Raw genomic sequence first — 144,179 nt, 5'->3', positions numbered from 1 at the left:
ACGTACTATACTATGACTTTTTAGAGTGATTTTGGACGACATACTATACTATGACTTTTTTTTTTCACATTTTTGACGACATACTAAACTATGACTTTTTTGTCTCATTTTGGACGGCATACTAACCTATGACTTTTTTGTCACATTTTGGACGACATACTAAACTATGACCTTTTTGTCACATTTTGGACAACATACTAACCTATGACTTTTTTTTCACATTTTGGACGACAAACTAACCTATGACTTTTTTGTCTCATTTTTGACGACATACTTAACTATGACCTTTTTGTCACATTTTGGACGACATGCTAGACTGTGACTTTTTTGTCTCATTTTGGACGACACACTAAACTATGACCTTTTTGTCACATTTTGGACGACGTACTATACTATGACTTTTTAGAGTGATTTTGGACGACATACTATACTATGACTTTTTTTTTCACATTTTGGACGACATACTAACCTATGACTTTTTTGTCTCATTTTGGACGACATACTAACCTATGACTTTTTTGTCTCATTTTGGACGACATACTAACCTATGACCTTTTTGTCACATTTTGGACAACATACTAACCTATGACTTTTTTTTCACATTTTGGACTACATACTAACCTATGACTTTTTGGTCTCATTTTTGACGACATACTTAACTATGACCTTTTTGTCATATTTTGGACGACATGCTATACTGTGACTTTTTTGTCTCATTTTGGACGACATACTAAACTATGACTTTTTTGTCTCATTTTGGACGACATACTAAACTATGACTTTTTTGTCTCATTTTGGACGACATACCAAACTATGACTTTTTTGTCTCATTTTGGACGACATACTAAACTATGACTTTTTTTTCACATTTTGGACGACATACTAACCTATGACTTTTTTGTCTCATTTTTGACGACATGCTATACTAGGACTTTTTTGTGACATTTTAGACAACATACTAACCTATGAATTTTTAGAGCGATTTTGGAAGATATACTATACTATGACTTTTTTGTTAAATTTTGGACGGCATACTATACTGTGAGTTTATTAACTACATTTTTGTCAGATTTTCACAACAAATACTAATCTTTGAATGGTCTGTTCCAGATGGGACTTGAACACACAAACCCTGTCTTCTGAGACCAGCGTCTTATCCATTAAGCATCTGAAGTTCTAAAAGGCATACTATACTATGACCTCTTTGTCACATTTTGGAAGACATACTAACCTATGACCTTTTTTTCACATTTTTGACGACATACTATACTATGAGTTTTTGAGTGATTTTGGACGACATACTAAACTATGAACTTTTTGTCACATTTTGGATGACTTACTAACCTATGACTTTTTTTGTCACATTTTGTACGACATACTAACCTATGACTTTTTTTTCACATTTTGGATGATATACTAAACTATGACTTTTTAGAGTGATTTTGGAAGACATACTATACTGTGAGTTTATTGACAACATAATAAACGATGAGATTTTTTCCCAAAAAAATATTCATCTTTGAACGGTCTGTTCGAGATGGGACTTGAACACACAAACCCTGTCTTTGGAAACCAGTGACGTATCCGTTAAGCCACTGAAGTGCTTAGTCAACCTAACACATGTCATTATTGACATACTATACTATGACTTTTTGGTCAAATTTTGTACAACATGCTATACTATGACTTTTTTGAGTGATTTTGGACGACAAACTAACCTATGACCTTTTTTTCACATTTTTGACGACATGCTATACTATGACTTTTTTGTCACATTTTTGACGACATGCTATACTATGACTTCTTTGTCACAATTTTGACGACATGCTATACTATGACTTTTTTGTCACATTTTTGACGACATGCTATACTATGACTTTTTTGTCACATTTTGGACGACTTACTAACCTATGACTTTTTTGTCACATTTTGGACCACTTACTAACCTATGACCTTTTTGTCACATTTTGGACGACATACTAAACTATGACCTTTCTGTCACATTTTGGCCGACATGCTATACTATGACTTTTTAGAGTGATTTTGGAAGACATACTATACTATACTATGACTTTTTTGTCAAATTTTGGACGACATACTATACTATACTATGACTTTTTTGTCCAATTTTGGACGACATACTATACTGTGAGTTTATTGACGACATTTTTGTCAAATTTCCCAACAAATACTAATTTTTGAATGGTCTGTTCCAGATGGGACTTGAACACACAAACCTTGTCGTTGGAGACCAGTGTCTTATCCATTAAGCCACTGAAGTTCTGAAAGACATACTATACTATGACCTCTTTGTCAAATTGTGGAACACATACTATACTATGACTTTTTTGAGTGATTTTGGACGACATACTAACCTATGACTTTTTTGTCAAATTTTGGACGACATACTATACTATGACTTTTTTGAGTGATTTTGGACGACTTACTAACCTCTGACTTTTTTGTCACATTTTGGGCGACATACTAACTGATGACCTTTTTTTCACATTTTGGACGACATACTAAACTATGACCTTTTTGCCACATTTTGGACGACATACTGAACTATGACCTTTTTGTCACATTTTGGACGACTTACTAACCTATGACTTTTTTGTCACATTTTGGACGGCACACTAACCTATGACTTTTTTTTCATATATTGGACGACATAGTAACCTATGACTTTTTTTTCACATTTTGGACGACATACTAGCCTATTACTTTTTTGTCTAATTTTGGACGACATACTAAACTATGACCCTTTTGTCACATTTTGGACGACATACTAACCTATGACTTTTTGGTCTCATTTTTGACGACATACTTAACTATGACCTTTTTGTCACATTTTGGACGACTTACTAACCTATGACTTTTTTGTCACATTTTGGATGACATACTAACCTATGACCCTTTTGTCTCATTTTGGACTACATACTAACCTATGACTTTTTGGTCTCATTTTTGACGACATACTTAACTATGACCTTTTTGTCACATTTTGGACGACTTACTAACCTATGACCTTTTTGTCACATTTTGGACGACTTACTAACCTATGACTTTTTTGTCACATTTTGAACGACATACTAACCTATGACCTTTTTTTCACATTTTGGACGACATACTAAACTATGACTTTTTTGTCAAATTTTGGACGACATACTAAACTATGAACTTTTTTGTCACATTTTGGACGACATACTAAACTATGACTTTTTTGTCTCATTTTGGAAGACATACTAAACTATGACTTTTTTGTCACATTTTGGACGACATACTAACCTATGACCTTTTTTTCACATTTTTGACGACATGCTATACTATGACTTTTTTGTCACATTTTGGACGACATACTAACCTATGACTTTTTTGTCACATTTTGGACGACATACTAACCTATGACTTTTTTGTCACATTTTGGACGACATACTAAACTATGACCTTTTTGTCACATTTTGGACGACATACTAACCTATGACTTTTTTGTCACATTTTGGACGACATACTTACCTATGACCTTTTTTGTCACATTTTAGACGACATACTAACCTATGATCTTTTTGTCACATTTTTGACGACATGCTATACTATGACTTTTTTGTCACATTTTGGACGACATGCTATACTACGACTTTTTTGTCACATTTTGGACGACTTACTAACCTATGACTTTTTTGTCACATTTTGGACGACATACTAACCTATGACTTTTTTGTCACATTTTGGACGACATACTAACCTATGACCTTTTTTTCACATTTTGGACGACATACTAAACTATGACTTTTTTGTCACATTTTGGATGACATACTAACCTATGACTTTTTTCTCACATTTTGGATGACATACTAACCTATGACTTTTTTGTCACATTTTGGACGACTTACTAACCTATGACTTTTTTGTCACATTTTGGACGACATACTAACCTATGACCTTTTTTTCACATTTTGGACGACATACTATACTTTGACTTTTTTTGTCTCATTTTGGACGACATACTAACCAATGACTTTATTGTCACATTTTGGACGACATACTATACTTTGACTTTTTTGAGTGATTTTGGACGACATACTAAACTATGACCTTTTTGTCACATTTTGGACGACTTACTAACCTATGAATTTTTTGTCACATTTTGGACGACATACTAACCTATGACCTTTTTTGTCACATTTTGGACGACACACTAACCTATGACTTTTTTTTCACATATTGGACGACATAGTAACCTATGAATTTTTTCTCACTTTTTAGGACGACATACTAACCTATGACTTTTTTGAGTGATTTTGGACGACATACTAAACTATGACCTTTTTGTCACATTTTGGACGACATACTAACCCAGGGGTCACCAACCTTTTTGAGACCGAGAGCTACCTGAAGGGTAGAGAATAATATGGAGGGCTACCATATTAACATTTTATGCAATTTACCATTTAAATGATGCATATTATGCATTCAATTGCATACACATTAAATCCAGTGCTTACTCCTAATGATTATCACAGTTTTTATAAACAATATCAGGACATTTTAGTCAGTGATCATATGGATACATGCAAGTGAGGTGAAGTGAAATGAGCCCACGGGCACCTCATTGGCTGCTCGCGGGCTACCAAGTGCCCGTGGGCACCACGTTGGTGACCACTGTACTAACCTATGACCTTTTTTGTCACATTTTGGACGACATACTATACTTTGACTTTTTTGAGTGATTTTGGACGACATACTATACTTTGACTTTTTTGAGTGATTTTGGACGACATACTAAACTATGACCTTTTTGTCACATTTTGGACGACATACTAACCTATGACCTTTTTTGTCACATTTTAGACGACATACTAACCTATGATCTTTTTGTCACATTTTTGACGACATGCTATACTATGACTTTTTTGTCACATTTTGGACGACATACTAACCTATGACTTTTTTGTCACATTTTGGACGACATACTAACCTATGACCTTTTTTGTCACATTTTAGACGACATACTAACCTATGACTTTTTTGTCACATTTTGGACGACATACTAAACTATGACCTTTTTGTCACATTTTGGACGACATACTAACCTATGACTTTTTTGTCACATTTTGGACGACATACTAACCTATGACCTTTTTTGTCACATTTTAGACGACATACTAACCTATGATCTTTTTGTCACATTTTTGACGACATGCTATACTATGACTTTTTTGTCACATTTTGGACGACATGCTATACTACGACTTTTTTGTCACATTTTGGACGACTTACTAACCTATGACTTTTTTGTCACATTTTGGACGACATACTAACCTATGACTTTTTTGTCACATTTTGGACGACATACTAACCTATGACCTTTTTTTCGCATTTTGGACGACATACTAAACTATGACTTTTTTGTCACATTTTGGATGACATACTAACCTATGACCTTTTTTTCACATTTTGGACGACATACTATACTTTGACTTTTTTTGTCTCATTTTGGACGACATACTAACCAATGACTTTATTGTCAAATTTTGGACGACATACTATACTTTAACTTTTTTGAGTGATTTTGGACGACATACTAAAATATGACCTTTTTGTCACATTTTGGACGACATACTAACCTATGACCTTTTTTTCACATTTTTGACGACATGCTATACTATGACTTTTTTGTCACATTTTGGACTTCTTACTAACCTATGACTTTTTTGTCACATTTTGGACGACACACTAACCTATGACTTTTTTTTCACATATTGGACGACATAGTAACCTATGAATTTTTTGTCACATTTTGGACGACATATTAACCTATGACTTTTTTGTCACATTTTGGATGAAATACTAACCTATGACTTTTTTGTCACATTTTGGACGACATACTAAACTATGACCTTTTTGTCACATTTTGGACGACATACTAACCTATGACTTTTTTGTCACATTTTGGACGACATACTAACCTATGACCTTTTTTGTCACATTTTAGACGACATACTAACCTATGATCTTTTTGTCACATTTTTGACGACATGCTATACTATGACTTTTTTGTCACATTTTGGACGACATGCTATACTACGACTTTTTTGTCACATTTTGGACGACTTACTAACCTATGACTTTTTTGTCACATTTTGGACGACATACTAACCTATGACTTTTTTGTCACATTTTGGACGACATACTAACCTATGACCTTTTTTTCACATTTTGGACGACATACTAAACTATGACTTTTTTGTCACATTTTGGATGACATACTAACCTATGACTTTTTTCTCACATTTTGGATGACATACTAACCTATGACTTTTTTGTCACATTTTGGACGACTTACTAACCTATGACTTTTTTGTCACATTTTGGACGACATACTAACCTATGACCTTTTTTTCACATTTTGGACGACATACTATACTTTGACTTTTTTTGTCTCATTTTGGACGACATACTAACCAATGACTTTTTTGTCACATTTTGGACTTCTTACTAACCTATGACTTTTTTGTCACATTTTGGACGACACACTAACCTATGACTTTTTTTTCACATATTGGACGACATAGTAACCTATGAATTTTTTGTCACATTTTGGACGACATATTAACCTATGACTTTTTTGTCACATTTTGGATGAAATACTAACCTATGACTTTTTTGTCACATTTTGGACGACATACTAAACTATGACCTTTTTGTCACATTTTGGACGACATACTAACCTATGACTTTTTTGTCACATTTTGGACGACATACTAACCTATGACCTTTTTTGTCACATTTTAGACGACATACTAACCTATGATCTTTTTGTCACATTTTTGACGACATGCTATACTATGACTTTTTTGTCACATTTTGGACGACATGCTATACTACGACTTTTTTGTCACATTTTGGACGACTTACTAACCTATGACTTTTTTGTCACATTTTGGACGACATACTAACCTATGACTTTTTTGTCACATTTTGGACGACATACTAACCTATGACCTTTTTTTCACATTTTGGACGACATACTAAACTATGACTTTTTTGTCACATTTTGGATGACATACTAACCTATGACTTTTTTCTCACATTTTGGATGACATACTAACCTATGACTTTTTTGTCACATTTTGGACGACTTACTAACCTATGACTTTTTTGTCACATTTTGGACGACATACTAACCTATGACCTTTTTTTCACATTTTGGACGACATACTATACTTTGACTTTTTTTGTCTCATTTTGGACGACATACTAACCAATTACTTTATTGTCACATTTTGGACGACATACTATACTTTGACTTTTTTGAGTGATTTTGGACGACATACTAAACTATGACCTTTTTGTCACATTTTGGACGACTTACTAACCTATGAATTTTTTGTCACATTTTGGACGACATACTAACCTATGACCTTTTTTGTCACATTTTGGACGACACACTAACCTATGACTTTTTTTTCACATATTGGACGACATAGTAACCTATGAATTTTTTCTCACTTTTTAGGACGACATACTAACCTATGACTTTTTTGAGTGATTTTGGACGACATACTAAACTATGACCTTTTTGTCACATTTTGGACGACATACTAACCCAGGGGTCACCAACCTTTTTGAGACCGAGAGCTACCTGAAGGGTAGAGAATAATATGGAGGGCTACCATATTAACATTTTATGCAATTTACCATTTAAATGATGCATATTATGCATTCAATTGCATACACATTAAATCCAGTGCTTACTCCTAATGATTATCACAGTTTTTATAAACAATATCAGGACATTTTAGTCAGTGATCATATGGATACATGCAAGTGAGGTGAAGTGAAATGAGCCCACGGGCACCTCATTGGCTGCTCGTGGGCTACCAAGTGCCCGTGGGCACCACGTTGGTGACCACTGTACTAACCTATGACCTTTTTTGTCACATTTTGGACGACATACTATACTTTGACTTTTTTGAGTGATTTTGGACGACATACTATACTTTGACTTTTTTGAGTGATTTTGGACGACATACTAAACTATGACCTTTTTGTCACATTTTGGACGACATACTAACCTATGACCTTTTTTGTCACATTTTAGACGACATACTAACCTATGATCTTTTTGTCACATTTTTGACGACATGCTATACTATGACTTTTTTGTCACATTTTGGACGACATGCTATACTACGACTTTTTTGTCACATTTTGGACGACTTACTAACCTATGACTTTTTTGTCACATTTTGGACGACATACTAACCTATGACTTTTTTGTCACATTTTGGACGACATACTAAACTATGACCTTTTTGTCACATTTTGGACGACATACTAACCTATGACTTTTTTGTCACATTTTGGACGACATACTAACCTATGACCTTTTTTGTCACATTTTAGACGACATACTAACCTATGATCTTTTTGTCACATTTTTGACGACATGCTATACTATGACTTTTTTGTCACATTTTGGACGACATGCTATACTACGACTTTTTTGTCACATTTTGGACGACTTACTAACCTATGACTTTTTTGTCACATTTTGGACGACATACTAACCTATGACTTTTTTGTCACATTTTGGACGACATACTAACCTATGACCTTTTTTTCGCATTTTGGACGACATACTAAACTATGACTTTTTTGTCACATTTTGGATGACATACTAACCTATGACCTTTTTTTCACATTTTGGACGACATACTATACTTTGACTTTTTTTGTCTCATTTTGGACGACATACTAACCAATGACTTTATTGTCAAATTTTGGACGACATACTATACTTTAACTTTTTTGAGTGATTTTGGACGACATACTAAACTATGACCTTTTTGTCACATTTTGGACGACATACTAACCTATGACCTTTTTTTCACATTTTTGACGACATGCTATACTATGACTTTTTTGTCACATTTTGGACTTCTTACTAACCTATGACTTTTTTGTCACATTTTGGACGACACACTAACCTATGACTTTTTTTTCACATATTGGACGACATAGTAACCTATGAATTTTTTGTCACATTTTGGACGACATATTAACCTATGACTTTTTTGTCACATTTTGGATGAAATACTAACCTATGACTTTTTTGTCACATTTTGGACGACATACTAAACTATGACCTTTTTGTCACATTTTGGACGACATACTAACCTATGACTTTTTTGTCACATTTTGGACGACATACTAACCTATGACCTTTTTTGTCACATTTTAGACGACATACTAACCTATGATCTTTTTGTCACATTTTTGACGACATGCTATACTATGACTTTTTTGTCACATTTTGGACGACATGCTATACTACGACTTTTTTGTCACATTTTGGACGACTTACTAACCTATGACTTTTTTGTCACATTTTGGACGACATACTAACCTATGACTTTTTTGTCACATTTTGGACGACATACTAACCTATGACCTTTTTTTCACATTTTGGACGACATACTAAACTATGACTTTTTTGTCACATTTTGGATGACATACTAACCTATGACTTTTTTGTCACATTTTGGATGACATACTAACCTATGACTTTTTTGTCACATTTTGGACTACATACTAACCTATGACTTTTTTGTCACATTTTGGACGACATACTAACCTATGACCTTTTTTTCACATTTTGGACGACATACTATACTTTGACTTTTTTTGTCTCATTTTGGACGACATACTAACCAATGACTTTATTGTCACATTTTGGACGACATACTATACTTTGACTTTTTTGAGTGATTTTGGACGACATACTAAACTATGACCTTTTTGTCACATTTTGGACGACTTACTAACCTATGAATTTTTTGTCACATTTTGGACGACATACTAACCTATGACCTTTTTTGTCACATTTTGGACGACACACTAACCTATGACTTTTTTTTCACATATTGGACGACATAGTAACCTATGAATTTTTTCTCACTTTTTAGGACGACATACTAACCTATGACTTTTTTGAGTGATTTTGGACGACATACTAAACTATGACCTTTTTGTCACATTTTGGACGACATACTAACCCAGGGGTCACCAACCTTTTTGAGACCGAGAGCTACCTGAAGGGTAGAGAATAATATGGAGGGCTACCATATTAACATTTTATGCAATTTACCATTTAAATGATGCATATTATGCATTCAATTGCATACACATTAAATCCAGTGCTTACTCCTAATGATTATCACAGTTTTTATAAACAATATCAGGACATTTTAGTCAGTGATCATATGGATACATGCAAGTGAGGTGAAGTGAAATGAGCCCACGGGCACCTCATTGGCTGCTCGCGGGCTACCAAGTGCCCGTGGGCACCACGTTGGTGACCACTGTACTAACCTATGACCTTTTTTGTCACATTTTGGACGATATACTAACCAATGACCTTTTTTTCACATTTTGGACGACATACTATACTTTGACTTTTTTGAGTGATTTTGGACGACATACTAAACTATGACCTTTTTGTCACATTTTGGACGACATACTAACCTATGACCTTTTTTGTCACATTTTAGACGACATACTAACCTATGATCTTTTTGTCACATTTTTGACGACATGCTATACTATGACTTTTTTGTCACATTTTGGACGACATGCTATACTACGACTTTTTTGTCACATTTTGGACGACTTACTAACCTATGACTTTTTTGTCACATTTTGGACGACATACTAACCTATGACTTTTTTGTCACATTTTGGACGACATACTAAACTATGACCTTTTTGTCACATTTTGGACGACATACTAACCTATGACTTTTTTGTCACATTTTGGACGACATACTAACCTATGACCTTTTTTGTCACATTTTAGACGACATACTAACCTATGATCTTTTTGTCACATTTTTGACGACATGCTATACTATGACTTTTTTGTCACATTTTGGACGACATGCTATACTACGACTTTTTTGTCACATTTTGGACGACTTACTAACCTATGACTTTTTTGTCACATTTTGGACGACATACTAACCTATGACTTTTTTGTCACATTTTGGACGACATACTAACCTATGACCTTTTTTTCACATTTTGGACGACATACTAAACTATGACTTTTTTGTCACATTTTGGATGACATACTAACCTATGACCTTTTTTTCACATTTTGGACGACATACTATACTTTGACTTTTTTTGTCTCATTTTGGACGACATACTAACCAATGACTTTATTGTCAAATTTTGGACGACATACTATACTTTAACTTTTTTGAGTGATTTTGGACGACATACTAAACTATGACCTTTTTGTCACATTTTGGACGACATACTAACCTATGACCTTTTTTTCACATTTTTGACGACATGCTATACTATGACTTTTTTGTCACATTTTGGACTTCTTACTAACCTATGACTTTTTTGTCACATTTTGGACGACACACTAACCTATGACTTTTTTTTCACATATTGGACGACATAGTAACCTATGAATTTTTTGTCACATTTTGGACGACATATTAACCTATGACTTTTTTGTCACATTTTGGATGAAATACTAACCTATGACTTTTTTTTCACTTATTGGACGACATACTAAATTAGGGATGGGCAATTATTACTGGAATTCTGGCTTTGCACCAGAATAAAAGGCACTTCTTATCAGTTTACATTGTGTCATTGATAGTGATGTAGGACACAAATGCATGGCAATAACTCACAGGTGAGTGCAGGTAAAAATCCAAAAGTTAGTTTAGAAAAACCAAGGCAGCCTCAAACATAATACCAGAACAAAGCAACTCAAAAGGCACAAAGGCAAACTAAAACAAAAACACACATACCCCAACACATGAGGAGAATCGGACAGAAGGAGAAAACATAGGGGAACAGAGCATAGGGAAACAGGTAAGTATTTATACACTCTAGGAAGGGAAACGCAACTAGACATGGGTGAAACTAATAAGGGTAAGGCAGGCAATCTACAAGGTGGTAAAGCAGACAAAGACCATGAAGTGATGAATTGTCAAAAAAAAGAAAAAATCCCCCCCCAAAAAACCCAACAAGGACAAAAATACCAAAGTCCAAATAAAATCAAAGCACTAGAAATAAAACAATGGTGTGGTTTAGGATCATGACCCATTGTCATTTTGACATACTGGCCAAAATAAATAAAAAATATAAGGAAAAAATGAATAACTGTCACTGATATAAAACTCTTTTGGGACAGCAAATCAAAAGAGACATCCTTTGATTTGATGCAGTGACCACATACTGTTTGATAAATGCGAGCCATGTACTGCAAGCACAAAAGAAACACGGAGGGGATTTATGTCAGCGGCTTTCCTGCCTGGACCAACAGTACAAGCTCCTGGAACCTTCTGTCTCTGACTCTCACAAGTCCGTGTAAGTCCTTTCATCTAATATTATTCATATTTTCACAAGCAGAGCTGAAAGCTTTAATCAAAAGCCTGCTACCCTTCGTGTGTTGACCTCTCACACACAGTGCTGTCACAGCAGGGAAGGTAGGTCAATCGCTTCTGCCACCATGTTTTCCTCTGAGGAGCCTTTGCACCACATGGGACAGCCATGAAAGCGATCTAAATCTGTGCCGACATCGTGGACATGCCACTTGCCTTGATAACCCACGATGTATTGATTCATTTGTGAGGGTAGTAGAACTCTTAAGTTTGGGACAAACACACGAGTGACTGCAAGGCCAGAGACTAATTAGGACAGACTGGTCAGGGAATAAATAACTAAAAATATCATCTTGCATTTTATCCTAAAACTGGACATGCCCTAAAGCAGAGCATGTTGGCAACATCTTCTTAATCCAGTATCACTGTAAAGGAGCACGACTGCATGCACCAGAGTATTGTGACATCACCAGAGATCCCTGTAAATGGTTAACATATTTTTCTAACAGTGACACAACTGAAACATGTTTTCTTTGTCAAATGTCATAAAAAAAAAAAAAAAATGATAATGATGATAATGGGGGCGGGACTAGATAAGCTTTTGCTTCTCCCGCTTTCCCTTTGGGTGATGTGTATTGTGTGAACTGCACTGTTGTGTGATGAGTGATCTAAATGTCATGACCGAAATAAACATATAAATAAATAAAATAAAACTATGTCCTTGTGGGCAAAACATTATAGGAATGGTAGAGGTGTTATTGGTGATTTCACCATGATGTGATCAGAGGTAGAAAGAGTACTGAAATATTCTACTCCAGTAAAAGTACTGATCTAAAAAATGTACTCAAGTTTAAGTAAAAATGTAGCTTGTTTAAAATTTAAAAGTTACTTCTTCTTTCTTGTGTCGTGCAAAAAGGAGGACACAAATCTCACATTAATTGTTTTTAATCAAAGGCAAACCTTTACAAATGTAAAAGTGCTGACAAAATCAAATGTATCGGTGAACATGGGTCAAAGGTCACAAATGCTTCATGGGGACCTTAATTAATGCTAATTCACCTGTCCTCGTCATTCACCTGTCCTTGTCATTCACCTGTCCTCGCCATTCCCCTCCTCATTCACCTGTCCTCGCCATTCATCTGTCCTCGTTATTCACCTGTCCTCGTCATTCACCTGTCCTCATCATTCACCTGTCCTTGTCATTCACCTGTCCTCGCCATTCCCCTCCTCATTCACCTGTCCTCGCCATTCATCTGTCCTCGTTATTCACCTGTCCTCGTCATTCACCTGTCCTCATCATTCACCTGTCCTTGTCATTCACCTGTCCTCGCCATTCCCCTCGTCATTCACCTGTCCTCGTCATTCATCTGTCCTCGTTATTCACCTGTCCTCGTCATTCACCTGTCCTCATCATTCACCTGTCCTTGTCATTCACCTGTCCTCGCCATTCCCCTCGTCATTCACCTGTCCTCGTCATTCATCTGTCCTCGTTATTCACCTGTCCTCGTCATTCACCTGTCCTCATCATTCACCTGTCCTTGTCATTCACCTGTCCTCGCCATTCCCCTCGTCATTCACCTGTCCTCGTCATTCATCTGTCCTCGTTATTCACCTGTCCTCGTCATTCACCTGTCCTCATCATTCACCTGTCCTTGTCATTCACCTGTCCTCGCCATTCCCCTCGTCATTCACCTGTCCTCGTCATTCATCTGTCCTCGTTATTCGCCTGTCCTCGTTATTCACCTGTCCTCATCATTCACCTGTCCTCGTTATTCACTGTTACGTCACTAGAAATAGTAGTAGTTTTCTGAATTTCAGTCACTATTTCAAAAGTGTTCCATTGCTTGGCACCAAAAATGGAAAAACTCTAATTGAGAATAGTTTTATTTGGAATTTGGCTGAATTAAATTAAGGCTATGTATGTGAGCACAGGGAGTAAGAGAGAGAAGTAAACAAATTAAGAACAGAAGTTTCCTGCCACACACAAACACAAAACACTGATGTAATAGACTATTTAGCATATTCCAGATTGTATTCAAAATGGCAGTTAACAGCTCTCCACAATGGTTTTGAGCATGATGCCCAAGTTTTTGTATCAACCGTGCATGATTTAGCCACACACTAGGTTTTAATCAGGTTCTGATTTGAGCATTTCAGTTCCAAGTATACTTAAATACAATGGATTAATCATTAATTAAAAAGGAATCAAACTGTCAACCTTTTCACGTTTCTCGCTCACCTTCCAGATATGTTTATGAGATGATAAGACATGAAACAACGGCGTCTTTTTCCTTCTCAGCTGAACAGATGCTGTTCCTGATTCCTAAGCTGACACAATATAGGAGCGTAGATCCAGATAAGACTTCACCACATGATGCACTGCAGTATTATTCCACACTGAGGCTCGCTAATCCCACCTGTCACTGTTCAGGTTCCATTTATTATCACACCACATCCGGCTCCTCTTTTTTTTTTTCTCCCCCTGCTGATGTGAAGGATCTAAATCTTATTCATGTCTTTTCACACCAAATTAACTCATGAAGGCAGAATGTGCCCCGTTGACCACACTACGCTACCCCTGAGATATTTCCCACATCGCTGCCGCATGACAAGAATAGAACTGTTGTCAGCTGCAGTTATGCTGGCAACCCCTGCCAACACCTAGTAAACCACACCACTTCTTGTGCAGAACAGATCCCTAACAATGCAGCCATGTCCCATTTTTAAATCATTTTCTACTCCAAAACACGTTACTACAAAACTGCACACATCTATGCAGTCAGTTCAATTGTGAAAATATCCTCATATACCTGTCTCTTACATCTGGTTGTCAACAAAATATTCCCATAATACTATCTTCTCATATACCAGAATTGCAATGGCTATGAAATGTGCTCATTTAACACCGTTCATCTCTCGTCTACATCTTTATCTTTGAACACACAATAATGGAGCTGATCACAATAAAGGTGTAGTTTTTCCCCTATTGATTCAACAAGAGGTACATAATTGATCCAGAGGAATAATTGCATTTGCTTTTGTTCAGTCATCCAGAACACCACGCATACACACACACACACACACACACACACACACTATTAGAGTGATGGAGTGGGACAGATCAAGCAGACGGGATCATCTTCTTAAATCTGTAAAGCTAATCTCATTTTTATTCATCCGAACATAGTTGAAGGGTTATATTTTACCTGCAATATTTTATGTGTGGTGATGAATTTTAATGGGCGTTCTGGGACCAATCAGTGGTGGCAAAGTCAGGTTTACTGGAGGAACTTCACAGAGAAGACACAGGTCTATCTGTATTCCCAATGTGATTCACATACACAATGAGTGAAACAAGCTCATTCAGCATTTTTCATGTGCGCACAACCGGGGTAGATAAGAAGACTGGTTTTCATGTGTGTGTGTGTGTGTGTGTTATAAGGAAACCAATGGCGATTATTCAGTTGATCTCCTGTAATTTCATCTTCAGATTCATTCATTACAAAGAGAGGGGTAGAACACAACAAAGCGATCATTCCTCAGAGGGCTTTTGCTTTGCCAATGAGGCTTTTATTAAACATGTTTTGAACTAAAAGTATCTCAATTTAACTACCATTAAGCAAATGAAACGGATCTACACATTACTGTGCAAAAGTCTTCATTACATGTGTTGTTTGGTCAGTGCTAATTCTTCACTTATTCTGGGAAACGTGTATGGAGTTTTAAAATAAGACATTTTATCATCAATGTGGGTTTTCAGCACGAGTGAACAGAATACACTTGAGTTCGATCTGAAGTCCAGCAAAGCTGAACAGCACAGCTTTTAATTAAGTGCAACAAAGACAGAAACATTTCCTCAGAAGGTTTCTTCACTGCAATTTCACCCTGGACACTGATATTAAACATTTCTCAGTTCACTGATAATGCCATTTATTATCAAGTCAAGTTTGTGCATTTGTGTATTTGTAGAATACACACAAGCACATTTTTGCATAATCTGCATTGATTTGGTAATTTTCTGCCTCAATATTTTAGTGTGCTGGTGTTTTGAAACCTAAGCTCAAGACAGCTCTTTAAATTGTTTTTTTTGTTATAACAAATAAGAAGAACACAAACTAAATGTATTAATCTTCATGATATGGACAATACTGAGGTTGAATATTTATTTGCAGGACTTTCATGTAACATAACATTTGTTTATCACAAACTTTAGAGACTTTAGATTCTCTGCTAAAGTGGCTTTGACTCAAAAGCAAGAAAACAGAGTGGCCTCTCAGAGCACTTCCTCTGATGACAGTGACCATTCAACTTCATTAGGCCTGTCAACACTTTTATTCCAAACTTAATCTCTTAGCAACAGAAGCACCACCACCAGCAGTGCCATGGCAAACCAGAAAGAACTAACACCAGACAGAAGTACAGCAGTCGGTGTTTCTGAGATGTAATTTCTCTCTATTGTCTTAGCAACCTGGACAGCAGATGACAAAAAAGCTCTTCTGTTGTGCGGGGGCACAATACAGCAGTGAAGGTAAAGTGAACATTTCCTGTCACAATGAGCTCTTTAGTGACATTTTAGAATTTTGTTCACAAACCTAACCCAGATTGATATATTGAGATTATAGTCTATCCCACTTCTGTTAAACAAACCTACAACACCGTTACACCCTCTCTTAATTTTCAACAAAGACAGTATTGGGCACAGTTGGAGCACTTTCTGAAGGGTTTAATGTTCCTAAAACTATCTTGGCCTCATGGTCACCACTTGTTCATAAAATAGTATTTGAAGAAAAGAAACTAAGATTACTATAGATCGCTTAGAATATTTTATCAAGTAGCACTAGAAATTGTATTATAGAACTGAGTGAAATAAGGATACAATAAAAGTAGGATTCTTGAAGGATTATAATATAGTATATAGCACTTAGTGTTTAGACAGTGTCACACATAAAATCTCTATCTGTCAGATTCAATATCTGGACTTGTGTGAACCAGTTCAGTAAAATATACCCATTGAATGCACAAGAGCCAAAAAATAAAATAAAATAATTATATAAACCAATTCAGAAAATGGTGACCATGGACTCAAGAAAAATCACAGTACTGTGTAGTAATTGATCACCTACTCCAATTACACCGTCAACTAGAAACCTCAGACTTCATGGCAGAATGATCAAAGTCACCACATTCTACAGTGTTTCTTTCACACAGAGCATCTCTAAAAGAGACTTGTTTTTCCACTTTCATCTTTCAAGCCAGATTTTCTTCCTTTCTCTGCTTTCAACTGTCTACCCCTGTTCTCCAGATCAAACAAGAGCAAAAATCAAAAACGCCGTATATCAGAGGAGCCTTCATTGCATAAATAACGATGTTACCATGGCAATAATTAATATTGCTCACACCTTGATCTGCAGAACATCTGCAGCGTATAGCACAATTTATTTAGATTGATGGGACTGCGCTGTCGTCACAATGTCACTGTCACATTTGGAGCTAATTATGTGTATTTTAAATATGTAGCAAATGATCCATCCATCCATTTTCAAGCGCTTTAGCCTCACGGGGGGTGCTGTGCTAATCTCAGCTGACATAGGGCGATAGGCGGGGTACATCGACATCGTTTGCCAGTCAATCGCAGGGCCACATATAGAAACAAACAACCATTCAACCATTCACTCTCACTCTCACACCTATGGTCAGTTTAGAGAGTCCAATTTACCTAATCCCCATATTGCATGTTTTTTGGACTGTAGGAGGAAGCTGGAGAACCCAGAGAAAACCCACACACACACACAGGGAGAACATGCAAACTCCATGACTTGTTCCAACCAGGGCTCAAACCCAGGTCTTCTTGCTGCATAGGCAAGAGCTAATAAATTATAAAGAAAGTCAAATTTAACAACGCTATTCCCCCCCCATTATTTATTGTAAACACTCCAAATGACCTATCATAGCTAAACAATAAATCTGATTAGTGTAAACTCAGCACCTGAGACAATGTACAAGATTTTCTCTCTGTCATACCTTCGTATAAGACTTGGAATATATTAAGAGAGGTCTATGCTATACACTACATGGGGACTGACAAAAAACAACCTCAAGCCTCAGTAACCCTGTCTCATGTTAATTTCTTTTGTCGTTCAACTAAACTGTAAACACGTGTTTTAGCGCTTAAGAGAAAGAGTTAGCAGGCGAGACGTGGTCATAAGCAGTGTGCTACCATACACTGCAATAGTGAGCACCTGTATTTGAGGACTATTTAACCAACTCGTGTTTTGAAATGATTAAAGCATATGACTCTAAATTATTTTTGGGCCTGAACACCCGTGAGACTTTAAGATGTAATATAGGCTTTAGCCGCAGTTGCAATTAGCCTACTGACACACTACATTTAAGCTTTAATCTTTCATTTTGTTTCGAGACTCTAGCAGGGTTGTGTTGCATAGATGCCCTTTAAATTCATTCACATAGTATTTTACATAAGTAAATAAGTATACGGGTGCTGACGACACAACTTTTAAAGCAACTGTAGGTGTTAATTGTTGTTTACGTTGTATGTTCATCCATCTGAAAAAAAGAAAAGGAGCGTGCACTCATCAACAGAGATTGGAAGCAAATACGTACATGAACTGTGCATATTTCATTTCATTACAGACACGTGTCTCCACAACATCTGTCTTCTCACCAGACTGCCAGACACTCCAAGCGGCACAAAAAAAATCATTATCACCAGCCTTTTTTTTTTCATCGTAGCTATGATGCTTAGCCAAGCATCTGCATTAATCAGAGAGGGAGGGAGTGAGAGAGCAGAGCAACAAAGAGATCAGACCTGAGAACACACAGAAGAGGCCACCAAGTAGACCACAAATCATCCTCTTATCTATACAAGATGAAAGACTTGTTTTCTCGCTGCCAGTAAACACAATTATGTATCTAAACATGCTCTCAGAAGATCATTCATAAACAAGTCATCCACAGCTCTAATTATGTCTTATACTCGCAGATAAGAGCTATATATGCCCATGCAGTCCTGTAATCTGTTACCTTCAAGTCCACGTAGTGGGAATGTCCACAGCACATTACCTTATTTAACATGAAGCCCACCATCAACATGCAACCATTATCTATAACACCCACAGACATGATATAGATATGTAATTACAAGAATAAAGCCCACTTTGCACGTCTACATTTCTTTGTAGATCAATTGTTTTAGGACGGAATCTCAAGATTCAACACGGTCTGAGCTCACAATTGAGCTTCCACTAACAACAAGCTCTGACGAAAACCAGGGGCTGACTGAGACTCCTGGGCATCTGTTTCATCCTCTCTGCACGGCCCATTGAGACACCACTGGTTTCATAGTATCTGCTCATATACAGCATGAGAGCAAGCAAACCACCCACTTCTTCAATACCTCAGAGGATAGAAAGGCAGAGATGCAGGAGACGTACTTCGCTCACAGCATGTATTTTGAAAACATTATTTGATACTCAAGTGGTCAAGGCGCTGATTCATGGAGGGTAGATTAACAAAGTGCACCAAGGGTGATTTTAATCTAAAGCTCTGATATAATGGGCATGACTTAATACGGTCTAAATTCTATACGTAAGAAATGTGTGGTCCCTGTACGACTGTACCTTGGTCATTTTGTTTTTCATGAAGCAGGGCCTATTTCTGTAACTGACAACCGGGATTATCTGGATGGCATAAATGATGAAAACTGACAAAACAAGTAGAGAACCACTGGATTAAGTGTTTCTTATTTTAATCCAAGTAGAAGAGGATTGAAGAGTGTCAAAAATGTCAAAATTACAGTTGATTTCACTGACTGTACATACTGTACTGTACATGTGGTCACCTCTAAATGAGGCATTAGCCACAATGTCTCCTGATGCTCCAACATGTTCTTTTTTCCAACATCACTCAATCCTCGATGTGATAAATGTGTTATTCACATATTAAGATTACGACCTCTCATGGGGGTTAGTGCTCAGCTGCGGTCATGAACTTCAACAGGGAATACTGCATTTAACTGTTTCTTCTTTTACGTGCACCAGCGTGGTGCTTCCATATTTTTTGCATCTCATGCCTCTCGATCCCCTGAGATTTGAAGAGGTTTGCTGCAGCTGGACCGAGGTTTCGATCATGTTAACTTTGTCCACCATTCAGTGGCTTATGGAATAGGTTACTACTGGAAATCAATGAGTCAGCCTCACCACTCAACGTTGTGATTTAATGTGTTCAATACCTTTATTGATCTTTTCTCCCCTTTCTCTTGACTCCTCCGTTTCCTCTCTTACTAACATGTGCCTAGTTTTGAAGGAGACATAGAACAGATGTGCTGATCCCCTCCCCAAGCCTCCTGTCTCCTGTTTGTAAGCATGTGTTGTTTTCTTGGTGTTGCTCCAATAGGCATGCTAGTGAATCAGGAGTTGTAAGTAGACATAAATAATGACCTGTTGAATCAATATATCACCTCAGTGCTGACTTCCAATGGTGAGGTGTATAAATAGAGGTTATGGAGCTGACAGTGTACATGGGGCAAAGAGCATAGGAAACATTTGGTCCCCTGTGGGAAACTGTTCTCTCGCTTCCCCATCCATCACCCACTACCTCTTACTTTGACACACAGACTTATGCAGTCTCAGTTTTGTTTTTTTGCTGTTTTTTGCAGCAGCACACCTCTCGCAATAACTTTTCTTTTTTGATTTAGAACTTCGAACAATTGGAATGGCGTGTCAACGTTCAGCCCACAGCAGCACCTTTTGTAGGTGCTAATTAAGATGGGAACGATCTAATATGATGGAGCAGAGGGCTTTCAGGTGATGAAACACCTCTGCTGATTGTGACTATAACTGGAGCAAATCCAGCCCAGTATGTCTTAAAATATACTTTTACCCAAAGACTTAAATATTAACTTCAATGATGGGTAATTAATTATTGCCACAGTGGTAAAAAATTAAAATAAAATGACATCCAAAACAGATAAATCACCTTCTATAGAACTAGTGTAACTGTGGCCACAAAGAAAGGCTTAATGATATTTACAATGATAACAAAATCATCTCTGATAACACCCACAAAATAATAAAAACAAGCTGATACAAGGGTCTTTACAAAAATGCTGGCATGGTTTAATAAAACCATAACTCAGATAAATCTTGAGCGATATAACACACAATTAAAGGGAAATTTAAATTAAAGTATGGTTATAATTAAACAGCAGTGGCTTGACTGCATGGAAAGCTCCTCCTTTGTGCTTGAACCTGAGTGAAAACTCATGTAGGAACTGGAGACGCATGCATGCACACACACCAAGTGGCAACTGATCGCAACGACACCCGTGTTTTGAAGCCTCGTGATTTGACACATACAAATGAAGTGAGAAGTAGGCACTGCAACCACCACAGTCACCTCCTAGAGGCTATTCATTATATTTTCACTTCCTATTTGAGACTATATCCATATGTCACATATGGTCTGGTCTGGGACTCAATTGTAATGGGCGAGACTGTGGAGGCTTAACCTGCAAGTGACATTATGTTGGAGTCACATAGTGTCTTGTATTTGACATGCATTTCTTCCTACAACAATCCTTACAGGACATCAACTGAATGACTGGCATTAATGGATCAAAATATGATAAGACATGTTGATATGTTCATGGCTACTTATTGTACATTTAGCTGCCTGCACTTCAGACCCTTTTTTCATGAGGGCTCTAGACAAAGGAGCTCTTTCACCTCGTTTCCATTCATCTCCCACTTTCTTAAAGGAGAGAAGCAGGTAAATATTTCACACTGACTGCGCAGAGAGAGCGAAGAGGCATATGGGTGTCACTAGACCCCTTTTTTTGTTTTTAATGCATGGATGGAAGGAGCCAAACTTGTCTCATAGAGGGTAAAGAATGTTCTCTAGAGGATTCTACTCAACATTCATCCTGCACCAACTTTGCTTTGACAGTCACTTTGGACACTTGTGGGGTGTGGGGTGGACATGATGCCACCCACGCCTGGGAGATTATGCCAGCTATTGTAGGAATGGGAAATGAATAGCCACTGGTCAGTCATTTTCAGTATTTGTTTCATTGGCATTTTTATAGCAAGTGTGCTTTGTTTTATACAAATGTTATGTGCTGTGATTGTTGTGAGAATCCAGCACTTGAGGATTTCTGCCCGCCATCTTGTCTCTGGTGTGGTCATGAAATATTGAAGTCCCACTGTGAGTGCTGATCTGCAGTCGTCGTGGTTTTCTGTATCTGGATATTTTGCTTCTCAATGTGATAATTGTACACACGAATGCGCCTGTGTGTGCATGTGTCATCATGTCTCCATGTGCGCATTTGTTAGTAAAGGGGTTAAGCTTGGAAGGAGTTTCGCTCTGTGCTGGAGGTTCAAATTTATTCAGGCTTTGGTGTAAGAGCCAACAAACAGTGCACAGAGTCACAAAGGAGTTTTCGAGGGAGAGGAGAGGAAGAGGAAGAAGAGAAAGAAACGAGTGGTTTTGGGTCAAAGCATTGGATATCCTTTCAAGCTTGAACACTCCACTGGGCGTTTCAGCAAATGTCAAAGTCACTTCTGGCTGTGGACAGACAGCCTAATGGACCACAGCACAGTGAAAGTGTGGGAGGGCGATGAAGGAGGAGGAAGACAGGGAGAAGAAGACAGAAACCAAAGAAAAACATTAGTAAAAATGCTATATGCAACTTTTTCTGTGCTATGTCCAAATCCTCAAGACTTGAAGAAGACTAGACATACTCATGAGCTTGCCAAGACACTTCTCCTTCTGAGCTTTGGCAGCTCCTGTGGTTTATTTTCTTTATTTTCCTTTTTTTTCTGCTCTGCTTTGTTGTCGAGACACGGGAGAGACGACTCATGAATAGGAGTGCAGCTCCAGCTGTCTCTGCTCTCACTGACAAATATTGAAAGCACTCAGAAAAGCACAAAAGCTTGAAGGATGATGGTGATGAGCTGAAGACCTCCTGTTGGCTCATATTTCCAGCCTCGCAGTGTTTTGACATGAGAGAAACAAGCCAGAAATTAAAACATGATCAGGATGCAATCCATGGGAGGAAATTGTTGATGAATGCTTCTTCACAAAACCAACCAACAATTGCACTGTGGGACTGCTTTCTCATAGAGTGCACTTGTCAAACAAAACCCTGACATAATAATATGACATGTGTATGTCTGTGCTGTCTTTGTCGACACATTATTGAATTTAAGGACTCATTATACTATAATAGGTATTAAGTTCTCATAAGATGCAGTTACTTTAAGCAGACTGTAGCTTGCGTCGTGGAAGGACGGCAGGTGTATTGCACTTAGACTGACAACAGCTGCAGTGAATTTCAGTGTTGACTCATATCACAGAAACTCCACAGAAACTTTTCAAACAAACCTCCCTCTGTAGAGAGACTAAGATTGTTTCCCTCAATCAAACACCACATGGAGTACTGGTGCAATAGAGGAATGCAAATTATACCATTATATTAATTAATTGGAAATACTTGTACGATGTGTAAAAGATGACACCTCAGTAAAAAAAAGCAAAAAAACATTTAGCTACACATTTTGGGTATCACCAACTATGCACTGTGTATTACAACAGCCTGTAGAAAAATGTCAGCAGCTCCAGATGTAGATAAAACCTACTTCAATTGATCAGTTTAAGAGGGGAACTTGTAAAAAAACAAAAAAAAAAACGAAAGAAAGGAGATGGACTGTTTGCACAACTTCCAATTACCTCAGCCTGTCTAATCTGTAATTATATCTTCACTCAACAAAGAGGTGCAGCAGCCAAAAACAGCGGCCATCTGTTTATGAAAAGCCGCGGCAAGATGAGCACTGCTCCACCTGGTCGGTGTTTTCAGTGCTGTCAACAATACTCTGCATGCATCGTCTCAATTTACCCTGACGTCACTGCTGTTGCCCTCCAACTCCCCTCAACAGTCACACACACTTGGCTCTCATTAATTCTGATATACCACAGTACACAAGGACCAGTAGACATTGTGCTGACTGTGGATATCTGCAAAGGATGTTTTATTGTGTGTGTGTGTGTGTGTGAGTATGTGCATGTCAGGTTATAGCAATGAGGTGCTGCCAGAACAATTTATTAATTGTAGTATGAATTCACAGTGTCAATGAATTCATACAACATTAATTAGAGAACAATTCCAGTTTTAGACACTTAATCTAAAAATCAGATGTACTTTTTTTTTAACTTATTTGTGTGTGTCTGTTTGTTATTTTAGCTACTAATGATGTATAACGACCAAACAGAGTAATTATTTCTAGAATACAATTATTTATATCATAAATGTCGTAAGTGTTTTTGAAAGGCACACTAAAAAAGTGTCTATTTAGCAGTTTTCTATTAGACAACACAGGTCTGAATTGCAGAAAGTCAAAAGGTGCATTTGGCGTGTGACATAATTGTTCAATAACTATTCTTTAAGTGCCTATTCCAGACATTAAGAGCAAAAAACAACAAAAAACAGATTTTTTTTTTAACTTTTTCTAGTGCAAAACTTGAAACTTGTTTTAATCAAAAATGAACTGTGCAAAAATGATGACGAGTGGCTATCACATTATTTGTGTAGTTAATTTCTGGATGACTAAGGTGTGATGGCTCACACATTGTGAGTGTGCTGAACCACATTCAGCCCAGTGTGGAGATAAGGCATCTCTCCTTCAGATACACAGTGATGACTTTGTCGGCCTGTCTGATTGTTGTGCAGGAACCCCGGCTTTGATGGCTTTGACTGGAGGGATAAGAAAAGGCCAAAGTGATGGAAATCTGGATTCTGTTTTTGCCAACACTGTCTCTGGGTATTGATTTTGTCTGAAAACCTTCAAAGAGGAAGGATTCATGTCTGAAGTGCGAGAGAGGTACAGAGAGGCTATTGAGACACTCGGAGTGCAACTAATGCAGATTTGGCTCAGTAACAGGAGAACTTGCCTTTGAACAAAGTGGGTCGTGAGTACAGGAAACACCTTTATGGATAAAATGGTGATAGGCAGATTTATTGATCTGGCACGATGCTCACATTCTCTAGAAAACGATACTGAAACGTTTTAAGGGTGACGACTCAATACAAATTATAGAAACAAATTGTGTCCATTTAGGAGCAAATGCACATGTATTGTGCTTAAATGTGTGCAGGCTCCATTCTCCATTATTTACTCTATCTTTGAAGCTAGGGCAGCTATGCTCCTCCCAGGAATATACTGTATTTATTTTATGGCCGTAGCACAAATTAATATACAGTAAATCACAGATAACTTCATTATTACCTTCAAGAAAGCTATACTATTTTAGCCATGTAGGTGGCAGATGGGTTACTTTAGCTGCAACACACACACACACACACACACATTGCCACGTTCTCAGTGTGAGAAGGTTCACATGATCACAGGATGAGTATCTGAGAATACATTTTTACTGCCAAAGTTCCCAAAAGGATGTGAATATTTGTGACAGGGTAAACCCGTCCATCTGGTACAGCAAACTAACAAGAAAAACCACAGAACTTTACATGCAGACATGTATGCTTGTCTCAAAAAATGTCAAAGGTTTCCACAGTGATGCTGATAGCCGCGTTAGCGTCACGACAACAGGATAATGCTTCAAGAAGTGGTGGACATTATGCGAGAAACTGTCTGTTTGCTGCTTTACAGTGGACAGGAAATGTGTCCTGTGACATTTGGACAGGAAATATTAGCGCCTTCTGAGAGGACACAGGATTTATCACCACTTCTGTCCCAACACCCTCTAACACCACACCAAGCAGGACTTGAGAGTTTTCTCTAGATGAGCTGTGACAGGCAGGCTGTGCAAGGAAGACAAACTAATAATGTTTTTTACCATGGGTTAGAAATCAACATTAATTATACACATCCTCCCATCACTTCAGGTCAACTTAGGTGTTCATGGTCAGATAGGAATAGTCATCATCTACCGCTTTATCCTCAACCAGAGGGTCGCGGGGGGTGCTGTGCCAATCTCAGCTACATCGGGCGATAGGCGGGGTACACCCTGGACAGTTCGCCAGTCCATCGCAGGGCCACACACAGATAGAGACAAACAACCATTCACTCACACACTCACTCCTATGGTCAATTTGGAGTGTCCAATTTACCTATCCCCACATTGCATGTTTTTGGACTGTGGGAGGAAGCCGGAGTACCCGGAGAGAACCCAAACACACACGGGGAGAACATGCAAACTCCATGCAGAAAGGCCCTTGTTCCAACCGGGGCTCGAACCCGGGTCTTATCGCTGCAAGGCGAGAGTGCTAACCACTATACCACCGTGTGGCCCCAGATAGGAATAGCTTTTGTATAATTACAGCTGCAGTCTGGCTCGAGTAGCGGGTGCAACATTTCAACAGCTGCTAATGTGGCAACAGTGTCACATTGTCCATCGCAGGATAACAGCAAGCTGCTAAATTTGAGCATTTACACCGGAGCCTAGAGAAAACAGAAACAACGCCTGTGAAATATCGTTAAAGTATAGACAAGGAAAGCTACATGTGGCTCCCAGATGCATCATTTACCTTTGAAAGAAAAATACAAATGTTTGCCGTTCTCCAGAGGTGGTGATGGTGGAAGCTGAATAAGTGACTTTGCCTTTTTTAGCTAAATGTCTTTGGGCATGTTACACTGGGCATGCTGGGAACAAATGATCTTATGGGAGACTTTCACAAAGGAGAACGGAGCGAAGAAGACAAGATGTTCTAGAGGTAGAGTGTGTGTAGATTATATCAGCTGCATTTCCTCTCGTTGTTGCCCACATGTGTGTAATTATCAAACTCTACCCTCCTCTCTAGGGGACCATTACTGGCCAAGGTGTTAAACTGATAGTAGCAGCACAGATGGCTTGATATTACTTGTCCAGCGAGTGAACCCTGTGGCTGCTGATCAGTGTGAAGCAGTATGGCTACTGAAGAAAAGAGGCTTTGTCCCAGGTTACTGTGAAACTGCAGGTAATGATTGAAAAGTACCAGATAGCTGTCGATAGAAACTAGTATCAAACTTGGCACTTGTTTGTTAAGTAATTTCATGCTTGTGTTACATATATACACACAGAAACTTCATTAGGTACTGTTTATTATGTACTTGTTAAATCACATATGTGATCACCTGATCACATGGACATGGACATGGTCAAGACAACCTGCTAAAGTACAAACCAAGTATCAAAATGGAAACAAAAAGGTGATTTAACTGATTTTGAACATGGCATCTTTAGAAAATCTGATGCTTTATAGAGAAAGGTCAACCAGTAGTTCTGGCATCACTAAAGCCAACATGCTACATTGATACCAAGGTTCAAATTAAGGAGAATGGCCAGAATTGTTCCAAATGATAGAAAGGCAGCAAAAACTGAAATAACATCATTATAACCAAGCGATGGCAGATGCATAAGTGGGTGGTGAGTGCATATCTGTATGTAATGTCAACGTTTTGTGTCTCATTATTGGTGTTTTCAAAGTGTTACACATGTGAAACCTAAGCATGTGAAGTTCCAGCCTCTGTAATCAAAGACAGCACCAGCTAAATCAACAAGGGGGTATCACAAGCCGACCTTTGAAATGGGGACTTCACTCTTTTAGATTCAATCTGCCAAGATAAACCTGCAGAGGCCATTTTACAGTTACAGTCTGAGGGGAGATAATCCTACCTGGTGTCACATCAGAGAGGGGGAAGGCTGTTGAGGTTATCTGTGCAATAATGATCACCCCAGGGACTCCCCAGCACCTGAGACACGGTTGCCTGATAGCCTGGTCAACTATACCCTGTTCCTGTGTGGCCAAACACAGTTTCTCGTGTTATATTCAGTGTGTTGTTGCTCTGCCTCTAAAATAGCTTTCCCAATACGGCTTTGTGCTCCTTAACCACTTTTATTTTTAGTATGTTGTATTAATACATGTACAGTACGTGATGTGGACGACCCAGACCATCATTTACTGCTGCTTTGTCACATCCTCCGGCTCCGCCTTTTAGACACACAGGGTACTCTTGTGCAGACCCTCAGAACAGCTACCACGAGTGTCAACCCACGCTTAAAGGTTCCTGTGAGCATTGAGCTGGTACTAAGCAGTCACTGACAAGGAAATATATATGATATTATTTATAATTATGTATGATTTATCATCATGGAAATGCTGATGATAAAATAAAAGTCTGTCTGAGTGTGAGTGAACAGTGAATACGATACGATACGATACGATACGATACGATAAGATAAGATAAGATACGATACGATACGATACAATACGATAGGATATGATATACCTTTATTGTCCCACAATGGGGAAATTCCCAGTATTACAGCAGCAAAGAGATCTGCTCTGAGAATCTAAATGAACTGGCAGCAGATTTACATTTGAAGTCAACTGAAATCCTGGTGCATCTCTTTCAGATGCGGAAGGATACCTTCTGTCTGTAAGGGTCGTGACAGAGTGGTGGTGTATTATGCTGTGGGGATGAGAACACGTTTGTGTGTATAGTGTATGAGTTACGTGGATAGTTTGAATGATGGATCACAGCAACAAAAGGTCAGAGATGACAGGATTCAACAAACTGCACTCCTCAGGTTCAAAGACAAAGACACTCAGGGTGTAGAGAAAAGTGCATAAACTGACTTGAAACATAATGGCTGTGGCCAAACAAGCATTGCCAAGGTGGCAGTAGGATGGAAATAACAATACAAAGCTGTATTAACAAAACAAAATATAATACTCAAATTAGATGTAAAGGTTCATGTGAACAAAGAAAAACAAATGAACTGCAATGGAAACAAAAACAGAAACTGCCTTTTATTTTTGAAATAACAGGGTTACGTTTTAGTGTGGACAACCATAACAGTGTCTTTTATTCTGAAAATTGCTGTTTTAGTGTAAGCAAACGGGAGCAGGTTATTTTTGTAAATGAAAACGCTGCATGCTTTTGTTTGACACTGTGTTGAGTTGAGGAGATGGAGCAGATTATTCCCAAATCAAACTGTTGCACTTTCACATTGTGGTAAATATATGTATGTGCAACTTCTTCTTCTAAAATGGCTTAAATGCACCTGATATGATGGCACCAACTTGTAGTATTGGTATAACAATGGTGGGTGAAAATGTGCTTAAATGTACATTTTCTTTTGAGAATTGTCTAATTGGACAGTTTCTTGGTAAAACTGGGGGGAAACCTGACTCAGAACAAGAGAGCAACAAGATATTACATTATTGCACCCAGTTCCCATTGTTTTTAGTTTTGGTCTCTGGATTCTCATGACCTACTGTATTGTTTCTGCTCCATTGCCATGTATCCTTTTAACAGAGTGGGGCTTTCTACTTTACTGTTGCCACCTGCCCTACTGGCTGCTGTTTTACCTCATCTGTACTGTGGTGATGTAACAAGTTGGGCCTGGGTGAAGCTGGGAGATGTAATGAAAACAAATGGTTGTCATTATAAGCACTTCACATCATATTGCACTGGCTCCATAACAAAGCCGACAAGGAGCTTACATCATGGCCAACATGGTATATAGGTGAGTCACTCTCTGTTTCTACTTCTTTTTTTTTCATTATACAAGACTGTGATGCTGTGATTTATGGTCCAATTGTTCCCAAAGGTAAATGTGTCAAATATGGTACTATGGTCTTCAGTGTGTTACAGCAGTGAAAGTTATTTCCCAGTGGACCAGCTAAAGCTAAATTATAGTGGTTACTTAAGGTTCTTAAAAAAAATAAAAATAATGTATATATATATATATATATATATATATATATATATATATATATATATATATATATATGAAAAGTCATTAGATGTGTAATTGTTATGATTACAAACCCCATTTCCCAAAAAAGTTTGGACGTTCACTTTCTCTTGAACTCTTAATTTATAAGATGAAAGTACAAACAAACATATTTTGAACAACACTGCACATTGCAAATATGTAAACGGTAGCATGTGACGGCTGCAACACACTCGAAATATGTAGCAGTAATGCACAGTTAGCAAAAGTGGAAAGGTTATACAAGAAATGCTATTCAGGAGGGTTGCATAATTGCAGGTGACAGGTAAGGCTATGAATATAGGGTACAAACAGAGCATCCACCAAAGGCTTAGTCTTTGCATTCAAGGTCAGGTCGCGGCTATTAACCACTCCATGATTCTCAGTGCAACATTGCAGTGAATTTCAGACTTTCGACATCTATAGTCCATAACATTGTGAACATGTTCAGGGAGGTGTCATAGAGGCTGAGGAGAACTGGTGCTGAATATGTGTGAACACCATGCCCTTATGAGGCAGTGTATGAGAAACGGTCATATTTGTAAATATATAAATAGAAAAAAGACCAGGCGTTTATCAACAAAATGTTGTGTGATGGTATGGGCAAGCATCAGCATTACCCATGACGGTATGGTGTGCATATCTGTGGAGGTACCATTGATGCAGAGGCTTGCCTCATGAGTTACAAATGCAGCGGCAAGACTGCCTAAATACAAGAAAAAAAGAAGAAGAAACAAAGAAAATCTTGATGAATAATATAGTTAATCTAATGATAAAATAGAGGAAATGCTATTACGGTTGAGGAACTGGATTTAAATCAATATAAACATGTCTGCCCAACTACTTGTTCAAACCAAAATTAAACCTCAACCAAAAATCAATCGTCCCGTGACAAATGTATTTACGTCATAATATTCAGGGCCTTTAACCTGTTCACTTCTACTGCCTCTATATACTTGTTAGTACACATTGTTAAAGGGTCTCTTCTACTTATTGACAAATACAGAACCAGGATGCACTCGCCACACAAGTATGTTTCCTCTCTGTGTGTTGACATCTTGAAGATGTGCAGTTCTTCTTCTCCTGGAGTTTGTCTGTCACTTCCTACATAGAACAAGTCATGCTTGTATTAACCTTTCATGTGGGAGTGCTGATTCATGTCCCATCTCCTCCTCCACTTGTGTATGTCTGTAACATCACATACACTTTGACAGTCGTCTCATGCCACACCCTGGACCACAACTTCTCTTTTGTTTCTGAACGGTGCCTCACACACACCATCTTTTTTTCCCCCCTCTCACAACATAGAACAGATAAAGAGGAAGATCAAACTTAATTGGGGTGCGTTAAGCTGACAGTGACAGCAGAGAGTGTCTGGCATACAATGAGCTCCCTGGCAGCTTCGCTTAAACACAACAATATTTAAATCTTATCCTACTTGCCAGGTGCTTTGTGAGCAGCAATATTATGGCGTGCAGCATGCAGAAGGAACTCGGAGGATTATAACAAACAGGAAACTACTCACTCATTAGGATGGATGCCTTTTTCCACGAAGTACCTTTTCATTTTTCCCGCCCTGCAGAGATACAGTTAAGGGTCTAATGGCTCTACTTTCTTTTCATGTGTTTGCAGAAAGGAACACAGTGTTACCGTTCCATCCCTTGGGTTAAGGGGCAAAAAAAGAATGACAGCATGCGGTGAATCTTGCTACCCACATTGAAATAAATGTGTGCATGTTGCATTCAAGCTACATTTAATCCTTAGACGCACCTTTAAAAGAGTTACGTTAACACACCCAGAGCACCAAATGGTGCTTGAAAAATAACACAGCTATAAAACATGTTTAGGTTTTAGACCAACATCTGTTCTTTCCACATTTGTCAAATATTAATGATTTTTATTTTTAACCCTTAAATTGCCAGGTTTATTCATGCTGCACCTGCATTTTATGATCAAAAAACACACAAAAAATGAATTATTTTCAATATACTTAATGCAAAGTGGAATTTTTGTTTTGGTTATTGCAGCCTATGGGAAAGATGAGCCGAAACATTTTTTCTTTGCATTATTTTTTTTTGGTCAGATTTCATAATATCCTAGCATTAACACACCTAGAGAAAAAATATAAAAGTACACAGCTATAAAAATAGTATACATATTTTTTTTTAGGTGTTAGAACATCTATTCTTTCCATACATATCAAATATTTCTTTTTTTTTTATTTTTAACCCTTAAATTGCCAAGTTTAGTCATGCTGCACCTGCATTTTATGATCTAAAACACACAAAAAAATTATTATTTTCAATATACTTAACACACATTCCCTGACAGCCTCCTCATAAGAGTCATATTAGCACAGCCGGCCCTATGCGTTTTGGTGCCTGAGGATAGACTGGGATTTGGTGCCCCTCTCCCGTCTCCTCCACCCACTGTCACCCAACACACACACACACACACATACACCACAGTGGTTCCTAGAAACACATTTTTAAAGTGAAACTATGCAGAATTTTTTACTATAGTGCAACAGCTTCTGAGTCACTGTGATGGTTAAATGGCTTGTTGCGGGAAGATTTGGTCCTCTCTTCACTTCCCCTTCGGTCTTTTAGTGGAAAACCAGCTTTGCTAGATCAGGGTTGATTTGGCTGTGCACTGCAAACTCATTTTCTTTTTTCTATTTTTAGCTATTATTACATTATTCGGTATGTTCATGTCGTTAGGCAAGTAAGGCACTCATGGGCTTCTTTGTGGTTGTCTGCTCTAGAAGATGGCTCCCTAGGCAACCGCCAATATGGACTATGCCTTGAGCCAGCTCTGCACATTACCCATGATGTGCTAAGGCATCTAGGGAAGAAACAGCAAAGTGTTGTATCTTTAGATTTCCTTGACTTTCCCCAGCAATGCACCACACCTGCACCTGCATGTATTACACCATTTGGTTGTTTACAATGATACACTTCTGGCTCTCCCACCTCTGCCCCAAAAATAGACACCTTAAGCTGTAAGGGGTCCCCAGCATTAATCGTGTTATATTTCATTCTCCCCTTTATCTCTCTCTCTCTCTCTTTCACACGTACAAATGTTTTTTGTTTTTTTTTACTAGCAAGCTGCAGAGGGAAAAATATGTTCCTCTGTATTGAGCTGTGGCTGAGTCGGATGTCTGAGGATGGGAATGTATGATAAGAGGAAGAAAGGCTCCACTGTGAAGGCTCTGGGGAGCACAAGCCACTCTCACTATCACAGGAAATAGCACTTTCAGATCTTCTCGGAGCCACAGTGCAGGGCTGTTTGCCTGGAGAAGTTAACCCTGTTGTAAATGTTACAGCACTCAATGTAACATCAAGGTGGGCAGTTATGTGACCATCAGCTTATTTGAGAAGATACAAACGTGCCAATATATGTGCCACACAAGTCAGGCCACAGATGCAAGCAAATCACCACTTACCACTTAGCAACCGTCGAAACTTGATCACGGTTACTATAGCAGCAGCAAGTCATAAGATGGATTCCCTGTTAGCTTCCTCTATTATCTGTGCCTCATGGTCTAAATGAGTGTGTGCTGCTTTCAATAGATTCATTTACAGTATATGTACTGTATGTTACCCAAAATGAAAAAAAAAAAATCCCTCCACAATCCCTTGAGGTCCACATACTGATGTGATTCTGATACGGTAAACATGTTGTGGAATACTCTGATGTATTCCTGTAGAGAAAAATGTGCCTTTTGATCATGAACATAGCGTCTCACGAAGGGGAAGGCACCATTAGGGAGAAGAAGGGACTGACTCAAGAGAGCTGTAGGCAGCTTTATTATACAGAAATTACACTGAGTGGAAGTAATTATACACATTGAATATCCAGTTTTTCCTAGTAATTACTGAGTTATTGTTTGCAATTAAAACCCTCCATGTGTTACACCAAACATACTATGTATGTGAATGAAAGCAATCTCTGGATTTATGAAAATAGCAACAACATTCAATAAATTCCACCCAGTATGCCAAATTGTCTTTTTTGAATCACTTACCAGGCAATGTCCACACATATTTATTTTCACTATTGTTTTAGATGAAAATGTGAGCTCTGGATCAGAAATTGTCTCCGTCAGCACCTGAAAACACACATTACAAGACAATTCAAGAACAATGGGCATGCAGTCAACAGTGTAAACAGGAAGCAGTCTAATCTGCATTTGGCTACTCATCTGCAGATATTGTTATCATTGGGGAACAGCAATGATAAAGCATCATATTCTGGACCAATGACAGGGTGTTCCTGAAAGCCATGAGTCGTGACTGTTCTTGTTTTCTTTATGCACGTGATGGTATATAACAAAATCTAAAATGTATTACGTTTGAATGCAGCCTTACACCGATTCCAAGTCTCTAAATCTACCCTCTTGTTTGTTTAGCAATGCAAATAGGTTTGATATTGTGCCCATTAATTGCTGTTAAATAAAAATGCTTCCATTGCCAACTACAGCTGCAAACGAAAATTGCCAGATATGTATGTGACTGGTGAAGGTGAAGCTGTCAATGTCCAGTAATTGTCAAATTCTTACCAGTTTGAGAAGGCCATCGTTGATGCTGGGACATGTTTTACTTCCCACATGTGCCGCCTCCCTCTCTTTGCATAAACGCTACTATCAGTTTCGGGATTATATTGATATCTGATGCAAAGACTAACAAACTCCACGTCCCTGTATTAGGTAAGTGCATCATTTGGGTTTGGTGGAGTTAATGTGGAAATTCCTTGTCGTCTATGTTTGAATGAAACTTAAAAATGACTTACAATACTGTACTGTCTGCTAAAGCCTCAGCCGTGCCTGCACGGTTTAATGGGCTCATTGTATCGTGATAGAATATCCCTTCCACAAGCAGATTTTGGTTTCCACTTTGACGTGTTGCTCTCAGTCACAAATCTACTTCCCTAATCTAGTCTTTACCACCACCCACCTGGAGCAATATATGTTTGCATTGTATATGGGAGCCAATTCCGTCCTGCTGCAACCAAGCAAATAAGGCACAGAAACCAATTTCATGTTGGTGAAGCTCCACCTGCAGAGGTCTATTACTTTCCCGCAAAGCTATGAGGTAGACAGCCAGCATTTTGTAGTGTAGAGAAGAGTAGTTACTTTGCAAGGAAGGCTTGTATTGCCTTGCAAAACCTGTACCTGAAAACCAAATCTCTCTCACTTTTACTTTGTATAACACATTTTTGCAATATAGTGCTTCTTACGAGACGTTCCAGCACCAGTGGCTAGCAGAGAAAGCAGATAAATACAGATTCTTAAAAAAAGGAGATAAAAGACAACAACAAAAGCATCACAGACTGTGTGTGAGTGCATTTTATTGCAATACGTCACAACAAGGCAGTTTGTGCACAAGAAGCTCAATCAATTACAAGGCTGCAGCGATGACTCAGGAGATAATCATTTGTGAGTTGATGGTTACAGTTTTTGTATCCAGTAGTTTCATCGGCCTATAGTTACATTTCTCCTGAACAGTAATGACATATTCATGTATATGTATATTCATAACATATAGATGAAACCCCTTACAGAATTCACTCACGTTTAAGAAAAGGACATTTATTGTCACCTCACTGGCTTTAAAACCACCACTTTTTCGTGCTAATTAAGAAGAGCTGTTATGTACATGGTTGACATCACTTTCCCTCTGTTGTTAGTGATCTCAGATGCAGTTTGACAGCACGCCGCTGCGTTTACGATAACTCCTAATTTGTCACAGAGCACTAAACATTACCTTCCCCACACTCAAAGCCCACTAACTTTAAGAGCACTTTTTTTTTTATCTTAACATTTGTCTGACTGTGACTGATATCGCTGCGTATATTGTGTAAAACACTTTGCACAGCTTATCGTCAGGTTGTGATTACATCTGTCTGAAAGTGATGCATGCCACACTCGGTTGTTGACAACGCTGACGCGGTTTGACATTTGACTGAGATGTTTTGGATCTTAACTGGATGTGTTGCGATGCCTGTGCTTTTTGTAGCTTGACTGATCACTCCCTTAATCAAAGCATTTTCTGCCTCAGATTCCTGTCAAGCTTTTTTTTTTTCTCCCCCGCCTCTTTCCTCTCCCTCTCATCTTTCACTGGCCTTCTCATTCCCTTCTTCTATGCCCTCCCTGCTGCATTCTTGTCTTCCCCCATCCTCACCCCCTCCCCCCTCACCAGTTCTCTTTTTTATCTGCCCTCCACTGCCTGTGGTGGTTATTTCAGACTCAAACTCGGCCACTTGTAAACAGCTGATTGAAAGCGATGCCGTATATCAACATGCTGCAATAACACAACTGAGGGTTAAACATTGGGTGGAGGATGTCAGGTTCTCAGTCGCCATGAGTAATTGTGAAAATGCCTGCGGCCTCTTAGTCAGCAAATGGGACGAGGTGCTTCATGTGAATTGCTCTGTTGTCTTCTATAAAGTTGCACTGGTACCCGCCTAATGTGTAGTTGTAGAGTGCTTTAACCCTTTAACAACGAGCGTGTACATTTGTGCACTTTGCATTGCAATACTCACACGACGTTTTGTGCTTTCAGAAAAATCCCAACTGTTTCTTAAAGATAAGAAGTTGCACATTCAAGCCAACGTGTGGTTATTACAGTAATTTCACTCGCACTGTTGCAGGAAGCGGGAGAATCAGTATTTTTGTCGCCAGAGAGGAGAGAGTTGGAAAAACGCCTGTACATAGTTTGCATCTTTCACCTGTTTTTTCACATTCAGACAAAGACTCAAACAATTGTATTGTAAATATGCTTTATACTGTTCATACTGCAAAATCTGGTGTTCATGTTGTTAATACACTACTTTAACATGCAGTAAATTGTAAATAACTTCCAGATATTGGAAGTTATTCTGGAAAAATTGGCCAAAGCACTTAGTTACCGGATATTTCTCTGTCCCTTTTATGGTTAACATAAGCAAAAAAGGTTCGGACCAACATTTTGAGGGTTAGGTGTTAAAGGGTTCAAATATGGATTGTCAAAAAGGGCTTTATTGACAACAATGTAGATACAATGCTATCACAGATGTTTTCTAATTCCTCTCTCCCTCTGAAATGTCATCCTCCGTTCTATAGCGAAAGCAGCAACTGTTATTATAATGCGCTGTACTTGTTGTCACTACTGTACTTCAGTACTCGGTGGTACGTCCTTAATAAATAGTGGTAACCATGTTATAATCCGTCTCTGTCAAGCTTCTGTTGGCGCTTAGTCAGATCAGAGGGTGATGCTGTCAGCTCACTTACTCAGGAGTGGGTCCTCAGCAGATGTGACGTGGGCCTGGGTGGGAAGCAGCAGCTCCCGCTCCGTGTGAAAAAATCCGAATGGCGGGTCCTGATCGAGTGCCAGAATCTCCTGCCAGTCAGTCGCCAAGCCTCTCTCTCTCTCACAGGATTGAAATGTGCCTGTCATTTTTTGGGTGGGAGGGGAGGGGGCGTTTGGGCTCAAACATGCTGTTCATTTCTTCACTCAGCATTTTGATCCAAAGCCACTTACGATCCTATGTGAGTTTGTCTAAAACAATAAGCAAGAAGAGATTTGACTTTTACAATTTCCCACTAAGCTTGTTTAGAGCAGTTTGTCATATTTGCAAAAGGGAATAGGATTCTAACTGATGGAACTACAGACTAGAAAAATACAAGTTTATGTGTACTAAGGGACTGCAGGTGGAAAGATGCGCACACTCACGGGCTGCTCAGAAAGCCAGGCTTAACAAGAGTAAGGGAGGGCAGACATCAGTCTAGATTGATGCACATTATTAAGCAGCTTCAGCAATTCACAGTGTTTTTTATAGTTATTCAAGGCTGAATCATCCGAACACACACCTCAACATAATGCTTATATCGTCTTCATGGCACTATAGTTTTCAAAATTGCCACCAAGACGCACATTAGGTGGAGTTTAAATAGCTACTGAGACCACGTTTTCAAAAAAGACACAAGCTATCACGGGTTCTTCATCGTATGCAGTGCTGTTGATACATAAATCAAACTTGAATCCCACTGTGTGTGTGAAATGTACTTGTATTACCTTTGTTGTGCGGCTCTACTGGTGAACATCATGGTCAGATTCAAATGTGACAGTGAAGCTACATATAATCTGTATTGGGGATATAATCTGATACAGTAGGAGAATGATTTCCCAAATGTCAGATTGTGACAGTCCATAGTTCCACTCTTGGCACCCGATCACAAGGTTTCTCTTAATCCACATGGACACAGTGCAACTCCTTCTGGCCTTCACTTTACTCCTCCATCAGCACAAAATCACATATGTGGGCAGCTCTTTCTTGGCACGAGTCCATAATGTTTCTCACTGATCTTCACCTTTTTCCTTAACTGAGCTTTAACAACTCTTACCCATATCCTCATGGTGTGGCTGAACAACTTTATACCACTGTCATTTCTACAGCTCTGCACATCACCCTTGTTCCACGACACTTTTTCTCCACTCCTCAGGCATATAGGGCTGGGCGATGAAACGATAACGATATCTGTCGTGATAAAACTGTTCCTCGATTGTAAAAACAAGAATCACTTGACATAACTTCGACAGAACTTATTTCGCCCACGTTTTGACAGACAACCTGAGCAGCCGATGACAATGAGAGACACCGTGCCATGTCATTTTAGTCAGTGTAATGCTGCGTTCAAAACCAGTGTAAAAAGAGCTAAGTAGTAGTAGCCAGTAAGCCAATAAGAAGCCAATCGGAGCCTGGCTCAATCCAAAACATGGATAATGATGAAGCAGAGATCAGGTTATTCCACGTAGAAATATGAAATATGCTAAAGGTCATGAGACAGGTACTTATATATCATGTGTCATCTTTGAGGACTGATCTTCAGAACTGTCTGATCTTCTTCTTGGCCAAGTACCTTAAAATAAATTCCTTTAACAGACTTCAGGACCTTCTTCACTGGTCTCCAAAAGCTGGATAACAAAAAATTCCCAACAACGTCCATAAAGATGTTGTAGCCCATGTTAATATCCTTCAGTACATACGTGTTCTTTTAGCCCGAAGCTTCACCAGCAACGCAAGTTACTGTGCTCTTTTAGCACAGAAATGCAGACATGATTACACAGTAATGTGGAGGCAAAAGATTAAATGACAGAAAACCCTAATGAAAATTAGAGTAACAGTTGCCGAAGAAGACCGAGAAGGAGACACCTGAAGCAGTGCCATCCCCTGGAGAACACACAGTGCAAGACTTTACTGTACAGCCCTCCCTTTAAAGCTAACGTGATGTTTGTACCACAACAGCAGACCATAGTGTCTTCTGGGCCGTGCCATATGACAAAAACCCTGATATGACATACTGTACGCAATCGCAGACTTTAATGCCAAAGACATGGTTTTTGGCATTAAGCACGGTTTAAAATAACGTATTTAAGCGGCTGATAAAAGTTATTGACCCTCGTTATTAACGCTCTGGTCGTGAACATTTATCTCAGACAACTCTTTACCCTGCTATATATGGACGGCAGAGAGAGCATCGAAGAAGAGCTGCGAAGTGTGTCATACTTTATGATACATACTTTATTTAGAACTGATCAAATAGTTTTTGTTCTCCTGCAAAACTCAACGCTTTGAACCTGTAAGTATTAAGGTTTTAGTTAATATATACCTGCTTTATTTATCGGAATTCATTTGCAGAATGTGCTACATTTGCCGTTGTTCAAACAATATTTAAACCAAAATAACCTTATCCTATCTTTAGTAAAGTAAAGGGGCAAACGTTACAATATCGAATCGTTATATATAAAAAAGTATATCATGGTAAGATTTGTTTTTCCTTATTGCCTATCCCTAAACAGGCATTTTCTTGCTCTCCGAAAATATAAATGCAATTTCAACTGTGCACTAAAATAGTGTGCTTTCTACCTTCCTCCCACAGCCCAGACACATGTAGACTGGGGTTAATTGGAGGCTAATTGGAGAATTGAGTAGTATTGAGGAGTATGTACCTCACAAAAAGTAAACAAGTAGTAAAAAATATAGTTGATTAAACAGAATTCACATCCACCCAGCTGTAAAAAAAAAACTGTACATTTTTAAGAAAATATCTAAATGGCTTTGTGACAGCTCAAATAACTCTAGTTTCATTCCAGTAACTTTGCAACGGAATGTGTCTTTCTTTTTTTGAATATCCCTACTTACAAAAAAATTCAACTGTTATCTTGTGGCCTTCACTTTTCTGTTGCCTTACGAAGTGGTATGAGTTTAAGAATGCTCTCCTTTTGACTCTTACAGTGGAGGGAGCAGTGTCAGTGTCAATGAGAAAAACGCAATTGTGAATTCTATGTGATGATTAACGTGTATTCAAGAGTCTGAGCTAAATTACTCTCTCTTTTCCGGCCCAGTGAATACTGGAGTGCCACAGTATAATGTGAGTTTTCCCCTAACGGGTGAAGGAGAGTTTGATTATTTATTCATGCAGTTAAGAATTGACTTCTGTTTGTGAGAAAAGGTACAAAAATTGGACGACACATAGTCGTTTCCTCCCTTTGTTTCCCGCTCTTGTTTTCAACTGTGCAGCAACGAGAAATACTGTAAGCTATAGATCGAGGAGGAGCTGCACTATGGCGTGTGTGCCGCCATCTGGAACTGGTAGAAATATTTGGGTGGCAGACATTAACCCTTTGCGCTCACACGGCACGGATCTGTGACGCAGGTGCACCCTTGGTAAATTTCTGTGGGAATAATACACAACTCCTTATATGGACATCCTGGGGGTGTCAAACATTCAGGCTTTAAAAAAAAATGCATGTTTTTTTGTCTTCTGATGTGTTGTTGAGTCAAAGTTAGGATTCCTTTTATATAGCATTTTTACTATTGACATAAAGTAGCAATAATTGTGAACAAATGTCACAAAATAGACCATTTACTTATCTTTTTGTTCATGAAAACGAGCCAAATTCAATCCGATTTAAACATAGCAATGGAAAGAAGCAGCCAAAATGCTAATGTAGTCTCAGGGTTAACGTAGATATTAAGTAAAGAAATGAGTGGAAAAAGGGGGATTTGTTAAAAACTGTTACACAGTGCCAGTGCAGACCTGCTCACACCATGAAAATAACAGTTTGTATGTTGAAATCCTACATTGCGTCGCTTTAACAACCACATTCACTCACTCGTCACCGTTGTTGATTTATTTATACTTTTTTACTTTGCTCTGACAGCATAAGCATGCCCTTCAGCTCTCACTCCCACTGAGGTGGTGTAGCTTTCTCAGCAGCAACTCCTCTGGGCCGTACAGCAGCACTCCACCAGGGGGAATGGTAGAGGTTCTGGGGAGGTTAGTCTGATTTTGGAGCAATTGCTCTTCTGTCTGTGTATGTGCAGTCTTCAGAGGAAACCTCAGCATGTCTCATGAATGATCGCCAGGATTACTCACGTGAGAGTAAAGGCACATTCACTGAGGAACTATTTCAGGGTCATTTTAGGGGCATCCTACCAGGAGAGGACGTTTAATGCATAATTCAGTTGTAGGATTCATGTTTTGTGGACCAGAAAAAAAAAAAAAAAAGACACACTCAAGTAAGAAAGACCACAATTAAGCTTTATCAGAGATTAAATAGACAGATCAATGTTTCATTTAAATAAAAATAGTCTCACTTATCTCTTCCGCATGACTGTAGTAGATAAAGTTAGTGATTTTCTGGTCTTGTGTTTTTTTTTTTTTTTATTTTCAGTGTAAAAAAATAGTGATCAGCGTTTATGGCGAAGTCGACTCTTCAACATATTAAAATCATCAAGGGCGCAATGGAAACTTCAGTGATATCCAGCCCAGTTTCTTAGACACCCAGCATTAAACAGTAGGAATTGTTCTGAAAACAGTTGTTGACAAATGGTAATTAAAAGATTTGTTAATGTTGACTGATTAAAAACACTGCAGGCATTCCGTGGGGGGAATTCAGCTTGCAAATTGCTTTCTCTGCAAGTGCTTGTGCTGCTCAGTTTGTTGAATAAAAAAAAATACATACATATATTTTTTTCCCCCACTGTTCTCATAATATTAAAGAGCTGTCACTAATGGAATGCACAATGTGAGGAATTAGCATTTTTCAACAGCTACCTTGTTTGTGCCAGGATGAGCAATTATTGGCGAGATACATCTTTTTTTTTCTTCTTAGAATGGTAAGATAATTATCTCGCCTCCAGGGAAAATGTAGTCAGTCACAGTCTGAGGTGGTTTTCTTCTTTTGTGTGCATGTGTGTGTGTGCATGTGTGTGTACATGCAGCTCTCTCTCTCTCTTGGATTGGATAATTTCAAAGTGCTTGTTTTAATATGCAACAATAAAAAAAACATTTAACACTATTAATTTAAAAATAAAGACATATAGAAATGACTCGCTACAACTTGATATTGTTTGGAGGGCCACATGAAATCGATGTGGCCCCCGGGCCGCCAGTTTGAGACCCCTGGAGTAGAGTATTAAACACAGGATTCCTCATTGCTGTTGTCCTCAAAAAGCATTCCAGGATTAATTCACCACATGTAACACCACGTAATACAGGTTAATACCTTTAGCATTTGGCATTAACCATTGCTTTGACGGGAAGTTGCGATCCTTTGCCTTGCCGGTCAAAAAAACGCAAAAAATCCTCGAAATGGCCAACGAGTGGAAAGTAAGTGGCAAACTAACCAGTGTAATATGCTGGCATCTGCCCGGAGACTTCTATTTGGACATCTACTCTGCTGTGTTTTCATTCTCATTCTTGTTCTCTCTCTCTTTATCATGACAAACGTGAATGTCTGAGTTTCTACAGTTTCTCAGGTACTTCTTAAGGCACTTGATAGACCTGAGTCTATTGGAAATCACATAGTTCTATGAGGAGTTCTGTGTTTAAAAAGAAACATACAATTAAACATTGGAGTCTGATTACTGATTAATTTAGTCATTAGAGACGAAAAGCAAACCTTTAACCACGATTAATCTAGATGAACAAATTTAAAAATGTGAGACCAATTAGGTTATTTTTTTAATCTATCGTGATGATTAATTACTGTTTTCTATTGTACGGCTGTTACTTTAAGCCATGTTTTATGTCTTTAACTTGTTTACTGTATACAGCACTTTGGTCCGCTGTGGTTGTTTTAAAGTGCTTTACAAGTAAAGTTGGATTGGATTGGATATTATCAAAACTAGCATAGTTTGGCACTGGTATGAATAGTATGTGTTGACTGTGATGGATGAACACAAGACTGTGCAGTTATTTTCAGTAATGGCCTCCACTTGGCAGCATGTGCTTGATATGTTTATATTTGACAAAAAAAAAAAGGATAAAATTAGACACATGTCCTGTCTCGTGCCAATTTTCACAGAATACAAAGCATCGTCTATGTGCTTTATTGCTACTCATGTTTGTCGGAACAGTTTTCCCACCCAATCAAAACAATGACGAGGCAAAATATGAATAGTGTTGAGCCAAAAGTTATCTGTGCACTTATGGTGAGATAATGGGCAATGGAAAACAAGTTGAAATGAATTTCAGCTGAAAGCAAATGTGTTCAGTCTCTCGTCAGGTGGTGGTGACTATTTAACAGTCGTTGAAGCATCAGTAGCAATAAAATACACACAGAGTCTCAGAGTTTTATATGAACTGCTCTATTCTGTGAATCGGTTTATGATTAATGATGGGAATCTCAGTAGAGCTGATGGTTTAATGGTGTTTTGATGAAAAAGTTTAAATGTGTTGGTACCATTACCTCATTCATTCAGACACTATAGTGCTGTAGAGCTTGCACAGTGGAGATCTCTTTTTGAAATCCTGCATCGGCAGTGTTTGTGTAGTGAGTGCAGAGCATTGGGTGGTAAAAAAAAAAGAAAAAGGGAAAAAGTTAATTTAATTTGATCATAATTCTTGAAAAGACATGTTGCCTTTAGTGAGTAGGATAGGACATTACAGTATGGAGGTGGTGGAGGAGATGGGCGGGGGGGGGGGGGGGGGGGGGGGGTATGGCATGCATGCAACAAATGCCCACAGGGTGGAATCAAAGCCAGGTTGCTGCAGGGGTCCTTGGCACATCTTTCATGTGAGTTAATGACAAAATTCATGTAATTTACGACAACAATGTCTTCGCTCTGAGCCATTTTACTGTCTCATAACAAAATCCGTCTCAAACACAGCTTCCTGTGGGAACACAGCGAATCCATTTTAAGTCTGAAGACACAGTGACGATACAAATACAACTTAGGTTAACTTACTTTAATTGAGCTTAAATTTAAAAACTGTGCATGGCACAGTAGATGACGTCAGGTGGTGGAAAAAAAAGAAAAATAATTAGGAGAGATGTAAAACCCTAAAAATACACACCTTACATTTTGGTGCTTGGTGCGTTTGAAGGACAGGGATGATCAGCTCATTAGTGTTCCATATATTAACGCAGGGGTTAGTAGATTTAATGTAGCTGCCTTACACCATAATTCTGACAGGACGACAATTTATTACGCCAATAATACATTGTGATGACAAGTGATGTAAATGGGATGAGATAAACTGAATTAATTGACCAGGGTGGCCCCGCAGATGGTGACACTATCCAGTAACTCAGAGGTCACAAAGCCAAAATCTCTAATAACTGTGTCCATGCACTGCCATGTTTCTTGTCCATATGTCCTTGAGCAGGACACCTCTCCTCTCACTTTCACCACGCTGTGATGTATCAGAGTGCTAACTTGCCTGTTAAAGTTTTAGGAGTTAATTTATATGATATACATTTAGCTATAGTGTTATAGCAGTCGTGGGTGCTTAAATTTATTACATTTTTAGTCCTGACTTTCAATAGTCGAGTCACCGACTCTGAACTATTTCCTATCCCGACCTTGTAGGTGCAGGTATTTTTGAAATACAGCAATTATTGCTCCATTATTGCACAGGTATTTATTTCATCAAGTGTAAAAATGGTGAGTTAAGCAGCAATGTCATTTCCCCCCCCCCCCCTCCCTTTTTGCCTGCTTTGTCAAATAAAGGGTGTCTACTGAGCCAAGATGTTCAGAAAAACAACTCTCAGTCTCATATGGCGCTGAGGACACTGAGTGCAGGAAATAGAAAGAGCCAGCTTGCCTCCAGTGCCGTTCTGTGCCATAGACGGACCTTGATGTTTGCAGGATTTCCTGACAGATGCCATCTAGATGTGTTTAAGTGGTTTGTCATCCACCAAACGGATCGTCCTCTTTCTTCACTGTTGGTTAAAAGAAATCACAAAAATAAACTGAAGATTTAATCTGCAGGAAATTGGATTGATTTTTCTTCAATAACAAACAGTGGAAGGTGTGAGTTACCTTAATTCATCAAAATGTTGATCGTATAATATTAAATTGCCAGATTTCTGATAACATTATGTTTGTGATCATTTTTTTTTTACTTAATTTACTAGCATAAAGTCATTTTTTTCTATTTGTTTTTTTTCTTAAAAATAACTGTAGGCTTTATGCTGGTTGGGAATGAATGACATGTCAGTTTAAATTTCAATGAGGCATTGAGGGGGAAATGAGGAAAAAAAAACACCATATGATGGGACAGCTGTTAGGGAAGATGCTCTCTTTTCTTGTACTTTGTGTCCATTCTAAGTGTAGCAGGAGGCCTCTTGAAGTTTGGCAACTGAAAGAGGAAGCACAGAAGTTAGTAATTGGCCTAGAAAGTCAATTTAATTAATTCACATATGAATAATTACGACAGAACTGATGGTAGAAGCGTTCAAGCTGCCCCACCATGTCCCCAAGAGATGACAAAATAGTTTGGTAATCTGCCAATTAAAAAAAAACAAAAAAAAAACACAAACAAAGTATTTCTGTCCACCTGTCTATTTTTACAAAAAAGTTATACACACATTAAAACTACCAACATTAAGTTCAAGTGGGAAATTTGACACTATCTCAAGTTTGCAGGTTCACCCGTGTGTGTGTGTGTGTGTGTGTGTGTGTGTGGGTTTCCTCCAGGTTCTCCGGTTCCCTCCCAGAGTCCAAAAACATGCAATATGGGGATTAGGCAAATTGGACACTCTAAATTGACCGTGAGTGTGAGAGTGGATGGTTGTTTGTCTCTATATGTGGCCCTGTGGTGGACTGGCGACCTGTCCAGGGTGTACCCCCGCCTATTGCCCTGTGTCAGCGCCCTCCACGACCCTCATGTGCCATGTCCTTAAATATAAATTTGCAAACCAGACTAACAAATGATTGCATTGATTGAAAAAAATAAAATAAAAAATAAAATAAAATCTCTCTATTTCAGTGACTACCTGTTATTACAAGGTGGCAGCAGCAGCAAGTATGTAGTTAGTGGACTGCACGTGTCTTTGCAAAAGTGGTGACATTTAAACTTCCGATAATAATAATAATAATAAACCAACAATCACAAAGAGCAAAGCATGCAATTGACAAAAGGTGCACATTTTCAGCCCATATACAGCGTCACGGGGAATTTATTCTAAAACACCTGCTTGGTGTCATTAAAGCCACAGTCACACACAGAATAATTCAACATGCCTACTAAGTCCCACTGTCACATAATCACCAGAGCCTGACAGGCAGAAGGAGCATGGAGCATTTGGAGCAGGATCATGGCTGGTGCTGCCACCAGCATTGCCAGTGACATGTTTTTCTGCGGGCACAATTGTCTTCCATCCAGAAGTTGTTAATATATGAAAAACCTTTGTTTGTCCATCAGCCTCGCCGAAAGCTTGCTTACTACCCTTTAACGCCGAGCGCATCGAAGATGACATTCCAACAGTTTCTGAAAGCTGAGAAGTTGCACGTCAAAAGCCGTAAGTAAGTAAGTAAGTAAAGCTTTATTTGTATAGCACCTTTAAAAACAGCTTGTGCTTTCACATACATAAATAAAAAATACACAGAAAAGGAACAAAAGCAATGAGATGTAAGGATAAACAGATAAAAAAGATAAAAAAGACCATAAAAAAACGGCATCACATAAAAGCAAGTCTATAAAAATTAGTTTTAAGAAGAAATTTAAAAGATGACACTGAATTAGCAAGCCTTATCTCCACGGGGAGGCCGTGGACTACTATTTCTAGATCTGTGATAGAATATTTGTGATTTTTGAGATGGTTGTGATGTGGAGGAAGCAAGACTGTACAACTTTGTTGATGTGAGAGGTGAATGTGAAGTCTGAGTCAAAGGTGATACCTAGGTTTCTGGCAATGGGCTTAATGTTACTGGATAACAGACCAAGACTGATGGGACTGGAGATGGTGTTTGGCGGGTTAAACAGTAATATTTCCGATTTAGAGTTGTTTAATTGGAGAAAGTTATGGGCCATCCAGCGGTTCACATCGTGTGGTTATTGCGGCAATTTCACTCGCGCTGTTGCAGGAAGACGGCGAATCAGCATCTTTGTCACCAGAGAGGAGAGAGTTGGAAAAACACCTGGACATAGTTTCCTTTTTTTTTTTTTGCCTGTTTTTGGACATTGAGACACAAACTCAAACAAATGTTATTGTGTTATACTCTACTAAAATCTGGTGGTCATGTACAACTACAATGTTTTTTTTTCTAAATAAACTGAATAACTGCCAGATATCGGAAGTTATTCTGGAAAAATGGGCTAAAGCACTTACTCACAGGACATTTTCTTGCTCTTTTACTGTTAAAATAAGCAAAAAAGTGGTCCATATTTGGAAGCGGATAGCTATAGCTCCTATGGCAGGAATGTCAGGAAACACATGGTTGTTCCCTTTTAATTTCCTTCAGATGAGTGACAGGTCTCACAACACAACCACCAAGTAATAATCATTTTGCACATGGCTGACCTTAACAATTGAGTAACTGGTGAGTACCTGGTGTGTATCAGTGCTAATATATATTGATATACTTGACCATTCTAAAGTGGTCATATCGCCAGTGTCATGAAATCATGTTCTATAAACACCATAATGCCACTCACACATAAATCAGCTCTGGCCTTTATCATCCTTTAAATTGTTGTTTTTGCTCATTTTCAAGCCAGCTGAAAACAATTAACAGTGATGGGGCCGGTTCTGTGTGGGCGGAAGTGGCAATCTGGGGCCATGTCCGCCGAGGCAATCTCCGATTAAGAGATTAACAGTCGTCTTACTTCCTGGGCTGTGGCAGCAAGGAGGATGGGGGGAGATGAACCGGAGTACAGTTAAAATGAATGTGGAAAGAAAGTCATGCTGATTGAGTGAGGATTAACGCTCTACTTCCAAAGTATAACTCCTCTCCACTCTGTGATCAGACTTCCAATATTGTAGGTTCATCTTTCTACCCAATCCTCCAAAACTAGACAAAACTGTGTGTTTCTCCTGCCAAAAATGGCATGTTATTGTTTTTTAACAGAACGTAAAGAGAGGTAACAGGTAAAGAAAAAGTACCAATAACTGAAGGGTGTTAGGGAGGAGAAACTGGTGAGACTATCTGTTGCTATGGTAACACTGTAAACCACCGACTTCCCATCTTTCTTTTATTTCTCATCTTCCAGGGCTGAGACATTAAATTTTATGCACACCCACATTCATATATTTCAAATTTCCATTCTGTTGAAGAAAGCATTTTTTTTATTCTTTGGGCGAAAGGAGCATAAAATGTTGAAATCATACATTATTACACATGTGACACAGAGTTGGCAGCTAGCAGTTCTCACCTCACTGTTGATGTCACCGTGAGCCAGATGTCACTTACTCCACTACAGTTGGTTCAAAGCGCCGCCGCTCAGCTTTTAAGTGGTACGAAAAGTTTTAGCAGTGCTTCACTGGCTCCCACTTCATTTCCGGATTGATTTTAAAATGATTTTATCTGTTTTTAAATGTCTTCATGGTCTTGCCCCACAGTATCTGTCCCTCACGCTCTCTAAGGTCACTGTTAGACAACCTAAGACAAAGAGGAATCTCAGAAATGACCACGCATGACCACGTCACTGCTCCGATACAGTGGAATGAGTTGCCTTTGCACATCAGACTCACTTCCTGTTTTTAAGTCCTCTCTTGAAACACATTTTTAATCTTTGGCTTTGACCAATTATTTTTTGTTTGTTTCTTACATTTTTATTTGTCATGTCTGTGTACAGCACTTTGGCCAACTGTTTTGTCTTCAAAGGGCCTCATGAATAAAGTTGGATTGGATTGGACAATTTAAACAGACTTTCTATCAAAACAGGACAAAATTATTTTAAATTCATAACCATTGTGTGCATATATATATATATATATATATATATATACACACACACACACATATATATATATACACACACATATATATATATACACACATATATATATATGTATGCACATAAATTGACTCTGTTTCTATGTAAGTATTTGTATGCAAAGTTGAGTGAATGTTCTACTCGTGTGCAGTAAAAGCCTCTATCATGATAGTGGCTTAAAGTGGGAGCCTTGTCTGATGAGGTCACAAGGATCCTGAAGCATGACACGCACATTTAGCTAACCAAGGCCTAAACCATCTGTCAAACTTCACTATGTTGATGTAGCAGCACCCGGAGCTACCGTCTACATGAATGATCACACTTACTGTGCAGTTTAATTTTTTTTTTTATCCCCGGACCGAAATGCAGAGAAATGTTTGTCTTAATAAATTTGGTTTATCATGAATTCAGTTTCAGTAACCAGGACGTGCTGTCAGTCTTATCCTTCCATGTTACAGATGCTGGCTGTAGTTACCAGAACCAGCATAATGTTATGGGTCAAATGGGTTTCGTGGCTCCAGATTAATTTTTTTTTGAGTGGAGAGGGAGTAAAAAAAAGTTAAATAAAATAAACGTTGCATACCCCTGTTCTAGTTAATGCAGTAAGTCCTTGTCAAAATGAGAATTCTAAAACAGTTCTTCAGGAAATCTCTTTAATGAAAATACTGAGAGTATTTTTTACAGTTTTTAAATTTTGTTTGAAAGTGTCACTGTCTTTTTTAGGCCTCACCTTTAGGCTTTTATTAATTACACCTAATATAAAAATGAATCTCAGGTTGTTACATGTTGAGGTCAGCAAGTGTACACTTTCAATTAATCTGATCCTCCGAACATCTCTTATCTGTGTCTTTTACTAGATAATTTGTTAAGTCGTGGGGGATTTGTTTTGAGGTAAAATGCAAATACTAAACCCCACGTCAAGGTAAAGAAATTGAAAAGTTTAACTAGGATATCTGCATTGACATTTGACATCCAATTATGTCGCAGTGCCTGCCGTACAATATACTGTATAGTGGGGAATAAGCCAGAATTACTTTGGAGTAAATTAGATTTGTTTGAAGCATTTTTAGAAACAAACTTACAACTCACTTGACTTTACTGTTGCACGATCATTCCCCCTAAGAGTCAAACACACTATTATGCATATTTCTATAATTAGTTTATGCTGGAGACCAATTAGATTTGATGTTTTAGGGGGACATACATAAAGGACACCAAGGACTTTTAGTGATGTATTATTGAATGGATTAACGGCAGCTTGTTTTGTCAGCTGTTATTGGCTATCTCTCCCACCATCTGTTGTCTTTACCAGGAAAAAAAGGACCCTTTTCTCTCTTTCTTTTCCTTTCTATTTCTACCAGTTTGTCACAAGAACAGATTGAAATTGAAAGTCCTTGCGCAAGGCTCATAAGTTCACTTCATTAAAAATGGCTTTGTCTACTACTGTCTGACTATCCAAAGGGGATATTTTAACACATTAACCCCAAGCATTTTCCTTTCAAGTTCTACCTTGCTGTTCCCATTCAGCATTTATAAATCTTTATAGAGTTATAAAAGTGGTTAATGTCGTGTCAAAAAGGTATATTGTACAATTACAGAAGCTACAACATTGGATTATCTAATAAAATAGGCAACAATTACCGTTAAGCATTAGCTTCAGACTGGTGCCAACATTGGCGTGACCAAAATGCAAGAGAGGTTCAGAAAGTTCAAACTGTTTCAATAGCAAAAGTTAGTCGACAAAGTAAAGGATTTATCCATGTCAGCATGTGAGTATCTGGAGGTGCAGAAGTCCAGGTATAGGTGGAAGGAGAAAAAGCAGAGTGCCTGAGTCTTGAAAGAAACAGAACCAGCTGGAAGTGGCAAACAGATCGAAAATGGCAGATGCCGATGATCTGAAACAGAGGAGGGCAAAGCCAGTGGGGCAATGTGGCAGGTGGGAGGCAAAACAAGTACAATTTGAAACTGAAGTTCAGCTATGACTTTACCAATTTAAGGTTAACAACACTCTGGCAAGGAGTGGAGCTGAAGACCGGCTATTTATAGCGGGTGCTGAAGAGTGGGTCGGCCATGCCCAGCCAGCAGCAGGAACAGGGGGAAGACATATAAGTGGCTTGTGGAAAAACACCAGAAGGTTATGAACAGGCAACACAACTGGGTCTCAAAACCATCAATCGGGCCTTGATCTTACAAGATGTAAGAAATGTTTCTGTGAGATTCTGCTCCCTTTTGGCAAACATTTGCATTTGACAAATTCTTTGCATTATTTGTGAAATGCACATTCATGCTGGTAATCTCCTCTTCTACCTAATCCCATTTGACTCTTCATGGAGGCTACTTAAAAACATTTCCACGAGATGACTGTGGTGCATTAGAATATGAGTTGACTGTGGCCACAAAGTGATGCTCGTGGTCAGCAGCAACACTCAGGCTGTGGCATTTCATTGATTGGTGTTAAAGGATCCACAGTGTGTCAAGAAAATTATCACTCAAGGCAGCTCGTGTCCATGGATTTGTGTTGTTGAGAATAATGTGGCTCGTGTCTCTACCATCTGCATGATTCAGCAAAAGTCGAACTGTAACAGACCAAACTATGTTTTTCTAGTCATCAACTGTCCAGTATTGATGAGTCTGTGAAAAATCTAAATCAACTTCTTATCAAACATATGTAGAAGAGAAGTGTTTTTCTCAACACTAATGTTGTAATCTGGATTATGGTCATTCTTTCTTTTGGTAAGAAGGTATTTTTGGTGCACCCATGGTAATTTGCAGTGGGAATAATACACAACTCCTTATATGGACATCCTGTTTTTTTTTTTTTCTTCATGTTTATAGGTCACTTATTCATTCTTCAGGTTTTTTTGTCTGTTGTTGAGTCAAAGTTATGATTCATTTTATATCGCATTTTCAGTGGTGATATAAAGTAGCAATAATTGTGCAGAAGTCACAAAATAGACGTGTTTTTCTTTTCTTTTTGTTCATAAAAACGAGCCAAGTGAACTTTGAACTGTGACGTATTTCCAAATAATACACATTTTAAACACTTTTTTGTTCAGGTGTGTTTTTATAGTTGGTGAAAATATATATATTTTTTCATCTGATTGCCTTGGTTGTGCTGAAAAAAAAAGGATATAATGCACATTTTTACACCCTCTGTATATACTGTACGTTTAATGCTCTGCATTTTAAGGGTTAACTATAATTTGTTTTAGAAACACAACTTAAAGAAGGCTTGAATTATTGTTATTGACATGACAATGACATGTGCTTTCTGCTAAATGTTCATTAATGGCAAGTATGAAACCTGTGCCTGTTGTCAGTAAATCAATGCCCACAAACCCAATGAATTCAATTATAAAAAAAAAAAAAAAAAAATCTTAGATATAGCAAATTCTTAAATTAGCATCATCGTACTATTTTCTTTTCCTTCAATCATGTCCTCCAAGCAGTATCAGAACTCAAATTCTGATCCTTGGTTAGTGTGAACATGATGCCATTGCTCCAGGATCTAACATTTGTTTTTTTCATGATCTCTTTTCAACTCCTAAATGCCATCATTGTCATTTACCCTAACCCTAACCCTTACCCTAACCACAGAAATGTATATTCACAGTGACTAACCTGTAAAAAAGGCAAAAAGCGATATCAACCAAAGATAAATGTAATTGATTTCTCTAGCATTGTTCTATGAAAACGAGTCTGCTGGGAATTGGAGAAAAAAGAAAGAGTTTAAACAAGAGAAAAAAACATGGCTTTGAATACTTGATACTCAAATTATGTTCCCCAGAGTACTGTGAAACACTTGCACAGAGCTGATAAGAACAGAAAGGAAACCCATAAAAGTGCACACAAGTTTGGGGTTAGGCAATAAATGATGTTATGAACTTGTGACAGCATATTACCCTAATTTGTTCTCTTGTTTTCATCATCTTAGATTATTGTCCCTCTTTTCTCACCTCCAGTTTCTTCTTCGTTTCAATCTTTCGCTCCTGCTTAACTCATTATATGTCTCATCACACAGGACCAGTCTTCAAAAGGATTTAACACTGACCAAAATTAAAGGTCATTCTTTAATATCCAGCCACCCCAGGTCACTCAGCGGGTCTGAAACCTGTGATTCGCAAATTGAACTTCACTTTCATGAATATCCAGACAAAGACTCACATAAGACTTTGCTCTTGCTGGCAGTTCTTACAACACCAAACTGTCTCACCTCTGCACCAATGGAGCACGGGCGTCGCATAGCAATTCTCCTTAATCCTGTCAACCTTTTATTTAAATGAAAATGATAGAAAAGTGACAAATGGGTCGGCTCTTCCACACCTCGGAAATCTTTGTCGGGATTGAGAAGGTTTGAGAAGGTTCCCTGTGACCACTTAGCTGCCGATGCAAAAATCAATCTGGGACAGGAATGAACAACACACAGATGAAGGCACGGCAACTTGTGTGAAAAATAAAAAGTTAAAATCCATCTTTGAGTATCTTGACTTAACCTTTGGGCATAAAGTGTCCATTTCTTTCGATAGTCTACCCGTCTAAGAGCACTAGTGGTTTAAGGAACATAAGCAGCACTTCTTTCCGCTCTCTCTTCTATTCTTCTGCTTATATACTGTGTGTGTGTGAGAGAGAGAGAGAGAGAGAGAGAGAGAGTAAGCAAAATATTTAATTTTTGAAGCCATTTTAAAAAAAAAATGCTTCTGTGGCACACTGCGATAGACTGACGAACTGTCCAGGGTGATCCACGCTTATCGCCCTATGTCAGCTGAGATTGGCACAGCTCCCCCTGTGACCCTCATGTGGAGGATAAAGCGGTAGAAGACGGATGGATGGATGGATGGCTCTGTGGCAGCTTGACTGAATTATTAAGGGCTAACAATGAGAATACAACAATGGTGGAAAGCTGCAAAGATCTGAGAAGATGCCTCAGATATTGACAAGTCTCATTCCAGTTGAAGTGTAGCCACACATTCTGATCCGTTGCTGAGCGAGCACTAAAGGGTTAAACACTTATCCAAATGAATATGTTGAGGCATTTAGAGATGAGAAAGTGCCGCGTCGCATGATGATGCATAATGTTATACCACGGACTCAATTATAACCTGAACGCTTCAGTGAAAGTTTCTCGCCACTTCTTCTTTGACCCCCTCTTCTGTGGTATTAAGCTGTAACACTACAGTCACTACAGTTCCAGCCATTTGGTCGGTCTGTCTGTTCCTCTCCTCCACTGTCACTCACTCCTGCCCCGTCAAGTGTCACTCAGCCGCCTGGTGAGTGCTTTGAATGTGAAGCAGCAAGACAACATGATCATCATTCACTGTAATTACTGAGGCAGTGCAACAAACGTAAAGGCTTCTCAATTAAACCGACATTCGTGAAGGGAAAGGAACATCTCACACACCACGGTGTCTCTGCAACAAAGAGGGAAATGATCTGGATCAATTTGATGCTTCAAAGGTTTCCTGCTGTACACACTACATATGGTTTATGTTTATGTTTATAGTGTCAAAAATACAGATTCAAAAACACATTTTAAAAAAATACAGACATGAAAAAAACATGTTGGACTGTAAGAAAGATTAATTTTCTACTTGAGAGATAAACTGATGCTTGGATATGTCTTTTTTCAACTCAACATTTTCAGTTTTTGAGATAATATGTGAACACTTATTCAACCAAGATACTTTTCATTAATGTAGTTTAAGAGAATTTCAGCTTTATTTAGCAAGAATTTGCAGCCAGTATGAAATAGAGCAGGTTATGAGTCAATGGAGCAAAAAAAAAAAAGTGGTATGGGGATTTCTTTGAAAAACTAAATTCTTTATTTGCACTAGATCAATGCAAACAAATGCGTGTCATGTTGGGAAATGGATAACTGACTCCCCTTTGCAGGTGGTGCCGTTTGGAATATAGAGCTTTATCGATGTCAAAGGTTTGGTTTATTTTCATGCATGGGAAGTTGGATTTCCTTGGAACATAACCATAATCAGTCAACATACTCATTACCCCTGGGAAGAAGAAACAGTCTTAAATAAAACTGTTAGCTCCTTAACAGAGCTGCAGAGTGCTCCCTGCTGAGCTCCTAATGGGAACGGAACCTATCCGGTGACAACATAAGTGTGACTGTTTACACAGAACTTGTTAGGACACCCTTATTCCACACAGTTTTCTCCTCGTTCGTGCACTTATATACTACATTGCAGCGTGTGGCACACTTGCAAGTGCAGTGGTGGAGACCTGTGTGTGTGTGTGTGTGTGTGTGTGCCACATGCACTCGCACAAACGCACAAACCTTCACAGAGACACGGGTACATAAACCCTGCTACATAATCGTCCTATTCATCTGTCCCCTCTATCTGTTGATTCCTCGCCTCTCAATTTTTCCTCCCTGATTTGATCTCGCCACCATCTCAAACACCCCCTTTGTCTCCTCTATCTCCTCTGTCTCAGTCACCCAGATTACTCTATCTGTGCTGTACGTCTTCTGGGGTCTCACGTGCGACTTACACTGAAAGCGAGACAGATAGTTCTCTCACTGTGGCTGAAGTGGTAAAAGACGGGGGGGAAGGTCACTGTGTAAAGGATCAAGGTGTGTGTCCTCCATGTGAAAGTAAGGACACATAAACACATGCATTTGATTGTGATTGTGTGTGTGTGTGTGTGTGTGTGTGTGTGTTCCTGCTTCCCCCCATCTGTCCCACTTGCCTACACATCCAAACACTCCTCTAATGTGCTGTCCAATAAACCAATGATTATTATATTGGTACAATATTAGCTTCTATCAGTGCCTGGCTGAGTATCAGTAATTGCTGTCCATGCAGAGGAAATGGGGAAGGAAATTACACCTGTCTATACAAAGAGATCGTTTCCTTGTTAGTCCTAAGGGACTACTGTGTGTGTGTGTGTGTGTGTGTGTGTGAACTTGAAATTGTGTATGTTTGTGTTACGTGTGTGTGAGTGGCAAGGTGTTTGTGTCTGTATTCATAATAGACCTCCTCAGTATGCAAATGGCTCTGGCACTATTATCAGAGATGTGTTAGGTAGAGAGAGAGAGAGAGGAATAGGACACGGGCAGCTGGTGTATAGGTGTCTCCTGCTGTTTGTGAGTGAGATCTTTAGTTTCCATAAAGACTTGTGAAGTGATGCGTCATATATAAAAAAAAAACAAAAAAAAAACAGGCCACAAGCCAAGTTAAGATGTGCTTCACTGCAACGATTCCAGCACCACTGTAATCGCTTACAATCGTCTCTCAAATAAGACTTTATTCTCAGTAGAAGGCAGTGGGCTGGCACAGTGCTAGGATTTTTATTGTTCAATGAGGTAGTCATGGTTTTATTAAGCATTTTTTTATGCTCCTCTAAGAAGGTGTTGTCAGAGATCTGCTGATATTATTCTAAGCTTGATGAGACTGATAAATCTCTATTTTACTGGTGACTTTAATGCAGCTGCAGGAAGTTTGCTGTCAGCGCCCACATTCTTCATTTCCACTATTGGTTTGTTGTTGCCACAGCTACACAACTTTATACAGCATGTATAAAGTTGACCATGTTAGCGACACTCAACACTGCATGTATGCTGGATTGAGGGCTTGAATCTTTATGTCATTCATGATAGTGCATCATTTGAAAAGAGGCACAAAATGAGTAAAATGTTGTACTTGTGTGTACCGTCTCTGCATTGTTATTTTTGACCTTTAAAGCTGGACATCCCTAATTTGGCTCTGCGACTCTTCATATTTTCTGAAGAAAAGGAAAACAATCTGGGGTTTGGAGCTCCGACAATGCTCAACTAATCATTTAATTCGAACAGCATATGGTAAGTCACTGGTTAACTTGTACGCCCAGATCAGTACATTTACATGGAGACTTTAATCGAGCTAAGGCCGCAGTCCGACTAAGACGGGCAACTGGACAACTTGTATATTTTTGTTCATTAAAAATAAAACTTGATAGAAGAAAAAGTTTTATTTTTAATGAACAAAAATATACAAGTTGTCCAGCTTATTAATTTAAGACTGCAAGTATGTCTACTAATGTGCACAGTTTAAAATAATATTACAGTAGTTATATATAATGTATGCTGTCATGTTAATGTATGAAGTTTGTGACAAAGTAACTGGGGAGGAAATTTTGGTGCATGTGCAGAACGCCAAGCCAACTCCAGGCCGACTAAGCGTATACATGCAGTAGTAATCGGACTATGAATCACATTATCAAGATATGTTAGTCTGACTAAGACTAGCTCGATTTTAGTCGGACTAATGTGTTTACAGAAAATTAAGAAAACAAAATGATTGTCTTAGTCCAACTAAACTCGGATTAAACACACTGAATTTCCCTCTTATCACTGTCTTTCATCGCCTTCCTCTGTTTCTCTATTTCTGTATTTTTTTGTGAGGTTGATATTCATTCATTTCTTTATTGATAAAACTCTGTTTGGCTGGTGTTATAGGGGACAAATACCAGTATGGTTTGGTTTATCGTTTTGATTTTCACCATTAAACTGTGCTATCTGCTGTAAAAAAAGGATGTATAGATTTTTTTAACTCTATGCATGTGCAGTATGTAAATGTGTGTGTTGTTGTTCATATATTCATGAACAACAAAGAAAATACAGAAATAAGCACTTTTGAAAGCATTGCATATTGTACCATATATACAGTATGTGTGCCTGGAGGAGCGGGAACATCTGCTATGACAAGGAAAGCAACATCAGACTGACTCCAAAAGTAGATTCTTCCACTTTTGTTACGGCAGTAAAATCTATATAAGTTGATTCAGTACTGGGTTGGAATTAGTTAAAACTTTCAACAAAGAAAAAAGTATTTGCATCATGAAATAAAGTTTTTGGGAGCGTATTAAATAACTTTCATTAGTCTCCATTAACACACTTTACTAGTTGGTAATAACCATCTTAACGATTGACACATTATAGGTTAGTTCATTTTGAATTATTTACACTGCACTGCACATACTGTGAATGCAAAATGCTCAATAAGTACACATGTATTTGGTAGACAGAGATAGGGTTAGATGGATCATTGGATTAAATTAAAGCACAGTTTGAGAGTATTGCTGTCACCAAAGAAAAATGTGGGCGTTGTAATGACACTGATTATACTTGAGTAGGATGAGAATGAAAGCTGACTGGGCTGCTTCATCAGGAAACCATTCCAGCTCCTCTAACTCTACATCTAAGTGCATACAAGGGCAACACATCAACTCCCACTGAGGAGAAGCTGCCACACTTCATTTACCCTATATGTTTTTTGGATATGTAATTGTTGTTCATGTCCTGAAAGTGTTCCTCAAAGATGAATGTGGCTTATTTTTACTGCTATGTATTTCCCTTACAGCTCTATTTTAGTCACATTAATTTTATTCATCTGCGTGTTAAGATGGTGTGACCCTGACCCATGAAAAAAGAAGCCAGAGGCGTCACGATGTGTTACTGCCAATATCTCTTGTATAATCAGTGGCAACTCTTAGATCCTTCTAAGAGTAAGTCTAATATATAAGCACATTTTTGTACACACAGTTAATGACAATGCAAGGCACGTCTCGCAATAGCATACACATCCATGTCACAGCAAAAAGGACACATTTCTTCTTCAAATCCCAGGCTGTTAGAATAATTAGCTATTTGTTTTTTTTTCCAGTATGAAAACAGACCACCACCAACAATTCACACTGTAGATACATTATAAATTGACGATGTTTATTTAGCGCACTCGGAATGATTGGTCACTGTCACACCACAGGGCATGAACGTGGATGCTCGGCACACTGTTGTCGACGGTGTAATTGTGCTAATCAAAGTTTATTCTGCTCTTGTGGATTTTCTTCTCTCGCTCGTGGTATGACACTTTGTTTTAAAGCAGAAATGTGGGTGTCCAAATGAAAATGATGGAGTGCCTTTGTTTCTCCTCCCCTCCTGTCTTTTTGGACTTCTAAGTGAGGATGTGATCGACAGTCCAGTGGCAGCTCGTGTGATCAAAGTTACCAGAGACACTGACCATAATACTCCTGCTGACAAATAAACATGCAGCATTTGCAGTATTACACTCCGTCTTCCATTCCTCTTGTCACTCCTTTGTTTTTTTTTTGTTTATTGCATCAGTTTTCCCCTCCACTCCTGTTCACACCACATCCAATTTTTGGGTCAGATATAACGTTGTGTCATGACACCATCAAATTATTTTTAGTGAGGATGATGCATTCCCTTTCCCTCTTACCCTAACCTTACCCATCACAACTAAATCCATAACCCTCAACCTCACCTTAAACGAAACCCAGTCTTAACCATCAAAAAGCCCTTTAAAGTTATGAGGACCAGCAAAAAAATGTCCTCACAACGTCCAAACGACCTCTCAAAGATAGATTTGAATCAAAATGTGTCCTCGCAGCCTACCACAGACATGTACACACACATACCACACAGACAAAAACCGAATTAGGACTTACTTATAGCCTTTTCCTCCCTAGATGAAGTGGTGAAGGACAGGGAACGAAAAGCAATATAGTAGTGTGTGTGTGTGTGTGTGTGTGTGTGGAGCAGAGACAAAGAGGGTTGACAAAAGCCCTCTGGGATCAACTAATGCAGATACTGATCCCATAATCCCACAATTCCACTGATCATTTGATTTTAAACAAGGTTAAAAGCTAAACAGACCAGACTCCACACACAGTTAACCAACACACACCTTTTGGTCTCAGAGTATAAAGTGCACAAATGGTCTGTTACTCAAATATGCAACAAAACAATTGGCAAAAACCAGAGGCTAAATTAACGTGAGGTGATGGCTCAAAAGACAACGTCAACGGACATCTGCAGAGAGAACAAGATAAATAAGCAGGAAATTGATCTTAAAGTTAGTTGCACTAAAACTACAGAAACGACCAACATCCCCTCGCCCGTGTATCAGTGATTATCCTCTGATCTTACTACATTTGTTGTATTGAAGGCGTTTATTCTTAGTATCCACTGACGCTGTATCCTTCATAATGCCTTTGACACATTCGACCGTCCTTGTCCACCCCTAACCTCCATCTGTCCTTCCCTCACACGACAAACACGCAAACACTTTCTGACATACCTTCCTCCTGCTCTACAAACGCCACTCGCTGTCACTCCCTCGAGAGCTCCATCAAAGTGCCATTGACCGCAGCTGGGGCGGCTAATCGAAGGCCCCAGCAGTTTTGTCGTCGCGTTGCTTAACGGTCACCCTCCCTATACCTTACTCCCCCGGTCGACACTGCCACCATCCTCTCAATTCTATCTCCTCATCTCACTCCTCCCTTCCTCTCATGGTTGATTCAATGGCATTGATCCCCCTCCACCTTTCGACCTCCTCCTAGAGGATTTACAGATGTAGCTGTCTCACTTTGAATGCATGCTGACTCGTGCTACCTCGTGCCACAAAGAACTGTGAACATCATCAAAACCATTGTGTGACCACCGAGACTTGGATCTGGTTCTTGCTCAGACTTAGGGATCAGTCAGCAAAGGGAAAGAATTACTCCTAAAACTATAACCTTTGCGACATTTTGTGTTTTTGTCGCTCTAAATGCAACAGATGCAAAACATTGTCTCATTTGGGTACACATGTAAACACTCCCAAAAAAGAAGAAGACCTTGAACAGGAAATCCCTCGTCCACACACACATGCAGTAAAGCGAACGTTGTGTGTGCAGAGTAGACCGACATAGCAGAACTACAACATGAAAATTGAAAGGGTCAATGTCCAGCGGTGAATATTAGGAAAAGGAAAAAGATCAAACTCAAATGAACCCAAAGAACATTTCTACATTGCATTTAACAGCAGTAAACCATGTCTAAAGTGTATTTATTGTATTCCGAAGCCTTCTTCTATGATTCCTTGGATTAACTACCTTGTTTTTTTTTTCTTCCTATAGCCTTCGGAAAAAAAAAATTGCACAAGCTGGAAGCCAAGCAATCTGTTGGACTTCCTCAGTTATAGATGGCTGTATAACAACACTCCTGCAACCCAAACAACTTTTTAATCAAGTTAACGTCTGCACCAAATCATCTTTTCTTTTGTTCAGCTGTTTTTCCCCCCCCACGTTTTCCTGTCTTCAGTCTTCTTCTCCTCTGCTCCCCAACACACACGCACGTACACCGACTCTCCTTATTCTTTTTTTGTTATATTACTCAGTCCCTGGTAGAATGGCTCAATTGTTTTAGCCGAAGACAGGGCCCATAAAGTGCCATTAAAGATGTATCACCAAAGCAGCTAATGTTTTCTTATGCATTGTCGAGGCACCTCCAGGACCGCGAGAGTAACAGATTCTTTTCCAGCCCATTTAAAGTCCTCTCTCTAACCTCCTTCCACCTCTCTGCCTCCCTGTGTGGCACCACCTTTTATTTCCTTTTTCCTCCTCTGTGTTGCAGGCCTATTAGTTCTTCTTTTTCTTCCCGATGAGTTACAGATCATTAACAATCTGCATCATTAATGAGGTTACAAAGACTCCTCCAATCCAGTATGTTCAGGGGGGAACATTATTCTTTCATTTAGGATTCTTGTTGTTCTGTTTGTATCGTCTCTTCAGTCTCGAACTAAATGTGTTAAATGTGATAAAAAAGAGAGAAGAACAGGTTGAGTGAGAAAGGAAAAGGGTTCCAGAAGGAAGATGGTAGATTGAGGTTTCGGGAACGCTCTCCCAGAAAATGGCTGCATGGTGCTTGATTTCTTTCGACACACATGAGTGACACACTGAATCATTCCTCATCATATTGTGTTCGCTTCAATGAGATCTGCAGTTTGTGGGCCGCACACCTCATCCTCAATTATATTTAACAGCTCAAAATGAAATCAGGTATTTAAGACATGATGCAGCTGACAGTTTGTCTCTCCCTGCACAGTTTGTTCATTCTACCAGCTCAAGCAAAGGATTTCCAAAGTCTTCCTTCAAAAGAAAACCTTTAACTAATGAATTTATATTAATACATAATATTTTTTTTTTGACTTGCAGAGAAGATACAGTACATGGTTTAATAGGTTTTATTTTTTTTATTTTTTTAATGAACAAGGGAAACAGTCTGCAAGACACACTGTTCCTTTCTCTTCAACATCAAATCCACAAGTGTAGTTTATTATAGTTTTTTATTAATTACGAGGCGTGATACAGCACAGGCTGACACCACATGTCATAAATACCACCATCTCCACTTTCTACCCTAAACATCACCACACAATTGTTGTTTTAATTCCTTTTATTTAAATATGTTGGCATAATAATAATAATGATGATAATAATAATCATTACTATTAGTATTATTATAATAATCTACTCATTATTCCTATTCATTAGTGTGAATTTATGTAACCCTCCCAGGACAGTTTAGTTCCCGTCCCCATGGGCTTATCCCTCAAGCCCACTGTACCTGGGGCTAATTTATAAAGGCTCGGCGAACAAAACACTGACAGGACGCATGAGATTCGGTCCAGTCGACACCTTGAGCCAGTCACTTGAAGTGACAACTGATGTGTGACACCGTTGTAAGCCCGCGGAGCATTCTGGTTTGTGAAATAGTTGGCATGCGTGTGGTTTACTCAAAGAGACACAGTTCTATTCTACTTTTCTATTTTAGAGAAGCGACTGAGGTCTCGGATGTTTTGCTTTGTGTCACGTTTATTTTATGTCTGTCTGTTGCTGTCTATCCCTTTACTGTGTATACTGTACATCGGCTTTCAATTATAGTATTCTTATGATTGTGAGGTGTTCATCTCAGGATGTCTCTTAATCCTCTATAGGTTTTGTTTAGCGCCGTATGACTCATAATCTCCTGGTCCTCTTCTCACGAGACAAGGCATGGTTTGGTGTGGTTGATGGGTCAGCAGCTCTCTGCACAAACACACCAACAGATAAACAAGCAGCGAGGCCAGGACGAAGTCGAGGATAGATGAAAACAGGAAGGAGTCAACAGACAGGGGTCACGGAGGCTGCGAGATGGGAGACGATAAACCACTACAAAGACAGAGAGAAAGGGGCTGGCTCTAGGAGAAAATATGTCTCATTAAAATACACAAAAATAAATTTATGTCAGAAAACTAAATTAATATGTAGGTGTATGGATTTGTTATGGCATACAGTAGGTGAGAAGACAGATGGCAAATCAACCAGACGGGAGAGGGAAGCTAACAAAATCCTGACAAACCACACAAAGTTCACACAGGACGTGGGCCCTTTAAGACATCACAAGCAATCAGATAACTTTAAACTGAGGTAAGTGGGAGGAAGTTGCAAGAAGTAATAAATGAGAAATGTGTAGAGGAACAGGATAAAGGCGTAAGCAGCAAAGCAGACAAGAGATAAAACAACAAGCGGTTGAAGCAGCAAATAATAAAGAAGAGTGTGATTAAGAGATTGTGTGGAGAGACGAGCTGGAGGAAATGGAGACGGACAGGAAAAGAGAGCAGTTGGGAGAGGTCGAAGTAGGATGCCAATGTGATGTCTTCATCTTTCTGTTAAAGTTCACGTAAAGCAAATGCAGAGATTCACACATTGTATAGTCGTAATAAGATAGTGGCTGAGAAGCTGTGAGTGAAAGAGTTATGAGTAAAGACTCTGGTTCTGTTCAGGTTTTTTTTTTTGTTTAGGAATTTCTAAAATATGGCTCGATGATGCACTGGGGCCGTAATTAGCATAACTCCTCCTCAAAGACTGTCACAATATGAAAACACTCAGTCCGCGTAACAGCGGTGGACTGCCTTTGGTTTGCTATCTAGCCGAGATATCTTAAAAATGTGTCCTACCTCGATGTAAAAACACAGGAAAGCTCTGCCAAATTAAACTTGATAAAGATGAGGAGGTGACATACAGAAGGAGAATAGAAAGAGGAGCAAAAAGCTCATTAACCAAAGACTGTAATTAGGCAGTGTAATTTGTGCATACCAGTGCCTATTATCTCTTAACTAATTAGACACGTGCAGTCTGCTGGGGTAATCTGAGGTTGCTCTGACAGCCTGAAATCAAAGTGCCTGGCACGTATGAAATGTAAGGATACACAGCGCATACGAAATAGCCAGGAATATAAGTACCAGCGATGCACTGAGAATTTATCTAAGTGACAGTGGTGCAAAGGCATATTGACACCTACTTGTAGTATATTCTAGTACAGTCTAGCATACATAGTGGCAACCAGTCAGCCCACCTCACACCCTCCATAAGAATGATAACAATTGAGTCACAAAGTTACAGGCCAAGCCACACTGCCAAAAGAAGATATTTGTGAACTGCACATAAGGGAGTAGACAGCAACAGAAATGATGTTATAAATCTACAGATGTGCATGTCAACACGTTTTTTTTTTTTAACATAAATTAGGAAATGACAGTCGTGGTGATTTCCTAATTATGAATGTGGTTAGATTTACGCTGAATAAATAACCCATGGTTAGAGTGAGGCATCAAAGGCACATACTACTACAAGAACAATGTAGTTTCAACCTGGTTTGGATCGGTTGTCTGCTGCTTGTTGGACATTCTACTGTTGTTCACTTTGTCACTTATTCCATCCCCAGGATAAGAATTATGTATCACATACTTTAAAAAATGTAATCTGTTTGTAATATTCCTGGATGTACTTGCCCTCTGCAATGACACATGCAATCTTTCCATATCATCATCCTGATGAATACTGAATTTTTTACTTGGAAAGCACCTATTCATAGCATTCAATATCTCACTTGGCAACAGCGGAGAGGAAAAACTGCGTATTGTGTATGTCATACTTTATCTCATTGGATTAAAATGAGTGAAAACGGAAAATAATCACACTGCAATTAACTGCTGTCATTTTCTTTCAGAAAGACAATTTTTATAAAACCGGGGTCTAATTTTAGTTTCTGTCATATAAAACCTGCACCAAAAGCTCCTCCTCCCTTAATACACTATATGGGTCACACCTGTTAAGTACTGAATTCAGGTGTTTCAATCAGGCTTTGGACTAGGCCCCTTATCTCCAATGAAGGGCATTCTTAAAGCTTCAGCATATCAGGACATTTTGGACAATGCTCTGCTTCCAACAGTTTGAGGAAGGCCCTTTTTCTATTCCAACATGACTGTGCCCCAGTGCACAAAGCAAGGTCTATAAAGACATGGTTTGACGAGTTTGGTGTGGAAGAGCGTACAGAGTCCTGACCTCGACCTTATGGAACGCCTTTGGGATGAACTGGAACAGAGATTGTGAGCCAGGCCTTCTCTTCCAACATCAGTGCCTGACCTCATTGGGCACAAATTCCCTTAGAAGCATTTCAAAATCTTGAGGAAAATTGTCCAAGAAGTTTGGAAGCTGTTAGAGCTGCAAAATGGGGGATAATATATGTATTTTAATACGTCATTACAGTCCCTGTTGTTGTAATGGTCAGGCATCCGAACACTAGCGTATGATTTTTGTTAGACAATCATGCCTGGGGTAAAGCCTGGAGTGTGCCACGCATCACAATTCTTTCAAACAAGCATGGCTCATTGATATTAGGGCTACATTTCTTTTTATATTACTAATATTTGACATTTCGTCGCACAGCTGACTTTCGGACAAAAAACAAACTCCCTGAGGGAGAGCCGGCCACATGAACAATGGCTAAACATCTGCACCAAGACATTTATCTCCACGGAGGGTGCAATTTACTGACAGGTCAGCCACACACTGAGTGACGATTAAGTATCTTGTCAGATAGTCAGCCCCGGGGACCTCAAGGGCAGCTGGCCATACATGAACAACTACCACTGCACGGACTGTTGGACTGAAAATAAAAGGCCAGATTTTCTTCAGTAGGTTTGCACCAATTTTTGTTTCCTCTTAGCTGAAGTTCAGCAGACACTAACAAAAGCTGTTTTAGTCATTTTGAATCAAATGTGAACAAGAAAACATTTGCCCATAATGATAAACAGACAAGTAACCTTAACTCCATGCAGCTTTATAGTTATTTGAGCTCATAGTTTAACAGCCTGCAATGGTTTTGTTTAAATCTTCCTGCTACTCAATCACCTAAAAATTAAAGGCTTAGATTTAATTTAACCCTTGTTACCATCCATTGCCGACAGGATTTGGCATGTGTTTCTCATTACCCTAACTCATATACCTTTGTGATATCTAGACAATTAAAAAAAACTATGGACTGGTGATCTGTCCAGGGTGTAACTTCCCCTTTCGTTCTATGTCACCCTCCCCAACCCATCATGTGGAGGATAAAGCGTCAGAAGAAAGCAGAGAAATAGCTCTTAGGACGTCCACGGAACGGCCGTCCAATCACAGATGAGATTCACCAGCTCAGTACCGTAATTCCTAAACAGTTGAATAATTGCCAGATATTAGAAGTGAAAGTTATCTTGGAAAAAGGGGCAGAATATTTTACGACAATTCTACAGCCATCAAATATAAAAAAAAAGCCATATATCCAGACGGCCTTATTATTATGATGTTGATAAGAGGGTTAAAACGAAGCATTAATGTGGACATCACATCGGAGCATAAATGAAATGTGTGTAACAATCACTCGACATCTCCGATTTGAGAGCAATTTGAGTGCATCCCTCTATATGAAGTGATGTGATCAGATGTGATCATGGTGGTATGACACGGCACAGATGTTGCCCATAGAGCACACACGGACAGGAACAGGAGATATTTACTAAACCACTGCTAATATTAGTATGCTGCCTGAACGATACTGATGCCCTAAAGGAAGTGGTACTTCTCACTCTCCGAGCCTCTTGCACAAAAAGATGGCAAGGATATAAACGCCTCGCTCAACACATTTGCATAGTGATCCCAATATCTGATGTTCCTCTGGCTGCTATTGTGTTCACTTTAATAAAAATGGTTATAAACGCTTATTTCATTCCCTGAGGGCAGGTTTATTCTTTTCAAGATACTAAGAGACCCACTTGAACCCGTGCCTGTGTTTTTTGTGTCTTTTTTATTTCTTTCAGAGGTTCTTTGTAGTAATAAGATGGATGTGACAGAGAGGGGAAAAGAGTGTCAGCTGTGTTTAACAAGACTTAATAGGAGTTGGAGTTACAGTCCCACACTTTAGGTGCACTAAATGATGCCGATGTGACTGACAGTATAAAGTGATGAGATTCATCCAATGGAAAACAGGCTGTAGGGGTGATTTTGAGATATAGAGATCAGCACACACACAATTATGATTTCCTCGCCACGCAAACACACTGAAAGTCATTGATACACACACATAAAAACATACGTCCGCTCACAATCAAACACGAATGTCAAAAATCACACAACCTTTGTGTGTCTTTCACAGACTCACACTCAAAAAATATTAGCGCACAAGCCCAAAATGAAATATTTACAGTCCTTTTTAGGTGTGAAGTTTCACAACAGACACAAATGTTGTGTTTCTAATTCAAAAACAGATGTTTCTTGATAGTTTGGTCAAAAAAGAAGACAACAGTTAATGCTTTTCTAGTTGAATAAATAATGAGAAGCCACACTAGACTAAATTATAGTTATCTATGGCCAAGTGTTCAACTTTTTATAAATTCTTAATACAAAAAAAAAAAAGAAAAAAAAACTCAAATGTCTCTCTTTTCTTTATGCATAGTTAAGTTAAAAAATCCCAACGTCACTTCAAGGTCGTCCAGTCAGCTGTGTCTCACTGTGCACCATGGTGTCACATTCAGATCAGGATTGTCTTACTCTCTGTCTGAGTGCACATGCACTTAGGCGCGTGTGTCCTCTCATTGTGAAAATCTGCCCCAGGTTTCCCTCACTTGTGCTTATTATAGGTTTCAGGTTAAGGCGGGGGAACGTGCTCACTTAAGGATACCACAGTATCGATTAGGAAGTGACGCTAAACAATGATGCAAACACAAGGGTGGGTGTGTAGACATACACTCTTCTACACAAGAGCTGCAGTAAATAAAACTAAATAATAATGCTACAAAAGGCAAGCTTTTAAATGTTTTTATCCTCAGAAATTCCAATTCTGTATTATATTCAAAAAATGTCATTGATCTTTTTTCTTTTGTCTTGTTTTTAAAGGTTATTAATTTATGACGGTGTATTAAAAAAAAAAAATCACAGACTTCAAGAATAAAGTCTTAAATTTATGAGATTAAAGTCATAATATTCTAACCTGTTGTTTTAGAAGAGAAGAGTTGTTAAAATGGGGGCTGTGGAGCATTTCATGTGTACTATAGTTTAATTTATGACTTTAATCTCGTAAATTAAGACTTTATTCTCGAAGTCTGTGATTTTTTTTTTATCAATGTGGCCCTAATACTCCGTCGTATTAATTGGAATTGAATGGTTTGAATTTAATTTTCTTCTGGAGCAAATTATCCTGTGAATAAGTGCTTTTGCACATTTTTCCAGAATAACATTCAATATCTGGCAGTTATTTACAATTTACTGCATGTTAAAATTGTGTAGATTTTGTTAAATTTGAAATTTGAACAGTATAAAACATGTTTAAAATAACATTTGCTTCAGTCGTTGTCTCAATGTCTCAAAAATTTAAAAGTATGTACATTTTTCCAATTCTCTCCTGCAACAGTGCGAGTGAAATGATCGTAATAACCACGTTTGCTTTTACAGTAAAGGTAAATGCCCGGTGTTAAAGGGTTAAATAAATACATTTTCAGTAAGTGTTGTTAAGCTTTCTGACACAGCTATGCACAAACACCTTCCTGCATATGCATATGCATGACACCACCACCTGGCTGTGTGTGTGTGTGTGTGTGTGTGTGTGTGTGTGCATGTCACAGTTGTGCAGCACTCCTGAACAACACATATGCCAGTGTCTTCAGTCCAGTGGCCAGAGTGGCAGCTCCAAGGTTTGGGCTGATCAGCGGGCATTGTGCCCTTCATGGTCATGACAGCGAGTAGAGACTCAAGGCTATTACAGACGACAGAGAGGCGAGTTTCAGGCGAAAAAAAGGAGAGCGAGAAACAAGACCAGGTGGGAAAATAATTGAAAACAATGAGTAAGACGAAAAAGAAGAGAGAAAAGATTGAATTCAAGGTAAATAAATGTGAAAAGAGCAAAAGAATGAGACACAATGAGACACAAAGAGGCAGAAACAGACAGACTCAAGACCATGGATGAAGAAATAAAAAAAAGGAAGTGCACAAGTAAAAAGCAGGAGGGAGTGAGTAAACAAAGTGGGGATTTTAAAGATGGCTTTTAAAAATAACCCACTGGGGCTAGGCCTCTGTGAAGCATGCTGTATTGGCAAATTGAATCCGGGACATTCACGTGCACTGTTGTTTGTCGCCACCTCTGATCTGAGCAGATTAGTCTTCAGAAGTGGTTCGCCTCCAGTATGCCTCCCACAGCCGTGAGGATGGAATGACTGAGAAATAATTACTTTCTGCTTAGTCTAAGAAGAAGAAAAAAAAAAGAATACAGATGGAGGGAGAGGGAGAGGGAGAGAGGGAGAGGGAGAGAGCGAGAGTGTGGCAGGTGATGTGGGTATCAGGTCAATGGCACAAACAGACACTGGAGCCAATAAATCTAGAGCTGAGAGCTTTCACACCAATCAAATCCTATTATGAACAATATCCTGTTGGGCCCATTACCAAGATGGAATATCATTATGAGGTCTGCTCATAAAAAACAAAACAAAAAACAACAACAAAGTGTCACTGATGTGAAAATAGCACAGCAACTGGTAAAAAAACAATGATGGCTCAAACAAGTACTGCCTCATTTTGTTCAATAATCTGTATATGTATATATATATATATATATATATATATGTGTATGTATATATATATATATATATATATATATATATATATATATATATATATGTGTATGTAAACATAATATGACGGGTATATAAAGGAAGAAATAAGGAGGAGCAGTGTTTGGGTGACCACTTTTCACGTTAATGTTGTACATAATACTTTAAATCTTGGTTTCAAAACATAACAAGTCGTTTTTGTGCCTAATCTTATAGGAACCTGCTGCCGTACAGTAGGGCACAGTTTCAGGTGGCCTTCCACAGGGTCGTATTACCGGTATTTTGTAGGTGCTATGTCGTCCTGGCTTGTTTTTTTTTGCTAGCAACTGTTTTACTTTTGAATTAGCTGTAAGAGTACTTTTATGTAACATTACACTTTGAGAAACACTGCAGCTATTGCCCCGTTCAGACCTGCACTTTGCTTTGCGTGACCTGGCCATGATCAGATCGCTGAGGACAGACATTAATACCAGGTCTAAATGGAGTCTAAGTAAATGGAGGACAAGATCATTATGGGCTATAGATGAAAAAGCTCTTCCAGGGCAGGAACCGCAGTACACTGTACGAGTTTTCAGATAGGTTGTTTAAATACGACTCATCTTTTACATTATTATAGTAATCTTTCATATATGTATTATATGCATTATTCAAGACCAAACACTGCATCATACCAGCAGTGTAATTACACCACAGCACTATATGTCATGATGTGATTACAACTCGCACAGGTGCACAAGTCTTCCCTGTCAGTGAGAATCAGTACACAATCACACATCTTTTTTGTGCGGACATCAGGGAGGCTTTCGGAATCTCTTGCGTTGTCACCAAAACCCCTCAGGCTTTCCTTCTTACTTTCATGTGTGGCCTTTGTCCTCCCTTTACAAATCCTGCATGTGTCTCACCTCACAGTTCCAGACCAGATCAGTATTTCCATGCCATGTCCAATTTACCGTAAAGGCCTAACAGCTCACCTACTCAGGGTGGAAAACCACTGAACCCTTTCGCCCCAAGCTTTGGTCGTCACCCAACACTTCAGCAAGGATTTGTGTCAGAGTCAACACACGGCTACTGCAGAGGAACGATGGCACATAGACGCTTGTAGTTTTTAATCCTATAACCTGCTGAAAATTAATCTGGTTATATGTGTATTGTCTTTTAAAAGTTATTATAATAATAATAAATTGTATTCAAATATTTAAAGTTCATGATAAATCATTTAAAAACATTTGTTTGTTGACTAATACAGGATAACGTCAACATATTATCCGGATGTTGTTAAGTAACAAATATGATTACTTTTTGGACCCACTGGATGGAGTGTGTGAAAGGAATACTTTACCAATTTGTATTTAGTAGAATAGGGGTAATATTTTTGAAAAATTCTTCCCCACCTTCCTTCCTTTTTTGTTACATATCCACCAGTGACACTTGATCTAAGCCTTGGTCCGAGGCTTGAAAATGCAACGCTAATTCCGCACTTTTTAGACCCACTCGTATAGGGGACGGGACCTCATTCCCAGAATGTAAACAGTGTCTGCCATTTTTGCTAACAGGACCAAGTTTCACTGGTGGGCACGTAACAAAGAAAAGAATGAAGAGATTTCCCAAAAATACTACCCCTATTCTAGTAATACAAAGCTAAATTAAAATTGGTGAAGTATTCCTTCCTAACTCTAGTGGGTCTTATTTTATGAGATAACAGCAAGAAGACCCGGGTTTGCAACCCAGTTGGAACGAGGGCCTTTTTCCATGGAGTTCTGCAGGTTCTCCGGTTCCCTCGCACAGATTTGGGGATTAGGTACATTGGACACTCTAAATTGACCTGTAAGTGTGATAGTGGATGGTAGTTTGTCTTTAGGTGTTCCTGTGATGGACTGGTGACCTGTACAGGGTGAGTCTTATGCACCAGCGCCTTACATTTAAAGTTCCCGCAGTATTTATCACTGGCCTTCAGCAGAGTTCAACTATATGTCACTGATAAATAAACAATGTTAAATGACTCTTACAATGGCCCTTTATACACATGTTGCCTTGCTATGAGGACCCTTTCAAAATTCACACAAGTGAAAGACGTGTAATATGTTTGTGATATTTAAAGACTTTTTTTTTTTTTCATTCATCTGTGACCTTCCAAAGGGCCCCATTATGTTTGACTAGGGTGACATTTCCATATACTTTCAGAGTCTGTCAACACGTCTGCCACAGTGCAAGGCTTCCTGTCAGCATAATGACACTTTTATCTGTTCATCTTTTCATTTATTTATGATGATGACAGTGTACCGGCACATGCTCAGCATGCTCAGAAATCATAAGGGGACTAATTAGGAGGCATTTTTGTTCGGGGGTTGAGGCGCTACCCACTCACACACTTTGCACGCCCCACAGTTTGGTTTATATTCAGGTAATGACTTGCAAAGTGTGTATGTGTGTGGTACTGGTGAGGGCTTATTGCTGCCACCCAACACTCTGCTGTGATGGGGGCATGTTTAAAACCTGGCAAACCAGCCTTGGCACCTGGCACCCCGGTTCCTGACCAGCCTCAAGGTCATCAAGCTTGGCATGCTGCACTGAAAAGCTGGAGGGGAGAGTGTGCGAGGCATCCCTGAACAGTCATGATGGGCTGCCATGTTGTAGCAGGGCTCCCTCTTTGCCTGCAGCAATCTAAATCCTTCCATTTATACACACACTTGACTTCTCTCCTTGAACAAGGTAACACAACTCTTGGTATAGCCATTTAAATCAACACACAGAGTGATGGAATAGAGTACAGCAGGACTACAATTCTCACAATTGATGCTGGATTCATTCACCCCCATTTCCCCATCATAATTATTTTTTTTATTATTTTTCATAACGTCTATTTTCTTGACTAAATTTTGTTTACCTCTGCAAATAAAATGTGGGTGCATAAAATGTGCTGTGGTTAAAACCTGTAATAGTTTGTTATAAAATGCTCCGAAATGTTCTGAACTTTCACCACAAACATTTCAAGCAAAGAAGTCTATTTTAAGTATAATGATACCACGTTGATAAACTCACAATTTGTCTTTTAATGACCGTCATCGACATGGATTATTACATTTTACACTCCCATAAAAGATTGTTTTGTGATTGATGATAATTTAATTGACACACTCACATCTGTGGATTCATGAAGGTTACCTTTTACATGATACCTAGTTATTTTCTATTTTGTGTACATACACACAAATGTTAAATTACCACCAAACCCGAACCCTATTTCCAAAAACCCCCCAAGATGAACTGTCAAGACTTGTGCAGAGATCCTGGGACAGTGTGTGATTTGTGAGCGTGTTTGATAACAGTCCAACACCTGTGTACAAATCAAATATATAAAGCACACCAGGTAAAAAAAGAAGAAAATACCACGAAGATTAGTTTTTCTTTTTTCTATTAACTGAGAACACCTTGGTGCTTAACGATTTCCAATGATTTGCACAAAAATGGTTCCTTTGCTTCAATTATAGAGTGCTTGTAAGATCAAATAGCAATTAGGAGTCAAGGGCAGCTGAAATAATAAAACACAATTTGGATGAACAGCAATTCTTTCTGGAGTGAAAGCAACGGCTTCCTCATAGGTGTGATCTTTATTTTTCTTACGTTTGTTTAACCATTGCCTTTCGTCTCTTTTCTTCATGAAGGAATTTGTATTATGACAGAAGATTAAAATTATAACGGTTATGTTGTTGTCTGTTGAGAGACGTTCACAAACCTAAAATGAGTGAAATATAACGACGACTTTGCAATTAATGTTGTTTTTTTTTCTTCCTTCCTTTCCTAAACTATCTGCATATTTATTGGAATTAATGTCTCAAAATGCTACGTTTGTAAGACTATTCTTCATTAAAAGCGTTGCCAGTGATGGAGACTTTAATGATTAAAGGTCTGAGGAGCCCACTCTCCTAAACACAGAGTTAAGTAGAAAGGTGAATAATAAAGGATTGTTAAATTATTGACTGGGACATGGCAGGACTGAGTCCGTAGGGGGCACTTCATCAATATCTTCCATACAATTTAACCCGCTGCTGCCAGGACGTGCCTCTACATACTGTAAGCACTCCCTGAACGATGTTGCACACTCACACAGTCACTGACACACACATACACACACACTCACACACACTCACAAGCACTGACACGGGCAGTCCCCCCCCCACCCCCACCCCCAAGCAATGTAATGCATTATTGAAGACTGGGTGTCATTGTGTTCCTTAAGGCTTATAAAGCCTATTCTCTATTACCACTATACTGCCATTGTAGAAGCACCAGTTCCCCCATCACAATGCAAATGACTTTTGTTATCTGGACTTGGATGAATCCAAAGCCTCCCTTTTAAGTGAAGCACAAGCTGGACAGATACCTCCATCAATGCTGTGAGTGCAAAGGCAAAGCGACAAGCATTTTCTTCGGGCCCAAGGAGGCTGTCAGTGAGTCTTCCAGCTTGACTGCATGTATTCCCTCCATTAGCTGCACTGCCAGCTGAACTGGAGTAAGAAGGCAAATCCCAACAGTAATCAGTCAACAACAAAGGGGATGCTATATTGTTTAGACTTGGGGCCTCTGTGCAAGCTATGTGGATTGTAAGGTTGTCCCCCCGGGTGCCTTTCTTCAGCCAGGTTTTGCCGTGCGCTTGCTGGCTGAAATATTGGACAGGCTCCTGGATATTTTATGTCTCCACAGGCATATATGCAGAGCTTAGCACCTTGTAATGTCTTTCAATCTATCAAAGGCTGGAAGGGGGGCATTTCGCACACGGACATTGTTTGTTTTACAACAGCAGCCATTGTAAAAGTCCCTCTATTCTGCATTAGCAGGGCAAAACCCACTGTGTTGTTAACAGTGATTGAAAGAGAAGGCGGTTTATTTGACGACCAGCAAACAAAACATTTCCTTCCTAAATGGATAGTTGCCAGAATATACAAGTCAGGGGGATTTTTTTTATAATTATTTTGAAATAAAAACACATAGCATACATCTATGCTAACATCATGCCAATTTGTATGTACTGTATTTCCACCATTACAACATTTAACTGTTGATATGCAGTGGACTTCTTGTTAATATAGGCTTTATAACCTATTTTTTGCAAGTACTCTATAGAAAGTAAATAAGATTTAAATAGCAATGTAACCACAATGCACATATGTTATATAAATAATGAACCCATGGACAAAGCTAAAATGGATAAAAACGTGTTGGCTGTTTCCTGTGGGGGAGAATATTTAAATTAAACAGTTTGGTATAACCACACTAGTGGTGGAGATGTTTTGTAGAATGGCTTTTAACCATATAACATCTACAACACTATCTGTGTACACTACAGTACAATTGGGAAAAGGATCTGGCTCAGTAAACACAATAGGTTATTCGATGTTGTTACCAAACACAAGGTGTCCATCAAAGGAAGGCTGAGTTACTGGAGAATACATTTCCCAGCACTCGAATGGGAACCTACCAAAACAAACTGTTTATATGTGGCTCAGTGTGTCTTAAAGTAAAAGACATTTAGTCTCAGCAGCAATGCTCTCCTCACAACATAACACTTTGACATTAATTACGGGGGAGCATTCAGTAACTGAAGCTGCTGTCAAAAGTCTCATAACTATATAACTTCCTAAATACATGCTTTCCTCCAGATACTTCACACAAGTGCACACTTAGTCTGTAATGTAGTATGTATTAAGCAAATTAAGCAATTGCTCTTCTTTAATCAGTTTGTTTGAGGGAGGATAGTTTTGTAGATGTGTAGCACTCACTGCTCCAGACTGGACCCTGGGAGCAGGTTCTGCCGACTGATGGATACGACTGGAACCAGGTTTACAATAGTCCCACTCTGATTTATTGCCACAGATATAATGTCAAATGACATTAAAAACAAAACCAGCAAAATTGCCACTGTAGAGAACGACGGAGCGAGCGAAAATCATTCACACAGCATCGGGTGACACATCTTACACCTGTGCTTGTTTCAGCAAGGCTCGTTGATGAGTTTAAAGACAGATACTGGGATGTCACAGCACACTTTGCTGCGAAAGACTGGAAGCTGCAACCAACTGTGAATGAAAGTGAAAAATGCCACCATTATAATATACGAGTACACACAAGAAATGATTTGCTTCTTCGTACTTTTAATGCCGTTAATGACTCCTTGGATGCCCCGTTTTGTTGCCCTTTTAATACATATATTCTACGCATAAAGATGCTATTAAATAGTATTTTCTCAATTTAAATCTTTTCTCTTAATTGCACATTCATTCTGTGATTTAACATTTCACCATCCATCATAACACGATGTGACAGAGAAGTACCGCAGAAATGATGTTGGGTAAAATATGCAATTTAAAACATGTCACAGTGTGAATCTTCGAAAAGAACTGACGGCAAACCATTAGACTGAGTGTCTTCAGATGCACAAATCCTATTGTACCTTTCATCCCGCGCCATGAGATGAACTAAATTAGTGTTTTTGCTGCAGACACAGAACTCACACAGCCTCCACTGTAATTACTGAGGCATTTGTACATCAAGCTAACTCTATGGGATATGAGATTGTGTTTACAGCATCTACCGACCGTCTGCATGTTGACTGCTTTGTTGGCAAGCCGCCCTATGTGCATCAGGAGTTACAAGGCACCGGCCATTTAAATACAGCATGACTAAACAGCATGCAATGAAAGCCCCTGTTTGGTGCCTGTACAGACAGCTTATCCCTCAACCTGTGCTTACACCAGAACATGTCATCATCCTCACTTTCCCTCCCTCTCGCTTTCTACATGTGCCAGAGTGATAGGAATCTCCCCAGGCTCCTTCATCCCCTCTGCTGGTATCCGGATTTACGTTGTCTGCTTTTGTCTGCTATTCTCGCTCACACGTATTTCAGTATTTGACGCTCCCGCTCGTGACTCCTTTGGGCCTTGTAGCCAAAGGCTGCCTCCAGAATAGCACCCAGGAGAAGGGACAGGGGAGAAAAGAGGGGAGGGTTAGAGAAACGAGCCACAGACGGCGTGGAGCTTATCGGCTCTGAACACCCGAGCGTCTGCAGGTCCCCATATGCTATGAATATTGGTGGCTCTATGTGTGTTTATTAAGCAGCAGGGAATGCTTTTTTTTTTTTTTTTTTGCAAGGCAGGCAAAGGCATTTGAGTGCACGTGTTTGTGTTCACTTCATTTCAGCATAGAAGCAGTTGTTTTTCCTCTTCAATAGCAGGGAGGTATTAATGTAACAGTCACAAGGAGACTACAGAGGCCCACTGCCTCTAGAAAAAGATGTGTTATTAAAGAGTCAAACACTGAAGGAAGAGCCCATTGCTGATAGAACGCTTGTAATGAAGGATTTATATTTCGCCATTAAGAGCCGCCTATATTCAAAGCATCAAATGAAACCAGACAATAAAAATGAAATTACTTTTTTTGTAATCGCTCTTGACTTTTCACTCTGTCAACAAAACAACTCATATTTGCTCCATAACAGATAGTGTTTTCACATGGCTGCAAAGCATGATGGGAGATTAGACAAACAAAGAGATAATTGATTATAGGAAGATCACAGCCCAAGACTATTTCCTTCACATTTCCTCAGTGGTAATGTCATATTTCCGACAGTCATGTTAAGCGGCGGATGGAACTGATAATGTGAGGCTGTCTAGTTTTATCACAAACGCGAACAAATGAGTGAACGCGGTTCAAATATTCATATGTCTGGGTTTAACAAAACAGTGGTTACTTCCATATTCTGCATGCGTGATGTGTACCTCAGGGGCTGCAGTCACAAATTGAAAAACGAGATAGGCAGTTGATGACATGCTTCCGGAGATAAATTATGCAGTGGCATTGGTCTACATTTTTCAGCCCATGGTCCAGAGTGTCTGACGTTTAAATCCATCATCGGAATCCATGCAGGTTGGTGGTTTTCTTGGGTAAACACACCTATCACCCTTTGCGTGCTGGTTAGTCTGCTTGCATGTCACAACACAAAGCCCTGTATCTGCCAACACTGAGGCTGCCAACTCTTTTATGCCTGAAAGTTTTCAGAGTATGATTGATTGGCAGATTAATAAACATGATCTATTTGAAATAAACAAAGGAAGGATACCACACTGTCTTGTGTTCATCCATAAATTCAATTTTTTTTTTTTTTAAGGGAAGGTCCAGTGTGTGACATTTAGGAAGGTTTATTAGCAAAACTTAAGTATACTACTCATAGGCATGTTTGTATAAGAGTATTCTTTTAAATGAGAGATGTGGAAAAAAAGTCTTTGCATCCTTTCCGGTACGCAGAGGCCACCATAGTTCACTAACGCACTTTGCAGTCTCACCATTAGATGTCACTAATTCTTACACACTGAACATTTAATGGAGAAAAGTAAAACAAACCTCAAACCTTTTTTTCCCCACAATGGGCAGACAGGATAATAACATTAGCTGGTAAAGAAATTAATATCTACTGTCCTAACTATTGTGTAATTATTTTTTTCCTTAAATTGTGTACCCTATTGAAGTGATTAGAATTTTCTGGTAAAACTATTTTCTTTTTTCTCTCCTGGCATTGCTGCCATGTTTCCTAATGCCAACATTAATTTTCAGTCTGCAGTATTATTGTGACTATAAAAAATGATGATGGATGAAAATGTATTGAAATGAACATTTAAAAGGTGAAAAATAAAGCTTTTAGGGGTTCTTTATGGTGGAACATTTTACTATTGTTGCACACCACATCCCAGTCAGTGATGGGCGCAGTTAAGTGTTTATAGCTGTGTTTAACTGTCACCATATAACAGGTTTGCCATGATTTGTTGACAGATGTCACAGGGCATTTGTGCGTCAAGGTAAAAATAGTGCTTTCACTCCCTGTTAAGTTCCTCCGAGCGACACATACATGTGCCATTGTAGTTTGAAGCCCGAGGAATGATCTCCAATGCCTCTTATGATTTCAAGTTTAGTATTGATCATATTCATCAAACACCCACACAGCAATTAAGTCTTTGCCCATTCACAGCTGTAATGACAACACTGTTCCTAAGAATCTCATCATCGCTTTGTGAATGTCAATTAATCACAGTGGGCACGAGAAAAAAAACAGTCACAGCTGGTGGGAACACGTCGGTGTGTAAATCTATTTTGTCTGTGAAATCAGCAGATAGTGTAAAGCAGCAGCCAGGCCACGTAACCAGGTGATTTACGTTGACATGCGCCTGTGTCATTGTTCCTGCAACAACACCCCAAACGATCTTGACTCATCCCTCTTCTCTGGCATCCGTGACTTGTAGCCGGAAATTTCCTCAATCAATCTGTTGGATTCCTGCATTGTGCAGAGGTGAGCGAGACAAATAGCACCGAATGCTATTCTATCACCTGCATGTGTGTTTTCAAAATGAGCTCCTGTGAGATTCATCCGCTTTCTGAAATTCGACCAACACCCCACCTTTGACTGCAGCTGGGCTGCTTCTGCTAATAAAACACACACTCGCCTCTAATGCAGATTGAATTGTACAGGAGGCCTTTGGGATATTGTCCCCTGTCTCTTGCTCTTTCATGTTACTGAGCAGGTTAAAGGTAGATTGTTAATATACTGTGATTCATAAAGGCCATTGTTACAGGTGCTGCGGTGTGACGGCACTGACATATGGCGAGTTTTTTTCATAATGAGATATTGTGCTTTCTGTATGGTTTGAAGCCATATGAGTTTATGTATGGAAAGAGATACAGAGGTGGGAGGCAAGAGAACAAGACGACTTGGTGTGCGTGAGACCCAGGATAGCAATTTCCTATTATGTAGGCTGTCACTTTGGGGAACACTTGGGGCATGACAGCCAAAAGCATGTGATACGCTACATGATTTTACCGCAACAATAAAATCTGCTGTCATTTCAGGAGATGGGTCAGCAGTTGGTATGTTTCCCATATTGTTGAGCTGCCATGTAGTGGCAAGGTGAAGATGAGGCTTGTGTGCATTTTGTTGTTATGGAAAAAGAGTCACCAACAATGTGGAGGTTTAAGTTTGCCACAGATGTTATAAGTTAAGGAGCCCAGGACAAAATGTGCGCACAAAATACTAATTTGTTCCTACAAAATAGGTAAAATGTGCACACAAAATACTCATTTGTTCCCACAAAATGTGCGCACAAAATACTAATTTGTTCCCACAAGATACTAATTTGTTCCTACAAAATAGGTCAAATGTGTGCACAAAATACTAATTTGTTCCTACAAAATAGGCAAAATGTGCCCACAAAATACTCATTTGTTCCTACAAAATAGGTAAAATGTGCACACAAATACTAATTTGTTCCCACAAAATGTGCGCACAAAATACTAATTTGTTCCCACAAGATACTAATTTGTTCCTTCAAAATAAGTAAAATGTGCCCACAAAATACAAATTTGTTCCTACAAAATAGGTAAAATGTGCCCACAAAATACTCATTTGTTCCTACAAAATAGGTAAAATGTGCGCACAAAATACTAATTTGTTCCTACAAAATAGGCAAAATGTGCCCACAAAATACTCATTTGTTTCCACAAAATGTGCGCACAAAATACTAATTGTTCCCACAAGATACTAATTTGTTCCCACAAAATAGGTAAAATGTGCCCACAAAATACTAATTTGTTCCAACAAAATAGGTGAAATGTGCGCACAAAATACTATTTTTTGCCCCATTGCAAGGAATCATTATAAGCGAGAGACATTTAAACAGAACATTAAGAGCCAGGTTACTTTACAGGTAGCAACGTAACCCCGCCTTCGCCTCACATCTGAATGCATGCGCACTCCAGCAGCAGGGGATACAAATCCTGTCGGGGATAACTATACCTTGGCACGACACTTGCAATGCCAGGCTTTTGAGAATATCTTTGTAACTAATTTCCAACCGAAAATAAAACTCAATCACCCTATCTCTGTCCATCCCGAAGCTTCAGCCCTCGTTGCTCTCTTAACTTGTGCAGCTCTCCAGGTAATTCATGAGAATGTTATTAATATTATTCATTTTGTGCGCACATTATACCTATTTCGTGGCCACAAATTAATATTTCATGCGGACAAATTCATTTTTCTTTTTGTTCTCGGGCTGCGTAAGTTTTTTCAAGTGGAGAATAGACTAATTCTATCACCTAGAATATGTGAAAGCACAGTGGTACACGTGATTAGGATAAGTGTTAATCATTAATGTTATCACATTTTAAATAGCGAGAATAACAAGTTTCAAGGAAAAAAAAGAGCATTATTTATAGGAGATCAAAAATATACCCTCATGCCATTGTCTTTTTTTTAATCCCTCTAAACCCAGACTAGACAGACCACTATTTCTAATCACAGCACTTGAAGGAGATGCCATTGCTGCAAGCGTTGTTAACTCCAAGTGGATTATCTTCACTGATGAGTCAAAGGCTTGCCATCTAAAGCTATTCCACCTGCATCTCTGTGACTCAGCTTCTCTTTTTGTGCTCTGTCCTCTACGGTGTCGTATTATTGGAGGACAAGAAATCTGATGTCATCTTTTGGAACTTGACCAAAAGAACAAAATTGTCTCACCTTTTTAGATGACTCCCTACTGCACACACACGCACACACACACACACACACTGTGAGCCAAAACAAGACAGAGGTAATGTTTTTGTACATGTATCTTCAGACCACAGTGTAGTAAAAGTAGATAAATACTGTTTTCTGTCTGATCTGGCTTGCTCAGACTGACCTCCTGTTTAACCTCTACCAAAGAGATTGGTATTAACAGAGCATTGCTGCTCAGAGAGTGTATACAGTATGCATCATTTTGCTGAAGGAGAAAGGGACATTGCACAAAATGTTTCATTTGCCTTTGCTTTTCTTCCAAAGAACCACACAGCACTTTAAGGTAAACACTGTTATTTGTTAGAGCGGGGAAGATGGCAACAGCATTGAAATATCACATGCTTCAATTAAATGTTATCGTTTCTCACCGACAAATTAAAGTGCTGATTAGGGTTTTGTTTTTCAAAGTTGTGTTTTCTTGGCAGCCATTAGCATACAGGAGGTGCACCACACACACACACACACACACACACACACATACACACACACACACACACACACAGACTGCTTGAAGAAATACTCCAAACAAAATGAATACAGATGGCAGAAAGATGTAAAAGGAGGGGAAAGCAAATTGTTTGTTTCTGGCTCTTCCACTTACTGAGCCTAATGTGCTAATGGTGCGTCTATTTAAAGTTTCTCTGGCCTCCACACTGTTGGAACAGGGGAACAGATACAGTTGTCTCGGTGTGCCACTAATATTATACACATATACTATCGTGTGCGCACGCACGCACACACACACACACACAGCTGTATGCGTTTAAAAAAACACAGCTCAGTTAAGACATTTTTACTTATCTGCAACTCATTTAGTTAATATATCTATTGACTAAGTTACCAGTTTGTTTCCAGTCAATGAAAGCTTTCACGTCACCAACAGGATTCTGCTGCTTTCTTTCTCTCGTGTTTGATTTCAGAACAATATACATTTCTTTTTCAAGGTTTAACTTCTGACATGCGGAGACATAACCACTGCGAATGTGTGACCTTGACAACTCCATGTCATCATTCAATCCAATCATTCAATAGTGCTCATTGAAAAAAATGACTTCTTTTCACAGAACACTATTTTATACAATTTTGAATGAAACAGCATCAGCTATAGTAACAGCTCTACCGACATCTAGATGTCGTGAAACAGCTATGACACAGTTTCTACTCTTGAACCAAGAATTAAAACTCACCAATGACCAAAGTCGTGCAAACGCTTTTAGTGTCGAATGGGTAGTTCAAGCCAATGTTCCATATTAATATTCCTCTGTATCCTTTTGGTGTCACTTTCTGGTCAACCTTCTCACTGACTGTAATCTGTCTCTGCCAAATATTCAACTCTGACTAAATGTTCCCTTTAAAAGGGATATTTCATCCTTGAATCAAGGATGTGGGCTTGTCACATACACTGGGTACAAATACAGTTGAATGACATTCCTAAATACCCTGTTCAAGGCATTTAATATGTTTTATAAAACTACTCACTGTCCATCTGGTCACTTGTCTGCCACCACACACACACACACACACACACACACATTGCTTAAAACAATATGGCAGCTGTAATTAAAGCCCATGTTTGGCCTCAATTACACATGATCATTCATTGGACAGGTCGGCTGTGATAGTTTATCGCTGGGTAACATGTAAACAAGTCTCCAGATTGGCCCGGGTACCTAAAGGCTGTCAAAGTTGGCAAGATGGCTTTTGCACTTCAGAAGGAGACTCAACCTGTTCTCGGTAAACATTGTTGACATCACCCACTGCCACACTCCCTTTATAAATATTACATGAACCACGGTTCGGATGGCTGATATTTGTAAGATATATTGTTCCTCATTGCTGAGGGGCATTCTCCAGATGCCAAGTATATTTCATTTGAACAGATGGAAATTGCAAAGGAGAGATTGGGAGAGAGTAGGTGGGGGGGGGGGAGGAAGGAGAAAGAAGATGGAGGAAGGCGGACATTTATATTTATGCATGTGCTTGTATTCGTTACCTCTTGAGGACCTTTTCTGCTGTAGACACTGACCTTGTCAGAACTAGTTGTCCTCACTGGGACCAAAATCTAGTCCCAATGAGGCAAAACCTTATTTCTGAGGAACGGGTTAAGTTTAGGGTGACGACGTGACATGTGGTCACGTTAAGGTTATGGTGAAGTTTAGTGACAAAGCTTTTTTTAGGCTGACTGAAGGTCAATGCAGTGAGTAGCTGTGTGTGTGTGTGTGTCTGTGTGGTACTGCATCTTAACCAAAATGTCTGGTGTGTACATTCTTATGATTCAAGTCACATGTTTTAAACTCAAGGCCACATCTGGCCTGCCGTACAATTGTATTCGGGCGACGAGAGAGTAACCTCGCCTGTAAAAGAAATGAACAAATTGAGCCAGAACCAGGGGGGTGGTATTATAAGGGGGCTCAGTCCCGCATTTGTGTTTTGCTCCCTTTCTTTTAGCTTTATACGTCTTGTTAAAATGATTGAGTTCAGCAAATGATTGACTAAGATACATGTATGTACTGTAAGGTAAGACTGATGGAAATGACTGCTTATTTCAATGGAAAATCATGAATAAAAGTATTCATTGCCTTTCACTAAAATATCTTAACTTTAATACCAAATTTGATCTCTGTTTGATTTATTTCTTTATTTAGTCGATAAGATTTGTGCTGCATTTTATTTATTATTATTATTTGACTTAGTCTGGCCTTCGATTTGGACACAGTTTTGAAGGTGACATAGACCGGAAGCTCCAATTAACGCTGCGTTTGTGTGTGTATCTGCGTCATTACCTCGTTTATGAAACCCTAAAGTTTCAGAACAAACAGTTCAGCCACTGCTGAGAAAATAGTGTTGTATTGTTTTCCTGGGCTCTGCGAAGCGGATCGACACTTCCTTAATTTGATGTCGTCATCAGAAATCCTCACCACCGTAGCGCCTCCCGGTGCGGGCACTAGTCCGGGCACATCCGGTTGCGTACATTCAACCGCAGAAGAAGAAGAAGAACTAGTCTCGTTGTAGCTGCTGAGATGCAGAGCATCCACCGTGCCAGAGGGGGAGCTGTGTATCTGAGCGCTGGCCTATCTATTACGTCACTTCCAGGTACCTGGCCAATCACAGGACAGTAGGAAAGCTCTCGTTGGTCTGAAACAGCGCGGCTGACGAGAGCGTCAGTGAGGAGATATTTTGATCGGCTCGTTTGCAGCGATTAGGAGGATTTTAATCATGAAAACAAGTTAATATATGTAAGTAGACCTCCATAACTAACATATATGTGTGATACAAGCATTCTATGTCGCCTTTAAAGTTTTGGCCCCACCTGTAATCGAGTTTGACACCCCTGATTTAAAGGTAGGACGGGAGATTATTTTCTGGAGCATTTTTAACTGTATTGCTTAAAATCCTCTTCACACCCTGATTGTGACCAATTAATGAATGCATTGTCACAATGCACTGGTGTTTATAAAGGCCTGTAAAAACACCAATGCATTTTTTCAGGCCTGTAAATACACCATCCAGTCATAATGAACGGTCCGAATGAATTCATTGGATTGTGATGCATCAATCAAACTGCCATCTGCCCCTCCCCCTATGCTTGTACCCCTCTTTGTGCACTATGCATGTCACATGCTCAGAATCCAGCGCCAGAGCTCATGCTAGCTTTCTACATTATGACAGAAAAGCTGCCAACAACAGGTGTTGGTTGCAAATGAAAGACGTTTTTTTGGGAAAGCTACTGCCGAGAAAAAGGCTGATGCAGAGAGATCCAAGACCAGAGTGAACATCGTTGCTGCGCGACAGAAAGGGCTGCAAAATCGAAAAAAAAGTGCCTGTATGTGGATTAAGGAGTTGCAAAAAGAGTATTTTTTAGGACGCATGTTGTATAATGTCAAATTTGATGGATACATTAAATTTAGATAAATTAGAATAACATTTCTCGTACCACAACTCAACATCAGTTAACGGAGCCATTCTCACTCATTCACCAGTCATACAGTACAACAAGTGCATACATTTTAAGCAAAGTCAGCCCAAGTGGGAGCTGCACATTTTGCCCCGACAGCGTTGCCACCGTGCTTAAATCACTGAGCTGTAGCGCTGCTTCCACAGATATTCTCTGGACTTTAATATTTGCACTTGACACTGTGTGTGTGTGAGTTTTTTTGACGTCAAGTGTGACAGGAGCAGTCAAAACATGTCTTCAGTGCACCCACAGGCTCACAAGTGTTCCACTGTGTGTTGTAAGGTCAGCACTATTTATAAGGAAAACATAAAGGCAAGAGGGGGAGGCTGGAGGTAGAAGCCAAGGTTTGAGTCCAAGTCTCTGTCCCTCTTCTGGGCAGTGGTTATGGCCCTGGGGACGTGTCTTTCTTTCCGTCAGTGACTGTTTTCTGTCCTCGTCTCAGTGCACTTACAGAGAGCTACTTAATGATCTTCTGTCTCACAACAATAAAAGAAAATCCCAAACGCACGTCATCCTCCTTCGTTTCTCTGCTTCCCTATTCCTTTAGATATAGTCCAGCCAGCAGAGTTCAGCTTGAACCGGCTGTTTTACCTTTCACCTCTTCATTTGCAGTTTTCTTTTTCTTTTTTTTTTGCTCTGGACTGAAATCCCATTGTTATGAAACTGGGATAATGAGATCTGTTACTGACACTTGGTTTAAAAGTTGACTCTTTCAGTTTCATTGACAATGTATGACAACTCTCTAACTTGTGTTGCCCTGGCAACGGGAATAAGCTATTGTTAGCATGAATAACGATGGAACACAGCACTGTGTCTCAGTCAGCCAAAAATGACAACTTATTTTCATCAAGCGGTTAATTTTACATCTTAATTCATGTACGCGTCCTTGTGGGAGTTAGAAACACAAGCAGTGAATGTGTCTAAAATGTGTTTGTGGCTATTGTTTCCATGCTCTTCAACCAACCGTCTGTCTTTGTTGTTCTTTAAGTTAATAACTAATATGTGGTCACTTTAGTTCTGTTGCACATGCAAGTGTCTCTGTGTACTTTATCGGTAACTTTGTCCAACTGTCCAATCATCGTATTAGTGATTTTGAGTCAGATGCCGGTGAGCAGAGAGGCAGAGAATTGAAACTATGGATTGGAGTGGGAAGTGCTGCGTGGTGTGTGTACATGAGCATGTAGAGGGGGAGTTGGAGGAGTGGAAGTGCACCTCGAGGGAGGTTGCCTGTCACAGCCCTGTCGTGTTGATAGACATGTCAATCGTGACAATCGAGTGGGATGTAAAAAGGGAAGGAAGCAAACAAGATGAGAAAAATTGAAATTAAGAATCACAAAAATTAGCAAAAGGTTGCCACCGGGATATTTTTTTTTTTTTTTTTACCACTTTACCACTGTTGTAATTGTACTGTAACCACTGACTTTTATTATTCCAACTGACAGGAACCGGAGATAGTCTGACTCATTGGAGGAAGAGGCTTGGCTGCAAGTTTTTAATGCAGCATTCTCCACTATCTGTCTGTTATGGTTTTCAAAACCCTATTCCCTAACTTCCAACATACATATCTATACCCTCACTCAGACTCTATTACTCCTGCAGCTGCATGGTCCAGTGACATGAAGTTGACCAACGTAGCACGCTTTATGAATTAAATTAACCCATTGAGCTTCTCCAGAACTCAAGTATAAATCCTTTTTAACATGGTTTGTGCCATTTTCTACATACATTCACGTGAGACAAAACAAAGAGGTCTGATTGGGTTTCAGATAAAAGTGTGTGCTCCTCTGTATCCTCCAATTAAAGGAACCACTGACGTGAATATATTTTCCAGCGCACCAGAGTCACACAGCCACGTCCTGCGTCTCTGAGACACATCAGTCACTGGTCGCCGATGCCTCCTGGAATGTGAGCATGAATTTAAAAGCTCCTTCTCCTCCAGGCGATAAAACAGCACTATTTGTCTGTGCTGCATTACACCCTGCAACAAAGCCATTTTGTATGCTCCACGTGCCATCCCTCTCCCTCTCCCTCTCGTCTCTGGCCATCACTTCTCCTCCCACTGTATTATACTTAAATATATTTCTGCATTTGACACCGAGCATCGTAGAGATGATATCGAGTCTCTCTCTAACATGCCTGTCATGGTCTCCCTAATGCATTGACTCAGATTCTGTGGGGAAGTAATGTGCAAAAGGGTGCGGTAGTGATCTAACCCTGAAAATATTTCTGTTTTTCGTCTCTGTTCCTGCTCTCAGCACTTTGGTTTTTCTCTTTAAACCATTTTAAATTGATAATTAAACGCACTCAATCGATGTTATGCACCCCCTTTGTGAGCAATTGTGTAAATATTTGTATTTTCAGCAACTTAAAAATGGTGTTCACTCCCTTCTTTGTTCTTTTTTTATTTTTTTATCTTCATCTCTTGCTCATTTTCCATCCACTGGTCCTTCTTTTATAGCCCCGGCCCCGGCCCCTGCCCCCCTCTCCTGTACTCACTGAAGATTAAAGGAATTGCTGCAAATCTCCCAGGCCTAAATTAGATTCATGCTTCCTTGAAAGAACAGAGAAATTTGTGGGATGAAATCCGAAGGTCAGATTCTGCAGTCTTCTCCCTCTCTGGACAAGAATAAATTAAAAATTAAAACACACACACACTCACTCTCTCTCTCTCTCACTCAGACACACACCTTTTACTCACACAGGCTCACTATTAGACACACTGACGATTATGGCTCACACACACACACACACACACAAAAAAAACTTGTTTACTCGACATTTCTGCAGTTGATCATAATCGGATGCAGAGTGTCTGAACAATGATAACTTCATTAAATTACACATGGGAACCAGTAATTACAAATTCTAAATCAGCCTCTATGGGGTGCTAATTTCCATGGACCTGCACATGGAGACGCACTGTGCTGAGAATTAAGATTCAGAATGCAAGACGTTTTATCCATATGACAATTACTTTGTGCTCAGTTCAACTGTATTCTCATTTCATCGCGAGTCACTAACTCAGTATTTGGTTTCATAAAACAACATGAGGCGCCTCACTGGACTGTAGGAGAGGCACCAAAGCATGTGAATGAACCTCATATGCTTGTGTCATGTATTCCAGAAATTTCACAACGTGTGGTGAAAATGGAAACACATTTACTGAAGGTCGATTGTGAGCTACAAGTACATAGCGAAGGGAACGCTGCGTTATTTTCGAAACTTTCTGCCTTCGTCTTTGATTTAAACTCAGTTTGTTCTTTCGTAAATGGCTGTGCAGACCTTCAACACACGGCGCAAAGTATCCCAGTGCAGCTTAAATGATCATACAGACATCACCACCGGGTGAATCTCGGCAACATGAAATATTTTAGTAGACAGCCTCTCACTCATTGTGTCAAAGTGCCCTTTAGCAAGACATTAAACCCTCTGACAAACATCAAACACACACAGATATCACTAACCTCTAATTATTGTAGAAAAAAAAACCCACTTTGCTCAGATGTGAAGGAAACGGCGGAGGAATGCAGGTGCACAATTAAAACATCACAATGATTTACAGCAATTATCTTTGATTGAACCCCACCCCCACGTAACTCGCTCACTGACAAAACTGACTATCACTAATCATTATGCTGGATCCAAACTTTTCCAAGTGCTGACAATTACAGCGACTGAGTGCTGCGACTTTAGTTTAATGTCTTGTTGATTGTCGGGTTTTATTTGGCTCAGAAGAAAAATATAACAATGAGAACAGTTTTCATCTCAATAAATAAAAACAGCTGCAAAAGATTTTTCATCCAGTCCCTTTTTGTCCTGTGTAAAACGTCAAGGTCAGAGAAATGTACAGTGAGGTCATGTGTTTAGGTTATTTAATAATATATGTGATTACTAAGTGTCTGGTCGTATATTGGCAGCTCAAAGGAGGTCTGTATGACCTTTGCCCTTTAGAAATTCAATCACAAATTGTTCACATTTATTCACGAATCGGTTAATTCAGCTTTATCCATTCAGTTCTTGCTTTATTTTTTACTTTATAAAACTACATGGTGAGGTAATACAATAGTCATTGTTTGGACTAAAATAGACCCTCACACATGCACAAATTCATTAGACATGCAGCCGATGCATGCACAAACGACAGCAGTGTTGTGACGTGCAATGCATCTAGAAGAATAAATCTCAAGTTTTCTTCAATGCAGCAGATGTTTGCAGAACATCTGTAGGTACTTGCCCAAAGAAGTGCGTCGGACTGCGCTCCGTCCACTCTTCTATCCCTTTCCTTTTCGCACACCGTCAAACAGCAGAGCTGCTGCAAGGGGAAATGATGTGTTAGGTATCTGTCCATGGTCTTTGTTTTGATTTTCTTGTCTTTTCTTTTTCTAAGTTGCATGCATTAATTATTTCAAACGAGGCTGCAGCCATGTCACAGCCATCTGAAGAAGAGCTCCCAGGCTTTGGTCGCTTAGTAACACCGAGGCATGATGAAGCGCAACCGCAAAGTGCCTCGTTGTAAAACACTTCTAACTTCTTACAAGCATTTTTTTAGGCATTTTTGAGAAGACACTTGTGAATGGCCCATTACGCATGTGGTGGGGCTGTCAATGAAGTAGCCATTTTGTCACCTTGGGTGAGAGCCACACACTGTTTTGGCTACAGTTTGGATCCAGTTTAGACCTTAGGTGTTCTGTGTATCTTATTTAGTTTTGGATGTTCTTCATGTACTTGGGATACAAATGCGCTTTTACAGGTTGTTCTCCCATTCTTTCTGTCCTTCTCTCTCTCCTTCTCTATCTGTGAGTGCGACAGGTATGTGTGACCGATTACAGCTGATTGGTCCTTCACAAGAGGATCCACAGGAGTAAAAGGCCTTATCATCCCACCTGCCCTGGACTTTCCTTCAACCGCTCACAGCCAGACTGCCAGGAGACGATCCTCAGGGATGGATTTGTCATCCGGATGTTGTCAAAATGCATCACAGCGCTGCAACATCGGTTGTCCCAATTGTCAAATGAATCGCCGGCTCCTTCGAATGCGGCCGACAAATGCGGCCGACGTCTGACCCGTCCATGAAGAATATATCTGGTGTATGTTTTATGGTGCACAGAGCAATAAAGATGGTTTGCCATCCACCATAAAAACCTCAAGTAGAAGGAGAAGTTTTTTTTTTGTAAACCTTCAATACAACAACACGACTATAGTCTTGGTGGAGCCTGGAGAATAGGACGGCAAACACAAATGGATATAAATGGAAAAATAATTAAATAAAATAAACTCTAAAACAATAACAATAAATAAGAAGATATAATTAGATATTACGAAGTACGTCCCTGTGTTGATGCATGTCTATTTCCTCTAGTATTACATCAAATATTTCAATAATAATAATAAAAATAATAATAAAAACTAGCAATACAAAAACAAGATATGATTGAGATATATTTGTTTTAAATCAGATGTGTGTACATATATATGTATGAATTTATTAAGAGAAGAAAAAGTGAGGATCCAGACTAAGAATTGAGACACAACTTGTGTTTCCGTTTTTTTTTTTTGTTTTTCTTTTTAAATAAACCTTTAACATTGTTTCTTTAATGTGTTGTTGGTGGTTTCTTGGGAGCTGGTAATTATGATTTTCTTTGTTCATGTTGTGCCCATGTTATCCAATACAGGACATTAGCATTCCTTAAAATAAAAAAAGTTTGACGTTTACAAATTTTGTTAAAACTGGGTAACAAATTTTCAATTATAATTGTTGACACAGTTAATGAAATATTAAGATGAGTTATTCATCACTGTCAGGGCATCATTACTGCAATAATTTAACTGAGCATGGGTCATCAAAACAAGAGCCAGCAGACTAAGATTCATTAATCTTTTCACTGTCACTCTCTTCCATGCTAATTTAAAATGAGAGGAGAGTGGTACTCATGTTTTTGTGTGAGCATCATCAGCTTCTGGATAACCATATCTGATTGATTGTCTGATTAATTGATTAGTGCAATGGAGGAGTGGAATGTTTGCTTGATTGACTGACTGATGTGTTGCAGGCAGGATCGGTCGATTACTGTGAGTGACCAGTGAACACGATCTCACGAACAAACAAAAATGACTGAGTGTATAGAGACAAGCGGAGAAGACCGGTGTTATGTCGAGGTCTTCCTGCCTGCGAGAACTGGATGTCCTGCTGAGACCGGCATACAACTAAAGCTTCCATATGCCTGCCTGAGACAGGTGATGACAGGATTGGTTGATTTATTTTTATTCTGCACCGAGTTTTCAAACAGAATATTTACCTGAGGGCAGCCCAGTAAAAAAAAAAAAAGGAAAGAAAGAAAAAAGGTTTGGGAGCCACTACAATAAGCTTGTTATCTGCTCATACAGTTATCAGGCAAATATCACATGAGACTCTTTACGTAATGCTCATGTACCTAAACATTATTGTATTGGCTTCATCAAACGTGTGATCTTAAATCAGATTAAAATATCTATCTATCTTGGCTTAACCCTACTGTTACCATGTTACCAATCCTTGCCGACAAGGATCTGGCATGCACACTTCTCATTACCGTAACTCCTAGACCGTTTGTGCTATCTAGAAAATTCAAAAACTGTGGATTGGCGATCTGACCCCGCCTTTCGCCCTGTGTCTGCTGAGATTGGCACAGCGGATAAAGTGGTTGAAGATGGATGGATGGATATCGGAAAGCAAAGAAATAGAGTTTTGTGCCTAAATACTTGTCATTATGGTAGCCCTCAGGACTTCCACAGAAAGACCGTCCAATCACAGACAAGATTCACCAGCTTGCCACACGTTTGTGACGTCAGCTTCTCAGTACCGTAATTCCTAAACGGTTAAATTACTGCCAGATATTGAAAGTGAAAGTTATCTTGGAAAAAGGGGCAGAAGCACTCACTCATTGAAAATGTTTTGACAATTCAACAGCCATCAAATCAAATGAATCCAAGAGGGTTACCCGCTGAAAAACGTTAGCTTTCTTCATGGAGAACATGGCTTTTCATGGACAAAATGTCAGCTGCTGAAGGCAACACATCTCCTGGGTATCGTAAGAATCTTTAGAGCCCCCCACAGCATGTCACCTACTTTTATCCGGGCAAAATAACACAGCAACATGTGTGTTCTCTTTCTTCCATGATGCCTCCCACAGATGTGTCGAAAAACTGTCACAACACTGTGCCCACCTTCTTGGACATAGGACCCCGCTGGTTGGCTCACAGCCATTTCCTGGGTACTAAATGTCAACGCAAAAGGAATGCTGTGGTTTATGAACACCTTGATGGAGAACAAAGAAATGACTAAATATACTGGCTGGGAGAGAGAGGAAAAGTAAAAGAAGAAAAAAAAAAAACAACGTTAAATTAATCCTCTAAAAGCCTTTTAGCAATATTGCCCTCTCACAGAGCTCCACTAGCACACACAGAGACCACTTCCCATCATTTAATTCCAGCTGAAATTTAATTTGTTCCAAGAGCAATTCATTTTGTTAAATGGATGTGTTGGCCCCCCTTAAACCATCACCAGTCCAACATGCAAATATATTCATGCACACCTTGTGGTATGCACATGCACACTCGTATAACTCAGTGACAACTATCTATCCATTTTATTTTGGGACTGATGTGTTTAACACACAGCAAATGACATGCAGGAATAACTTACACCGATCAATACCAGCCACATCCCTACCCCACACACACACACACACACACATTATGCTGAGTTGTGATATTCTAAGTCACTCAGCCTTTCTGCTTAAGTGAATTTTGAGGGGTGCTCCCACCTGACGGCTCGAGTCTCAACTTCTCTCATGCATCACACTATTACATTCGCTATTAATACCTGTGCCTTTTGCACAATTTTGAACTACCCTGATATTCCACATCAAAATGTTAAGCGTGCCTGAACACTAACTGCCTTTACAGGAATCCTGCCAAATCTGGTCAGCAGATTTGACACCTGGCTTTTTTTTTTTTTTTTTTTTTTTATTAATGTAACATTGAAATAGTTACTCAGCTGTACTCCACTGAGATTGAACCAAGAGTTCCACATTTTATTCTATAGTGTGGCGCTCTAAGGTCTCTGCTAACTGGGTTGTAAAACGCACAAATGGCAAATGCAAAGAGGAACGGACCTGAAATCTAGTCGCAACAGGAGCTAGAGAGGTGTGTGTGTGTGTGTGTTTGTGTGTGGGATGATAACACTTACCAGTGTCAAGCATCAATGGTGCCCTTGGTCCTCTGTATAGATATGTCCTCCTTTTAGTCTTTTGACCCCATTACAGTAGCTGTCTAACCTTTGCAATTCATACAGAAGAATCACAAGGTACCACAAAGCTGACCTGCAGTGTCCTAAGTGTAGACATATTTGTGTGTAGACTTGTATATGAGAGACCATTTACTGGTGCAGAAAATCATGTCCACTCCAGCATAGAAAAGGGGGAAATGTGTGTTTTGAAACTTGTTCTGCAAAGTCAAATGCTACTGCAGTCCTAAAATCCAAATGCAAGTTCCACAAAATGAATATCTTTTTCATGATATAGGTGGTGAGTGTAACGAGAATAGATTTCGGTTCCCATGTAATGAAAAGGTCATAACCCCAAAGTACGTATTTACCAGCCCCTGTATAAACTGTTCTGTTTTTTGTAGACGATGCAGTTCTGTTGACCCCATTGTAATGTGACCTCCAGTGCACAATGAGGTGGATTACAGCCACACATATAGTGGTTGGGATGAGGGTAAACACCTCCAAGACTAAGGCGATGAGTCCATGCCGGAAAAAGGTAGAATGCGCCTTTCATGTTTGTGAGAGCTGCTGCCCCAAGTAGTATTTGGGGGTCTTATTCATAAATTGGGGGAGGATGAAGAGATGGATTGGAGGGGTGTCTGAAGTGATGCAGTTGTACATGTTGTACTAGTCTATTGTAGAGAGGAGGGAGCTGAGCTGCAAAGTCAGAACTTTCGGTTTACTATTCAAACTATGTTCCAACCCTAACCTACAATCCTAAGGTGTGGGCAATGACCAAAAAAGTGACATCATGGATACAAACAGCCAAAATTTGTTTCCTGCATAGGATGTCTCGGCTCAGCCTTGGAATTAGGGTGACAAGTTTTCATATCCAGAGAGAGCTCAGATTAGAGCCTGTGCTCCTTTTTGTCAGAAGGAGTCAGTGTGGGTGGTTTAAAAGGATCAGAATGTCTCATTTCATATTTCATTCATATTTAATCTGAAAAAAAAGTTACAACGCAAAAGCACCCCTACCCTGGTCTATAACAAACACTGTTGTACACATACAAATACTTTGTTACTGTATTTGTACAAAATTCACATACATTCCTTTGTTATTTATATTTATTTTACTCCACTACATTTCCTAAATAAATGGTGTACTTTTACACCACTACATTTTCTCTAACGATCTTTGTTCCTCGTGACCACCAAATAAAATCAGAAGAAGAAGAGTTGGTCTGTAGTTACAGTATATGGCACTTTTCTAGTCTTGATGAGCTGTTTTACATGACAGTTTTGCCATTCACACACCTTTCATACCAATTCACACATTTGAACAGGGGGTTAAGAGTCTTGCTCAAGGACACATATAGAGTAGCAGAGTCAGGAATCAAACCCCACATCCCTCCAGTTGAAAGACAACTCAAACCTATCACTGAGCCACCATGGCTAAATCCAAACTCCGGCCTATTTTTTGTAATACTTAAGTATGACTTCTGATACTTAAGTATGACTTCTGACTTCTTAAGTAGACTTTTACTTAAGTGATGTTATAAAAAGTGACTTCAACTTCTACCAAAAAATTATTTTCTGGTAAGATACTTCGACTTTTACTCAAGTATCCCTTTAAGGTACTACATATCACTACATTGAGTAAAAAGGCAGATACAAGACTGCACAGGCAGTACCTCGCCAACAACAATAAATGGCATCTCACTTGGTTACAGTGCAGGGATTACAACAAGTAACGTTGGATATTTCTCCCTGTGGCACCTTTAAAATCATTCCACACATAAATCGCACCTGACTTAATTTAACAGTATCTGCACATTGTGGCAGCATCACATAGTTTGCCAAGCTGACACTGGTGTTTGAGCTCAGCCCTTATAGTGTATATTGCCTATTGATTTACCTACTCATCTGCTAACTGCTGTTGTGGTCTCGACAGTCTCTGAACCCATGTGAAGGTCATCTACTCTCAAATGGCCTCACAGACAGCCACTATCATCCTGGCCTGATACATGCCTGGGGGCTCCCAACGCCCGGCCCCACCCCCTTGCTGGGATGAAGCCAGGCAGAGGTGTGATGGCTGCAAGCAATTTGTCCCCATTCTTCTCCACAGTTTGTCAGAGCTCGTCTTGGAAAAGGGTTGAAAGGTGTCAACATTTTTGTGACGGCACAGGAGCGCAAGCTGCCAAATGCATACGCAGAGTTCAAGTATAAACAACAGTTTACAACAAAAAAATGTGCATGTTTGTTCAAAGAGTAAATGCTACTGAGAGCAGTGTTGCAATGTAACAAAGTACAAATATTGTGTTACTGTACTTTAGTACACAATTCACGTATTTGTACTTTAAGCTCCACTGCATTTCCTAAATACATTGTTTACTTTCACTCCACTACATTTCCCCTAACTAACTTTGTAACTCGCTACTACCAAATGCTGTCTTGCTCAAGGACACATATAGACTAGAAGAGCCAGGAATTTAACCCACAACCTTCCAGTTGAAAGGCATCGCTCAATCCTAACTCCTCACTTCTTTAACACTTTTACTTCTAAAACTTAATAGATTTTATATCAGAAAATTAAATGTCATGTATTTTATACTATACTTTAAGACTGATACAAAGCATTGATAAACTACTATTTTCAGTGACCAACGAGTCATTTATCCATGCAAACAAATCTAACCTTTTGCCATTGTTGTACCTTGTGTCCAACATTTTAGATGTATGTTTACAGTAGCACACACATAAATACACCATGTCATGTGATATGGACTTTCAGATGGGTCGGGCAACGATTCCACCTGGACTGTCTTTGAGTTGGTTGGTGTATACCATTAGTATTTTGTCATTTGGCATTTTTTTTTTAAATATAATAACAAAGTAAGATACTAGTGTTATTATTTTGGGTACTTTGATGTAACTTCCCTTTGGTGCAAATCTTATTATACTGTATGATTTGTGGCTCCAATTAGAACATAATAATTTCTGTTTTAAATGATGCCGTTTTCTGTTTGCTACCTGACATTATTACATTTTTGGATGCTCCAAGCTTCACAGCACCAGGCGAGCACACAGAACTGACAGCCACACCTTTTTTTGTTTGTTTCCCCCCACACTGAAAACACAATCACAAGTGCAGGAAGTCACAGCTAAAACAGGCTTGCCTTTCGAAAAAAGCAGCTGTTGCGAGTGTTGTAGAGGATGCAAATCGTGAATCTTAGTTTCAAGGTGTATTATAAGACTCAAACACACAGTTGATTATTCTCTGAGGCAGGATTTAAGAGTTTAAGAGAGAGAGAACCGAAAGAGGTTCACTGCAGTAAAATCTGCATCTCTGTTGATGCAAGTAAGCAGCATGATGCGACACGTACTATATCTGCTATATTCTCCTAAGTCCACTAATTCTTATTGAGCCGTTGAGCTGCGGGCATTTTACTCAACTTGCGCTGACAGGGTCTCAAGCATTGGACACTATGTTTGCTGTGTGATTCTGAAAAAATAACAAAAACCTTTAGTTGTGAATGAAAGGACACAGTTGAATGATAACTTACTGAAAGAAGTATACAGCCTCTGGGATTTGTCCTTGGCAAAGAGAGTTTATCTCAAATGGTTTCACTACATCGAGTAAAAAAAAAAAATACAATTCCCACAACGACTCCACTTGGCCATGGATGTAACGCCAGATATTTAAAATTCATAAATATGCATTAGAACTGACACATTAATTCTAATCATAGCAACAACAGATGATAGAGGGACTTCACTATTCCCATCGCTACGTGCACTTTACCGTCTCTGTATTGGTTTGGTTGGAGTTGTTGTTACGACTTCTGTCTGTAACTTTAGAGCACAGTAAGTTATCTTCAAATTGGCGTCTGAAGTATTATGGAAGATTTCAGTTTCACTTTGTAATTTCTGCCCTTGCATGTCGTTTCTTTTCCATTTTGTTATACCCGCGTCATGAGATGTGGGACTATAACAAGATGCAGGTTTGTTTGTTTATTAGATCTACCATATGCATATCTAGCAGCCACTGTCATAATATAGTGGCTAATGGGAACAAATAAACCTGTTTTATTAGAGTCCTCCTTGTGTAAGTTCACACTCAATTTGTTTCCTCAAAAGGTAAAGTGTTGTGTTTGTTTGTTAACCCTTAGAACACAGAGCATTTTGGCTGCTTTTTTTTACACTACTATGTTAAAATGTACAGTATATACATGGCTATAAGATGTGCAATATAGAGTGTCTTATACTGTATCCTTTTTTTCAGCACAACCTATAGGTAATCTGATGAAAAAAAGATTTTCATTTTCACCAACTATATAAACACACCTGAGCAAAAAGTACACAACATGTTTAAAACTGGATTGAATTTGTGAATTTGGAAGTACACACAGTCACAGTTCGAAGTTCACATGGCTCGTTTTTATGAACAAAAAGAAAATAAAAACGGTCTATTTTGTGACTTCTGCACAATTACTGCTACTTTATGTCACTACTAAAAATGTGATGTGAAATGAATCATAACTTTGACTCAACAACACATAGGAAGACGAAGAAAACCCATTTTTTAAAGCCTAAATATGTGACCTATAAACACACAGCCCCAGGATGTCCATATAAGGAGTTGTGTATTATTTCTGATGGCAGTTTACCATGGGTGCACCTGCGGCACAGATCTGTGCCACGTGAGCACTAAGGGTTAACCTGTTGTTCCTGGATTTCTTTTTATGATAAGTTCAGTTGAGGTTTGATTAGAAATGTGTTCTATTTCCTTTTGGTTTTAACCATAAAACCCAGATTACCAGAATAACACAGCAAAATACTAATCCATATTTTGAATGCACAATATATATATATATATATATATGTGTATATATATATATATATATATATATATATATATATATATAATGTGCAAACAAAATTAATAATATTAATAACATTGTCATGAATTACCGGGAGAGCTGCACAAGTAAAGCAAGCACAGAGGGCTTAAGTGATGGACAGAGATAGTGTGATTGAGTTTTATTTTAGGTTGGGAATGAGTTCCAAAAGCCTGGCTTTGCAAGGAATCATTATTAGCGAGAGGCACTTTAACAGAATATTAAGAGCCAGGTTACTTTACAGGTAGCAACATAACCCCGCCTCACTGAACACACGCGCGCTCCAGCAGCAGGTGATACAAATCCTGTCGGGGATAACTACCTTGGCACGACACTTGCAGTGGCAGTGTACAAAATTTGTACAAATTAATATTTTGTTGCGCACAATTTAACTATTTCTTTTGCCCATGTCATGTCTGTCATTGTCCCATCTCTCATGTGTTTGCGAAGTGTTGATTCAAAGTTCACATCTAATGCTGGAATCCCTGACAAGCACATTGTTTTGGAGTCTTTTTTTTTTTGACAGCCATAATGCCATCTCTCTCCTTGAGTCCAGGTCTACAGCAGCCCATACCAGTCATAGACATATTCGCCAAATGGACAAGACGATTTGACACAGCGGAATGATTTTACCACGGAGAGCAGCGGGAAAGTGAGGAGCGCTCACTCTGCAGCTACTTCTGAGGACTGAAGGGTTTCCCTGAAGTACACTGCACAGAGACTGACAAAAAAAACAAACAGAACTTGAAGAATCTCATTCGACTGCGGGGTTTCTGACTGTTTGTTTGAATCTAGGCTTAATCATGTTTTTTCTCTCAATAAAACGTTGTGTTTTTATTCATTTCAAATTGTTAATACACTATTTTAACATGCAGTAAATTGTAAATAACTGCCAGACACTGGAAGTTATGCTGGGAAACTGGGCAAAAGCACTTAGTCACAGGACATTTTCTAGCCCTTCTATGTTTAAAATAAGCAAAAAGAATGCATACATGTGCAGGTGCACATCAGTGTGGGTGGCGAGAACTTTTTACTCTCACTGCAGTGCTACCTTTCTTGCATTTCAGATTGCGTATATGTACACGTACACTAGACTGGAATCAGCATGCATGTGTGTGTGTTTGTGTGTGTGTGCAAGTCATGAATTTTTAGAGTGCCCCTCTGCTGCTCAGGCTTCACACATTAAGTCTGTGGTAGCATGAACAGGCCAGTCACCTCTCATTTTGCAGAGCAGGCACGTAGGGGAGGGAATGTTCTTTAGTTTAACCTTGTCATAGAGGCCTATGAGTTGCCAAAGATAAAAGCCTTGCAGTGCTGGCAGAGGCCACCTGCAACGTTATTGTTTTCTTTGGCAAGACTGCAGCGGAACTGACCCGACATTAAGCCTTAAAACCTTATATACGTTCAACTGCCTGCCCCGAGGCAAATGATGTCAAATATATCACAAAGCGTTACTTTATTGAAAATTCCCTCAATGTAACACAAGATTTGGGGCCTGAGCTGTGAACATTATACTGCATATTGTATCCAGGGGCAGCAGAAACCTGCAGTGGAGTCAATGAGTCAACAATATTATGAAATTGTTCTATGTGTTTGTAAAACGCACATGCATACGCTGTGTGGAGGAAAAAGTGATAGAAGAGGGACGGATAGAACACTGCATGTCTCAACAATCTCAGGGCCTGTAGGTCAGTATGATACAGCAAAATAATGGGATTAAATTGCCTTTTTTTTGACTGATTTATTGATTTGATTGATTTGCTACTGCACAAAGTTGAATTGTTTGCTTCATCCGCATCGAGACATGCGACAAAAAACTGTTTCTATGACGAGGTTCAAAAAATGATGTGGACGTGGCAGCAATTTATTTTGGGCACACAATATAACTTCATTTACATAATGGTAGACGTAATGCTTTTAACATTAAGGATTCAATTTGGATTCATAAAAGGGTGCTTGGAAGAAATACAGATTTATTTATTGGCCTCTTATTATATAGCTTTTTAATGGAATATTGTATTTAAACAAAGCCATATTTTGAAATAGCACTACATTTTAAATTATATGCATTATTCCCTTGCCAAACATTGGACCCATTGGGCAGTTGTGCGATTGACGGACAGATGTTCCTTGCATTTATTTGTCTCAAAGAAATTGTATTTGTTGATACATTTGCAATAAGTAAAATAACTATTTAAGAACAAATCCCGTGCCCAGCTTCTGCTGTGGGGAGGAATGCATTCATAATGAAATGTCCTGGTGTTTTTTATCCTTCACGAGAATCAGAGATTCTGTTAATGTGATATCACAGACAGACAGAAAACGGTGGAATTCAATGTTTGGTCCGTAAATTATATTGTGCAGTGCAAACAAAAGGTTGACTAGCAGACAATATACACAAATTGACACAACCCAATTTACTTGAATGGTTTATCAAAAGCAAGTATAGTGAATCCTTCATCGTTTTATACATTCACATGTGAACGACCTTTCACTTTAGAGAGCATACAATATAAATTCAGCCAGAGCTTACAAAACAGTTGGAGTGTAGTTTAATTAAAGCACTGAAACATTAGCTGGGGCTTGGGGAGGAAGCTTTTTATAGCACCTGGAACCCTGAGCACAGGTGCTAACAATTTCGACAATTATACAACCCCACCCACCAATTAACTGCAAGGCAGATGCTCATGTATATTCTGTGATTTTCTTTTTTTTCTTTTACAAGCCACTCTTATTTGTATTAGATGAAGTATCTTTTGTCTGCATTATGGGAATTTATAGAATTGGCATTTACTTCTGAGTCAAATGGTTCTACAATAGGCAAAGGCTTTGATTGGCTCCAGCTCTGATCTTTCAGGGTGGATGAAGTTAGATTATGTCCTAATCTTGTCATGATAAGTGGTATTTAAGATAATAAATTGTTGTGAGGCATGTTGTACAGAGATGTAGCTCAGTTGGATATAAGATATTAAAGTATAACCACCATAATGTGGCCACTGGGTCCATGTGTCTCCCACTTCCATTGTGTTGTTTCCTAATGCATTGTTTATCTTGTATGTTTGTGACGTTCAACATGACTCATTAGGGGTGGGGGGTTTGGGTGTTGTGGTGGGTGGGAGTGTTGGTGGAAGTAAACTCCTCTCCTAGGTATGAGAAATGAGCCAGTCACACTTTTTTTTTTTTTTTTAGCAGGTTCACCCACGTTTGAAAAACTATGCGCATAGTCACTTGCTTATTTTGGGGTTATTACTCCTGACTTCCAAAAAAAGTTAAAAAAAAAAAGATTAATATTTGATCAGAATCCTTGATCCATCTGCACCACTACATTGGCAAGTGAAGGCTAAGTGACACAACTAGAAATCTTATGAGCAAAGCTAAACTCTGCCATGGAGGTTATGTTTTTGGCAAAAAATAGACTTTGGTGCTGATCCAGATACAGATAACCACTTGAGTGTGTTGAAGCTGTAGGAAAGTGAGTAGCCTTGGCAGATGTTTGCATTCTGTGAGTGAACAAAAAAATCTCCTTCCTTCAGGAACCATTCCCCCCCCCGTAGCGTGTGATTAACTTGTGATTTAGGGTAACTAAAGAAGTAGTTGGTAATTTTTGATTAAAACCTACATTGGTGTATCTCAAATATTAACCTAATCGTTATTATAACTCAAAGAAGATTTCACTAAGTTTGGTTGCCTTAACACATGATGACAAAAAGTGTTCCTGGACAACAAACAGCAAACTGTTCATCATGTTTCACCCGAATAATTCTAAACTTTTAGTCTCGTCCTGTAACCAAAACATCCTGGCTGGCTATGCTCATCTTGGAGGTTCACTTGAGCTCTAAATTAGCTCATTAGCTGCCTAATTGGACACATTAAACCCCATGCAGGAATGCTTCGGCTTTCAGATGTTCTGTAGGTGCCTTTTAAATCATCTGTCGACTCAGATGGTGAAAGGAGAACAAATTTGCTAAGTAGAGCGAATAATTGCCTCAGTTGAGTACGAGGAAGAGCTGGCAAACAAAAGGCCAGTGCATGCAGCTAACAGGCCACACTGAGCGCTATCCAAAAACATTGACAACCCCCAGGGCTCTGATGTAGTGACTTTGTGACAAAGGTTGGAGGACTGTAGTGCTGCAAAGCTGAAAACAGCTTCTTAACAGAGGTGGTCCAATTATGCAGCAAGCACCTCTGAAGACAAGACAGACTATTATTAAGTCGCGTACGGCTATTTAGCAGCGTGGGAAACTGGCACGTCTTCCTCCAAAAATAATATTATCCATTTGGAGCATTAGATCTTGTTTTGATTTTTGTAAACACCTTTTCCCTCCCATGTAGCGTGTGACCTACTGTGTAAGCAGCCAGACAGAAAGTGCTCTTTAAATTTTAATGGACAAATCATTGAGAGGCACAGTCATAGAAGGGGTCACAGGCTGAAACAGGACCACTGACACGAGTAAACACCAAATAGAGGTAAAATATCCTTAGTTTTCATGGCTTTGTGTTTGTTCTTTCAAACTGTGGCAGATGCTTACAGTTAGAAGGATTTGATCTGGGGAAAACAGAGGGTGCCAAACTCCACACAGCATATGCATAATTATTAAACCCTACACCTACTCTCTAATGTTTTGAGACATATTGCCAATATTGTATTTTAATGAAGAACTGTGTTTTTGGTGTTTAAGTGTCACTTTACAGATGCACAATGTATCCTTCTGAATCTGAATGTGATATTGACTAAGCCTAAGACTTATCCTAACCTTAACCTCAGTCCTATATTGGCCCCTCACCCTGACTTGCTGCATCAGTAGCAAGTGAATTTGAAGTTTTCAGGTTGTGGGTTCGACCAAGTGTTAACTTGTACTTTGAAGTTTGGTGAACAAAGGAAAGACAGAGAAATTCTATATAATGTATTGCTGTGTTAGGGCCATTGAGTGTTCCTGATCAAATAGCAGAAATAGTAAGAGGACCATTCTTGAATTTCAGGGTCTTCCGTTAGATCATCAGGATGCGCAGTGAACTGTTCATGTCAAATAGGTCAACAGAGCCCCGAGGGGGAAAAAAAGAGTCTGATCAAAAAGCTATAATATACATGATATACATGTAACTTGCACCTCTCCAAATACTATGGAGCAGTATTTTGGTATACCAAGAAAAAAAAAAAAGAGGTGGAAAAAAATGGATAATATGCACTTGGCACAGTAGTTGTATGGTAAAAAAAAGAAGAAAGAAAACATCTGTTTCTCTCTCTCTCTCTCTCTCTCATCTTCCACTTGGACGTGGTGGTGGGTGCTGCTGAGCACAGACTAGCATGGCATCCTCGTCTCAAGTGGACAGATACAATTAATCCTAGGGACAGTGGAGACCTGCTGACAGAACAAGATAAGGTATCGGCCAGTGCACAACGGTCCACCTGACCTGTTGAACATGTGCCTAATTTAGCTCTTATGGCATACAGTATATAATGTGTTCCTCAGCCACGGCAGACTGCCTACTGTCCCATAGGCTCTCTCTACCGTGGCGCCCTTGTGGGTGGATATTTGCAACCAAGCAGGATTTGACGAGTGATGTTAGAGACATCATTTCTTTTCCTCGGCTCAATCAAACATGCAGTCGTAAGGTGCGATGAAATGAACAGAGCTTATGCGTCTCGTCACTGCATCTTCATGAGAGGTAAGACTTTTCTGCCAAATTGCATTCTTCATCTCCCAAGACATAGACTAAAACAAGCTGTGTACGTACAGCAAACAACCAAACATTCTCGTTTTGTTGTTTTAAAAGTTCAGCCGAGCTCAAAGCACTGCAGCATATCCAAGTGCAACTGAATACCCTTATATTTTTTAATATACATTCATGGCTATAGTTGGAAAAGTGAGGAAAGAAAGGACAAAACAAATATCATGCACCAAAATAAATGTATTGGGGAAAAAAAGACAGTTTATCAGTTGGTGATAAATTGTGTTTCACTGTTCAGCCAAATAATTATTAAATGGGAGGAACAGTCCTATGAAAATGCTAAAGCAAGGCCTTTAATTGTAATTTACAGCACAGCAAATCAATATCATCCTAAATTAATCATTAGGGTTTAGCTGTTTTTTTGTATTTATTGGTTCACAATGTTGCCCCTGGCAGAGCAGTGTAGCAGCTCTTAATATTCCACTGACTGATTAACAATTCAGGAGGCATCAAAATGGATCTAGGGGAGACTGAGGTAAGAGTAGAAAGGCTATGTGAGGAGAAGAGAACTGTATACACCATGAATATCTCATCTTATATTAAGAAAACAATTCTGCCAATACATTTGAGATGACCAATTTGTTCGTATATATCTCCAAGTTAATTTTATTTACATACATTAAACTGCAAAAAGCTTTTGTTAGGGTGGAAGTGCTGATCTTATCTTTAATTCACATCTCTAAAAAGCCTATCACTGACGAGTCACAAATTCAAATTAGTTATTGCCGTTAGCCTGACTCGCAAGGTTATATTTCAAGAGAGTGAAGCCATGCTATTTTCTCTTATGAGGAAAATATACTGCTACTTTCCTCATAAGACATGTACTTCATCTATGTTGAAAAGCCATGAGCTACAGTCCATAATAATGAAACACAGCGACAGATGTTGATGAGGATGTTAATGTTTGTCTTTGCGTAATTATCTGTGTTTGTGCACGTGTCAACAACAGTATCACAGCATACTGTGTTTTGAAGAAGTGAATTGGGTGACTCATTTGTCATGTTTCACAAAAGTCAGTCTGTATTACGCCCACAAATGAATGATGAATTATTTTCTGGAGGAAAAAAAAACCCAAAAATATTTCTTGCAGGTGAGCACCACTTAATTATTGATCAATCTTTGCAGTAGTTTTTGTCTACTACGTTTTCCTTTCTCAGTTTACAAAACATGCCAAACCAAGATCGTGACATACGGGGGTGTCACGATCTTGATTGTAAATCAAATATTGATCGAAACAACGTCGCAATCTCGACCTCGAAAAGCAAAGGTGGGATCGAGGATTTAACCACGTCCCCAGTGTGACGTCCTACAGACGTGCCGGAGGGGAAAAAACACAGTGTTGTGGTTGTAGCCATTGTAGCACGACTACACATTACCTCTTCCCGCTAACCCAAAACTGCTACCAACTAATAGTAACCATGGTTGCCGATGTGTGCGACACATTGGTCAAACTCAAATCGTCGCTGTCCATATGAAAACCATGGTGTGTAAGTGCATGTTACATACGTGTAGCAAAGCATTGGACATCTCCGCATGCTTCGTAGGATGTAGACCAGTCTGAAAGTGGCAGATCCATCTGTGCTAAAAGGGATAAAAAAAAGACTGAGAATGGAATCGAATCATAAATTTAAAATCAAATCGTGACAAGCCTATAAAACATGTAACCCACAATAGCGACCTTTACTGTGTAAAAGGGTCACTGCAATTTCAAATGAAAACACTACAGGGGTGTGGGTACCAGATTTTATGAAAACACATACATAAGACAGTGCACTTATACCCAGTGTTACCCTGTGTTCATGCACAAAGGCATATACAGGTAACTGTCTCACCATCTCTTTTATTTTTCCCAACATTAATTAATTTTAACGTGTCAGCAACAGGTGGAGATTGCAAATGTAAGTGTCTGTATAGCAGCAGCAGAGCATTGTCACATGACAAGTGACGATGACAAGGCGACTAGAACGGACTGTAATGAAGTTATCCATGTCCCGTCCTCGACTTCCTCTTCGCGTTCAGCTGTTTTTCTTCTCCTATGGTCAAGACGTTTTTGAGAGTGGTACCAATGCTTTTTACTGTAGATCGGGTACTGTTCATCAAAACATAAACAGAGTATGCGGCCTGCTAATGCAAATTAATGTGTGAGTATACTGCCTGCACCATTTCTATTAGTGAAGCCAGTATTTCAATTGCACGTTTCCTCCATCACTCATGACACATACAAGTCAATTAATAGATTAATATAATATATTCTTACATATACAAGGATGTTTAAATCAAAGAGGATTGACTTGTTATTAAAATAATGTTTCATTACATATTCACAAAGCTTTTGTTTGTTCTTTGGTGTGGTGTGTGGTCCCAAACATTTTTTCTGCGTGGGTCATTCACACTTTGCAGAAAATCAAACTTTTTTGGGGAGCTCTAGACTGCCTCTAGGAAGACATCTGCATCAAGATCAAAGTGAAAGTGTCTTCCCTGTACATATTCATATATGGCAGGGCAGCGGCATGAAGTTTGCATGAGGAACTAAGACATCTGACCAGCTTTCTTTATAGCACACAAAACTGGTAACTGTGATGTATTTTTCGTACACCAGGGAGCCAAAAGACAAGCAGTACAAACGTTCCAGGAAAGCCTTTAAAGCTTGTGACTTTCAAAACCAGACCAACGGGAAAAGAAGAGAAGCTGAAGAGACAGCACTGCAATGCTGTGTGGCTTGAGTGTCTGCAAAGCAGAATAATCTATAAATATTGTTATTTTGCTTTTAGACAGAGAGTCGTCTGCACAAATCTACAGTCATAATAACACAGTCCAGTGAAAGAAGGTGCGTATTCTGGAAATATGCAATATTTGTAAGCTATACTTTTCCACTTCATTACCAACATTTCCTAATTTAGCGTAGTTCTGTTTTAAAAGATATAACATGCAATGTATACAAATACCCTTTAGTTCTTGTGTGGAATATGCAAGCATATTCACTTTGACTTATACAAACCATGTAAAACAAATACAAACAAGCATGCGCTGAAGTAGCACAGGCGGTTGTGTTGTTGACCATTTGAGGCCAAACACAGGTTTATCAAACTCGACTAAATTGTTTAGTCATTAAAGTGCATGTCAAAACCCTATAATGTGAAACTTTGTCCAATTAAATTGTGTTGTTTTCAGTAAAAACGTTACCACTCTTAATAGCTATATGGTAAGGTAATGGAACTAGTGGGATTCACTCTATTGATGAGGCAATACATTAATAAAACTCTATCAGCCACCTCTTACATCGTAAAATAATAGTTTCTCTGCTAAGAGAAACAAAAACCTACACCTCAGGCTGTGGTTAACAACCTCAGTATATCAGAATCGCTACGTTTTTCTTATTCTACCAGAACAACTGTTTTCCCCATTTGATGAGCTTCTTTTTCTCTCCTGGACCGAAATCAACCTTGGCGTATTCCATATCAAGAGTTTGGGCACTCATTAGTGCTGTTCTCGTGTCTCACAAAAGAACAAAGCAACAAAGAGAGACTCAAGCTCCAGGAGTCCATTGCCAATGATAATGCACTTTACATCATTTTGTCCTCGCCTTTATCTTGAGCTTAAGGAGTAGGCAACATGCAAAGTCATTAGGGATATGATAACTCCCCCTATAATTAGATGGGGAAAGATTGGATGCCTGGCGCACCACAGGGCAGACTTACTTACGGCATAATCACTCATCCCACCAATGAGGTGCTTCTTATATGTTGGCAATTAATTGAGATGATTACAATTACCCGCAACAGAGTGTGTGCCTCTATCTGCTCTGACCAAAGAGATGCATGTAATTTGCCCGTAGTTGAGAACACTGGCTCTGATTTGGGCTCATTACAGTTGCTGCTCTGGTCTGGTATTTTTAGAAAGAGCTGAAATTGGCCTTACTAATGGATTGTTGGCTTATGAATCAGCAGATGCTTGAAGAGGGGGTTTCATTAGGAAATTATGGCAAGCGAGGAAAACAAATCTGCAGTACGGATCGAATTTGCAATCAATGATTCTTCTTATTTGCATCAAATGGAAACATTTTTATTCATTGCCTGCCATTCATCTTTATTTCAGTATTGTAATGGGTCACTTTCATATTAAACTTCATTCATTTCCCAGCAAGGATTCTAAGTCATTTATCTTTTTTAACTTTTGTAAGATCACCATTTCCATTCACTGCACCTCATTAAAACAATTCCTGGTGGTAACTCCAGACACACATTTCAAACCTTAAGGGACTGGTTTTGGTGGCAGTAGTCAGGTGGTACAGAGTCATTTACAACTCTTATCTGCCTTATACCCTACTAGGGTTGCAGATTTAATGCATTTTCCTTAACTGTTTGTTAAATGAGTCAGGAAACAATAGCTGTCTTTATATATTTATATTTTTTTTTTATTTCTAAACGTTGTACATTTGCAGCAAATAAGATATATGAGCCAGTTCCTTGAAAAAGCCACTCATCCTGTCTCCTTAAGTTAGGCTGCAGGGAAACAGCCTGTCTGATGACACAGATGGCACTGTGATACACAGATATAACCTCACTAACCTGGGGGAAACATGATACGTTCACTGTCCACTAGTTGAAAAGGAATACTTCACTGATTTGCATTTAGCTTTGTATTACTAGAATGGGGGTAGTATTTTTTTTTTAAAACGTGCTTTCCCCCCTCAGTTTCCCCTGAGTCGAGAAATGTCTTTACGTGCCCAACAGTGACACTTGGTCTGAGACTTGAAACTGCATTTCCCAGAATGTAAACAGTGGGACCAAGTGTCACTGGTGGGCACGTAACAAAGAAAAGAATGAAGCTACTGAGTACTTTTTCAAGAATACTACACCCATTCTAGTAATACAAAGCTAACGGCAAATTAGCTAAGTATTCCTTTAAGTTCAAACAGAGTTTGTCACAGAGGAGATTTTCGATTCACTGTTTCGCTGCTGTTAGATGAAGTCGTTTTCCTGTAGCTGCACTGTCCTCTGCCCAAATCACAGCACTATGCTATGGTGAAGGTACAGCTCTCTCTTCCTGGCATTTTGACTTATTCTCCCCCTAATTACTTTAGTGCGTTTGGTTGATGTATGCACTCTGCTGGTGTAAGTCATAACTATATGCGAGGTCCAGAAAAATGTCACACAGATGAAAGGAAACTGAACAAAAAATTATACATGATTAATCGGTTAAACAGTAAATCATTAAAATCTCTTCATGTTACAATATAAATGATGTGAGCCTGCTGTTGTGGTGATAAACAAAGAGTATGACAATAGATTTAATGTATTAAGTTTTACCTGATAATTGTTAGACCCAGAAGAGACAGAAAAAGCAAAAGCTGAATCCTATTTTCAGTGATTGTACCTGTAGAGATCTCTTCTCAAGTTGAAGGTGGGTGGGGATACAGGCACATTTAATAAATATAAGTCATACATACATGACAAGTGTAATTATGGTGATTTAAAAAAAAAAAAAAAGCTTAAACCCTCATCAAAATTGCAATTTATAAGGAGAAGAAATAAAAATCAATATGTTTTGCTGTTTTTTTGTTGTGTGTGTGACACATCACAATGTACAAGCCATTAATCAGGCAGTAGGGCCTGGAATAACGTGAACCAGTTGACTATATTTTGCGGTGTGTCTCTGTAGTGTCTGGGCACTGTCAACCCAGGGGCGTGATCTGATCTGGAGTGGTTTTTCTCTTGTTTTCATCCACTTGCAGTTGCTGTCTGCCCAAGGCCAAACAGGCTGAAAGCATAGGGACAAGTCAGTACTACATTCAGGTTTTCTCCAAGAGTCAGTGAGCCCATTCACTCTAATGGATTCATGAAGTGCGCTCAGCTCGGCAAGCAGTAATAAGAGCTCTTTCTGTGTCTTGCACCACACATCCTCACCTTTGTTTCTGGCCCAAGGATGCTTTGGACAGAAACAATTTGGGGCAATTTAGAAGCTTCAGTCAACTCGAAAGAAGGGTATGGGCGAGTCATGGAAAAGAAAATTATACTAATGGCAAGAAGAGGAGATCACCACTAAATGCGCCTCTTCTTTTTGACCTCTTTCTCTCTCTTTTTTTCCTTTTCAGTTCACATGTTCATGAATACAGGCCCGAAAGCACTGCATGTTGACAGCCCGGCATCATTCCTGCAGGTGAGTGGCAACAACTAGATTTAAAAAATTTAAAAAACGCACTACTAAGTAGGAAAAAAAGCCCAGTGGCTAAAGGTAGTGCTCACTACTGCCAAGGGAGTTATATTGAGACGCTGGGCAGGAGGAAATAACCTAACCTACTCTGAAAAGCTCTGAATGGCTAATATATAAGTAAACAATACAAAAGTATAATTTTTTATTTTATTTTTTTTTAAAAGGAGTGGAGTCTGTGGAGCCGTTATTTTTTGAAAATAAAAACCACATAACGCAGAGCAAGATTTATATAAGCCATGGAACAGAAAAGCTTTGTCAAATTTGGATAATATTAGAAATGTTTCAATCTAGACTGGCACATCAGCGAGACAGCACAGTGATTAGTAGAGTGATAATTATGGATGATTGTAGTGTTAGTGGCAATACACTAGTGATCCTTAAGCTCATCCTGCAGTAAGTGAGGTTTCAGCAGCTCATCATGATGAGGCATAACCAGGCTGTTGAATGTGTGAATGTATTATCACAGCGTTCCATCCTGCTCGCCAATTAATGCCAGTCAAACGTCACCCTGCTCAATTATTTGCAGAGCCTTTTCTAGTATTGCATACCAACAGTTCATATGCTATTGCCTTTGCTCAATGAGATCAGTAGACATAAAACTCTTTGGTTCTACAGCCAGGTTGTGTTTCAGAGGGACTGGAACCCTATTGATCAAAGTGTTCAAATGTGTCCAGGCCATTTCCCCTTGTGCATTATGGCGCTGCTTGTTGAAGCCAAAAGAGCCTAACAACAAACATCTCTCTTGCTTCTGCCTGCTTCTGCCTGCCTCTCTCTGATTAGCTGCTGGAAAGATATTTTTAGAGTATCCCCGGCCCTTTGAAGAGGAGGAAGAGCGGAGCCCACCACCCTCCAAACCCCCAATTAAACTACAGTCCAACATGCTTTGCTTGTTTTCATTTATTCTTTATTTATGCTGTCAGCTGTAGATGATTTATAATGGTTTTACTCAATACCTGCTGCCTTCACCCTTCTTCTATCGGAGGAAGAGTCATGGTGAACATCAAGAACACTCTATACAGGTACATGTAATGTAAGTTTTGTTTATGTGACGTACTGTATTATATTATATGTGAGAATATTCAAAATTATACCACTATAGAGAATGTATGCAGGGTCATCCCGGCAGTAAACCAGTGATTGGAAAATGTGTGCAAATGTATTGATAACCCAGAAGTGGCGATTAAATTTTTCAATTTTCAGATGATTGACACGGATAAAAACTAGTGAATAAAATCAAGTAATAGTAAAAAAAAATAGTAATAGTAAAGTACACTAAATGGACACATTCATTCAGAAACCATTCATTCTAAGGATGCTTTTGCAGAGGTAAAGCTTACACTGGGTAATACTAAAGGTTAAATAAGCGTATTGATTGGACTTTTTTTTCATGACACATTATTTTATTGTATAGAGATCATTAACTTTGTTCATGACAAAAAAAAAAGCAAAAACATACTGTTTTAGCAGTTGCACCATGAAAGATCCAATGTGTAACAGTCAGGATGGTTTTGTGAATCCAAAAAATAAAATGTTTGGTTTCTGTAGAATCAGCCTTTCCTATGTACAAGCCTGGGTGTGCATGTTATAATATGAAGCAGAAGCACAGTCCTCCACCATTTGTTTATAATTTGTAGTCTTGCCATTAGATGTAACAAATTGGTAAAGTCTGGGCCTTTAACTGACATGTAGCTCTCACTTTATTGTACAGCGGTAAGAAAGAAATTTACAATGATGACTTTTTTGTGTATACACAATTAACTGATGCAGGGTTATCCAGGCAGAGGAGGGAGAGCTGTGAGCCCCTTAAATGTTGTCCTTCATATATGGCAAGAGTCTCCCTGATGCCGCAGGGAGACTATTGGATTCAAACTACCCCCACGACCCAAGAGGGACACACTACAAGTGATGACTTTGTCCTTGGGAACTCTGTCATACTGGCAGTAGTTGTGAGTTGTAAACAATACTCATTTCCCTCTAGTAAAACTGTTAAAGTGTATTTTATATCTTTGAGATGCTGTCTTTTTTTTCCTTAGTATTACCAGCATCAGCTGCTAACAAGACAAGGACGACTGGCCTTTGCACAAACAGCAAACACTGCAGTAATCTAGCCACATGCATTTAGACTATACCATGGTTGGAAATGATCAATATATTAAGTGTACATACCTATCAGTAGTGTTGATGTTTACAAAGTTTTGTGACAGCTAGATGTCATCAGTACTTTCTGAGTATACTACATTAAGCTTGACTTGTATTGCTGTATCAACACATGATGTTGATAATACATCATTTTCTTAGATTTGGACTGCAGTACAATTTGGTAATTGGCTTCTAGGTCAAAAAGAAGTGATAAATATAAGCATGTGGGGATAAAGGCTTTAAACAGCACACTGTACATGACCTTTTCTCACAAACGGTGACCTTGTCAGGACCGTTACTCCTCATGGAGACGAAGACCTGGTCCAAATTAAGCAGAACCTAATTTCTGAGAAACGGGTCATTTTTAGGGCTAACATTGGGATTCTGGTTAAGTTAAGCATCAAGTGGTTATGTTTTTGGGATAACACGAATAACTGTGCAAACCTGTGTGTGTGTGTGTGTGTGTGTGTAAAAACATGATGGGAGAGGGGATGTTTTTGGTCAATTTACCAACTGCATCAAGCACCAGAAATTTCCTTGTTATGTCCTTGACCTCCACAGGTCACTAGCTGGTAATAAGAAATTTGTGGATAAGAATAACAGCAAATTGCCAAAAGGTAAAATTGAGTTACCTTTAGCCAACATGTGCATTGATGTAAATCTCTGAGAATGGTTTAAAAAGGGGAGAAAAACACAACCTGTCCATCATACCTCCTCCTTAATTGACAGATCAACTGTAAGCATGCCTACACAATCAGCAGCTGGTCCCAGTGATGCCATTCAAATTAGCTGGATATTAAAGAATCCCTCAGCTGAAACTACATAAATTATACATAATGAAATGCAATTAACATTTTACTCTGACAATTAAATACATTAAAGAGCCAGGCCTGTGGAAAGAGAGCGGTAGAGGAGGTAGGCGGATTGGGGTGAGGGGAGGTTGTATGAAACAGCTACCTTTAACATTCTCCAATGTGCACAGTAAGTATTTGCTCAAATGTTTACACACCAATTAGTGCTGGTGGACAGCCTCTCAATCAAACCAAATGCCAGATTTGCACAGAATATTAAGTGGCTTATAATTGAGTGAGAAGCAAATGAATGTTATTCTGTGAATCTCTTACACAATAAGGCCACACAACTAGGAACATTGGCAACAGTGGTGGCGTAGTAGACTCTACTTTTTGTTTTTGTTTCTTTGACGAACACAAGTTGAAAACAAGTTTTTGAGAGATGCGGGTGTGTTAGGGTTAGGATTGAATTAATGATTATTAATGTGTTTCACTTATTTTACTTGTTCACTTGTTTTATCTTAAACTGAGGGATACAAAACAATCATTAAAGAGACTGTGAGAGATCTGAAGAAACTTTTATATATAGCTATATTTCATTTATATAATTTGCTTTTTTCTGTTAAGGCTCTGGTATACTTCCATGGACAGCACATGCACCAACTGAATTTCCACCCGACCGGTAATTGGAGTATGAGCCTTGCAAAGTAGTCACCAAGGATAGTCATCTGAGCCTTGACCTAGCGACCCTCTAACCGGATGACACCCCGACTCCCCTACCCCGACGCACCTTTCAGCTGCCAGCCGCTCAAACCAGATGTGTCCGAGGGAGCTATAGCATTGTTATCTTCTTCTTTGGTAGGAATGTGTCCTATTCCCTGCTTCCAGACTTGTACCACGACCTGATGGTGAAGTGAGATACTACAGGACCCTGACGCGCGAGTAAACCAGGGTCCACGATACTTTCTTTAAGCGCACTTCCTTTAAGCACCCATATATAAACTAGTAATGATATAACTGAAACACACTGAAACCTCTTCTTAAGTATAATTTGGCCTACAAGCTAAAAAGGCCTCAGCAAAGGAAGCAAGACTGTGCATTTACCCCTTTACCACAAGAGCAGTGGAAAACAGGCGCACTGAAAGAGAACAGCAGAGAGGGCAGGAATGCAGTGATACAGAAGCTACTTGTTTATTCCTCCTTGAAAATTAAAACAAGCCAGCAATGTGGTCCAGCTAGCCGGCAGCCTCTGGCTATCTTCCTCTATCAGGTCAGCTACATTTTTCTGATTACATCTGCTAAAAGCCACCAGTTTATTTAGTGTCTACATCAGCAGACCAGTGATGGCCCACGATACCGAGGGTGTCACTTATCTTTACTCTTCAGCGATGAAGGTGTGTGTGTGCGGGGGGGGCTGGTGGGTATACTGAGGTTCTGTCAGTATTGTGAATTATCATTCACAATGTGAACTAGTAATAAACGTTCATAACTGAAAATAGGTTCCATTATTGAGATAATTGGATAAGAGAGGATGAATCAGTTAATTAATATCAAAATCAGATGGGCCCATACTATCAGGCTTTTGCACCCTCATGTGAGATGATTAAATTAAGACCAGAGAGGCCTTTTAGACTGCCAACCAGCTTCCATCATCCAGGACCTGAATATGTGTCTAATTAATTCACCACTGTGGTGTCACTAACATCTCAAAGACATGAAAAATAATTCCTGTTCACTTCCAGGCTGACAGTATGGGGCTAATGTCAGGAGTACGTTGTTTTTTTTTCTCTAGTCTATTGACCTCTACATTTAATTCTATATTACAGATTTGAAATGTAAATGGACCACACTTTGCTACTCATTGACCAGTGGAAGCACTTTGCAGGATACAAACCACATTCACTCATTACCACACTGATGATACATTGAGGTTAATTTGGGGTTCGGCATCTTGCCCAAGGACACCTGGGGGTTACTGGTGTTTGCAGAGTGGTCATAATCACCTCAGCATAATAGGAAATGCTGCTACAGTTCTTTTTAAAAGGTGATTCACAATTCCCACATCCACTGGGGTCCACTATGATCAGCATGACCTAAATGTTACAATCCGTCCTTGTCCAGCATGCATGCATACTCTTTGTAGACGTCTGTGTGCAATCCAAAAAACATGTCAAATACGCACACACCAGGTGAGTAGAATGGAATACAATTATGGATCAAATACACAAAGACACCACACCTTCTTACCAACAATTCACTGCTATCTAACATCAGCTTATTTTCACGGAAATGCTGTCTGAGTCTCAATATTTGTGTGTTGCTTTTCAACACAAACGGAGCCAAGCTGTAGACAAGGACATAAGTGATGTAACTGGCTGCATGTTAGGTATCTCATCACAGACTAATAGACTCATTTTTCTTGCACTCACTGGTCTCTCAATAACATAAATTTAATCAGTTCTGTTGTGATTGTATGTAGAGAAATGAAGTGGTGTTGATTAAAAATAGAAAATAAAGACAGTAAAGTGCAACATGAACACTTGTTGAAAATCTGTTTTCACATGACGCTAATATCACCCTTCTTTTCTTTATTTTTAGTATTGTGTTGCTCTCATGTCGAGCATTTAAATTGGTTTGTCTGATGTGTGACTTTTGTAGCCTATAAAATCTTAGGCATGTGTCAAAAACCTGGGAATTCTACACTGTTCGTTTTCCTCAGTGTCTTATTTGCAGAACACCCATGGTGCTGGAATACCACTGTCACATGTTACTTCTATTTATTGTAGTCATCAGTATATTTTGACCCTTTAAGCTAGCCTTATTCACTGCTGTCACATTATTGCTCCAGCAGCCCACTCATGCCATTCAACATGACCAACACATCAACTTTGCTGGCTTGCCTGTGTGTGTGTATATGTATGTATGTATGTATGTATGTATATATATATATATATATATATTTTTTTTTTTCCCTTCTACAGAGTAATACTAGCTGAAATCCCCCCTGAATTCAAAGACATTCACATGGGTTCTGACAGAATTGGATCATCTCACCCCAAAAACATTATCATCTCTCCATTTTTGGATGGTGCTCCAAATTATCTGTCACTAATGAATGAATAATGATTTCATTTCAGTGGGCTATTCTCAGTCGCTTAAAATCCCTGGTATTTGAATTGTACCGACACCGTTTTTTCTAAAGTATTTGCAGATTAAAAACCTATGTCTCCATGATTATCTTACAAGACATACATATACATATATGCATGAGCTAATTTGCTCACAAACAAATGGATCAATAGCAATTACCTGTAATAACTGTTTCAGGCTGAAATTCAAACTCACCCACAATGGACAGCAGCAGTTCAGCTGCAGTGGTTTGTTTTGAAGGTTATTTGCCCAACATGTCAGAGGAAATCAGATGTTTCCCACATCTTCATGCCCTCGGTAGCCCTCTCTGGTAACCCCTCCCTCTCAATGCTCCACCCAACCTCCAACCCCACCGAGCTCAAAGGAGGTTTGTTGATGGATGTTGAAGGCTGCTTCAGTCCCACAGCAATTAACTCTTCTCCCGCAAGAAGCGGCCTGCCAAGTTGATGGAATCTCCCCACTGCTGCTGCCTGTCACACAATCCAGGAGGGGCCTCAGACAAATGCTTCATCTATGCGTTTGCTTTACTGTTTTGACTGTGGTCAAGCGCTTGCACAAGCAAAGAGCCATGAGGTAAATTGCAAGCCATTAAGAGCCCCAGTGACTTTCCCCAAGTCAATGTCTATGCAGTACAGAAGATGTGTGGGGTTTCAGAGTAGCATGGGTAAAAGAACTACAGCAGAGACACTTCAGTTGCAGGTTTTCTTTCATACAGAAGGATATTTTTACCTTGGTAAAATTGATGTTGGGTCTATTTGTGTATATAACAAATTATAACAAAAAAAAACCAATGTGGTTGCAGTGAATGGGTTGTAAGCCTGTTTGGACCCTGGCTGGCATATTATTCAACATGGTAATATTATTAAATTCTTTCTTTTGGGAACCAGATTTGATATAATAATAGCCTCTGTTGTGTAATTGCAAAAGCCTGTTGACTTTCAGATACCCATTTGTAAGTTCTCTAATACAAATAAAGGGGGCCATAGTGAACTTAGTGTCTAACAATGAAAGGAAAGGAAAAGAGAATTACTACAGAGAACCAAACAAACCTTACTCGATTACTCTACAATTTACTCTACATGTATAAAACCACAACATTGGATGATATGAGAACCTGATATGAGAAGAAGGGGACGGGGTATATTATCACTATTATTACTGTGTCAATATAGCTCATACCAAGAAAAGGAGAAGTTATCCTTCCAGGCATGTAATCATATATTCCAGGCATAACCTGTGTCACCATCTCATCTTTGAGTTCTGCTTCACTTTGTCTTTAAAATTCAAAACTGATTTAAATGAGTATAGGTCCACTCACTAACTGTTAGTTGCGGTCTTTGAACCAGCAGTTTATAACCTTTCACCTTTTGGCAGCAGCATTTTTGCTACTCGCGCCTTCCTCCTGCCGAGTTTAGTTCTTGCCTTTGCACTTGTAATTCACCTTGGTTGGAAGTTTCATTTGTACCATGTAGCCCAAGGCTGAAGTGACGGACTGTAGCACCATCAAAGGTGTCAGAGCCATTATGAATTTCTTTTAATAATATGTAAGTAAAATGCTTCTGGCTATCATATTTTAGAGTAGGGTTGACAACCTTAAAGTTTTTTTTTCCTTTCTTATTTTTGTTGTTTATTTTTTCTGCCTGGCTGTATGACCTCTCTTGCATGACTAACACTTAAGCTGCTAACCTGCCCGCAAGTGGCACAATTTAGGTCACCATTACCAAATATATCTTGCAAACCAATATAACATCAAACAACATACATCAAACATACATCTGATGGTGCAAACTCTCCAAGATATCACAGAAAAATCCAATTTCAGAGAGATACACACATGGAATGCTTCTGACTCCTGTTCTCACTTTTACTACTGGGGGGCAGTGATTCCTGGAATCAGAAAACTGAGCGATTGATCCCTGCCTCCACTAGTCTGCATGTCAACATGTGCTTGGGCAAGATACTGAGGCCAAACAGCTGTTGAGATGTATGACACGATGTTCGTGTAGAAGCATGTGACTGAGTGAATGTGATGATTTTAGTCTCAGTAAGACTAAAAAGAGTGCTATTTAATAAAGTCCATTCCAGTTTGACATAATACATTTGAAAAAAATAATCTTGTGAAAAAAAATTTATGTTGGTGGATCATCTTGTTTTTACTAGATTAATACAATTTGGCTGACATGGAAGCAGGGCCAATGTTACTGGTGATTATCTGTTAAGTAAGTGACTCTCAACTCTGATGAATACATTACAACCTTGTGGTGAGATGACCAGTTGGTTTTTTGATGTTACAGTATGTCTCTACCAGTGATGATTGCTCTAAGACAGCAAGGGAAGCTCAGCTTCCTCTAAGATGTCGTCAAATATGTACTGTGTTGTATTTACATTTCAATCCTAAACGTGTGCTAGTGCGCAATTGGAACGTGTCAGTAGTTTGTTCAGAATCAGCTGTTTATCACGGATGACGATGATTTTTCGTATTCCCGCAGCAGCCTCCTCTTTAAAACCACTTGAAGTTCAGTTTCAACTGTTCTCTATGGGATGGCACAGAATAGTTATTTTTTTCCATTGCGGTGTACTTGACGGTGATTGGACAAATGAGGCAAAAACGTCACTTCCTCTGTCAATGGAGCAGTGGTTGGGCGTGGATGCCGGGCTTCCGTATGAAGATTGGAGGAAGGGCTAGTTTTTCATTGACAGCGTTTGCAGAAACATACACGACAGCGGAGCCATTTCTGCCTCAGTCCTGTGTCTGAGGGAGGTCTGTCGAGATCAGTTGGTCTTTGTGTTTTATCTGCTCAGCAATTTAGACCATTCTCATTTGAACATATACAATGTAAATACAAACACTATTATAGCATTTCAGTTTCACATAATTATCACATTTCTTTGTTCTAGTTGTTCATTTGCAGAATGTATAAATAACAGGGCCTGACATGAACTTCCCCTGCTTCTAAGTCTAGCAACTGCCACTGGTCTCTATATGTGAAACCATATGATGATTTGTCCCCCACTGTCACTGTACTATTTTCAACACATCTCATATCTCCACCTTCTCACCTCGTGCCACCATCACCTCAACATGCAATACACAAGACCATCTAAGAAGTTTGTATGCTCCGTTTCCTTGTATTATCCGGCACAGAGGTTGGGTATGCCACTTAACCTGTCATCTCAAATTGTGTGCACAACACCAGATAGTTGCCTTGACTCTCCCACAACACCAAGTCAGGCAGAGACCTCAGCATGTGTGGGAGCAGTCAAGACGGCAGTTGAGTGAGACTCATGGGAATGTAAAGACATTTACAGGTCAGGTGGGGATGCACAAACATGTATTTGAGAGGAGTGAAGAGGAGATGAGTCTGATGGTTGGTACCGCAGAGGCCATAATTGTTTTAGAGGTACTTCTGAGGGCATGCAGATGTGGCTAATGTCAGCAGGCATTATCCACATTAGCCACTGTGTAGTTTGGCGTGGTTAAACTAATTGCATGTATAACATGTGACATGTGTAATGAATTGCAGAGCAATGCCCTGCTACACATAATATTGTACTACCAGGTACATGCACAGAACCATATTCTTGGTGCAGCAGTTAAGGGTGTGTCAGTGTAACTTGTACTGTATATGAAATGATAGCATGATTACTATAACGGCAGCTCAAACCGGTTGCTGCCTACAGTTCCTGCATCCAAGTACTACTCGAGAGATCCACTATACCTACTGTATTGTATGCTCATGCTACATGACATAATATATTCCCATACTAATACCGCCAGGATGAAGAAACTTAGTCTATGTGCTCCTACAAGGTCTTTCAGTGACATGATACCTGCCATTCAATACATGCTGAATTGCTCACATACTGTATTCTTCTCATTTAATAACACCTACGAACAAGGATACAACAAGGACACATTGTACTCTTGGTTGTGGGGATGTGAGAATTTACTTTTAGAACCATGTTTTTGACAGAATATATTTTAAACACACGTACAAGCCATTGTATGGTGATCTTGTAAAACTGTATCAGTCTGGAGCATTTGCACAAGGACAATATTCTTATTCGCATGTCATTCTTCTGAAACTCTCAATTCCCCTCACTTGTGTCACTGCCCTTCAAGCAGAGACTTTACAACTTGACATATCTGTGTATCGATCAGGTCCGCAGAACGGTGCCGTTTGAAGTAGCATTTGTCTGACTATTGACCACCCTTGCCCTCCACTCACCGTCTCCCTCCTCCCACTTCACCTCCTCCACATCTGTACTTGACAGTCTCACTTACTCGTCTTCCTCCATTTTGCGTTCCTGTCGTTCACTCTGTCAGTTTTATCTGCATGGCAGAGGAAGTGGACGGGGCTCACTATGTGCTGTCCAATCAGATGGGTAAACACCCATAGTCCTTCACTGTTGTTAAAATCAATAGCAAGCAGGGTTTTATAATAGACATGCCCATCTAAAGCTGGGCACAAGATTAGTAGCATTAAATAGATGTTGCCAGAATGTGTGTTCTTGACACAAATACTTGGAAGAATGGCGAAAAAAAGGTGTCGAGTTGTCTACATCTGAGGGGAGGCTGTGATGTGATGTGATTTTTTTTTCTCAATCTTTTGAGCTAAAATCACATTTACGCAGCTTCATATTTTCAAAATAAAATACATATTAGCCCTCTGCTATAGCTATCTTGAAGAATCATGTCCTATGCATCTGCGAAGAAGCCCTTCCCTAATTCCAAAATGTAATTAATTGGTAAGTAATTATTTCTAAACTTCATGCTTGCTTGTTGAAGGACCATGACTTTCATTTTATTTTTCCCATATTTCTCAAAACAGCCTTCAATTTAATCACTGCCTTGCCATTCTTCTGCTTGTCCTGAACTTCAGATTGTTATCAAACTTTTACTTTTATTACCTGGCATGACAAATGAGTAGGCTTTGTAAAACTCATTAAATATAGATTCATATCAGGAACAATATTTCCATAATATTGCACATACTGCATGTCTGGTTATTAAATCTTCTTTAACTGTGGTCCCTCTGTTAAAGGTTACACTGTTAGACTGTGAAGTGTACCAACTGTAACATACATCCACAGACTCCGCATTGAACCTATAGAGCATCCCCGAGGTTAACAGCTTATTACCTTGGACTATGTTTGGGTTTTTTCCTGTATTGACATTATGTCCAGGTGTTTCAAGTCATTTCTTCCAGGACTTAACTCACACCTCAGTGCTAGATAAGGCCTCTTTGCTCCACTGCACTTCATAAACACAAGGATTTTTTTAACCTGCAACTGTCTGTGTGTACATCTAGTATACGCATGAAGGCGCACTCTAAGCTTACAGCAATCTGCCGGCATTCTTTTAAGCTTCCCTGGCTGCAGCAGAAGTACTGATGCTGCACACCAGGTAAGAGAGGTAATGCTTTTTTATAACACTTGTTTAGCCTGAAGCTGTGCTCTGTGTTCAAACACGTCATAGCTGAAAATCAGGGGCCTTACCAGATGTCTCCTCTGTGTCCAGTCTCAGGTTCAAATTTAGAAATGAACTCCTCTAACTGTTTAAGCAGTAAAACAAGCTTTCCCCTCAGTAACAGACTTATTTTGGACTGTGCTTTATATTGTTTCAGAGAGGAAAAATAGGCATTTTAAGTAAGGTTTCATAAAAGTGATGCTGTGTGGGTTTAAATTCAACTATAATTCATCAAAAAGTGACCCATTTGTAACTCGAGATACAAACTCCACAAATGATTGGAGATTAATTGATCACATTAAATGTACACAATATTTCAAATGGATAATGTTTCTTTTTATGAACGGAACTAATATCATCAAGAAAAACTTTCAGGCAGATGATAATCACATTTCTGGCTGCTTCAAGGCAGAGATCACTTATTGACCAAGATGAACATTTAAAAAAGTCAGTGTGTATTTTTTTTATGGAATAAGTGTAATGGGATGCTATACATACTATCTATAATGTGTGTTTAACAGCTAACATAATGGTAATAGACACATTTTTACATGGAGGCAGCTGAAACTATTAAATGCTTATTCAGTGCTACTGACAGTGGCGTTTGCCTAAATGAAGCAACGCATTGGATATTCATATTTTATGTGAGGGTGTATATTATATCGCTTGTCAACATCATTAAGTGTCACAATGTACAAACCAACAGTGATTACAATGTGATTACAATTAGACACTCTGATCGATTTGTGCTTGCTCATTCCAGCAGCTGGAATCAGACAGGAGACACAAATACTCATTAAGGTTCCTTTTTTTTTTTTTTTTATCATGAATATTTAAGTTAACAAAGGCCTGCACTACCTTCCCATAATTATATTGTTGTGTTGGCAGCGGTATACTTTCCCACAGATTATAATTATATCTGATGTTGTCACAGCATTGTCATACATCATGACTGCGGCCATGTGCACTTCTGGTGTTGGTAATGTAAAGAGGACTGCCCTAATTATGTGCTGGCATGATATTGGATACCTGTTGATTATGAGGAGAGAATCAAAAATGGTCTCTCAAAATTAAATAATATTCAGAAAACAGCACAGGCTTGGGAGTATATTTGTAAGCATATATCTGGCAAACAGTCAGATAGAGGCATATGTAAAAGAGATTCACATGAGCTGTTGTCTAAATGTTGGACTTGCAGCATTCAGGGCAAGTGATATGTGACTTAATCATTTATAACTGCTGACAGCGGCGGAGGATCACAGAACACATCTTTATGAGAATGGCCTCATGCAAACGAAAGAACAAGACCACTCAATTCTTGCTGCACTGAAGCATCAATGATTCTGAGGCCAAGTGGATGCAATTTATTGCACACGAGGTCCATGAAATCAGGACAATATGCCAGGTACTTGTTCAAAATAATGTTCTCATTAACATGGGCAAAACACAACAGCATCTCATCGAGCCATTCATCAGTGCCTCTTGGAAGCGGGGGGAAATTAGGTGATACGTTGCCCTTGTACTTTATCACAGCACCAACCAAGCCCAACACTTCTCTTAAATGTCAAATTTGAATATTTCCACTTGTATGATGAACAATCAGATGTATTGTATCTGTAATTGACCACTAGAATTTAGAATATTTTCTTTCTACATTGATAATAATAATAATAATAATAATAATGATGATCATTTTGTATCTGAAACTCAGTCATATTAAAATGAAAGGTTTAAAATGTACCAGTCAGGGTTTCTTATGTATAATCTATTTTTGTACAAAAAAGTCTACAACATTTTTTTTGTATAACTCTACCTGTGTTCATAACAGTAAGGGCTGTGTAATCCTTCTTGCATTTCATTAAAGTTTCCCCCAACCAAAGCCCCATATTTTTTTTTCCTGTGCACCCAATTCTCAGCTCATGAAGTGAGAATGCAGTTGTTCCCCACTCTTGACACCATCCTGATTGGCTGTCACAACACATAAAGTCAGCCAAGGTAACTCTCACGTCCTATGTACCTATTTTTTGCTATGCAGAAGGTGATGGAGAACTCTAGTGACCCAGGGCCGGTGTCAGTTTACTACACTGCGAGGAAAAAGCCGAAAGTCTCTCACACTCACAGCTCCCTTCACCATGCACTCATGGTGTATAAAGTACAGGCTACACATACAATCTGCCTTACCAGCTAGAGTTTGCACATTTGTTGTGACCTTTGATGACAAGAATTCCTGCGTTTTGAGGAAATACGAGGAGGACAGAAAAGAGGAAGGAGAACATTGTAGAGAGATACTATATATTTTGTTTACCTTTTTTCAGAGGCTAAAGAAAACTTTGCTAGACAGGATTGAGGTAGGGTCGCTGCAACTGCTGCCATCATTACGGAACATATAGCAATATGTGTGGATCATGGATGTATTATAAGAACTGGCTCCGTTCATTCCTATGGAGTTGCTCACCCAGCGCATATGCCAAAGTATGCGCAGTAGTGCTACTCCCATAATGCCTCTCGGCAATGTGAACGAGCCGTCCATGGATAGCGAAAGGCATGATGGGAGTACGCTGGCAAAACCAACGATATTGAATACAGTAAGTTGAAAAGTTTTGGTCTCATTCCTATGCTTTATATTTTGGTTTAAAGGTGGTTTACAAATAAAGCTAACTTATCTTTATGATTACAATTTATGGTTAATGTAATAATCATAAAATATTAAAATAAAGTCGGGCCAGAAAACCTGCAGACTCATGATCATATTATTAGGAACAATAACATTGTGTTAAAAGTAGTTTAATAACTCCAGATTATTTCACTCAACATTTTACTTAAACTCTAATTCATGTGTTCATCCCATTTATCAGTAACTTGATGAACCAATAGTGACGAGCAACCTCCCCGGGAATCAGTGGTGAAGTGAGCTCAGGTCTCAGTGCATCACACAGTCACAGCTCCACAGTCCACACCGTCACATGCCCAGTGTTCATGATGTCAGTATGAATCCACACAGCAGCTCGTTAATACAGCGATAATAGCTTTGAAAATAAATGCTAATGAGTGACGAATAAATCACTAAAACCTGCTTTGTCATAATATTAATTTTTTTTTAAATGTAAAAGAAAACCCATCATTGCCTTCATATATTCACATTTATCATAAAGTTTTCACATCGTACGGTTCCCTGACAGTAGCCGTTCCCAAAACGCCACATGACTGCGCTTTGCAGTGCTCGTACACAGATATGACGTCACTATGGGAAATAAGATTTTTGTGGGCTTTTTATGACCTTTGGGAAGGTTTTACAAATATGAAACTCCATGAATTAAAAATATAGGATATAAAGATCTATACATGCTTATGTCCATGTCTCGAGGTGTCCTGTGGACAGTTTTATAGGCGTCTATTTTACTACTACTAGTAATAGTGTATAATTTAAAATAATAGTAATTTAATTCCAGTGGTTCTAAGGCAAGGCAGTAGTAGGCAGCTGGACCTTGGGCATAGTTTTAGTGTTCCCAGAGTGTGAGCTGCTTTTCTTCTAAATGCTGAATAATACTCTAACCATGAAACTTTTCATTTGTTCAGTGAAAATAAATATGAATATATTTGTACGTTCACTATACCTCAAGCTAACAATTGTGTTGTTTTTTTACAAATCACATTTAAATGTGTAAAAGGATCATTTCACCTAACTGCAATAACCAAGTTAAAGCCAATGTAACCACTTTAAAGACACTTGCGTTCTGGTAATAGTAAAATTGCGACTGTCTTTTAACAACAACAATTTGGCACACTATTTTCAAAATGTCTTTGGATACAACACAACTTAAGAAAACTGTCTCCCTCACTCTGCATGTTGCTACTGTATGTTCAAAATTCCATGAGGGTATTTTTTGCAATATAAAATTGCAAATGAGCGAATGCCTCCTATTGCAAACCAGAGTTCTCCCTCACACACTCACTCAACACAGTGGATTTGAGAGAAAAAAATCAACGTGAAGCTGCTTCATTTTGCATTTGAATGATCTTGCAATGAGGAGATAGGCCATTCAGTTTGCCAGTTAAGGCATTATTAAGTCTGAAGTAAAACAGGTTCCTTTCCAGTAAGCAGCCTGCCATCCCCTTCTCTCGTCCAATGAATAATGAGGAGTCCATAAGTGATGCACAATGAATAGGAACCACAGCTCCATGAGCAGATTCTAACCAACAATAACCCAACATCATCCTGGTTTCTGAGCCACAGAGAGACTCAGTTGCCTGTCAGCACCCAATTAAAGCCAGAGGGGGTAAATTAACAGGAAAACCAAGAAACTCCAATTAACACTGACACATTGATTTGGTGGCAGGCTCATCATTGTCTTAAAATTAGAATTAATCAACATGGCAGAGGGTGCCAAGTCTAAGGTCTAGCAAGAAAAGTGCCACCACTTATGAGAAGCTGATGTGGGCAGCAGTCTAAAGAGTCTCTGTTTTGATTTGCTTTTATTCACATCCCCCTATTTTTTCCTTTGACTTTCTCGAACATATTATACAATAATATTATAACATATATAACATATTAACTCTGCACTGAGGACAATAAACACATTAGAAACGTTATTCAAGCTATTTGATGAAACGTTGTCTTGGTGCATCTGCTAAGCATAAAGAACATATTCAAGCCCCGATATTCACTTGCATTCACTATGAGAAAAGCTCAGTCAAGGACATGCACGTTATAATCAGCAGTGTCATACTCGGATGATCAATTAAACAATATCGCTTGCTTTATTTGAATGCAAGGGCAGATCAGCTGTTAAAGAGACCCCTGTTTCAACCTAAACACCAAATTTATATTGACACATTTTGAGGAAAAATATTTGGCCTTAATGTTGGCGTAGTCATTTACCTCATCATGCGTCCATCATCCCTCTCACCCTCACCTTAAATTTAATGCTGCAAGCCTGAGGCTTCAAAAAACACCATAAAACAAAACAATACAGTGTTTCACTGATCAAATTCCAATTATTTTAGTGGGCAGCATCGAAAGGTAATAAGTAATATTGATGAGGTGTGTCTTTCAAAGGAGATGAGCTGGTGAATGGTATTATTATAGCAGGCACAACTTTATGAGACTTAACATTCAGTATATACAGTACGAGCTGCCATATCCTGACTCCAGATAACTGTGATTGTTTTCATTATACCATTTTCTTTATGTGGGCACATATCATCGTACTGTTGCTCGACGTTTGCAGATGTAAGAGGTTAGAATGAATGAATGAAATGGTCAGTTAAACACTGAACTCAACTATTGGCAATTTTTGCTGTGTGTTTCTCGTTTGCAAGCTCAAGTTCTCAATGTTTATTGTTTGTCGCCATACACCCAAAGGCGTAGGATTGCATATGAGGAGAAATGTGGTTTGCTCCAATATTTGGTCCCCACCAGTCTTGTAACCAAACCTACACCCTTGCATTCACCCAATGTCAACATTTATACAGTAGACTGTCTCACCATACAGAGCTCTTCCAATCACACATCATTACAATTCACAAATTGCCAAAAAGAATATAGGGTTAAGTGTCTTGCTCAAGGCACATCAGCCCTTAGACTAGAGGAGCCAAGGATGGAACACCCCTACCTTCTATAGGTAAGACAACCCACTCTACCCACTGCCTCACAGCTGCCCTCCAATTATTCCTGTTAATTATGAGGTAATGATATCAAAGCTCCCTCCAACGTGATATTTTGGTAAATTTCATATACGTGTTTAACATTTATTGATAACAGTTTTGGAAGGTGCAGGCAGATGTTGATGTTGATTGTGATGTAATGTTCTCTAAAACATTTAAAACCAATGTCACACCCTAGGCTATAAGTGGTGGTGTGTTCAGATTAAATACAGAGGATAGTTAACTTCAAGTGCCTTGGAAGACTTTGGGCTGTGTTTAAACTGCCATAAGGAAGCCCCCTCGGCCTGTTTTTACTGCTAATATTTCCCAGAGATAAGGGAATGGAAGGTAATGGAATAGAAATCTAGTCCCAATGCTGTCCAGGTGAAAAATTAAGACTTGCTGGTATTGTATTGTTTAGAGTTAGAATTTAATTTTACCTACAAAAATTATTGGTGCTGTTCATCTCTGTGAGGTTGTTTAGAACAGTTTTTTTTTTACATACTTTTACCTTTCTCCATGTCCACCAGGCTGCCAGGACTAATGTGAACCATCCAACTAAACTCTTCCCCTACCCCATACTCAAACACATAGCATTTCTAAGAACTGAATAAGCTTTTGGATGAGAGATGAATCATCTTCATAAAGCTCACACATGTCCACTTGTCTTTAAACAACACAAAACCCCTCAAAATGCCAAAGGACAGATACTTCTCCACTCAACATCTGTTTCATTTGAGCCAATGGGTCCATCCTTTGGACTTATTTGACTTAATTTTTTCTCCATATAAGATTACTGGATTTATTATAATCCTATGATTGGATTATAGCTGCTCTGATAGCAATTCAATTTATCTTGGGAGTGGAAATCCCACTTTGATCTGAATCTCCTTGGATTTGCTCCCCTTATTTTGCCTTATACAGTATGTTGAGGTTTTTGCAAGACTTTGGAGTGAGTGTAGATCTGTGGCTATGGTGAGTCTGTGAAGCCCACTGAGACACAGAATGCGAGTGAGCCATACAAACCAATGGAATGGTTTGATGGCAAATGTCGCATTCTTAATGTCAATGTGGTGCTTTTTATTCTTGAAAGACCAAAAACACGTCAAGATAATTCAGTATGGTATAAAAATGGAACAACATGCAAGCTAATTAGCCTTCTGACTCTGGCTCATAGCAACACAGACTCCATAAACAGACTGCCTCACATGTAGTCTCAATATGAATAACAAAGAAATACCATGTCTCATGCCAAATGAGAAGAAAATAAGACTTTTGCTAAGTTTATATTTGGCAGTCGGAGTAATCCAAGAATAAACATTATTGCACTCACTCTGGGTTCATATAAACGCAGTAGTACTTATTAAAAAAAACCATTAGGTGTGTATAAACAATCATAATAAAATGTAAATCCCTCCTGAACACCAAATGCCAGACGATCCTAAGGTGATTCCCCAAAGAGGTGCTAATCTGGTTTTTGAGAGCAAAGGGGTTTTGTCAGTTTGGCTGAACTTATACTGACCCGACTCCTTCAGGTAAGCTGTTTGACTTTGCCGTCTGCCAGATCATCCCCTGTGGGCTCCAATAAATATTCTGAGGCGTTTCATGTTGCCTAGTGGGATAGCAGCCTTTCTTCTTACTGACGCTGGGCTTTGTAGTTAACCCAAAGAGAGCATAGTGGTACCAGACAATATGAATAATGGAGCATAGTCCAACCCCCTTTCAATCAATTCTTTGCAGTTTTTACTTTATGGCTTTTATCATTGCACCGCTACAGTCTGTATTGACTGGTCTAATGTCAGCAAACCAGTGGGATTTGCTTCTGTGTGGGAGCAGCATGCATTGCTGCAAACACTCCAACAATGGATGATTCCTAAATTGTGTTTTGATGAGAGAGTGGTATGCTCCATCTTACCAAAGCTGAATGGGGTGAAACATGGGGAAAAAATGACAACTGCAAGGAATAATAAGAAAAAAATATCAAAAGCATACTTAAAGAAATTTGAGTAAGTAATAAATAAAGAATGCATTAATCAAATGTTTTATCGCATAGAACAAGTCTTATTCTTATTTATATTGATGATTTCAGGTTGTAGGTATCACTTATTAATGTTTCTCACACCAAACATCCATGATAAAAAGTACAAAAATCAGGAGGAAGGTATATGATTTTAGTTTCATACTGTCAATATTTTACAGACCCACTTGTACTTTTGTCACTTTTATCTACTTGATGCCCTCACTTTCCCTGCATCACTGTGGATCATCAGAAATGTTGGTCAGCTACAAGCATTCACGGCACAAAAAAATATGTCTTTCAAAAGCTGACAACTGAGATCCGAGAACAATACCATGCAGTGTCTTAACTTAATGCACTCGTAGCCATGAATTGGCAAAAGAACAAACTGCCAGACAGTCCGCTGCAACTCTAAAGTCTAAAGATGTTCCCAGTCAGCCACACCACTAGACTGCAGCACTTGCCATATACTCCAGATATGGGTGGGCCTTCATCACACACACATACTCAAACTAGAAATTAAGACACACTATAATTAAAAACACTATGTAAATGGCAATTTTAATGAAATAATGGAATTATATAAATAAAGGAATAAATCCTAAATTACTTTTTCTGTCTGACCACACCAAAATCATTCCCTAAGCTCAGGAAAGTGCTGTCCGGGCCTTAACTTAACAAAAACACTCATGTTTGATTGAACTGCATGGTGGTTTGTTTTAATGTCTGGCCATGGAAGCTGATAAGTTGCTTTTTTTAAATAAAAAAGCAACTTATACTAATTTGCAATATGGTTGAGAGTTTTTGGTCTTCGTCATTCCAGCTGTCCACTCTCTATTCCTTCACTACACAGACCATAACTTTTGTTTGCATCTCAATTAGTTATGTAATCGTTTTCACTCCTTCTCTCTTCTCTCACTCTCAGTTTCTTTGCATTTTGATCTGCAAATACATTTGCCTAATTCAGACATTTTCTTACTCTCGACCAATCAACCAATAATGATGACTAGTCCTTGAACCTTTCCTCCCTCTCAGTCTCTCTCTCCCTCTTTTTCTGTCCAACTGTCTCTCATTCTCTCTTGCTTGCACATGCATGCACACACAGATTTTTGGAAACCCTTACACCTGGCCCCTGCATCTGCCTTGTTACTGTCTCTTCAATAATTCACTGCTCCCAAGACTTTCGTAATATCTTTTATTCATGGACTGGAGAAATGTTAATCTACACACACACACACACACACAAAAACACACACACAAATAAAAATAACCTTGCATTTAAAAGACTAACAACGAGTTTGCGCACTTGTTATCTTGTTATATTACCAACTTGCTACCCCGATCTTCTCACAAATCAATTGATGAGCAAATATGCCACTGCTATTGCCCGCTACAATATCTACCGTACCTGAGCTGTGCTTGGAACAATTGTATTGTTGTTCTAAATAAATGTGAACTCCTAATGCTTGAGTTCAGGGTTTCAATACATTTATCTTACCAAAACATCAATTTGCAAATGCAGTTAATGTGCAATGCTTATTCATCTTATCAGCACGAAGTGCATTGATGAGTTTGCCAGAGCTGCAGAGTGAGGCAAATGCAGCAACAGGGACAAAATATATTGCAGCAGTTATAGGGCAAAAAAAAAAAAAAAAAAAACAAGATGGGGGCCTAGTTAAAAGAATGTGGTCAATGTGCAAATGGTTGTGGAGCGACTACAGGTCCTATCTTACACTTTTAGTGATTCACACAGTTGTGTGTAGTTATTTTCATGTCTATTGCACACTATTTTCTGGTGTATAACATTTAAGAGGGGATATTGAACTGAAACTACCTGTAAGTAAGTTTGATTCATGTATACTCACTTTACATGCTTAAATTCATTTAAATAAACCCTTTTATAAGTACAATATGCTTATAAGGGCCTTGCTTTGCAGAGGCCATCTTGCACCACCATGTTTTCTAGAGCAGCCCAAACAGACAAAGCAGCCAGAGTGGGAGTTAGCTTCTTTGCATATCTTACTACGCAATTGAAGAGGAATGTCGCAATGTCAAGTGCATTCACAAAGACAAGATAAACAACAAAATGTGAAGGAAAAAAAACAGCAATACCTATGGTCCAAACTGAAATAAGACAGAGACAAAGACGACGAGGATATCCACACAGGTGCAGAGAAGATTCACTCAGTTGACAATTTCCACCCCTTGGCAATGTTATCCAACTCCGGCTGGGTCTTTGTGTCTGTTGTCAGTCCCACCGCTTCACACAGTCTTCACTAGTTGGGTTCTCTGGTCGCTAACTTGTTAGCAAAGTCCATGCACATGCACTACTAGCCACCAGGTTTTAGCAGCTAGCTTAACTTCAACAACAGTCTATCGTCTTGTGTTGAGTAGTTCACCCAACAGACAAAACTCTACTCCACATTTAGGTTTCTAAAAGAGTCCTGACCAAACAATAACACTAAAATGAAGACAGACATTAATTTAAATGACTTTTTCAGTCCTCTCCCCTGTCATATCCTCCTCCTCTCTCTCCTACTTCCCCCCTACTTCCTCCTCCTGCACCTGGACTGTGATTGGCTCATTAACAAGTTCCCACACTGAGTGAGACCTTCCATTCTTAAAGGCACATTTCAAACATGTTCACAGATTCTTACAAAAAAAAGAAAAAAACACCTTTGCAACATTATGTCACATCAACTTATTCAATTCATGGTCAAAGAAATAATCATTTTCACTTTTTTTCACACAATTTATTGAGCTATGAACTTACTTATTAATAAACTTATCAACTTATACTTGTTATCTTTCTCGTAAATTTCAACATCGTTACAGTTTCAAAGAGCAAATGCTGGTGGGTGGAAGAGACAGAGGCTAATGAAAGCTCAACCTCACACACTGTATATAGCTGTATATTAATACCGACTGTGTTCCACATTTTGCACTCATGAATGCACACTGATGATATGTGTTAAAGTATATGCAGGAAGATGGGCACTCCCTTGTGGTCTCGTGATCAGGGACAGGTGAAGTTGCAGACACACATTCTGGTGGCATTTCTGCAATTAAAGTGGGCCCTGTGGCTATCTTTCCGCTGAGTGCACAAGCCAAATATCAGGGCACGGAGCTGTGGTGCTTTGCTCCCCTAGTGGAACTAATTAGATGTTCCCAAAGGACAGCCCTGTCATCACATTGTTCTGCCCACAATGCAGCCTCATGTGTCCCCGCAAGAGAAGAAGTGGGCCAAAATAACCTAGCGACTGACTGAATTATACAAAGTGCCTCATTCAAAAACAGTGCATTTAAAAAGAGGCTGAGACCAAACGGTTAATATTTCTAAACCATACTCAAGAGCAAAAGGGCTTTGTCATTCTGAAGACTTAAGAAGGTGATGTTTTCTCATTTCTCGAATCTTTCAGGATGGTTGAAAAAATACATTTCCAGTGTTGTGGTGTTGCATGTGATTGCTTTTGCAAAACTTAAATGTTATCATCTAATATCTGACCGCTGATAATGTTAACATTACTGTGCAAAATTTGCTTTGTGCAAAAACCTTGACCTTGATGCTGTCAATGTAGACAACAAAGGTAAGATAAAACATTAAACTGAAGTGTCTTGCTCATATTACATGTTGGGTTACTTGCTTATCATATTCTTAAAAAAGCACACTGTTGTTGCTACATGTGCAGCTACCACAATATATTTTTTGTTTTTTTTTTTGGTTTTTTTTGCCGGTATGAATTTATTCGCAGTAACCTAAGAACTATAGTTACTGAGGGAGAGCAAGGAAATGGTCAAATTTACGTTCATGTAACTAAAATCACCAAGCATGACATGACATGACATGTACACAACATCCAGAAGTTCCATCCATGCTTAACACTTAGGTTTTACTCCTGGAATATGATCTACATAAAGTAATGTACTAATTTAATGAGATACTGTTCCATTTTTTGATATAAAGATGTGATAACACATATTTTAGACTTTTAATTAAATCTTTGTGAACTCATTAATTAATTGTGAACTCTGTATTTACCAAGGACCTATGAGAAGTTTATTGTACGTGTTCCTCATTAGCCCAGTATAATTGAATGCTCTTTGACAACAATCATGCAGTGAATCCACTGTTGGTTGAAACAAAGAATGATGGCGATGTTAGAGCACACGCAGTGGATCCATTATTCCCAGCGAGAATGCAATTTGTAGAGTAGAGCGAGAAATTTGTGCTTCTTTAGTGATGTCTAGGCTCCAATCTATTGTTTTGAGTCATTTCCTTATTATATGTTCACAAAAGAACCGAGAGCTTCATCACCTTATTCACAGCTGTGTGCAATTGTGATGCTTTAGCTTCAAACAACAAAGAACCACTGAGCTGAATTGGATGCCATGAGACACTGGCCGCATGATCCAGCTGTGCGTGCAGCTGATGTTTCAATGAATGTGACTGTGCCAGGCCAATGTCCATAGAGTCACTGCAAACCATGGTCAGAACAGCCAGTGACCACAGGGGGATCTGAGCATTCACAAATAGATCAACAGACTGAAAGGACAGGACATACAGGTGTCCACCTCAGCAAGCCTGTCATTTGGATCACGTACATCTACAGGAAATCAGCTAGGATCAAAAATAATTTGAGCATAATTGAGCAGAAATAAAATAAAAGTATATACACATTTTGTAAAGGCTGAATATGTGACCTATGAACACACACCCAGGATGTCCATATAAGGATGTGTGTATTATTCCCACAGAAATGTATCATCGGTGCACCTGTGGCACAGATCCGTGCTGTGTGAGCATAAAGGGTTAAAAAAAAAGATTATAATCCAAAAATCTGACATACAGCAGAGTCGCCATTAGAACAGTCACAGTGGCATCACTTCCTGCTGCTGCTGTTTGCTGTCACTGACAGCACCATGTAGAGTCAGACTAGGTAGTTGCTCCACCCTCAAATTACAGATTGAGATACATTATGAGTGGCAATCGTAATGCTATTCAAATTTTAAATAAAAGCTTGTGATAATAGCAAATTCATCTTCTGCTCACCAAGGGAACCCGTATAAAGTGTACTTAAGTAAAAGCTTGTGTATTTCACTGTCAGATTTTTGACAAAGATGAATCTTATCCCCAGCTGGAACAGCTAAAAAGGTTCTTCCTGACTTCTGAGACGTTGTACTAAAAAGGAATGATAGATCCAGCAAAACACAAAGAACGGATTAAAACAGCGGGGAGATAACGCTGCTTACAACTATACCAGATTTGACCAGCTGTATCAGATATATCAGAGCTAAAGATGCCTCTTGGATGAGAGAGGAAACATCTTCAAGAGGCTCAAGAAACTCCTAATAATCTATTTTGCTAGCCTCAATTATTTCCACCAGATCTTTGATAATTACCCCATCAACAAGAATGGCACTTAGCAGAGTGCATATGTCTGTCAAGGTCAGTTGCACACAAGTGTGCATATTGCAACAGAAAAATAAGAGAGAAAAAGGACACACACAAACTTTATAAAGGTGGAGATCTCAACAGCATAAATTTAAGTCAGATATTGTTTACATCAAGATCCATCTGTTGTTTTATGAGACAATATTGGAAAAACCCTCTCTTGCATCACACATCACACTCTAATGCAGCGGGGCAACCCATGGCTGTCTGCTGCACTTGTGTCACTGCGCATGTGCATTAACTTCACGATGATTTTGAACTTGCGAGAGAAAGGCACATCACTACCACAGTGTAGAAGAGCCTGTCGTCTGTGATGGACTCTAATTTAAATGTGAAGAGACCCACAGTTGTACAGCATTGGTGGTGACGAGGCACGTGAAAGGGGGAGGTGATGCTGCTGGTGGCAGCCCCAAAACAGCAAAGGCTAAATTGTATGTCGCGGGGTTCTATATACAAGACATGAACAGTTCTCCAATAACTCTTAACGTAAGCAACAAAAAAAAATTAACAGTTGAGCTTGCAAATGCAGGTGTTACCTTCTCTATAACCAGCCAGTACATTTACATTCTGAGGGAGACCAGAATGAGGCTGATGCTATACTGTCAACTGTGGAGTCTCCATCCATCCATCCATTTTCTACCGCTTTTTTAATCTCAGCTGACATATGGACAGTTCACCATTCACTCTACAGTCAATTTTGAGTGTCCAATTGACTTAATCCTTCTTGCTGCAAAGGCAAGAGTGCTAACCACTACACCAACCGTGTGGCCCCTATGTGGAGTCTCCAACCTAATGTCATTCTTATGCTTCACAATGACCTAGAGTAGACTAATGCTAGTAGAATAATTATATTTAAGTAATGACAAAGGCTTTTTCATTTGGTAATGTAATAAGTTGCTTTTAAAAGCAATGATCCCCCAGCACTGTCCATGCACAACATGTTCCATTACATAACCCTGCTGGCAAACATGCATGTGTGACCTCTTTGGCAGAGCTAATAGGGTAAATACTACCAGAAGCCCACTGGGAGAATTCTGTACATGTCAAGCAAACCACACACTGCCACAGTCACAGTGAAAATAATTACAGCTTTAATCCACTGTTGACAAATTAGCTATATGCAGTGTTTAAATTGCTGTGGAACAGTTTAGCATACATTTAACGGCGTGGGTGGTGACAATGTGGTTTTCCCTCAGGGCTTTGACTGAATGACAATGTTAAGTGTTATTGGCATGTGACCTGAAAATTGTCAAACCATTAGTGTGTATTGAAATTTGGCTCAGCTTGTCGGAGCACTGGTGCTGTTCAGTGATCCATTCAGGTACTAAAGAGTGGCATCGTTGCTGCTCATCTCATTACAGGTGGGAAATCAGTAAACCATGATTAGGTTTATGTTGCTGTGAACCTGCTAGGGAAAAAACCTCTAGCACTAACCTTGTCTCTCTTTAATATCATTAATTTTAACTAGCAATCAGCTACATTTGTGGTATCTAGGTATCTGGTAGGCCTGGTTGCATTCACAGAGTTTATGAAATTGTGCATTTGTAAAAGCAGAATCCATCCATCTTCTACCGCTTCATCCTCCACCTGAGGGTCTCGGGGGGGGCGCTGTGCAGAAAAAGCAGAATGTTTCATTGAAATTAGTTTTACTTTAATTGAAATGGCACAATCTTTGCATTGGCTAAAGGCAAGATACAGTAAATCTTGGACTTTTTACACTGACTTTTTTTGTATTTTTTGTTGTTGACCTTTGCAGAACAGGACTGAAGAGAACAAATCAGCTGTTGTGTAAACAAATGTGCTTGTTCTTCAGGAGCGATTGCTCTTCGGAGCAACTTGCTTAAAATGTAAGCAACAGCTAAATCGAAAGACAACTGCTCTTCGGTGGCCGCCATGTTTTGTTGACAAAAGACTTTGCCTCTCTGCCGTCATCGTGTTAGGTCCGCCTCTATCCTGCCAGGGGTTTGAGATTGGTTCCTTCACTTTTTTTTTAAGGAGATTTTGAAGTTGGCCAAAGCGGCATACTTGCCAGACGTGTCTGCAGAGTGAAATGAAATCACTGGCAGACTCTGCTGGGTTCACACAGGCTACCTTTGATGTCTTTTGACAGATACAATTGCACAGTGTAAAGTATTTGCTTCCTAGCAAGGTGACCATTCTTTTTCCTCGTCTTACTTTTTTTCTTTTTCATATTATTTAGAGTACAAAGCACATAATGTTTCTCATTCTGCACCCTATTTTGAAATGAAAAACATGCAGTTCCTCACATGCTTCACAGATCAGTTCTAGGTGCAGGGTTTCTTAAACAAAGGAATCACTGCACTAATATGACACCTTGCTAAATTGCAACATGCGGAACTGTGTCGATAAAGATTATATATGAGCTTTAATCGTTGCTATAGAAGATGAACGTTTAACATCATTTAGCCTCTCAAATCTGGGAAACTGCCAAGGCAACATTTCACTGAAGTTGCTTTTGGTGGCTAGTGATATGATGAATTATTTAGTTAATGTTGTACATCAAGACACGGCACCCAGTAACAGTTGGTTTGTTCAGTGTTTTGCAGGAAAGTTGCAGTTGCAGTAAAGAAAATTAAAAAAAAGGGTAGAGTGCACAATACTCCAAACTGTAGTAAAATTATATTCCTTGTACCTGTTTGTTTACCTGGGCAGTTTCCTGAACTGAAAAATGCCCTTGGCTAGAGCAATGACATATACACATCACAATCACAATTGATATGCACCTTGATTTGAAGATGGTACTTAGTAAAGGTTAAATTACACATGTATGATTTCACACATGGTCACATAAGGAGTTTTACGTTGCAGCTTCACCACTGTAAAGAAGTTAAAGGTTAGATTAAAATGGCAAGATTCTAGCACGAGAGATTAATTAGGCTATGTGAACAAAACACAACTTCAGTTTGTGGCACTTAATCTGACCTGCATATATTTCCTTTTTCATATTTTTCCTCTTTGCACAATGGTATTGATATGATGATACACAAACGGACAGGTGCTTATATCCAGCATGCAAATGAAGGGAAACTAGAGTATTTTACCACACAGAGCCTGAATGTGCTCCACTGCCCTGCAGACAAATAAAGGCATCTGTGCGGAAGTGACAGCCATTGTGCGAGTAAACGTGTGTGTGTCAGTATTTTATGGAGAAACAGCACCTTTTCATGTGAACGTGTATCCACCAAATCAAAGTAATAATATACTAAAAATAATTAGAATTAAAGTGAAAACATCCCTCCTATTCATGTGTGAAATCATGTCAAATCAATGTTTGTCTGCGTCTCTTCACCCACCTGTTAGGGGAGTTACTTGCACTTTGTAGCACAGCCCAGAAGACGTAAGCGACTCGTTGCAACAGAAGGCAGGTTGGTTGTTAAGTGCTGCACCGTCACTTGCTGCAAGCTGGTGCCTCCCGTTGAACCTGTGTTCACTGGACCCTGAAAGCCTGCAGAGCTAGTGGAAGAAAGGCAGCGACATTCTGTATGTGGGTACAAAGAAAGAAAAAAAGAAAGAAGGGGAACTTCAAACCATCCGTTCTAGCACCAACATTCATGTCAAATTACTGAAACCGTGCTGGGAGGAAGGTTTCAGATTTTTTGACCCCTCTTTTCAACTGTTCTTTTTCCATCTCTAGTGGTCAACGAGTGGTCAACTCAACTTAAATTCCCCTTTATAGACGTGACTTGCAACGAGCTCATGTCTTGGTAAAGAAATGCAATTTAAATGTCGTTAAAGTAGAAGTACCCATTAGAGCCATGTTAAAATATTTATATAAGCCACAATTAAACTGAGAACACTACTTGCGCACCAATTAAATATGATGTGTAGTGGTTTACAGTAACAATTAATTAATGATAAAGGAAATAAAGATTTATATGTAAATCTAAAAGTGTGAAAATACCACCGTCACCTCGGAGAAAGTAATCACACGCGACTGTTGACAGCTCTTATTTGAATAACTGCTAGAAATTCTGACTGCAAGGGAAGCACATGCCTCACACGTCCTGATGTAATCTGTAATAATCTGAGTTCATGAGTTAGAATTATAAACAGTATTACTGACCAGAACAAGATGGACTATTAAACAGCATGGGGGTTTGTTCAGTGGATCCGACAATGCCACACATTTTATTTCAACCACTCCTGGACGAGGTCTAGGTATTTTAGGCTTTTCCACTCATGGGCCCCCGTCACAGGCCTGTTCCCCTGCCCTGGATGAACTGCTATGGTGGCACATTACTTGCGGCTTGTGTGGTTGTTGTGGCCTTTTCCCGGCCTGCTCCGAGATGCTTTGACAAAACAATACATTGCAGAGAAATACAAGGTCTGTTCCTCTGCCTAGTAAGATTTAAAAAAAGGCTATTCTGCTATTTTATTCACATCATATTCCCCTTCTGGATGCATTTACTTTTCAAAGACATGCAAATAGACTATACACAAAAAGGCTCATGTCAGTTTACTGAAAACATGCCACAAATTGCAGAGAGTTTGAAAGGTATCTTTCTCTCTCACTGCGTCGTCTCCTTCTGTCTTTCTGTCACACAGACCACTCTGAGATCCATCCCGAGTGTTCCGATCACAAGTGGACAGTGCAAAGTATAGATCTTGGTGCAATGGTTCCTGAGTGCAACTTAAGATTCAATCACAACAAAACATATTCAGAGGTGGTTTTGAGTTGCATGTGGCTCAGCTCCTTAATGTTGATTTATGCAGCCACTGCCACAACATTAAAACTGATTCCCACATTATCAATGTTAGCTTTTTTCTTAATTTGCCTCTTTGTCACTCAGATAGATACACAGACATAGAGGCACACACAAACAACACACACACACACAACAGTCATCTTTAGCACAGATTGATAAAAAAAAACAAAAAAAGTCTCTACAGACATATTCATACCAGGTCTGAATGGGACAACAGAGAACACTGTTCACAATCACAGTGAAATAATTACACCATGAAAGACCATGGTGTCCTTTTACATTACTGCTGCTCTTAACAATCAGGTATCAACGTCCCCCTCTGGGATCCGACTGCTGCAGCCCTGTCTTTTCCTGTTGGCCCCATTCCCAGCACCCTAAGAGGTGATATAATGTGTTTGCATAAGGGCATATTGACAAAGAGTTTCTCTCGCTTAAAAAAAAAAACAACAACAAAAAAACAACCAATGATCTCATGGTGGCAGATCGTTTATGTAACAAGCCTCCATTATCAAGTTTTTTCCCAGTACTCATGGTAGATAATGATGAAATAAATAATTGAAAACACAAGCGACTTGTTGCTTAATGTCATTGATTTACCACACTGACACTGTGTGGTGTGTTTTGTTCTACATGTGCATGTGCTGTACTGAAGCACTGTAGCCTTCAGGAGTACAAAGGTGTATTTGATGTTAAATGGCTACTTTCTGCATCTGCCATGAGGCATCCTACTGTTTTTATTACTGGACTAAACTGCATTGCTGCATTAAATGTAGCTGTTTTACCATTCTCATTTTTCATATAGGAATAATACATCATTTAAAGTTCAGCGTGCAACACAGTTCATATCGTCATTACACAGAGATCCAGTCAGACTTTTACTTTTGCATTAAATGCATTGTTGTTGACAGTTTACCAATTGTTAGACAGCTGGTCTAAGGGTGTGTGCGTATGTGTGTGTCCGTGTATACAGACTACAGAGACAGGTAATGACGTTAAGAACAAGCATGCAGACCTCAGCCGTCTGAACAAACTCAGTCTGCGACTTTTTTTGAGGCTTTAGCTTGCAGTTCATTTGGCAGATTTGTGAACCTCAAATTAGACCCATTGTGTTGGTTTAAAGTTCTTTCAGTCAACCAATTCAGTGTGGATTTTCTTTTTCCTGTGGACCTCAATTTACCCCTGCGTTCTGCTGAGTGTGCGTTATATACATCTATCCTGCCAAAACAGCTTCAATTTTAATCGTTGGCAATTATTAACTGAGCCTGTGAGTTACAGTCTAGTGGATGGTTTTGCTCTTATTCAGATTTTAAAAGCTTCAAAAAGATGTGGTGCCCCCTACTTTTGACAATGGCCATATAAAGTGCCAAATGAACATGTGGCATACTAAAGTTCAACTTCAGCATTGTGTTGAAAAGTAAATCAATTAGAATTATAGAGAAGCTTCTTGGAAACCAAAAAACATGCTAAAAGCAGAAAGTACTATTACCTTGATTTTTCTTCTTTCTTTTTTTTTTTTACCGTGCTGCACTTTCCAAACAATTAAAAGATCTGCACAATACTCAATATTCACGAGTATTCCAGTTCACATTTTCAGGAATTCTTACACAGTAAACTACGCAAATAGTGTTGCCCGAGTTCAAATTGAAGTGAAAGGAATGCTTCCATGTGTGTTTATGTCCACTCATCCTTGACGGAGAACTGGGAGCCTTGTCAGCAACGTTTTAAAGGACAGCACAGTCAAGATCAAAGATAATGCAAATATGGTGGAAATCTATAAAGTCTGCTCATCAGCACAGATGGCAGAGAGAATCATTTGTAGTTAAGACACATCCTCTGCCCATCACCGTTGCTTAAGTTTGGTTTAAAAATGTCAAGAGTGGCCTTGTCCAATTAAAGAGCAGTCTTCTACGTTCTCTGTTAATTTCAGGCACTGGCTGTCTGAATAGTCTGACAAATTACATTTTGTTCTCTCTGACTCATTCTTTTTCTTTTCTTTAGCTGCTCTCTCTCTCTCACACACACACACACACATCTCACCATCTCAACCACATTTTCTGCCATTATTGCAAATGAAATGAAGAATATTCATTGGATATTTGATTGATTAAAGCTCTTCTTTTGGATGTTTCACTCTAAGATTGTCACACATAATTACTATGCATACATTGTGGCCTGTTGCATAAATCTGATACGTAAAAATAAGCTTTCACACCTTGTAGATAATTTCTTATTGTATAACAATGCTTTTTAACTTTAGCCTGACAACACAGAAGGTTGTTTTGTTAAGACTCAACCCCAGTTAGCTTGAACAATAGCTGATCAAACTGGTCATCACAGCTTCAAGTGTCTGTCTGTATGTCTTTATGTCTCTATTTTGAATTTGTGTCAGCTGCAATGTCCTTTAAAACGGGACGAGATTGTGTTACTTGATCAGGTTTCAGATAAAATCATAGCCAGGGTTAAGCCTCGAATGTGAAAAGGCTCATTTAAAATGATTGAAATAGCAGTCAACTGTGTGTGACCTTCCACAGTGGATCTAAAATGTCACATAATTGGTTGCACTGCCTTATGGGAAAGCATCTTTATTTATATTTTCCCGGTTGGATGCATCTATTTGCGTCGTTGAAGCTGCAGCATGAGAGAATCACATTTGTATGCAGTGATACGTTTAACTGTTGTTCATAACACATCCACTGTTACTCATCCACTCACCCCAATGTGATCTCTTTTAAAACAGATGGCTTTAAAGTGCTGTGGCCGCAGAAGGGGTAGTAAAATTTAGCTTGTATTAAGAAAATAATCAGAGACAGAGATCGCAGAGTGTTGCTATAGGAATCTGTTGGAGCCACTTTCCCAGTTTTGGGGGTTACATCCCCGAGCGCTTCCATCTCCAGAGAGGTTAGGGAAATCCGATGTTCGCCTTCCCCTACAACACAGCTCTTTGGTTTTGAATATGTTCAGCTCCAGGAAGCTCTCATCAGAGTGTAGACCTGCTGGAAACAGCAACCTATCCTCCAACTGAAGCGTAACTATGGGTTGTTTGAAAACGTAGACATAGGTCGTCATTCCTGCATACGACCGTCTTGTTTTTACTACACTGCACATGTGTTACTGAGGTTAGGGTTAGGGCAAAAAAGACAGGGTTAGGCAGTACAAATTCAAATAGTCAAACAGGGAAATGTGGTCTTTAATGTGGTCTTTGTAGCACATCAGGGGAATAGTACCGAAATAGCCGGCCCCAACCATTCCGTTCGTTGGTACCCTTTCCTTGGGGTACCAGAGTAAAATGGTCAGGGTAGAGGCAGAGCAATGACGGTCAGCTGGTCGGGTGACAGAGAAACATCACTCCCCTATGTTATAAGTATCCCAAACACAGAAGCTTGAAGTCTTGTTGAGCACTAGTGCTACCTTTGTCAGTGCAAAATCTCTCTGCTCTGACAGTGAATGAGAAGCCCCGGCAGATAAAAGGATGTGTCCAGGAACAGCTGAAAGGACATAGGGCTCATGGAGCTAGTGCTGGACTCTATTTATACATGTTTGGCAACCGGTTTTTAAATCAATTCCTTAAGACTCTAATTGTATTTTCTCAGTGCTGGGAAAATATTGGAGATAAATGCAACCCTAAGAATAGCTGCATTATTTTTGCTGAAACTGGAGTTTTTGTTTTTTCAGAAAAGAAGCAAGATTAAATTGCTCTGATGTAAGCTGTAATAGTTATTAGGGAGAGATGTCCAATGTTTTAATTGCATTGATATTCATTTTATTTTTTGGTTTGGACATGTCTAGATGTAGTACCTGTCAAAAATCCTACCCCCTCAGTATGGTCTTGAAGTGGATCTGCAGTTCGCTGTCGACTATTTTCTGTAAGGGTGAAACTGTTTAGTGGCCGATCCCTGGATTTAAAGCCGTTACAGTTGTGCACCAATCACTCTGCACTGACTTTCAAGGTCCTCTTTCTTTCACCAAGTTGCCAATGATCATTGAGCCAAATGGAATGTGACACAA

At 39.1% G+C, this 144,179-nt stretch overlaps 1 long non-coding RNA gene across 1 annotated transcript; it reads right to left on the bottom strand.

Moving 5' to 3' along the window:
- Positions 1 to 45,057: 45,057 nt before the first annotated feature.
- On the bottom strand, positions 45,058 to 132,510 carry LOC131466043 (uncharacterized). Its single transcript, XR_009241376.1, has 4 exons — positions 132,108 to 132,510; positions 106,079 to 106,153; positions 45,745 to 45,837; positions 45,058 to 45,418 (listed from the first exon to the last, which is right to left on the bottom strand). It is a non-coding gene; the product is annotated as an uncharacterized LOC131466043 (long non-coding RNA).
- Positions 132,511 to 144,179: the final 11,669 nt, after the last annotated feature.

This window comes from Solea solea, chromosome 9, assembly GCF_958295425.1.
Source record: "Solea solea chromosome 9, fSolSol10.1, whole genome shotgun sequence".
NCBI classification, from domain to species: Eukaryota; Metazoa; Chordata; class Actinopteri; order Pleuronectiformes; family Soleidae; genus Solea; species Solea solea.
This window is presented reverse-complemented; position numbering and strand designations above follow the sequence as displayed.